Source organism: Neopelma chrysocephalum, unplaced genomic scaffold, assembly GCF_003984885.1.
Source record: "Neopelma chrysocephalum unplaced genomic scaffold, ASM398488v2 Primary Assembly neopelma1_99, whole genome shotgun sequence".
Classification (NCBI taxonomy): Eukaryota; Metazoa; Chordata; class Aves; order Passeriformes; family Pipridae; genus Neopelma; species Neopelma chrysocephalum.
In genome coordinates, this window is record NW_020897762.1 from 1,267,457 (window position 1) to 1,411,635 (window position 144,179).

General features: G+C 43.4%; 4 protein-coding genes across 13 annotated transcripts in view; 2 read left to right on the forward strand and 2 right to left on the reverse strand.

Moving 5' to 3' along the window:
* The first annotated feature begins 1,801 nt into the window (after positions 1-1,801).
* On the forward strand, positions 1,802-10,686 carry CEP68 (centrosomal protein 68). Of its 8 annotated transcripts, XM_027694986.1 has the most exons (9): positions 2,148-2,689; positions 4,000-4,053; positions 4,938-5,363; positions 5,879-7,324; positions 8,331-8,453; positions 8,646-8,742; positions 9,573-9,728; positions 10,117-10,174; positions 10,319-10,686. In XM_027694986.1, the coding sequence occupies exons 1-8, from the start codon at positions 2,687-2,689 to the stop codon at positions 10,164-10,166; spliced, it is 2,355 nt and encodes a 784-aa protein (XP_027550787.1). In that variant the 5' UTR covers positions 2,148-2,686; the 3' UTR covers positions 10,167-10,174; positions 10,319-10,686. The 8 variants fall into 8 exon arrangements, with proteins under 8 accessions (XP_027550791.1, XP_027550792.1, XP_027550787.1 ...); XM_027694990.1 differs by lacking the exons at positions 2,148-2,689; positions 4,000-4,053 and adding an exon at positions 1,802-1,873; XM_027694991.1 differs by lacking the exons at positions 2,148-2,689; positions 4,000-4,053 and adding an exon at positions 1,884-2,141.
* A 1,079-nt stretch (positions 10,687-11,765) lies between these two features.
* Positions 11,766-25,363, reverse strand: RAB1A (RAB1A, member RAS oncogene family). The gene is given in 9 exon segments (XM_027694995.1): positions 11,766-13,610; positions 13,883-14,014; positions 14,990-15,085; positions 16,428-16,523; positions 18,694-18,766; positions 24,972-25,036; positions 25,038-25,073; positions 25,075-25,317; positions 25,319-25,363. Coding segments are annotated over 9 exon segments (984 nt in total). The 3' UTR covers positions 11,766-13,412.
* Positions 25,364-52,212: 26,849 nt separating this feature from the next.
* On the forward strand, positions 52,213-75,885 carry ACTR2 (ARP2 actin related protein 2 homolog). 2 transcript variants are annotated; one of them, XM_027694955.1, is made up of 10 exons: positions 52,219-52,364; positions 58,401-58,511; positions 61,402-61,416; positions 63,458-63,673; positions 67,285-67,357; positions 69,239-69,375; positions 70,151-70,300; positions 70,996-71,141; positions 71,505-71,637; positions 72,823-75,885. In XM_027694955.1, exons 1-10 carry the CDS (start codon positions 52,317-52,319, stop codon positions 72,991-72,993), a joined length of 1,200 nt encoding a protein of 399 aa, XP_027550756.1. In that variant the 5' UTR covers positions 52,219-52,316; the 3' UTR covers positions 72,994-75,885. The 2 variants fall into 2 exon arrangements, with proteins under 2 accessions (XP_027550757.1, XP_027550756.1); XM_027694956.1 differs by lacking the exon at positions 61,402-61,416 and having other exon boundaries at positions 52,213-52,364.
* Positions 75,886-97,339: 21,454 nt separating this feature from the next.
* The window catches only part of SPRED2 (sprouty related EVH1 domain containing 2), a 60,176-nt gene continuing 13,336 nt past the window's right edge, over positions 97,340-144,179 (reverse strand). The window contains exons 1-6 of one of the 2 annotated variants that reach the window (XM_027694953.1): positions 132,121-132,445; positions 124,048-124,225; positions 122,521-122,689; positions 119,711-119,775; positions 101,250-101,399; positions 97,340-100,818 (exon numbers count right to left, since the gene is read on the reverse strand). In XM_027694953.1, the coding sequence (XP_027550754.1) occupies positions 100,168-100,818; positions 101,250-101,399; positions 119,711-119,775; positions 122,521-122,689; positions 124,048-124,225; positions 132,121-132,137 (1,230 nt within the window). In that variant the 5' untranslated portion in view covers positions 132,138-132,445 and the 3' untranslated portion in view covers positions 97,340-100,167. Of the gene's footprint in view, positions 100,819-101,249; positions 101,400-119,710; positions 119,776-122,520; positions 122,690-124,047; positions 124,226-132,120; positions 132,446-144,179 lie in introns of those variants that run through there. The other variant, XM_027694952.1, reaches the window with a different exon arrangement.

Sequence of the window (144,179 nt, forward strand, 5' to 3'; positions counted from 1 at the left end):
ATCCCGAGGTCCCAAATCAGCAAGAAGATACCCATGCTAATCTTTGCCAGCCTTGAGTGAATTTGGGTGGGAGTTTGACTGACCCTGTATTATAGATCAAATAAGCCAGTTTCTCTTCAGCAGGCTTCCTAACAAAGAGGGCCAGATGCCAGCAGAATAAAGTCGGTATTGTTTCCCCGAATTTTTTTAATCATCTTTCCTTTAGACCATCAGTTGATTCCCCCCCTTGTTTATTGACACCCACTCAGCGTGAGCCCAAGGAGAGAGAGGGGAAAGATTTTGCGGCTCCTTTGGCTGTTCTCGTAGACATCCTGGCACTTGTTTGATCGGGGGCGGAACAGGACACGAACCTTTCCTGCCGGGGCCGAGACCGCAGCCGGGTGCTATTCAGCTCCCAGAACAATGTCTGGCAGCTTGCGAGTAATTTAAACCCGGCTAAAAACAGCCGAGCCTGGGGATGAATCATGACCCATCCGTGTGTGCTTCCGCCTTCCCACTCGCCTGCATCGGCACGGCCCCTACTGGCTCCCTGGAGAATAAGCAATAAACAACATTTTAAAGGGCTTTTCCTTCGCAAGGGCTTTGCCTGTGTGAATTCCAACAAAAAGCCAGCTCTCCAAAGTCTTGCGTCCGAGGCAGAGGGATGTGCAGCCCACCCGGAAGACCTGCTGCAATGTTCATCAAAGAGACCCCAAATATAGAAATACTGCATAGGAACAGAGGTGATCTGGGCTTTTTCTTGGCTGTGAGTTCTCCTGAGAGCGCCCACCATGTTATACTGCAGCATTACAGCTCTGCTTTGGGAAGCAACCCTGAAAAAGGTATTCCTGCTGTGTTTCTCGAGGGAGAAAAAGCAAGAACCTCCAGGATGTAAATGGGGCTGGCTCCGTTGAGTTCAGCAGAACAGACCCAGGCCACAGCCACTGGGAATCTGGACCATAACACAGGGGTGGCAGAGCTGGAACATGCTGCAGAACCAAGGAGTGTGACTCTTTGGTCCTTCCTGGCCTAAAGCTGGGAACAATGTTGTCCAAAAAGCACTTTATGAGTTAACTGACATGTAGGAAATTTCAGCGTTATCTAGGAAATAGATAAGCTATTCCTAGATATCTAGGAAAGCTCCAGAGCAGGTGACAAAAACAAAATCCAGAATCAGCCTATGGACAGCAACAAGGGGAAAGGTTAGTATTTTCTCTGGGATATGGCAACATGTCTGCTCCATCCACCAAAGAAGGGTCTGGCCAGGTACAACCCCCAGAGCAGCCTGCTCTAAAGTGTGGCACCAGGATCTTCCCAGTAAGTTGCTCTAAGGGCAGAGCATGGCCGGCATCCCACAGGGATCATCCTTGAGACAGACCCCCTTGGGGGGGGTGTCCTCCGCTACCCCGGTGGGAGGTCTTGCACCGGGACCTCCTCCTGCAGCGGTGCTTGGAGGATGCCGGGATTCGTTCGCCCGTGGCTCGCGCAGTGCCAATATTAGCGGTTTCCCACCCCTGGAGCAGCGCGGAAACGCCCGGGAAGGTCAATATATGGGATACGAGTAAACACCCCGGAGTTGAGACAAGCACCTCAAGGGCGTCACGGGAGACGGTCCTCACGTCCCCGGTGACAAGGGGACCGCGACCGCGGCCGGGATTGGGATCGGGGTGGGACGTGGCCGGGGCAGGGGGCGTGGCCTGGTCGACGGGGGGCGTGGTCTCCTCGTGTCGGCCTCGCCCCTCCCGCGAGCGGGGTCAGCACCGGCCGAGGGGCGGGGCCGCCCCGCGCGCTCCGCTCCCATTGGCCGCCGGGGCCGCGGGGGCGCTCGCGCCTACACCACCCGGCGCTCCCATTGGCTGCGCGCGCGGAGGGGGCGGGGCGCGGCCGTCGCTCGGTGAGTGAGGGACGGGGCGCGGCCTGAGGGGCGTCCCGGGGGCGATCCCGGGGGTCCCGGGAGACTTTCCCTTGGGAATCCCGGCACCCGGCAGCGCGGGCACCCCGGGGTGCGCCGCTTCCTCGGTGTCGTTGCCGTTATTTCTTATCGTTTTGGTTAATTGCCGGGTTTTTTTGCAGCCGCGGGAAGGCTTCTCGGGTAGAAAGGAAAGGAGCGGAAAATCCCAAACCGCGGATCCCGCGGGATCTGAGAGGCCAGAGCGGTGTGGGTTTGTCTCAGAATACAGCCCCCAAAATGCTCCCCAGCCAAAGCGGAGCTGGCGGGAGGCGGAAATTCCATCATCATCCGCTGCGCTCGCCGAATTCCATGAGCCAAGCGAGACCCGCGGGCGGTGGGAGCCGCTCCATGGGATAGAGCCCTCCTTGTCCGCCGGGAATTTTGTGGCGCCCTGGGGCCGGCAGGGCCCTCCTGACGGCGTGAAAAAGCTCAGGGATTGCCTTTCAGGAGAGATCCCTGCGGACCTCCCCTGTTGGAATGAATGAAGCAGCGACTTGTCTTCATCTCTTATCTAAAAACCCGCCCGCGGGTCCTGTTTCTGTGTCGCTGCCGAGACAATTGAGGGCTCGGGTGTAGCTGGGGTTTTTTGGCTGTTTTCCCGTGCGTTTGAGGCCAGTGGAAAGTCTCCACCGTGCCCAAAGCTGAGGTCGTGCATCCCTCTTCAGTCCTGCCCGAGGATTTGGGATTGCTTCTTCCTGCCCTGAGGGTTGATCTTGGTGCGTCGCTGCGGCTGAATTTTTGTGGGTTTGTTGGAAAATGGTGAGAAACTTTGTTTTCTAGTTTTTGTGTAGTTGGGAGTTGCACGTCGTGGCAGTAGCATGTTCACTTTGCTGTTAAATGTGACTTTTTGCCTGATTGTTCTGTGTGTGGGATGTGTGTGACATCCCCATCTCCTGTGCATCCAGGTGTGGTTCTGTATCCAGCTCCCCCTGAAGTTAATTGAAATCGTCTGCCTGAATTAGAGACTTATGAAAATGCAGTGAGATCCCTGGTGTCCCTTTAAATACCCTTACAAATCCTGGAATAAGCAGATTTACTCTCACCCCTGTGTACTGGCAGGTTTCCTGGTTTCTCTTTAGCTTCCAATTAGCTTCTGGAGATTTAATGGACCTGTGAACCAGCACTTGCTCTTTTTCTTAAAGACCAGTGGCATCATAGAAATGTAAATCACTGCATGCTGTCTCCACAAGATAACAAATGATCTTAAGTTCAGAATATTCAACCTTTTCCCTCCTCCACACAGTTACGAAAATAACAGATGGGTTGTGACCTGTAGGTTTTATTTTATGTTGCTTAACACTTGCTTTTCAGATTTAAGATCAAGCTTCTATGTGTTTTTTTAATAGTTGTTAAAACAATTTGGCTGACACCTGACTCGAGCCACTAAATCTGATGGAGATAAAGATGTCCAACATGACTTTGAACTCAACTTCTTAAAGAATCTTTATTTTAAAGATAAAGAGGTACTGAGGTCGATGGTTAATTACTGCACATGCACTTTGGAACTTTACAAGCTGCTTTGATGCCTTTTTAGGCGTTTCTTTCTTTTATATATATTTTTTTAAATCACTACCTGCCACAGGGGTAGGTTTATTGATTACATTTATTTCCGTGACCCCACATTTTTGTTTGGATATACAACCTTTCTGGGGGCAGAAAGAGAGTGATGCTGTCGATTATGATAACACGACGTGCGTGGGGTTATGTTTGGTAGCAGTTAAGTAGTGGAGGGGGGGATTCCAGGTGCGGGGCTGAGGGAGAGGGCTGGCAGAGCCCAGGCTCGTCCTCCCCGCAGCTGCTGCCGTGCTGAATTTAGCTGCCGGCCCTTGGGAAGGGGGCAGGCAGCTGCAGAGCTGTCTGTGTGGGGATTTGGTCTCCCCTGGAGACCCGGCGCGTCGTCCCGCCGCTCTTTGTTCCCGTGCACGGGCTCTGCCCGTGGGAAAACCCCGCTTGTCAGAGGGGTGGATCATAAAACTTGTGACAAAAGACCTGAGTGAGTATCAGCTTGTCTCCCACTTCCAAGTATTGTTTGGGAATTCTTTCTTTCCTCCTTTTTTTTTTTTTTACAGTTCTTTGTAGTTTGCTGTTGCTGCTCCCTTGGCCTCTCGGTTGGCACTGGCTGGGTGAGTCCCAGCAAAACCACCCTGCCGGCGTTGGCCTACTGGTTTGGGCTGGAATTGCTGGGAGAGGCTGTGTTGGGTCTCCTTGATTTGGCTTATGGGTTGTCCTGCAGCAGCTCCTCACTCAAGCCCAGCGTGGGGAGCAGGAGGGGGGGTGGAGCATCCCCCTCCACAGCTCCATGTGTGGAGCATCCAGAGCTCAGGCTTTGAGTGAAATACCTCAGGTTAGAAGGTTTTGCAGCAAGGTGCACTGGGCTTGGCTGTACAGCACACAGGAAAATGTCATCAGTTGAGAAAGTAGTTCCATTAATTAATTTTACAAAGAATTAATTTCATGAATTGAGGTAGAAGCTGCAGGTTTGAGTTTTACAGCCTCCCACTCTGACATTTTATATCTACTTGCTTCTGGGTGGCTTCCATTTCAAGGTTTTGAATCTTTTATATCTTTAAAAAACCCTCAACTCTCCACCCCAGCAGCCCCCAGGGCTCAGCCACGCTCGTAGGTGCTTTATGTCCTAGTTAAGGATGTCTCATTTGGGCCCAGTGACCTCATGGTGCACAAACTGTTGGTGCAATTGGCCATTAGTTCAGGACTCTGGTTGCACTCTCCCAGAACAAGCCCAAGTTAGTTCTCAGTGTGGCCAGGGCTTTCGTTAGATTTTCCCTGTGTGTGTCACATCCTTGAAACCAGATAACACTGCTGAGATGTGAGGGTTTGCTCTTTCCTCTGTCCCACTTGAGACACCAAGATGCTCCTTTATGAATTTTAGAGTCTGACCCAGATCATGCTTGAGCTCTTCGTTATTAGGGGCAAACCCAGTTTTTTTACTTGCTGTGGAGATGAGGGGGGATGGTGAGTTGCCCTTATTGTGTGCTGTGTGTTCCAGAGAGCCCGAGGCTCAGTATCCTCTTGCAGAAGAATTTCTGTCCTGATGGCCGTGGATGTGGGAAAATCCCTTTCTGAAGCCTCTCTGAGCGGGAATGCCGAGGACGATGGTAGTTGGGACTGCACGGAGGTGGAGGTGGACAGCCTGGAGCTGACGGACAGCCTGCACCGGCTCTCAGGGGCAGAGGAAGCCAAGCCCAGCCCGCAAGGGATGGATGTGGCAATGAGCAGACACGGTCACTTGGCCACTGGTGGCACTCAGGGAGACTCCAGCTGCCACCCAGCAATGTCTTCAGCATCTGCACCTGGATTTTTCAGAGCAAGAGCAAACCTTTCAGAGAAAGAGACGCTGATTTGTCGAGGTGCTGCTGGTGGTGACGTGCCTCCTCGTGCCAGCCACTGGTCCCTCTCCTCAGAAGAACAGCAGGTGAGAGGGTTGTGTGTGCAGCTGTTGCTGCACCACCAGGAGGTCCCAGGCGAGGTGGGGACTTGTTTGCCAGGGCTGCCCTAGCAAGGGCTTTCCATCTCTTCCTGCTGGACTGTGCCCACCCCTGCCTGGGCTAGGATGAGTGGTGGGAAAAGGCTGGGGCTCCAACACCCAAGTTGTTGCTTCCATTCTCATATTGCCACCACAGAGCTGGAAAGTCGCTCAGGACAGTGCTCCTTAAATAAATGCCTCTTGCTGCCAAATGACTCCTGCAGCTTCCCAAGCCCTCGAGATGCCTTTCCTTAAGATCAAGCCCCACTCTGGGCTCTGAGCAGCTGCAGGCTGTCCCACAGATGGCACTGAGCTCCATTTCCAGCCTCAGCTCATGGCAGGTCCAGGGCTGGGCTTTTATCTCCATATCCTGGATATGGGTGGATGTCTTTGTCTGGTTGCTCTGCTTCATTTTATGCATCTCTCTCTCTCTCCCTTTCCTTTTCCACCCTGTCCTTGAGCAGGTGAAGCCATCGGGCTGTTGGGATCCGGCATCCAGCCCTCCCAGGCGGCGCAGCTCTGCAGAGGAGAACATCCTTCCTGACAGCTGCCACGACGCCCCTGTTGGCCATCGGAGGCAAAGTCTGGGAGCCCAATCCTCATTTCCCTCCACCCCAGAGCTCCTGCAGCCCCAAACCCCCCCCAGCCCAGGGAGCGCCCTGCGGAGCCGCTCCATGTTGAGCCTCTCCGCTCTGTCTTTGGGAAAGAGCGGCCCCTCTGAGGAGCCGTCGGGAAGCTTGCCAGCCAGCATGGATGTCCCTTCTCCAGCAGCCACTGTGGCCACCATGGCCACCAGGGACCTGTGGTACCGACAGGGAGCAGCAGAAGGCAGGGCCCTGCAGGCGCCTTTCCTCGATTGCCGCGCCACCGTGGAGCGCATCCGGGAGGTCTCCTCCTACCAGTCCGATTACTGGGCCTGTGCCATCCCAGATTCCTTACCCCCGTCTCCAGACCGTTGCTCGCCCCACTGGAACCCCAACAAAGAATATGAGGACTTGCTGGATTATGCTTATCCGCTGAAGCCGAGGTACAAGCTGGGAAGGATGCCAGAGCCTGTCCTCCATGACTCAGGAGTAGGCCTGGACAGCTTTTCTGCTTCTCCTGAGGGCACGATGAGGTCCACCAGCATCTATGGCCCCCGAGGTGGGCAGGCTCAGGGAAGCAGAGAAAATGGACGTTGGGAATTGGTGGCCTCTGCAGAGAGATTCTCCACCCCTGGGCCTGGAGAAAGCGGCTGCTCAGGAGCCGGATTGTTCTATGAACCTTCACCTATTGCCAAAGCATCCTTTGCAAGAAGTACTTCCTCTCGTCCTTCCAGAGGTTTTGCTAAGGATGTAAGGATGGAGCCAGGTGGGCCAAGTTCACCTGGGCACCCTGCTGTGGATGGGAGGAGCTGGTGTTCCAGAGGGAGCCCTTTCCCAAACCTCACAGGGCAGGCAAAAAGCACTGCTAGGTTATTACCTATCACTGGTGTGCTCCCCCTGAGAAAGGAGTGGGAAGGAGATGAAGAATTTCTTTCCCTGCCTCCAAGACTGCAGGAGCTGGAAAGGCTGGCTCATTTTCTGTCCAGTCTTTCCTTAACTGTAAGGACGCCCAGGCATGACCACCATAACTTGCCACGTCACAGGCAGCCCCTTTCATCTGGGCTGGCTCCTTTTGGAGAAGCGAGTGGCAGGGACAAAAGAGGGAACACTGAGAGTTATGCTGGGCGGTGGCAGCCCTGCAGCTCTCGAAAGCCCAGCTGGGAAAACACAGAATCGTGTGGCTGGATCCATAGGGATCCCCTCAGGGGGCTTCATCTACCGACCGGTCTCAGGGACACGTTGGATGGGATGTACCGAAATGAACCACGGGTCAAGGGACATCCAATGGAGAGCCAGCAGAGCGAGTCCCTTGTCCAGTGTGTCAAGGTAGGCTGAGACCAGAAATAAAGTTTATTGTGGGAAGATCTCACATAAAACGAGCCTGGTCTTTATGGCACAATTAATTAAGGCTTCCCGAGCTGCATGATGTTGTGCTGCCTGGCAGCTGGTACTAATTTATGCAGGGGGGATCACCGGAGCAGATAATTCCTTCTGATGGAGCAAGAGCCTGTCTTGCTTTTCCTGGGGCTCAGTATCACAGGGCCAGGCTTGGTGGAGATGTGTCTCTCAGCTTCCCCCCATCCTGCAGTGCTGCTGCACCAGAGAAGAAGCAGGAGCTGCAGCAACTGAGGAGTTTCCCAATTATTTTGAGGATTTTTGTAATTTGAGTAAATGATGTCTCATGGCCATCCTGCCACCAGTGCTCTGCTCCCTGGCAAGCAGGCATTGCTCCCCACCTTCCTCTCCATCTTCTTCCCCACCCCAGTGCTGGGATGAATTTGGAAGTGATGCTGGGCTGTTTGCAGGAGAGTAATAATTATCACTCACATAGCTGCAAACTCATCCCCTCCTCTTGTATGGGAATAACTGCTGATTTATAAGGGTCTTTTCTGTATCTGTCACCCCAGATTGCCAGGGAAAAGCAGCTCAGCTTTATGGCAAACCCCTGATGAGCAGGAGCAGGACTTGAATCTGGTTTCAGTGCCAGCAGAGGCCCCTGGGTTTCATGCAGCATCTAACAAAAATAATCCCTTACCGAGACGCTTTAAAAATAAATGAAAGCACTTAATTGAACAAGACAAACCCCTGGGGAAAAGCAACTGCAAATTAACTGCACAGCTCCGGCGGGGAGAAGGAGAAGGAGGGTGTCTCTTGGGCTGCGAGGTGGCAGAGGCCAACCTCTTCCTTCTGCCTGGGTGCTACCAGCTTCCAGCACCTCTCCATGCAGGCATTTCATGGTGACCCTCAATTCTTGCCACACAGTGGCGTAGGGGGGACTTTTCTCCGTTGCAGCAATAGATCTGTGACCCCTTTTTTATGCTTTGTTGAGTAGATGTTTTGCTGCCAGCTGGAGGAGCTGATCCGTTGGCTGTACGACGTGGCCGATGTCACCGGCAGCTGGGTGCCCCCCTCGCCGGATGCCGGGAGCGTGACAGCATCGCTGCACCGCTACCTGGTGGGTATTGGCTTTGCTTCCCCCTCTCCAGTGGGAAGCAAGGCACCTCTGGAATGGTCCAGGGTGCATTGGGTTTGCAAAGACAAATTTGGGAGCACCAGGAACCTGCTCAGGGGAAACTGCTCCCTGGGCAACCTGTGTCTATTCCAAAAACCCTTTTAAGCGACGCTGCTCCTCTCCTTTCCTTGTCAGGAGTTCAGGAAGGATGTGGCCAACCACCGGAGCCTGACAGAGAGCGTGCTGGAGAGGGGAGAAGCTCTCCTGGACTGCATGGCATCAAATTCCCCGGGTGAGGAGGGAGTGCTTGAGTGGGGCTGGTCATGAATGCAGCTGGTGATGCTTGTATAGCATCTGCCCCCCAAAATTCCTGGCCCCACATGTCTGGGGATGGGTCAGCAGTGGGGAGGAAAAGGGTTTTACACCTGTTGCTGCCCAGAGACCTGGAGGTGAGGTGAGGTGGAGGTTTGAAGCCATTACTCCCAAGTGCTTTGGCTGCACCGTGCCTTGACCCTGGCCTTGGGCCCTGCCATCCATCAAGGGTGATGGATGTTCCTGCCTCTCAGACGTCCTCTAGGTTATCCCAGTGGCAGCATGGCCAGCTCCCACTGGGCTGTAGATGGAGCTGGGAGGAGATGCTGTTTTCCAGGGGAGGAGAGGGTGATTTTAACACCCCATTTGCACTCAGTGCATCCTGTGCTGGTGTCAGCAGCCAGTCTGGGGGCACAGCCCAGCCTGGCTGGTGCCATGGTGTCTGTGGAGCAGTTTCTCTGGTGACTTGGTGCATCCTGCACAAGGGCTCTCTAAAGGGTGGGCTGTACCTGCAGTCACCAAAGGGGCTTTAGAGGCTGAGTGCTGTGTTAGGGGTGGGCTTTCTTACCCAGTCCCAAAGGTTTCCCTTATTTCTGCATCTTCATTAACCTGGAGCTTCCTAAGTTGCTTCCCACCCCCTCCAAACTCTGCATCACAATGTTGACAGGGTGAACATCAGATTATTGATTTCTAACACTCCATTTCCTTCAAAAGCTCTGCCTGGATGAGCAGAACTCTCTCTTTCTGCTCTTACAGACATTGAATTACCACATTACTACTACCTCCATTCATATGTTTTTTGTTTTCCAGCTCTGAAAGACACGCTGGGTTTGATTGCAAAGCAGTCAGAAGAGCTGGAAAGCCACGCAGAGCACCTGTACAAGTCCATTCTTGCTGCTGTGGATCCTGTGCAGGGCAAGGACGAGGTGGAGGACGAGGGAGATGCAGCACAAAGCTGCCCTGTGGGTAAGCAGGGGGGCAAACCAGCCTTTCTGCAGTGGGGGAAGAGGGAAGGAAGCGTAGGGAGAGAAACACTTAAAAATTAGCAAACACTGCACGTCAGGGTCTATTGTTATTTCTTTGAATGTGATGTTTGCAAAGCAAGGGAGGTCTCAAAATGGATGCCCCATCACCTTTAACGGGGCAGCTCCTCGGAGGGACCCGGCAGGGAGGGTTGGGGGGACAGCAGCAGCAGCAGAGGGAAGATGAGGCAGGGGTATTTTTTGGCTTTGTGTTTTCTCAGAAACATTGTGGTTGCCATATAATGGTGGGAAAGGGAAGCAAGCGAATTCAGGTATAAAATAGGGGCTACAAAACTTGTTTGCTGATTTCTTGACCATCTTCCTTCAAATAGAACTGGAGAGACAAGTGTTTCAGGAGTGTCAGCCTCTCACAACAGGATAATATCTTAAGTAGTGTTTGTTTTCTGGGTTTTTTTAATTGATACCTATACCCAGCTGTACCCTATACTCCTACTGTGTGGGAGTAGCCAATGAAGGTTTTTCTCTGTTGAACTGCAGCCAAAGTACAGTAGCAAACACTGCATTTTATTTCAGATGATGCTGCCTCTGTCAGACCTGGACTTCGTTAGCCTGTCTTGGGAGGGCTGAGAAGAACTGCAGCAAGCACCAAACCACCTCCATCACCACTTGCTGCAGAGATGCCAAAATGTGCTCAGTGAGCCCACCAGGGCTTGAGAAAGGTGTGTTGTACAGCAGGTGCTCTGCTGCTGGGACGTCTGGAGTCGCGTAAGGAATGTACAGCTGGCCTTTTTCTGGTTTGTTTTTTTAACATAGCTTCCCTTTCTTTATTGGAGTGGCCTGTTCCATGTGTTAGCAGAATGTCAGGAACAGAGTTTTTTAACTGAGTAATCCATAGTGTTGCCATGCAGCTCCCTGCCAAGTAAAGCCGTGTGATTTTAATAGCCCCGTTCTCATGTTTTGTTTATGCTCGTCAAAAATAGGTGCCAGAAGCCAAGAAATAGCAACTCCTTCTGGTTCTTGGGAGCAAACTGAGGGTCTATTTATATTTACCACTCCCTGCTGAAGCAGAGCCTATTTAACTTTCAATTTTCTTATGCATAAACACAAGCTGAAATAGCAAATCTCAATAAAATAATAACCAGGGAAATACTGCTGGGGAGAACCAGGTTCTGTATAATCTGGTGTCACCTGTTGTTGGCTGTAGCTGTGTTGGTGCTGTGCTGGTTTCCCCTCTGACAGCTACTGCAGTTAACCACTGCTCACAGAACAGCATCAAGGTTTTCCACACCCTTTCTGTAATAGAAAGGGCATCTCTGAAGCAGCACAACGAGGTAAGTGGCCAAACAAAGTTACAGCATGTTGGTACTCGGCTTTAATTAACTTTTAAACTAAATAGTGAGCGTGGTTTTCTTGTGCAGAAAGCATCACTTCCTCCCATTCCTGTGAACACAACACAGTGAAGTTTATGTTCTGCACAAGTAGAAGGTAAAAGCACAGGTAAACTGAAGCACCTACAACAAATAATTCATTGCAGTTTGGGGGTTTTTTTGGATACTCTCCCATCTTCTGTGGCCTGAGCCTCACAAGCAATTTTTTTTTTACCTATTATGTCAAAAGTATTTAGTATTTCAGCTCACAGGTAAGAGACTACAGTGCCCTTTTCCAGGACTCTTAGGCCTGCTCTGCCCTCACACCTCAGCCTGAAAACCACAAGCTTCAGCATCAAACAGCACCAGCAAAGTCATGACTGAGGGGGGAACAAATAACCACCAAACACCTGGTGTAGCCCAAGTTGGTTTTGCAATGCTTTTATTACTGTATATATTAACATTGGTTTGGATAGTATGTAGCAGGCATCTCGACATTGAAGTTCATTTGTGCACTCTCTGAAGGGAAGATGTTTTACCCTCAACACAACCTCCTTCTGCTTCGCTTCCTGACCTGGGCAGCATTCGCTGCTGCTCCTGCTCTTGAGGAGCAGCCACTCACATTTATAATGAATTATACCAACAAGCACATCTCTACTAGAAAGCACATCACTTTATTGTGAAGGTCTCAAGTGGAAGAGTTCAACTTAACCATGACAATACTTTATGTATTACAATTGCCTGTTGATTTATGCAACTATGTTGAAGAAAGCTGTTAGCCAAAGTCACCCCCCCCCCCAAAAAAAAAATAATCAGAGGATATTTGCACCAGTTTTAGTTTATACCTCACAACATACCTAGGCTATATTTTTACTATCACAGGGTGTATTTACTACTAGGGGAATGTTACATGGTCTTTCAAACATGAGACTATTTACAGAATAGGCTGAACATTTGAGTTTAGATAAAGCTGAACAATTTTACATGTATAGGAAGTGTTATAGGCTAGCTTTCCTGTGGCTTTTAGCTAGACATCAGGCACTAATGATTTGATTAGCTCTGTACAAAGAATCACACACCATCCAAAACCTCTTGGCTGCTGGTTAGTTCCAAATTATTTGAGATAGCGCCTACTTTGAGCAACAGTCTGGTGGGGGGCCCTGCTGCCCCCATGTCATCCTCCTGGTGCCTTGCTGCAGAACAGAATAGAAGCTAAGCTGTTGCACTAAGTCAGAAGAGTATTGATTAAAAGAGGATGGAATTAACAGTATATAGAAAAGACATAATATACTGGTAGAAAGTTACACCTCCTCCAGGTTACGCTGAAATCACTCATGTTAGGGAAATACTGTTCTCTCCCCTACTACGCAAAGCTGTCGGGAATCCCCTAAGTGGAGTCCTTGAGAAATAAATTAAGTTCCAAGACTAAGTTAGGGAACTGTTGTACATTCAGAGTGCATTATGCCTCCATGAACATTGGCTGGGTGTTTCTAGTACAGCACACGTGCCTTAAGCATCACGACAGCTCAGGCTTTGGGGCCACAGCCACTGGTTTGAGTTGCAGGGAAGGTCTCTGGTCTATCAGGAGGTCTGAGAGCCATGGCTGCACACACAGATATGTTTTGTGCACAATGCAAGCCTGATTTCCCCCTTAGCCATACAAATTAAGACAATATTTATCACCATACAGTTTGATATTACTTCCAATAAGTACAATATTTATTAAACATTTCTTCAGTTTTGTTACATATTGTGCAACAAATTACAATATTCTGCAGCCACAAATTATATGCAGAGTATGAAGAAACTATTAATCAGATAGTGTGATCTCTCCATTTATAATTCTACAAGAAGGAACTAGCAAATCAGATCTTACATATATCTTACTAAATTTTATGCATGGAAAGTGACAGACACTGTTGTGCTGTTTGATACAAAATGGCTAAACTTCATCTTCAGAAGACTAAACCTGACATCTAAACATGCCAATAGAAACATCAAAACAAAAATACATCCTAACCAACCACAGGAAACAGTCTGGTATCAGGAAAAGCAACAAGGATTACACGTTTATAAACCAGCACACAAAGGTTTAAAACAGTTCTGAAAATGAAGTTAGCTGTCTTGAGTCAAGGGAATAAAAAAAGTCAGTATTGACCATTTACAATCTCTGACCTTTGTGGAGACGGTAAGAATCTGTTGTAGTGCAGCTACATACAGTACAATTCAGGCAATTTTTTTTTTCACTTGGGTTCAGATTGCAAATTCATTGTTGTGAGACAAAAGGGGGGAGGCAAGTTTTAGCAGCAACCTCCACTAGACTGCTTGACTGGAGTGCTCTGAATTTTAACATTGGACTTCTCTGCACCACCAGCTGTCGCTCCCGGGCCCATTCGTTTTTTAATCTCAGCAGCCATGGTCATGAAAGACTGTTCTACATTTGTGGCATTCTTTGCACTGGTTTCCAAAAAGGGAATTCCAAGAGAATCTGCAAATTCCTGCAAATTGAGAAACAGTGAACAGTAAGCTCATACACAGGTTCATAGCTCACCTCCTTTCCTGCTGCACTGCCAGATAAGCCACAAGTTCCTGGATTCCACCCCACCCCCATCTCCAGTCTGACCTGCAGGGCAGGGGGGTCATTAAACTGCCCCCATTTGTGTCACCCTGACATCCATGTACCACAGCACTTCCCTGCTCCAGGAGCTCTGTGCATTATGAACCAAAGCAGGTGCTCACCAAGCAAACACAGGTGTTTGTATCCACATACCTTTGCTGTTGTATAGTCTACTACTTTCTTTGTGGTCAGATCACATTTGTTCCCCACCAACAACTTGTTGACGTTTTCACTGGCATAACGGTCTATCTCCTGCAGCCACTGCTTTACATTATTGAAAGACTCCTGTGAGATAAGAGAACTGTAAGCAAGGCCCTGGGAGAGGGAAGTTCAGCACTTTGGTAATGACCAGGAAAGAAAAGGAAGCAGTGCCCTGACCAATGTGATTCACAACCACGGGAGAGAACTCTCCAATGCTGCCATCCCTGATGCCCTCAGGACAGCCCAGTCACCACAGCTCCTGCTCCAAGCCCTACACAATCAGCCCTTCCTGCACTCCTCCCCCCCTATTGTTTTCCCAGCTCCATATCTTGAATATTCAAGAGCTTCTACCATCTGGGACTCTTCTACCTCTTCCTGTAGCAGAGATAAGAGATACAGCACACAGCTGAAACCAGAAGAATCCCACAAATTTACAAAGCACCAGGTATCAGGTGCAAACCACCTTGTTATGGATATGCTGGAACAACCTTTGACTGCAGAAATGCTGGATCAATATTCCAGTTAGCAATTGAACACAATTGTTCTTTTTCTATTAATGAAGGAAACCCTACACTTCCCAAGTGCCCTTCCAACAGGACAACTGCACCAGTAATCTTCAGAGATCCTTTCACAGAAAACACTGGCTTAGTTGTGTCCTACACACATGCTGACAATTTTCTGTTCCAAATGCCCATTTTTACTGTAGACCAAAGTTCAAGTACATTCAGAAATCTTTCAACAACTTCCATCAGTAACTCAGACTTCCTGCTACCAAAGGCAGGGTGAGAAGTATTCACACAGAACAATCAGTTACCTGCTCAGCAAGTTTGAGGTTAAGCCTAAAGTACAATTGTTTTAGAGCCACAAATCCCACTGCTCCTTTTATTTCTGTGTTCAGCCCAAACCCTGCATAGGAACATATACCTTTGCCTTGATAAACCTCAGTGCAGCCTGGAGAACTGTGCCACTGTCTCCTTAAGATGTGCTCATTTGTTAAATTCCTGGGTTTATTTACTTATCAGCCTGGAGAAACTCTCCAGGCACAGGTTTAACACTTACCTGATCTGTAACATCATACACAACTATGATGCCATGAGCTCCTCTATAGTAACTGGAAGTGATAGTCCGAAACCTCTCCTGTCCCGCCGTGTCCCACTACAAGACAAGTAACAGGGTCAGTCACCGCAGTGTGGCTGTGCCAGAGTTACACCTCAGCTTCCAGCAACACAGCTCAGAGGATCAGCCACCCAACTACAACCACATCCAAGTCACAGCTGCAGAAGTGGCTCTGAAACTGTGTGCCTCAAACAGGATTTGAGGAGATCAAGTATTTTAGCTGAGAATTGCACCTGGGTAGGCACTTTTCTCAAGTGCTCATTTCCTTGGTTTCAGCCAAGGGTGGCCAGGAGATCTCTCTGAGGAGAACATGAAGCAGTTTTAACCCATGGAGAAGCCATGGTTCAGTGCTCAGAACAAACACAAACCAGGGCTTGGTTAGAAAGAAGGTCAGAGCTGCAGGTCTCCAACATGACCACTCCCTGCAACTTCCTTGGCACAGGAGCTCCAGAAAAGTATTTAAAGGCAACAACTCAAACCAAACCCCGTTCCCTTCTCCTGCTGTGAGACTTAAGGAGGGATATTAGGTGCTTGACCTCTTTCCCCACCCAGGACAGGAACAGCACTTGCCCAAACAGCTCCCTGGAGCCATGTCAAGAATAGGGCTGGCTGCATGTTAGAAACAGCCAGACTCAGACAGAATTCAACAGTGACAGCATTCCTAGTAGGCTGCTCTGTACTCAGGACAGTTACACTGGAGTCTGGAGGCTTGTGCTTCTGGCTGTAAGCTGGAGTCCTGCTTCACAACATGGAATCCCTGAGTCATTGCTGTCAAGTCCTGAGAGCCTCTGCTTGAGCTGGAAGCAGTGGCTGACAAGGATTGTGTGACCTTGCACAGATATTGGGTTTCATTACACCAGTCACCCTTTTAGAGTGCTTCAAGATTAAAGAACTGCCAAGTCTCTTCCCCTGTTTATTCCAAGTGGAAGGCCAAAAGCAGCACCGCCCAATGCTAAGGCAGACAGGCCAGTTACAAAGCTTTGTGTCAGTTTTTCCACTCAGGTCAACAAAAGCCATTTCCAGCACTAGATAGTGCAGTCTGCTAGTAACAGCTGCTGTGGAATTCAGGCATCTTGGACAACTCTGTGGTATTCCTGCACTTACACAAATCCTTGCTAAAAACTGCAGAACTACACCAATTTTGATACAAGAGCACTCCAGCACAGAATCTCCTCTTTCAGGAAAACGTAAAAAGCATCCTTCTTTAAGGAAAGGTCATGGGAAGTCTTGGAATCTTGTGAAAACTGCCTTGCCTCTTGTAACAGGGAAGCTATCACTTACACTTTAATGATTAAAGTACAAAGATAACCGCCAACAGTTACAAATATAACTCTGTGCTCAAACAGTTTAAAGTACCCAGGAGTTGAGAAATACTACTTACTATCTGAAGCTTGATTGTTTTCCCATCTAGTTCTATAGTTCTGATTTTGAAGTCCACACCAATCGTGCTGATGTAACTTTCTGTGTACGTGTCATCCTAGGAGAGAGAGTGAACAGAAGTCAAGCCAGCTGCACCTCTTCTGCAGCCACCTGCTTCATTATGCACCAGGCAGACCAGGGTACTTAATTTCCTTGGAAAACCAGCCTGATCTCTCATGGCAAAGTCCAGGAGGCAACTATGCATTTCCACAGAGTATCTACTTTTCAAAAATTCTGCAAAAGTTTTTTCAAATGCACCACAAACAACCAGACCTGTGTTTCAAAAACTAGTCAAAAAAGCTTTTTTTCTGGAAATCCTGCAGTGTTAAGTCCTTGTGAATTGTAGTGTAAAAACCAGTCTTTGCTCAAGCTGGCAGACTGAAGAGCTACTTAGAATAACCACTGTGGTTAACAAAATGCATCAGATTTTTATTTTCCTTTGATGTTTTTTCATCTGTGTTACACAGCAGCCACCTACAAGTCAGAGGCTTTGCTTCAGTCACACTCCAGACATGAATTTCAGATCCTCTGCTGCTGCAGCTGGTTGCTAAGGCAGGTTAGAGTTACAGCTGAGGTACTTGTGCTGAGTCCTCTGCTCTGCAGCCTGTGTCAATACAGGAAGGAAAACACTGTTGAGCAGTTTGCAGGGACCTGGCTGCAGTCTCCAGCAGGCCTTAAGGCATATGGGAAGGGCTGGATCAGCCTTTGCTACCTTTTAGTGATTGTCAGCTTGTCAGAATGAAGGAAGTTTCTATTCCTGAAGTACCCGTAGAATAGAACTTCATGCACAATATACCACAAAAGGCTTTATGCAACCAGTAGGTATCACAAACACAAGGGATTTCTTTGGGCTGTGAATGGAAGACATCTTAGGTAATACATCCAAGTAAGAATGAAATATTAAGCCTTTAAGAATGATATGACATTTATTTCCTTAACATTTCAATACTCAGAAGGGTATGTTTGAAAAGCCTGAAGTTTAACCTACAGCTGCAAGAACACAGGTAAGTGAATGCTGTGGTAATTCCTTATGCCAGGGTAAAACAGCTTAGTTGGAAAGTCACATTTTTTCCAAAGGAAAGAGCTACTTAGTTGAAGAAACACCAGATAACTGAGCACAAACTTAAGCTGGCTATCAAAAAGGAAAAGTTGGATTATTTGCATGAGGCCAGGATTAATTCAGCAGTATCTGTGAGAGAAGCTGGCTAGACTGCTCTGGGAATACTGCTCCAGCCGTGGTGTCACTTCCAATCCACTGCCTCCATGCTGTGAGCAGAGCAGGGGACATCCTTCTGTTCACACTGGTTTTAGTGCCTCCCTGCCCTAACACTGCACCACCAGCAGCTGTGACAGCTGTAACTGAGACTATTTGTACACCCCAGACCACCATTTCACATTAATAACATGACAACAGGCTCTTTCCAGAGGTGCCTAGAGCAATTGTTCAGGCTGCGAGAATGGTGCTACCACAAGGTGATGGATCACACTCGAGTTTCTAAGTTAATGTCCCATATTCTCCCTTCTCTCTTCCTTCCTCTCTTCCCATGGCAACATAAAGCTGCACTTTGGCACAGGCACAGATAAGAAGTTCACTGGACTTCAGCTTTTTCTACTAAGAGCTCTCAAACCCATTTTAAATTTTCTTGTTGACAGGAAAACTGGAGCTTCTTGCATCAAAGTTCAGCCAGGGCAGCCCATCAGCAATTTTAACATTCACTAAAGGAAGCACCAGGCCTCGTTATTCCTGGATTATTATTTCAATTGTTTGCTTCTCTGACTAAACAACTGGTAGATCTTTTCAGTGCAGATATCAAATTTTATCTAGCAGAAAATGTTCTTATCAAGTAGTAACTGATCAAGGTCTTGCCCTGACACATTTGTACTCCTCATGCCTGAAGGCTCACACCCTAGAATTCAAGTATATCCTTCCACCTTCAGTGTTCTACCACTACTGTAAGGATGGAAGTTAAATTAAGATATCTTGTTCTCTAGCAACAGGAAAATTAGAATTAAACTTAACTGGACACAGTCTTAACATTATTTCTTTCCAATTTACTCAAGTACATCAGCTAGAAACAAACTGGGAAGATAGGAGGGCTTTGCAATACTATACTTATTCCTTGGTATGCCAGACCTGACAGACATCAGCCCCGCTACCAGAACTACTTGAAAGGAGAGTTCTTGCTAAGCAGCTTTTTTACATAGAGTTTTCAAGCATGATCACTTACTGCAAACCTAAGTAGAAGGCAAGATTTCCCAACACCGGAGTCTCCAATCAGAAGTAGCTTGAATAAATAGTCACTGCAGAAGGAAAAAAAAAAATAGGTCACTTAATGAAAAACACTGTCAAGAACCAAGTTCCTTACAGCCAGGGTATTATGATGTTTGAGAAGGGCAAATTAAGTCACTGCTAGGAAATTCACCTACAACTCCAAGCTCCTCTATCCAGTTTAGACACAATTGATTTGGTAAGGGAAGTGTGAAGTAGATGCTCTGAACACAGCATTTTTATGTGGAACTGTGCTTTCCTAGGAAGTTACTCTGGGGATATTAGTCGGACAATCAGCAAGACTAACACAGTCCTACTCCAGCCCTTTGTGGTCTAGCACAGATGAAAATCATGCTCTGCAATTAAGTGCAAGCCTCACTGCTTGGGTGAGTAACTCAAATAACACGCAGGTGGCAGTGACAGCCTGCTGCCCACCAGAGCCATTATCTTTGCATCTTTAGAGGCTTCACAACACAGCTGCCCAAAGCCAACCATTTCTCTCCTCAGTTTAAGTTACCCATATTTAAGTTCCAACAGAATGCAACAGCACAATATGCAATTTAAATATACAAACTATGAACACCAAGTGTCATAGTTACAGTGCCTGTTAAAGCAAAATTAGCATCCACCTTCCACTACAGACTATTTATTAGCAGAGACCAATACTCCACCTGCCTTTCAGGAATTACAGCTAAAGTTATTGCCAGATGAGGATACATCTCCGGGGGATGTCAGGTGTGATATTAGTAATTCTCAAGACACACTGGAAGAGCTGACAATTCTTTTCTTGCCTAATGTTGAGTCTTCCCAACATTAAAGAACAAGTACAGTGTCATCAGTGACCAACCTAGATCTACACTTTTAAGAGTAGTGAAGATTTCATTGTTGGCAAAATATAAGTTTCTGTGTTAGTCCTAAGACTAATGGGGAAATTTCATAATAGAGAACAAGCAGCAGAGACAACACAAATAACACAAGTTATTTTGCTTTTTAAGTACTACACTAACTCAGTTTACAACTTTCCAGCCCTGTAGTGGCCAGTTTTAAGTCCTCTTCTCATTTACCCACAAGAGTTTAACAGGCATATTTTTATGCCCACTTAACCAAGCTGAGTAAAGATTAAGTTTACATAAATGCCTGAAATCAACTGCCCCCCACCTACTATTCCTCAGCATCGCCATTGACTCTGGCTGGCAGGAATCCAGCCAGGAAACTGCATCCATCCCCAGCTGATAACAGCCAAGCAGATGGTCAACTGCTCAGCTTTTCACCACTCCTCTGCTTCAGTACCCAAGTGACTCTCACCCTGGCTGGCCCCAGGCCGCAGGAACACACCCAGCTGAAACCTCCAGTTTCCAAGCACTCCACTCAAGGCTGGAGAGAAGTCAGGAGTGGTAAATGTAGCAACTAATAAGCTGATCCTTAAAAATGCAACCTTACAGTGTAAAGCTAAAAGCACTCAAGGTATTAAAAAAGAATAATTAAAGTCAAAGGATACCTACCAGCTTACAGTCACACAAGTCACCACTCCACCTGTCAAGTCATGCACTAATACAAGGCAAGATGGTTTTAGGAGAATGACAGTTATTAACGAAACTGTTTAGGGGACATAAGTTACATTGCATCACAACCCACATACCTCAACAGATTCAAAATGGCTGAAACACTGATCAGAAAACTTCTTAACCCCACTAATTTTTTAGTTCCCCAAGAGCAGCAGAAACTCTCTGTAACCTGGAGACTGAGGCGAGGTACAAGAGCTGCAAGACCTGGACCACTGTTACACCTGTGCCTTCTCCCCCACCACGATGCCTCAGCCTCAGGAAGCTTGGGTTCTTCAGTTTCCTACATATCCAGAATTTTCAATAACAATCCTGAAGTTACATCATTACTTAAAGGAAGCACTAATACACTTGAAAGTATTACAGCTTGCAGCACATTATAATCCCCTTAAGAATATTAACATGTGAATATTAGCACTACATTGTTTTTACTAAAATTACTGGGGAAAAAGTAATCCTTACTGGTAGAGGTAAGGCTTCAGCTATGAGTCTGAGAACCACTTAAAAGCCTCCCCTTGCTTCCAAGAGTAATTCAGGTTCCCCCAGACACCAAGTAACTTGTCTTCCTCTGTTACTCTTAGCACTATGAGCAGCTACCAACCAAACCTACCCTGCCATTAAATCTGTTACTGCTCAGAAGCAAACAAGAATAACAGCTTATACACAGAACTATTGTTAAGTAAATACAACAGGAACTCAGAAGCCTTAAATACTGGGTTTGACATCTTTGCTATTCAGACCTCCACTCACTTAGGGCTTCAGTATTTTCAGAGGCAAGTGATAACCACAGGCTCACGTGGTGGCCTTAAGCCACCTGCCTCACCCCCACCAAAATCAGGGCCAGCAACAGGCTGGAAACAGCCTTTCCTGGGTTAGCTCTGTCTCTAACCATAGAAACTGGTGTTGTGTCACAAAAACCTACTTTTGCCAGAGATAAGCAAGGCTGATGCTTAGACCTGCATCAATTTGGAAATAATTTAAGTAGAACCCTGCAATTTAAGTTTTTAATTTTCTGAGACACTCCATATTCCAATAATATAGTGCCTTCCTTTCCAAATACAGTTTGGAAGCTGTACCTTTTAAAACACAGCAGGTGCCCACACAGGGGTTTGAGAACCAAACGTGCAGCCTGTTACACACAGCGTGATGTTTGAGACAGCTCCCAGGTACAGCAATGGTTTAAAGCAAATAAAACTAAATATTTCTAGACTGAACTACACCAATAGAGTATTTGTGTAAATGGGTTCAACTGCAGCAATGGGTCCAACAAGACACACCAGTTAATTCTGGTATTTACTCCCAAAGAGCCACACAACCATTTCTGAAGCCACTGAATTTTGCTCCTTAAACCTGAAGACTTAAACTCATGAGCTCCTCCAGTTCAGAGAGCCTTCTCCACACTACTTAGGAGACAGTGGGAATTCAGGCTAATCATTCAATTATTTCTCACCATTTACATAAGCAAGTCATACTTGGGACCCTCAGAGAAATCCCACTGGAAGAGCATGTAGGGTAAGGCAGGTTCAGTCAGTAGGAGTGAGGCTTTCAAATCCTCCCCCACCAGGAAGGGGATATAGTCACTTCCTCTTGCCCAAGAGATAAAGGACAAGTATGTGAAGTTTAACTGCCTCTTGCAAAAGAAAAAAAAGCCCAGGCACCTCCAAACCAGCCCTGTGGATGTTTTGAGCAGTGCAGCAGGATCCTCCTCTTATGTGCATGTCCCATGTCAGCAGTTCAGCAGAAAACCAGGAAATCAAGTTTTTAGGACAGACCTGGTCAAAGGTGCGTGGAACAAGGGACCTGTGGGGATCTAAGATACTGTTGTTTACACAGGGAGGCACGTGGGGATTTTCTAAATGCCAGGAAGGTTTTATGCCAAAGCAGACAAGACCAGGTAGTCATCTGTCTCCAAGAAGGAACTGCTGGAATCAGCTTTAATCACTGATGTCAGCTGCAAGTTTACTGTAAACAGGTACTCAGGCAGCCTCAATCCCAGGTCTTTGTTCTACCACCCCAGAAATTTTACTGAAGAGGAGCATGACTGTCACTCTGATTACACACCGCTTGTGTAAGTAAACAGAACCCAGAAGACATAATGCCACTTTGCATTGCAGACCGATGTTTAGAAAGGTTAGAACACAATTTCAGATGATTCCAGCAACCCAGGAGCTGCTACTCAATTGTCATCTACCAACCACCATCACACAAGACTGAAACTCCCTCACAGGTATTCTCTAACACTCCTGAAGAATGAAAAAAAACAACCCCAGACTTACTCCAAAACCCACTTAATTTCCTCATCTCTGCTTGAGAGTATCTAGAACAAGATTCAGACACTATAGAACACAGATCAAGATTAATTCCTGGTAAGACTTGGATAGTGCACCCACCAATGTGTTTGTGCCAGTTAGCCAACTACATGCAAGTGGCAGAAGGGGTAGGAAATGCTGAACCTGACATGATCTAGTCACAGCAGAGTCAATATTGACATTTTGCTCGTTTAAACACCAGCAGGGAGGGAGGAACACAGAAGGAATACATCCCAGTGCTCAGTGGGCAGGTGTTTTCAGAATTCAGCTTCCAAACACTAATATCTCATCCACTCCTCTTCAGCTCCAAATAGTCCACTAGGCTGTCCCACAGCCCTGAAGTTCCAAGGAAGCTCTCAGAACCACACACATACCTCCCCCTTCAAGCTCTTGCAGGAGCAGATTCTAATCCTGAACTTTAGCAGGAAAATTGAAGGAAACAGGTCTTTAGTGAGAGATTTTAACCATCTCACTGATTTCCAACAGAGTTCTGGAACGCCCAGAAGAGAGGATCTGGGGCCACAGCCTGATCTGAAGCTGTGATAAGGAAGTGAGAATGTGTTACAAGGCACTTCTAAGAGGAAAGTGGACATCTCTGCTACAGGGAACTAGAAGGAGTAATGTCATAATACCTTAAATCTTATTCCTGGGTTAACACGGACCCAAATACACCCATTAGAGTGACAGGTATTTTCTGTCCATCTTACCACACCCTTCCCATCTCCTCCCCTCATCCTGTAGGCCAAACCCTATCAGGAAGTGGCAATTTAACACTACAAGTTAATCTTAAACTACAGCTTTTCCTCTTTGTTTCGCTTTCAAGAACTCGGCTCGTTCCACGAGGAACAAGTGCTCTTCACTGAGAACAAGCTTCCCTCAGAACGTTTTCCTCCTCTTCACAGCAGCTTTCAGTACCTCATTGCAGGGAATGACTCTCTGCATTATTCTAGAAAGCTGAGAGACTTCAGGAAAGGCAAAAAAAAAACCCCAAACACGCCTGGAAAAACCCCCTTCGACCCTGTTTCTGTTGGTGGCCTGACACTTTGCAGGTGTTAAAACACAGAGAGTCTCACAAGTAAATTTGAGTTTATCTGTTGAGGACCACAGAGGCACCAGCAGATTGCTCGCCTTTCATCCCCTGCCCACCTCCAGCTACTTGTCTTGGTGTTTTCCTAAGATACACATGCAAGTTTGGGATGTAATCTTGCCAAGATGTAACTCGAGTTCCTGGCTGTACTCCTTGGGTTTCACCAACTCCCTCACGCCAGCTGATGAGCACTTGTTTGCTCCTCAGGTGATTTTAAGAGGTAACATTTGTGCAAAGAGCTACAGGATCCACGGACACGCAAGAGTCAGGAGCCTGAGCTGTGCGGAAAAGCTGTGAGGACAGAAGTTGTGAGAATGTCTGCCAAGAACAGAGTCCATAGGTATCCAGAGCAGCAACGTCACACCACACGTGTGTTTCAGTACCAGAACCACTTGAGTGACATCAGAGGGCACAGTGGCTTCACCACCCCTAAACTGGAGTGCCAGCAAAGCCAGAACCCTAAACACACCCTACAAGGTTAAAGGGTTGGCAGTGCAGCAGCTGATTTCTGAAGTGCTTTTTAATTTAACTCCGAGTCACTCCTGTCATTCGCTCAAAAAAAAGCCACGAGCAAAACAGGGTTTATTGTCCCCCACAGCCCGGTGGGAAGGACACAGCTCTCAGGAGCTACCAGGGAGCTCAGACACCTGAGCAGAGAGCTCAGACACCCCCACTCCCGAGCGGGGAAAGGCCACACTCACACAACGACCCTCCCAAAAAACAAAAAACACTGTGTCATCCCCAGGCTTTCCAGGCAAGTGCTATTCCAGCTCCAGTCAGACCCCGAGAGCGCTCCATTACCGAGTCGCAGCGTTGCAAAATCTACATAAGCAAGAAGTGTTTTGCAAGAGCCATGTGACACACACATGACTCGCAGCTCCGGCGAAGGGTGGACCCCTGGCCACCGATCCGCCGCGGGCCGGGGCCATCGCCTTTCCCCAGGTGCCGGTGCCCCCTCGGGCACTTGTTGGATCCAAGGCCCCGCTGTGCTTCCCGAGCTCCGGGAAAATCGCCGCGGGCTGCGCCCCATGGCGCTCCCGGGGCGCTGGGGCGGCGATGCCGGTTCGCAGCGGGGACACCACTGACCCCTCACGGCCCCCCCGGTCCCACCCTCGGGCCGCCCCCCCTTCTCCCCTCCCGCCGCCCGGCCCCGGGCGCGGCCCCGCGAACACCGGGAGGGGGGGGTATCGAGCCCTCGGAACCACGGGCTCGGCCCGGCCCCCCCCGCGCCCCGAGGCGCCCCCAGCGCGGCCCCGGGGCCTCCGCGCCCCGCACTCACTATTCGGGGTTCATGCTGGACATGTCCGTGGGGCCCGCGGCCCGAGGGACGGCGAGCGCGCTGTGAGAGGGGGGGCGGTGCGGCGGCACCTCCCGCCGCCGAGGGCAGGCGCTCCGCGGTGCGCTGGTCCGAGGGAGCCGCGATCGCCCGGCGCTCGGCTCGGCTCGTCCGCCCGCGCCCGCTCCGCGGCCTCCGCGCTGCGCCTCAGCCCAAAATGGCCGCCGAAGCCCGACCAGGAAACGGGGCGGCCGCTCGCCGAGCAGCGCTTACATGGCCGGGGGGCGGTCGCGGGGCGCCACGGGAAACCGAGTCCGCGCCGCCGCAGCCGGCCCGCAGAAACTGCGCCTGGTGGACTCGTTCTCCCGGCTGCCCCCGCGGCGGCGGCGGCGCATGCGCGCTGGCCGGCCTTTCTTCCCTAGGCCCCGTCGGCTCGGCGCGGCGGGCGGTGCCACTGATTGGCCGCAGGGCGCCGGCCGGGGTGACGTCAGCGGGCAGACGTGGCAGCTCGGGCGAGTCAGCGCGCGGGAGGGGCGGGGGCGGGGCCTTCGCGCACGGGGGGCGGGGCCTCACCGGGCCGCGCCCGAGAGCTCTCCCGGGGCAGAGTCCCGGGTACGTCCCTGGTTCCATCGCGGGCTGCATCCTTCCATCCCTCCCGGGATCCATGCGTTTCTCCATGTCTTCCTCCATCCCTTCTTCCATCCCTCCGTCCCTCTAGGCCCGGTATCCCCCAGCGCGGCCCGGTGGTTCCCTTTCCTTTTCCGGTGGTTACCTTATTTCTCCCGGTGGTTCCCTTCCCGCCACGCCAGGGGGTGACCAGGCGATTCCGACCCCCGCCCGGGTCTGACCCCCACGCCCTGATGGGGTTTCCAGTGTCCCACCAAGGCCCCGGGGCCGGGGGGTGGTGGAAGGGACAGGGCAGGGACATCGCAGGTCGGGAATGTTCCTTGGGAATGCGGACAGGCCGGCAGGTGGAGGGAGGAAGGGGAGAACCCGCTCTGCTGCTTGTTTTACCACTTATCTCCGTGTCTGTTGGGGGTAGAACTGGAGACCTTGCACCAAAACTGGGAAGCTCAGGGGTGGCAGCGCAGCAGCACCTGGAGCAGCACAGGGGCTTCTCCAGCTTCTGTCAGGCCTCTGTTCTCCACAGGCATTAATAAGTCACAATCCTTTTTTACGCTGCCATTGCATCTTTTATCAAAGGCTTTTTTTGAGCGTTAGTTAGTTCTCATTTCACAGCATTCTTTGGGAACAGTAAGTATTTCCACGCTCTTTTTGCTGCTGGGTGTGGAGGGACTGTCCCATGCTTGGGATCTCAGAGCAAACAACCTGTTACAGCTGGAAGAATTTGCAATACAGGAGTGTGGTTTTCTGGTCAACCACTTATAGCAAATTCTCACTCAACATCAGATTGTATTGCTGGCACTTTAGCTGTTGATGTTCCCAGGTTTATTCCTAGGCCCCAGCCTTTTCCACAGCATCACAGAGGGCACAGGACTGCAACACTACACATCGTTCCAGACTCACACACAGGGCACTGCTAAACCTTACAACTCTTAACAGCTCCTTGTAATGAGCTCAGGAATTTAAATCCCCACTAAACACATATTATCTGACATTATTTCATTACAAAGGGCATAGTATAATACACTGACCAAAGTTTATCTTCCAACAGGCTCAAAGGACAGGAGGAACAGTCTCCAAGTGTATTGCGAGATCATTGAAACATCCTGTGCAGGGAAGTGTGTGTAGGACTCAGTTTACAAGCTGGGAAGCTTTAGATGCTGTGTGTTCACAATCCTGACTTCCAGGAGTGTAAGTACAGCAAGGGACTATCAAAATAACCAGTGTGAATGGGAGTCTTTCCCTTTGACAGCAACAGAGTAGAGCTGAAGCCCCAGAGGAACTGAAATTGCAGACTTGTCCCTTTTTCTCCCCACAGTAAGACCAAGAGAAGTTGCTTATGCTCCTCACATCTTTGTGGTTTTAGTTATGTTCAGTTCCTCACAAAAAGTCAATAAACTGTGCTGGGTGTAATTGGCAATGGTGAACATTGGTTACCAAGGGTTTGGGTTTCCTTTGCTTTCTCTCCTTGCTTGTTAGGTAACATAATCTACAGATGAATCTACCACATACCTTGGTGTACTTGCTGCTTCTGTGGTGGCCATTGCCATAGTTTCCACTTCCCTTTCTCTATTACTCTGTGTACTTGTGAAACAATACCCATTTTGTTTGATGTTTGCCATCAGAAATCCAGTGAATCCTTTGAGACTCTGTCCTCTCTGTACAGCACAACTCTCGAGGGACTCTGTGGAAGGTGACCAGATGTGCAGGGATATCCCAGATGACAAACTTCATTTAGCAGGCAGCACTTAATTCTCTGCTGAGTACAAAAATTGGTTTTGCAGGGACATTTTTAACATTTGTGCTTTTACTTTTCCTCAGTGAAACAAAAAGCTCCAACCACCCCAATTCCTTATTCTGTTGTCAGGAATAATGCTCACAGGCCACAATACATAAGGCTCTGCCACATATGGCACTGCATAAATGTACCCAGCAAAGTCAGAGTAGACACAGGGACAAACCAACACCAGCTAACTATGAGCCCACAAATTAGATTTACTTCTGAAGTAGGGCACAGGTTAATAAGAGTTTGGGATGCTGTTTCATCTCAGAGAAATGTGTCTGTGTCTGAGACGAGCATGTTTAATCTGTGTGACTGCACTGGCAGGGTGGCAGTCATAGCAACCCCTGGCTAAGGGGTAAGTGTGAAAAGCAAGTCTCCCTCAGCTCTGTGGGGAGGTGCAGGGAAGTTTTTCTGCTGCCCATGCTCGGGCTGAGGTCACCTGCTGCCGTGATGTCACCTGCAGCTGGGTGCATGCACGTGTTTAACTGGATGAACAGGCTCAGCTAGAGACCCCTGCCTGGTGTCTAGCTGGGATCTCAGCAATGGTTTATAACCTGTGTATCACATTCTGTCCTGTCTCTCCTCCTGCCTTCAGGGGTTATTCACAGTTTGTCTTGTACACCATGAACTGCTGGATGGTCAGAGAGGCCTTGCTCTTCTCTCGCTGTCAGGAGCATAATGCAAGGGGCAATATCAGATGCCAGTTAGGGAAACATTGTTCGTGTACCCTCAGGGCTGAATTCTGCCTGTGAAAATAGAAGTTGATTTTATCCTGCTGGCTGCAGAATTTCCTTCAGCTTGGGCTACAATGCTCTAGCAGAGCAGCCAAGGGAAAGCCATGAGCACATGACATGTAACCACCTTCCCCGATCCTGTCCTCCCTGGGGCAGTGTCCTGACCCACTAACTCGTGTTTCTGAGGTTGAACTCTGCTTGGTTCCTGGTTCCACTCAGGTAATCTGCCCTCCTCTGCTCCCATCTCTCTCCTCCCCAGGCCACAAAAGGTGTGTGCCAGAGAAGGTTTTGGGAAATGAGGGGATGGGAGGGCAGAGTATGGGAGGGAGGGAGAAAGGAAGCTGCAGTGGCTACAGTCAGGTGTCAGAGGGGAAAGGAAGAAGGAGAAACAGCACAGATGATGGGGGGAGGAATGTTACAGCTCAGGTTTTGCAGTGCAGTACAGAGCCCCCGTGCCTGCTCTGCCAGTGGAACTGGGGTGGTGTCCCCTGTGTGGAATGCAGTCTGCAGAAAGCAGGATTCATTCTTCCTTCCTCTTCTGCACTTATTTTATATGAGATGGTCCATATTTCTTAGCTATATAACCATATCACACAGTCACAGGGTGAAGGAAGGTTTCAGGTCTGCTCTCTACCACTCTACCAGAGTTTTACCCTGAAAATGTCTTTTTTTCCCCTGTGTAACAGTTCTTGAACCAAAGGTAGGAGGAATCAGGCTTCTGACCCAGAACTGCCTCCCCATAAAGCTGTCACATTAGCACAGCAGTGTTCAGATACCATTTGCCCCCTGCTGGGTCCTTTTCCATAGACTATGTATGAAATCAGAAAAAAAAATAATATAGGTATTTATTTGCCCTCCTGCCGCCTTCTGCCCTTCACTTCCCCTCCCCCTTCTCAGTGTCTGATCCATGGAGTGGGAAGCTCACAGGCTGATAGATGCACAACAGTCTCCCCGAGAAGGTCAGGCACCAGGAAGGCACAACATTGCAATTGGCTGATTTGATACTGGGAGTGCTGGGGAACAAACACTGATTTTAGCTTATCAATAGCAGTGTGTTTCTCTCGTCTTGCTCACAGTCCTCCCATGTATATAATCTCTCTGCAGGACTTGTCAGCTACCAGTGTTTTTTAGACAATATAACCAATCCATTTCGGATGTGTTGGCAGCACACCTAAAGTGGTGTCAGCAAATTCTTCCTATTAGTTCTTGATTTAGGAAGTAAAGGGCAAAGGAGAAGTAAGTTGCTGATGGACCTGTGGTACTATTGGAAGGGAAAGAACAAATAAACCCATACTCAGGTGTAGTCTAATGTCAGAAAAATAGTAACGGAGAGGAGAATGGTATTTTGGAACCATTTAAAAGTGCTAGTCCACTACCACTCACTGCTTCTTACAGAAGTGCAGCGAAATTTATTGGTCTGTGAATCATCAGGAAACAGCTGATGTGCAGCTCTACCTCTTGGTTTTGCTGGACATCTGGCCTGTGCTGTCACATCCTACAGTGAGGGGAATGGAGCCAGAGCTTTCACATTGGTTCCAATCACAGGCAGAAGACAAGAGGTGCAGGCAGGGTGAGGTATCAAGAGCACTCGGGGGATGTGAAGCAATAGCAGGATGCTCAGAGAGCAGATGTCCAACTCCAGTGAGCTAAATCTCTTTTGGGAAACTCCTAGAAGGAGATCTAGCACCTTGTTCTGCTTGCTTTCTTCAGGCCCAGTTTGCTTCAGTACTGCTGTGAGCACGCGGAAGTTTTTCTGGCAACTGTCACCCAAATTTGAAGTAGAAAATTATGTTGAGCAAGACATGAAACACTGTAATAAGCTGATTACCTATTAACTTTGGTATCTTTCCTTTTTTTACTTTACACTGTTGCCATGGTTCAGATCATGATTTCGCTATATTTTGCGAAACTGACAATACCACATTTTGTATTGTGTGAGTAGCTATGGAGAAAGCAGAGGGCTGTGGGAGTTGCGGCTTCTGGGACACGAGCTTCATGGAAGCAGGGTAACATTGCCAGCTTAGGACAGCAACTGAATGCATCTGCTAAAGTCATGGAAAAAAAAGAAGGTTGGAAGACACTCCAAGAGATGATCCAGTCAGTTCCTCTGCTTCAGCTGCATCAGTTTTCATGTCAATAATGGTGTTCTTGAAAATGTCCAGATATGGCAATTCCACCGTTCCCACAGGCCGTTTATGACAGCATCTGCAAGAAAGGTAAAAAAAGCTCACCACTAAAATGATTCCAAGGATAAATTAAGCAGCTTAGGCTTTTACTTAAGTTTGCTGGGGAAATCAGTACACTTTACTTCATCTGTTATCTTCTGAGCATCATTTGAGTCATAATCTTCAGTGCCACAAGAGATAGAGGCGACAGAACCCGAGCTCATACGCTGAGGTCCTGTGTCTCTATGCCGCCTGAGGATCCGACCTGTTTGTTTTTATAATGGCCACTCAAACTCTCACCACAACTGTGCAACATGGGGTTGGACTTTGAGGTTGCCCTCTCCTGATGTCCTGCTTGCAGCACTCATTTACTTCTAGCAAATGAACCCTTCCTTACTGCAGCAGAGCTTGGTAGAATGCCCCGTAGACACTGGGGCAGAGTCCTGCTGGAAAGCACCCCTGAAAAGGGCCCAGAAACATCAGCTTTGCTCAAGAGGGGATCAGAGTACTCCCTGCAGGTCCTGCCCAGGGCTATCTCCTACCTCTGACTCATGCATTTTGCAACAGAGGAGATAGCAGGGTAGTGCTCCATGGAATTTGGCCGCTCTGCTCTTTGCTTAGGTATCTGTTTACTTAAGAGTTTGATTCATCATACCAATTATCATATAAATGCTCTGGCACCCATTCATCCAGCTGGGCTGGCATCTCCCTGCTTGGCACCGGATGTTATTTTACACTGACATTGATTTAACACTGAAGGTTGCTTTATTGGGTTTTGTAGGTGGCTTTGATGCCAGAGTTCTGGAAGGGAGTTTCACCCTGGTAATCTGAAAAGCTTGTATCTTCTTCATGTGTATGGCATCCAGAAGTGGCAAAAGGATACATTTCTAATGAAAAACAGCAAATCAAATCAGTGGCTGTACTTTCTTTTAGCTTTCCTTCTAATGTCACACCGTTTTTCTTCCACACCAGCTTTTGTGCCACCAGCCTCTCTTATGACCTCTTCCATCTTCAAAAACTTTCTTCCCAATTTTTCTTTGTTCATGATCCTCCTCTGTTTGCTCACCCTGTTTACACACCTGCCTGGCACATACTTTGTGTATTGCACACTTACAGGGGCCTGAAACATGTGATTCAACAACAGAATGCCCCTCTTGTTTCATGGCCTGACATCGACAATAACATTTTACACTTGTCATGATCTAAATTTTGAATGTCTTTCTCAACTGTTCTTTGTGCTTTTTTGTCTTTCTTGGCCCTTGGCGTTTTGTTCTCACCCTGTTCATTCCCTGGAAGCTCCATCTAACTTGGTTTGGGGCATTCATTAGCAGGCTTGTTAAACTGCTTGCACATGCATGTCCAATTAAGTGTCAGGAGAGAGAGTCTCAGACCTCTATAATGACATTTGGGTCTGCAATTGCATATTAAACCGTCTTCTGGGATTATCTGTTTCCATGGTGGCTACAAAATGCAGAGAGAAAGGAGGAATCACCTCCCACACTACCCAGGAACAAACACATATCTTCAGGAGGAAAGGACGAGCAACTTTTGCCAAGCTCCACAGGCACTTTCCTCTCCCCACAGGATTAATCTGGAGACCTGCCAAGGCAATGGTTAGACACTGTTTGAGAAATAACTGTTACAGCTCAAAGATGCAGCACTAACCAGACCCTCAAAACACAGCACATACTGTTCAGGGCTTCGGCCTCCACAGCCTTGCAAGCGCAGAACTCTTCCTAACAATTCTCAAAGTCTTTCTTACAACACTGCACTTTTCTTGTCCATACTTTCTTCTCAGTTTCCTGCTATATTTCATGCCTAAAAATGGCAACAGAAAAAAAAAAGGCAGGAAACAAGGCCATTTAGTCTACCCAAAGCTCTAAATGAAACTTCTATTTGATGTTGTATCTTTCTGTAAACAGGTACGTTTCAACTCAAGAGTTTTACTTTGTTAAGTATTATGGGATTTGGGGAGATTTGAAAATAAGCTTCCATAATTGGTTTATCCTATCAGTAATGTTGATAACTGCATACCTTCCTTGGCTGGCAGGCTAAACTTTGAGTAGTCATAGACTAAATTAAACTAACAATCAACAGAAAACCAGATGGGATTCATCTTTTATTATTGTTATTCAGCATGAATCCTCAAATGTAACAAAAGCTCAAGGTAAAAAGCTCAGGCTGGGGTTCAGTTATGACAGTCAAATGCCTTCATACGCTAACACAGACCAGACAGAACTGTCCAGGATTAGGCATCATCCCTATTATTTCAAACAGAAGCTCATCATTTGTATCATATGAGGTTAAACCACTACGGTCCTGTGAGGAGAATGGTACACATCAGTTTAACAAGTCTTTGGAGAAGCAGAGAACTGTCTTTGGATGGTGGAATACTGTGATTTTTGATAGCAGATTTTGAAAAAAAATAAAAAGGGCTTCATTCTGCTTAAAACATTAATCAGTGAATTCAAGAGATAAAACTCTTCATAGTGGTAAAGCCAATATGAGAAGCAAGCATTCAGTGGGTTCTTTAGTCCACGAATGGTAAGGAACCCAGCCCTTGCTTTACTGGAACAGGGATACCTCCAGGCTTCAACAAACAGGCAACATGACCTATTTTATACACCTTACCACCTGCAAATTTTGAAGACCCATCTGTGAGTGAAAATGAGTCCTGACATGAAACTTCGTCTGGATTGTATGAAGCCAAAATTAGGAAATTACACTCAGGATTCAGCTAAGTCTGGAAAATTTTCCATGCAATTCGAAGTCTTAATGAGCTGAGTGAACTTGTTTTCCTTCCCATGGTTTCTTGTTCTTTTCCTTCTCTATCTCTCTCTTCTTCTTTCTCTTCTCTTTTTGCTTTTTTAATTTATTTTTTTAAGATTGCACTGTGTCTGCACTGACTTGGTACACCTATCCATGCTATTTAGACACATACAACCTAAATAAAGCAAGAAACTCTTAAATTCCATAGAGCTGTTTTGTTTTCAAGCTAAGAGACAGCAACATTTAATTACCAGCAGGCTAATCCTGCAATCAGCACTCCCTGGAACCACTCTACACAAGGGAAGGGTGTTAAATTAATTCTAAGTAGTACTGTGTAGTGACTGACAAACGTAAAAAACAAACAAACAAGGTGTTCAGACACAGGACACATTCTGAAATGTGGTAGAAAAGCAGGAATTAAGACTAAAATATCCACAATGGCAGGTAATTTAGATCTAGATTGATTTCCAGGTACACCAGAATGTTTCTCCCAGATCTCAAAGACTGTTTACCACCTGTTAGTCACCTATGGATTTTCTTGTAAGAGGTATCCTTCCATGTCTGGGAGGGCTGTTGCACTAATTCATCAATATGATCCTCTTCATGTGGCCAACCACAGTATGATATGGCACTGATGAAGCAGCTCCAGTTTTTTTATAAAAGCAAGCGAAAGGAGAGAACAAATATATAATTTCAGGAGCTATAAATTCACCACTAAGAAATTAAAAAACCTATTTATATTACATTGGCTATTGTGAGAAATAGTTACAAATAATATTATTTGAGATAAGGTACTCAAATTATTTGCTTCTTTTATCTTAAGAAAACTATTCAAGGATCTAATAATTCATAGTTAAATGCAATTCATAGTTAAATGCAATCTCTCCCTACATGCTGCACGCATCACCTATGTTCATTAACTAATGAGATTCCCTTTGTTCCATGCGAAAAAAGGGTGACATTTTGAATACATGAGATTGACTATTCAAATTTGGCTGTTATCTAACATAATATTGCCCCATGTAATATGCATTCCATAGCTGGGTTTTTATGTTTAAATACAAAATCTGCTAAAATACACGGTTCAAAAGGCATAGTAACATCATACCTAAAGCAAGAGCATCAAAAAGTTGTGTGGGGCAGAAAGCCACCGAGGCTTATTATGTGTGATGGGGTTTGAAGAAAAAAAATAATCAGGACAACTACATTTGCTTTTCTATTTGGTGTCCATGAGATATCCCCATGGAAGAGATACAGCACACAAGGGAACAAAGGTGGCAGCTTCCTCAGTGATGATTTTTCATTGCTTTTTTTGTTCTAGTACTGTAGTTCAGAAAGAACAAAGGACTACTGTGCTTTCCATCACCACATAATTAACAATATCAGAGATCTCAGCCCTCCTCATAATTCAAAACAGTCTGCCTCATCTTTCCTAGAGTATGTCAAATTTAACACTTGGTGAGTTGAATGAGCACCCCACTCTGAGCATCTATTTTGAAAGGCACCCAGTTCTACAGAACTGTGAGGTCAGACATTCTTCCCCAAATCCCACTTTGAGTAGTTGTTCAAAATTGTGCAAAATAACCATCCGCCCTATTTTAGTGGTTACATTTTATGCTCCATGTCATAAACCTCAAAGATTACTGAGGAGGATGCAGCCTATCTAAAACTAAGAGGACACAGGGAAACTGTGCAGTGACAACATGTACTGTTGCAATGTACGTTGCAGACACGGGAGCAGAGAAAACTGATGGCCTCTGGAACCACTTTCTGTTCAGGGATACGACAAAACCTGCCATGGATCTTCCTTATAAAAGCTGAAGCAATGCATCTTCATTTTCTTTTGGTGGGCAGTCACTGTACATGACAAAAAGAGCTACATGAAATGAACCGTGGGTACAGCACTTAGTCCAGCCAAAGCTTTTTCAGTCCTGATAAAGCCATTAAACTGAGTCAGAAACGACTCATTATTCTTCTCCATAACGTTGCTCCAAAGCAACTGGCCGCAGAGAACCAAGAGACTGGTCTATAATAGGAAGACAGGGGAGAGTATTCCAAGGAAGTTCCAACTATGCCTTTATGTTTATGGCCATTTTACCAAATTCAAACACATTTCTCCTGCTCACTGGGCAGGACAGTCTGGCATCCAGTGAGGGACAGACCCTGAAAGAAATAAAACGGGGCACATGCAGTCTAATAGATAACGTCTATTGAATGTTTCAGACAAGCTTTATCTTAATACCCACCACTTGCTTAATAACTGAGAGTGATAACGGGGAATGACAGGATAAAAATGCTGCACTTTGCCCTTCATTGTATCTAGACGTATGAAAGTCACCCAGGACTTTGGACTCCTTCCCACAGCTGAGCCAAAAGCTCATTTTTATTAATTTTATTCTTTTTATTAGTTTTAAACACAAAAAGTGTTCAAGGCAGAGCTGACCTGTAGGGAATGATCCTCCGTTTTTACAACTAGAATCCTGTTGGCCTTTCCATCCCAATGGATGACTCCCCCACACATATACAGCTCACTTGACAACAAAGTTCTTAACAATCTATTTACATTTTTAATTAGTTTATTGTAACAGTTAATAGTTGATTATTAATAGTAGGTAATTATCATAGTTAAGTTTTCTTTTTTTTAAAAAAAGCTATTGATATAAAAATGGAGACAGAACCAGTATCGCCAGTATCAGTTGTTTCATGTTCACTAAAAGAATAATAATGGCTGACACAATCTGCTCGTCCCTCCCAACATCACCACAACCAGCTCAGATAAAGATGTTCCCTTTCATTAGAGCAGCACTTGTGTGGGCACCATAATGCTTACAGAAATGTTAATTTAGCAGCAATTTGCCTTCTAAAGCAAGCAAAAGTCGTGTATAAAAACTAGGGCCCGTAATGCCTTGGTTTCACTTTTGTTTCATAGTTGCAACACTGTAACTGTGAAGCTTCAAGATGAAAAGGCTCCATCTTGCTGCTACATAGAAGTCTCTACAGACAGGCTTACTAAATAGGTCTCCCAGGAATATATTCTGATTAAGAAGGGAAGAAAAATGAGATATAGAAGGGCTGCTCATTTAACCTGATCGGCACAAATATGCCACTCAGGAGGAACCTACTCATTTTAACCAGCAATTTAAATACCAGTGATTTAAAAAGTGCGGCCGTTCAACTCTGAAAAAAAAAATAAAATTTTAAGTTATATAATAGCAAAAAGTGACCAAACAAAAAGGAGACGTTTGAAGTTGGGCTTCTGAACATGTATAAATGAGATGTATGAAGGGCAATAAGGACAAGTATGAAACATCCAAATTTTGTGGGTGTTCAGGATGTTCTGGGGGACTTGGAGCTTCCTTGTGGGCTGCAATCACATGCCACCCCTTCAACACTACAGAAGGAGGTCACATGCTGAACAGACTTGAACTTGTCTAGGTCAAGTTTGAGATAAATGGTCTTCTGCATGTAAAGACCCACTCCTGTATCAGTCTACATCAGCAGCTGGGGGAGAAAGGAAGGAAAAGGGAACTTTCAGTGGTTTGATTTGATCTAATGCATGTAAAAATTTTTTTAAAAGCCCTTTTGTTTTCTAAAGAATGCTGTTCTACAGATGGATAGCGATGGATTGTAAATTACTGGATGTAAAGAGAAAATTTTTATATATGTATATTGTGTTGGCAATTTTTGTTGCATGAAACAAACAAACAAAAAAAGCATCCTTTTACTGATTTTAATACAGAATATTATCATATTCTGGCAGAACAAAGTACATCATCTGAGAAACTGTCTCACAATGTGTGATGTCTGCTATCTCAGCTAATATTAGGTTTATGGACCGAGTAATAATATTATGTTAATAACTGCTGATTGCTATTTGTGTGCCAGACTGTTCCAGTACCATGGTGATGAACATGCTGTTGGTGTCTGGAACAGATGGACAGAACACAAGAGATCATTGCCTTGATTTTAAGACAAATGGGATTACCTGTTTCATTAATAATGCCACATGAAAGCACAGACAAAACCGCAATTTTATTTTCATCTCCAGTAACTGCAGGGAGAAAAAGACACACATTGGGTGTACTAACAATTTACCCTAACTTTCAGAGAGAGCAATACTTTTAATCACCTGTAAAGCCAATCCAGCTGCTTTACACTGTTAAGAGTGGAAACAAAATTCCCCACCTCACTGTCAGCAACGTAGCTCCTTTGTAGATCTTTGCAAAGGTGATACTTCAGGCTGGAGATGAGGCAATTGCCCAACACTACTGATTCCCTGTCTGCTGATTTAAACACCCCTTACAAAGAAGTCATTGCAACAGCTTTCTGTCTTTTCTTGAGAACTGAAAGCACAATGAGTGCCACTTTACATCAACTTTTTGATATGACAAAGAAATAGGGAGAAAAGTACACTTCAATTCCATGTCATTTCTTAAGCCCTACCATCAGGTAGACACTTCATTCTGCCCTCTCTTTTTCTTTCATAGAAATGAGGAAGAAAGACCAACAGACAGAAGAAGGTAGAAATATTTTCACTGTAGGTTTTGCAGTTCTGTTTAGAATTAAGCCCATGATGCTGGGAAAAAAATGGACTTGGGGCAATGTCATGGGCAGTGCAATAGATGATGCTGTATAGTATTGACAAACTGGTTTTGAGTGACTGAAAAAGCAGTTAAGTGAGGAAGAGAGCTCTGATAGGGCTCTGGGCGCATAACAATAACAAATCCTTTCCTATCTCACCAAAAGAGGAAACTGGAATCATACTGCTTTCATATAAGAGCTGCCAATTTCCCACTGATACCAGAAGCCAGTCATGTTTGGAAAGGAAATGACCCATTGCTGCATGGCAAAGCCGGCAGGTGCAGACAGCATGTGAACAAATTTCCCAATCACTGATCTGCCAAGGTCACAAAACAGAAAGTACAAATGGTTTTAAGGACAATTATTAAGTTTCTGCCAGGTCATCCACAGATTCTGACAGCACTTTATTCAACTTGGCATCCAAAAATAAGGCCACCAACATAGGTGAGGTGTCACTGCAGTGATATATTCCCTTCTCACAAGGCACACAAACAAAACTCTATAAATTACCATGTCAACCAACACTAGCAGACACTGAAGCACCACAATCATTCAAACAAACGCAGTGGCAATGCATCGTTTTTAAATTTAATAATCTGTTACTGCAGCCAGGAGCGTTCAGAAGTTCCTGCTTGTCCTGCAGCGCTGCCTGGCCCGCAGACAGCTCCCGATGTCACACTGCAGCAGAGCTGGGTGACAGGAGCTGCCGAGCGCCGCTGCCAACGCGACAGCAGCGAGCACGAACCGGCTCACCGAGGGGCCGTGTCTCGGGATGGAAGGAGGAACAATCATGCAAAGTGCTGGAAGTCTGAGGAAACGAGATTTAGCAGCCTCTGCTGAACGTGTCAAGCAAGGTCAGCGCTGGACGCGGCTGCTCACCAGGGTGTGCTGGCGATGAAGCAGCAAAGCCTCAGAACTGAAACGGGAAAACTTTCTGCCGTGCTTTCGCTTTTCATTCCCTGTTTACCTGCAAGCAACAAATGTCTGTCCAAGGAATATTGTCACACTACTACAAACGTAAAGAGATTTTGAGTAGGTCCTCGTTCACATCTGAAACACAAAGCTTGAGAAAATAACAGGAAATAGCAGAGCAAAGACGGTTTCCAAGAAGCACAGAGCCAAGTCAGCACTTTGTTCTTAGTGGGTAAATTAAAAAACCTTCTCTGCTGCTCTGTGGAGCAGGGTGGAACACAGCAGAATGACTTACACTGCTGCAGAACTTTGCATTTGCAAATATTGACTGCATTTTCATTTGTTTCCAGTCACAAAAACAGGTCGGAGAAGGTTGTTATAATGGTATTAATTTGAAAGCTAAGCAATGGTAGCTGCACATACAAGACAGCATCCCATCTTCCTTCTGAGGGATGAGTTCCTCCCTCCATCCTGAAACGGGTATCAGAGATGGAGGGAATGAATTTTCTTCTGAATTGCCTGTTTCTCTTTATTGAGTACTGACCATTTGCTGAGAGAAGCTGACTGGAATTTTAGGGTGTGATTCATTTTACTTTGTCGATTACTTCTCATCAATAAGAAAGTGAAGTTGTGTAATAAAAAAAGCAAAGCTGTGTACAATACCATCGTGGGACTCCCTCTTTACTGTCTCAATAATTCAGTCTATTCATTTTCATTAGGAAAACTCAGACTTTCCATGCTTTGTCACTACATTTTTAGCCTGGGTTCTAGAAGTTAAACTACACGCTTTTTGTTAACTTTACTATCCCCATATCTAGCAGAGGTTCTGATAAATGACTACCAGAAAAATTGGTCTGGAATGAAGAGGCCATAATTCAGGGCATGAGGTCAGTGAGTAAAAATCCCTATATACAAGGCTTTGCCATCTTCAAGGGGGAAAAAAATGTAGGCAGGAGGAAAGGAAAAAGAAATGAAAGACTGTCCCGATCACGAGCTGCACCTTTAAGATTTTCTTAGATATTTGCCAATGAAATTGGTGAAATATTCTCGAGCAACAGTTATTTTTCAGCTGATAATATTAAAAATACTACCCAAGGAACACTGAAAGTGGTGCTGGAAAACGTGACCCAAGATGCTCTGACTTACACTGAGTATGTTAAGAGGAAGATCATGGCTGCTATGGGTATGATCTGTGCTCTGGGGCACCAGGGTCACCCTTTACATAGCCTTTGTGGTTAAATCTTGTTTTCCATGATACAGACACTTACAGTATGTAGTGTCAAAGGAAGACTATTCAGGCTAGAATGAACATGTAGTAATACTTCTCATAAGCAGTCTCCCAGTCTCCAGCTTCCTTAAACATTTGCCCCTTCTGCAGCCAGGAACACATACCCATGTCTGCCACCAAGGTCGCACAAACAGACCTCTTCCTCTCCCAGAATCAAAGAACCATCTTATTTGCAAAATGGGCTAAGTACAAAGATCACCCCAAACTATTCATTCAGTAGTTAGTAGTTAGTACATAAACTGTTGATATTAACAGAAAGAAGGCACTAAACCTTCATGATATCTAAAGGAAGGCCTGGATTGGAAGACAGCTCTTGTTTTTCTTGTATACCCAGCAACTCATAGATGGCTCACAAGGCTCAGTTCTAACCTGCTGGCAAGTACAATGTTCAGTGCAGGAAAGTGGTCTGAGTAGCCTGAAAACCCAGCACTACAGCTTTTCTTGGCCCTGCAGTTGATTCAGATGTTGGCTAAGCTTATGCAAGCACAGATCTGGACAGTCAGGATACCTGTGCTAGTTTACACCACCACCAGCACTGCTCAGGCAGGAGTCATTCAAACACCCAGGTCACACCACCTGGGTCAGAGTGTTGTGAAAGTCATTTGGCAGGTTTGACACCACCCTGAATTCCTTACAGAGGGGAATCCTAATCTCACTGACTCGGGATTGTTCAGTATTATAAAATGCGCCTGTTGAAAGAAGGGCTCGTGCCCTGCAAGCTCACTGCCTGTTAAAATTGAAAAAATAAGGCTTGGAAGGCAGGAATTAAATAAGGAAGTCTGCTATCTCATAGAGTAATATAAGAAATAAAATAAAAATGGGGAATAGGAGTTAACTTCCTCAGATTTAAAAGGAACTTATCCCTGGATAAGAGCTGTGCTGTTAGACAACACTTCCTAGGATCTAGTCTACATACAGTTCTTGTAGAAGCTTTAATACTTTCTAGGAGCACAAGTTACAGTTTGTTTAACAGAAATATTATTCTGTTACAAGACCTACTGAATGGTACATTCTTCCATTGAGGCAAAGAAGTCTTTTTATCACACCTATCTATACAGATTCTTCCACCCTAGTTATCTCAACAGTTATTTTGTATTTGGGGGAAAACGTTTGCACTTGGATAAGCATTTAGATAAAGCACTTTGTTTTGTGCAGTCAAGATGTATATTTTTTTACATGCAATGATATAATCTACAGGAAACCAACCTTTCTTTCTTACAAAGTCTGACACGAGGTATACACTGTGTATAGTCTCTCTATAGAATACATTTTTAGCTGGTGCTAGTAAACATCAGGTAGTTTATTTAAACCTATGCCTGGAGCTAAATGAAGTTTTCAGAGACAGAGGGGATAAGTGCACAGCTGTTTATTCCGAACAGTTCTTCTGATACTTTCCTCTTTTATTTTCCATTTATGTGGGGTTTTTTTTTGCTAGGCCACTACCAGATATTTCAGCTACAGGTTCTCAAATAGTCAAAGGAGGATTATTTTTCAAGTCAACCAAAGCATTAGCAAAACAATGGAGTTCTGACCTACTGAGGTGAAGATCAAAGATGAAGATGTTGATATCAACAACAGAAAATTGCTCTGGTTCACAAAATGTACCTATTAAACTTGACCTATGTGTTCAGGTAGGTTGCTTTGTGCATCTGTTACCGGATTTTGTTTTCTCATTCATCCCCACTGCAGCTCCCTCCTAGAAAAATATACATAATTTTGGAATGACTAACAGGTTAAGCAAAATTAACCATATAGTAACATTGGTGTAAGAAACAGTTAAAAAAAAGTCATCTACATACAGATTTAGACCAAGATCTCAAATTCTAACTATGCATATTTTCACCTAATAAACAACCAAGTTTCAAATAAATGCCAACAAACCCACAACAGGAGTACAGTGTTGTAAATCTATACCTCAGCTCTTTATGGAACAGGTCTGCAACATGAAAGCAGGCTTTAGTGCTGCTCCCATTAACCCTTTCTGTGCCCCAGTCTGAGGCGATCTTGCCAGTGCTGGAATAACCAAATCTGAAGGAAGTGTCTTCTCCAACTGTTCTGATTTCCTAAGGAAAAAAGGCCTTTGTCATCATATTTAGAGTATGAGTGCCTATTCTGCTGTCTTCACTTCCTCTTCCAGGAACTTTTGAATCCAGTATCTGATTTTCAAATGAATTTGGAAGTGAATCACAGGTTCCAAGACACAAAATTGTCCCAAATTTAGTGGAAGCAGTCAGCCAGCTGGGAAGAAGAGGAGATCCAGATGGTGCCTCCAGCCATCAGAAAGGATATAGAAAAAGCCCCATTCTTACCAGGCATCTGACAATCCATATAGGACAAAGACCATACAGGCCAGGAGAAAAACTTGCCTGAGGCACAAATCCATTGGAAACCAGGCTTCACTGATTCCATTGCTCGTGGATTTCTTGCTCATTTCTCTTAGGCTTTCCTACCACGCACAGGGCTAGGGTTCCCTAAATATCTTCTAATGCCATTCACAGTCCAAGCTGTATTCCCAGTACATTTTCTTCTTAAAAACTCAGTGTATACTTGATGAGGACTTTTTTCCACACTCAGAATAGATCTCCTTAGTGCCCCAAACCACTACGCAGTTCTTCAAATACCGTTTCCGTCTCTGTACAGTTTTTCCCAGCATAAGAAACCATTTTCTCTTGTGGTCTTATTTAAAATGGGATTCTGCTCACTGGCATTAGTTTATAAAAGCACATGTGTCAGTCTTTTTCTTTCTATTTGCTGAGCTTAGATATTCAAGTCCCCAGCTGGTATTCATTTACCTTTTGTGGAGGCAGAGGTCTTGCCCATGATGCCATATGATTGTGAATTGTCAGAAGGCCTCCAGGCTATGTGGAGGTGATTTCTTCTATGTTTAGCAGAGCCAGCGGGCAGGATTAACTACTGCAGAAGTTCCTCACCACTCTTCAGATGTGCTAACAGAAGAGTTTATGGGAGTACTGCTAACTCAGGTGAGGCAAAGTCAGCTGCCATATCTCAGATCAGGATTTTAAACTGCTTAAAATAATATACCTAATTGTGGTTAATATGAATTAGGGAGCACTTATAAAAACTTCTCGGTGACAGGTCAGTTTGTAGCAGCTAGAAGGACCCATGTGGCTGTGGAAGGAACACCTCCTTCCTCCACACATCTGGATCTGAAACAAAACATCTGTCCATGCCCTAAACTAGACAAGGCTGCAGCTACTCTTGTCCTAAGACAATCAACAATCAGAAACAGAGTCTTTAAGACTCCAAAAACATACGCTTGAAAAACAAAAAACCATATTTTTCCAGCAACACAGATATTGTAAGGCCCAAGTTTATTGTACTTCTTCATAGAGCAAAATACTTTTTGGCACATTCTCCCATAAATGCTGAGAAGGAGCGAAAATTGAACTAATGCACAGGACAACTGTTAAGTCTCAGCCTTCAATCTAATGTTCAATGAACATTACTGATCATCTCTGTGAAGCAAATTTTGCACATTCTTTCACAGTTTCAGTGGCCTTACTTAAAAAACACACATGCAAAAACTGAGTTGCTCATCTTGACTCCGAATAAGTTTAAATTTTTTTATTTTGATATTTGAATCTTAGCATGTATCTTCTAAATTAACAAATGCCTTGATAGTAGAAGGTAGTAGTAGGCTTTCTTTCCTCCCCCCAGCCATCCATTTTCATAAAATTGCTAGGAAGCTGGAAGACTGGGGTCCTCTGTCTCTCTTCCACATGAAATGAAATGGCCAGTGGGGTCCCATGTTATTAGTGCTGCATGTTGGAATAGGCTGACTATGATCACACAAGCCTTGTTTCTTTAGGGGATTGGGCTCCAAGAATCATCCCCCAGACGCTTTTTGCACTAAAAAGACATCTATGAACTCCCTGATCTCCACAGAACAAAGGAAGTGAAGAAACAAAGCAAGTAAGAAGTTAACCAAAGATTAAATTTCTCTTTGGTAGTCAGAAGGATGAAGAAATTTAATTACCACACCCTACTAGTTAATAAAGGACTATGTGGAAGCCATGGCTGGACGACTGCTTATGCAAACTTAGGGAAATGTTTGCTTAATAACAAGATTAAACAGAAGGTTCCCTGACAATGTCTGCTGTGTCTGATGGGATGGGACTGTTACAGAAAACCTCATCTCACACTCAGATCCATTCAGGTAGACTGTTGTGTCTGTGTGGAGCAGACAGATTTGTGCATGCACAGGTTAACTGGAGCATTCAAACCACAGGGGGAATAAAAGAAGAAAATTCTATTTTTTGCCTACAGACTGTGACAAAAAACAAGCTCAGAAAATTAGTTCTGTTATGGACTGAGACTTTGCATGCATGTATCCTTTTCAGGCAGAGCAGAGTTGCAACTTGTTCTATTTGAAGGATTTGTTGCTTAGCAAACTTCTAAAGGAAGACTTTTCACGTGCATCTGAATGAAAAAAAAAAAATGTAAATTGAGATTTGGCCCAAAATACGTATTTTTAAAATGTGGAGCTATAGGCAAAACCAATCAATAGATATACAAAATTTACAATAACATTTACAAGTAAAATTCCTACTATGAATACCCAGCAGAAATGAACAACGCTGCAGAACTCTCTTGGTTACATTTTTTACCACTGAATGGTTCACATTCTTCAAAAAGATTAGAAGTGGGAGGTTGCATGGAGCTACTCTGATTCATTTAATCTTTTTTTGTCTTCTTCCAACTAAGCATTTTCACAGGGAAAAAACAATGATGTCATCAAGTTCCCCTCTCTGCTGAGACTGTGTAGTTGCAAAGTTTTGTGCTGATTTTGTTGACTAGAAAATTGCAATCAGTGATATTATTAATAAAAGTAGGTTATCTTGCCATTACTTCGTGGTAGTTCACGAGGGAGATGGAAGTACCTCATGATTTGCTTGTAGATCACAGTTAGGGGATGAAGGATCACCCAATCTTCCAGGATACCAAAAAGGAGACCGGAATCAGGCACACCTCTTATTTGAACAAAACAATTCCATATTTCATCAGGACTTATTCTTGTTTGCAACATGACTTTCCTAGTCAGAAGAAACAAACCCAGATGAGAACGAGACAGATTAAATTCTGCCTCTGCAATTTGCTGCAGTCTGTCCTTCTAGAAATATTGATCCAATTATTAAAAAAATCTAAGAAACCACACACAATTCCACATTAAAATTATTAAATAACTTAACTACATGTTTAATTGTCAGGCACAAAGGACGAATCTAGTTGTTGCCATCTTCAATATCCAAGCTGCTTGTTGTAGTGATGTTTAAGAAAAAGGGCTGAGATCTGAGTTATTTGTGCCCAGCTCTGACTCCATTTGGAGCTGAGCCTAACTAAGCAGCAGTGAGTTGCAACTCAAGACTGCCACCTCCTGTTTTAAATCCCCACTCACTCACGGGCTGATTAGTAACCTGATCATGGTGTTTCTCCCAACACTGGCTTTGCTTGTAAAGCTAATTCTACATAGAAACGATGTTTCCTAAAAAATAATCAGAAAAAAAAATTCACATAAGTTACAGAAAGTAAAACAACGATGAAATATGTTGTATCCATGTTATGAGCAGCTATTGATTTCCATGGATATCCAAAGTTATTAGACCTAATGAACATAATAATAATAAAAAGATTATTTCCTTCTCAAGCAGCACTGTGCTGTGTCTCACTGCTCTGTGTCTCATCCATCTTGTTATGCACATTAATCAACTGCCAGATAAAAATACATTACTGGCATCTGAAATGTGCTACTGCATTTATAAACTGTTGATTAAAGGGATAAAGATTAAAGGGAGAAAGGGAGCATTTTTTTCCCCCAACGATTAATATTAACTTAAAGTACAAGTGGCATCAAAACTGCCAAAACTGAGAAATTAGAGCCAGTCTTATGCTTTGCACACTTCAGATGTCTGACAGTTCTTTGCTTTTAACAAATTAGGCAACAACATCACAGTCTTTTATTCACATCCGAGACTTTCTCTTCATCAGCCTGGCTACTGGAATCCAAGTAAATGCACATTCCTCTATTACTATCTAGTCTGAGATATCAATATCTCCCTTGTCAGGAAGCATAAAAATTCTCACACAAAAGTTTTGACTACATCCAGTGTTCACCTGCAATTTAAAAACAAACAAACATCTGTATTTCCTTTCCTTTCCTTCTTGTTTGTCTTATTCAATTTGAAATTCAGGGCAAATAATCTCTGCAAAATTGCTAATTGAAAGTTTGTGATATTTTTCAGTGTATCAAGAGAAGAGAGGTTTTCCTTACTTTATGGTAGTGGTGCTGTTTATTTCCCTGTTTATTTCCCCATTTTCATTCTCAATCTTAGTAAGTTTTTGGACTTTGTTAAAAACAGAAGGCCTTAAAAATACCAAGTCTTTTGAAAAAAAAGCGGAAGGTGCAATTCAAACTCCAAGCAATATCAGATATTGATAATTTGTATAACTTCTGGAAAAGCTACTTAATGAAAGACATTGCACTTAATTCAGAAGTGTCTCTTATTTAACTAAACCTCCCTGGTCTTCAAAATATTATACAGAGCTCTCCAAGCACTGCAGGAGCCTGAGCAGGAGAGCTCAGGGAGGAGAGCATCAAAAACCCTGCAGAACAGCAGGACAGTGGCTTTCCTGCATCCCATAGACCAGGAAGCCAATGAACAGATGTTTTCATCTCCTGCTGTATTTTTCAGCAACCACCTATACAGTCATGTAAAATATTTGGTAAAAACTGAATCTGAAAGTGCAGAAAACAGATAAACAAGGGTAAAAAAAAACCATTAATCAATTTGTTAAAAGTAACATTCATTCTTACGGGGTTCAACTTCACTGCAGCAAAGAATGAATTTATTTGAAACCCTTTTCTTTGAAAATTTGAGGTGCAAATTTACTTCAGCTACCAGAATTTAACCAATTGCACCAAAACACTATTTTGCATATGCTGTGGATGAGTTTTGAAAACTGCATTTATTTTTTTAACAAGTCAGTATTCAAGCTCACAGTATTAAAAAATCAGTGTTGTGGTAAATGCACAGGACTGGGCATCAGAAATTTAGATTCTAGTCTTGGCTCTGTCTCAGACTTCCCCTGTGAGATCATCACGTACAATTTATCCTTTCAGAATTGGCATCTAATTTTGGATAACCCAGCTTTGCCTGCCAGACTTTAATATCTGGAACCCAATTTTCAGAAAATGGTTTCATTCACTGCAGCTGGTATAAAAAGAACTCAAAAATCTCTGGAAATCAGGTTCCTGAAACTCTGAAATGCCATTGGTTGCCATTTATATCTCTGCAAAGCGTCCTCAAAATGTTACTGGTGACGTAAGTGGAGAATTCAGATTTATTAATACTTTGCATCCTCTGCACATGCCTAACAACTGCAAAATATTTAGGGCAATGGAGAGCAGGGTCCAGACAGAGCATCCAGAAGCTTGCCATGAGTCCCGTGTCCAACACAGCCCATCTGCCCATTTCAGTGCTTCCACTTAGGTTGTCAGAAATTCACCTGTTTCAAATAAGAAGCCATAGATGTAAAGGCAGATTTTCTTTACCACAAAACTATTTGTGGCCCCTAACTTTCAGTGAAATCAACACAAGTACATGGCCTGCGGGGATCTGGGCCTTTGTGATAAAGCATCATCACATCTACAGAGGTCAAAATCCATGGTGGTTTGCAGTGTGTGAACTCTAGAAGATAACTTTGTTTGAAGTTGTGCTTTAGAAGTTTTGAATGGCAGATGGGACACATGCTAGGGACGCTACATGGAACGGAACTCTTGTTGAATTTAAGACACAAAGCGACCTTTACAATGTGTTCTTATGCTTATCTGGAAATGAGTCAACAAAAATAAAAGTTCTTACTGTCTAACCCTGTGTCTCTAAAAAGGAAAAACATGTTAGTGAAAAACACCCAACAATAGAAACCTGTCCTCATAATATTTTAATTAAACAGCCAAATACCTCACTCAAGAACCCTCGTGGAAGCTACACTGGATCATACCATCTGTGTGAAGATGTTTTGCAATTATGCCAGTACTTCCAGCTCAGATGACTCAGAATGGGTGGTGTTTATAGGGAGGAGAATCCAGACCTTTTGTCCTTCACAGAAATCCAGGCCTGCTGAGCACTCTTGTCAGATGCAGCTTGACAACCAAGTTGTCTTTTCCTACCAGGAAAATTAATCCTGCATAGGCTCCCATGACCACACTGCCTCTGGCACTGGAGCAAGTTTGGTTTTGATAACCAGGAAAGTTAGATAACCAGGATTTGGTGAAGGTCAGAGTCCCTTAATGCTAATGAGGTAGTCAGACAATGTTGGAAGTGTATCTATTGAGGGCTTATTTGCCCTTTAAACCATGATTTATTCAGAAGTATTCAGACTTCCTAAATGTTTACCCACTGCTTCATAAATCCAGAAAATGATACCTAGTGCTTAGTCAGGGGACAATTTCCATGAATATTTCTAGTCTGCTATTTTTGGTAAAGCAATGACATAATTCCAAGACAAAGGTAAAATGCCTCAATAAGAAGCAAAACAGATTATGGGAGAGAAAAGATTAATGCTAATTCTTAGGTAAAATGTCTTCCTCCTGCCCTGCCAATACAACATGGTAACCAGCCTCATCAGCATAGGAACTGGCCTCGGTTTCTCCAGACAGCACAGAGTTTGTAGGTGCAAATCCCATACCCCTGCACTGAGAGAGATGGCTCTGTGGGAAGTGGAAGTGGGACTAAGGAACACACTGTTTGCTTTGCTGTGTGTGAGATATCATCAGTTCCTTCCAGACCCTCATTTCTCTGCCATACTGAGCAGGGTGTGGGACAGCTGTCCCAATAACTCATTTTCCCTTTCTGTTCAGAGTATTTCCTGCCTCTGTTTGTACAGGTTCTCTATGCCTGCGCATTAGGATAAGCATGGAGCACTTAATTAGCAAGTTCATAGGAGTCCATTAAACTCAGTGTAAGGTAGTGGTAGTGTTTTATCTGATAAGCTTCAGCACTCTGTTTAGTCATCATATTTTTATTACCTTCTATCACAAAGTCTTGCTTGCTCACAAAAGTCACTGCAAGTGGCCACACCTTCTCCTACCAGGAAACTGTGGGTAGTTCTCTCCATGGCTTTTACAAGGAGCAGCAGCAAGCAGACATTAGCTTTTTGGAAGACAAATCTATTTACACAATATTATGCACAGGTTACTTTTCATCTTCCTGCAAAACCCCTAAGTTATGAAGTATATATACAAAATTATGCTGAAGATAGGACTTTTTTTTTTCTTCTCTTTGCTTATTTCTTTACAACCTTCTAAGCAAGCTGCACTAACTGGAACATACACAGAATGGAATATGTGCAATATATACAGAAAAAAGATCATTCAAATGTATATGGTACCCATCAATTTTTAAGCTTCTCCATCTCTTTGCATCAAGTGACCGACCTACAAAAGAAATACCAATTCCTGTGTATTTTGGGTGTAGTTAAACCAAATCTCATTCTGTGTTATCCTGCTCACAGCAAATGAAGTTGCCAAGTACAGACCATGACAAAACTTCCTTTCCTGGTTCTGAAAAGTTGTTACTGTGCTCTGGAACTTTCTTCCTACAGACACTGTTTTATTTTTTCTTTAGAACAAGAAGTAATATCTCAGTTCAACTTAATGAGTAAACTAAGTTTTAAAATAGATATCTGTTCAAACCACATTGTATTTCCTCTCCTGTGTTGTACATGACCTTTAGTACAAAACAAAAATCTTTTAAGGCTGACCAACAGCAAACAGCAACAGTTGGTGGCAAGAGGAGTGATGAATTTACTGACTATACCATGCAGTGTGTAAGTTCTGGTACTTCCGGTGCAGAACTTGCATCCCTTTGATATGTAATCTTATATGCTGTGCTATGAACAGCAAATTAACCATATTTATATTTCACAGACCTCAATATCACTATTTCTTGAGTGACTATAATTAGACCACAATTTCTGCTGGCAGTTCTCAAAATAACCTTTTGTCATACAGCGTTTTCTTTACCTAACAGTGCAAATCCCTGGCAGGAAAAGGCTCATGTGATAAAAGCTACAAAACGTTATTAAAAAGTTACATGTTATAAAAATTAAAATCTTAAACACATATAAGGATCTAGTGAATATCTAACCCCAGAAAAGTTAGTGGAGGCAGTTTGTTCTTTTTTACTTCAGGTCTGCCAAATGTAGTTTGCCTCACAGTAGAGTAAATTTTGCCATCACTGTACATAAGGAGGCATAGCTGAATCATTCTGTCTGACAAATCAAGATGATTTCAACCCAAAATGAAACATTTCACATTCAGAGACTGCAGATGCTTAATTCACGAGCATTAGTATGATCTGGCATGGTACCATATCCAGCTTACTGGAACTAAGATATAGATGGGCTAAGTGCTTTGTCCAGAATTACCCAGCAAGTCCAACAGCAGAGCAGTAAACAGGGTGTAGTTTCCCTGAGTGAGCCCTCTATGCTGGGTTCAACAAGCCAAGTGATTTCAGATATACAGATTAATTAATTTTTCTGGACAAAGAGCAGGCTTTTAAGGCAATTGCTTTACACATCTGGCTTCAACCAGCAACGTAAACCCTTTGGTTGTACAAACATCAAAACATCATTCCCTGAAAAGTAGATAAAAATGTGAATCACATCTATATTAGAAACCAACCCATACTCAGGTAAAGCTGCTGCAGAGTGACCAGGATGTCCTTCCATCACATCTGCATGCCACTGGATTAGTCCATGTTTGTTTCCATAGCTTCTTTGTCCTACTAGGTAATGCCCTGTTGTATCCTCATTTTCAATGTCTGGATGTGACTAAAGCAAAAAAAGAGTCAAATATTATGGCCTACAGTCTGGTATTTTAAAAATTTCTGATTGTTCCCACTATTCTGTAAAATTAAAGGTAGAAAAAACCCCATTATAACTATATATATATATATATATATAAAACTATATATAACTATACATATATAATAATATACATCTATACATATGCAACTCTCATAACTATGCAAAAACCCTTGTGCTTATATTGTTTCTGTAACAGGCTGCTGTTGGTAGTGGACTGACATACTCATGACATGGAAGAAAGTTAGTGCCATGGTCTAGTTGACAAGGTGGGGTTTGGTCACAGATTGGGCTCGATGATCTCGGAGGTCTTTTCCAACCTAACTGATTGTGTCATTCTGTGTGAAAAATGGGGGTGGTGGTGTTGGTTTTTTCCTGACTTCTCGTGGAAGTCAGTGGAATTTTGGGCAACACATGAAACAAATACCAGGCTGCCAGAGAGGAGCTGGGAGATCACACTTAACCTCCCCTTTTAATCCGGGCCCATCACACAAATACAAACTGTTTGCCAGACCTGGGCAAAACCTGGGAAGAGTAAAAGCTCTTCCGGGATGTTGATCTATGAAAACAACACAATATTCATTACAAATAGTTCTTTTAGCAGATGCCAATTTCCCTCAGAGTGGGCAGACAGACCCCTGCGGGGAGCGGACGGTGTGAGGGGTGAGGGTGGGCAGCCCCTCAGGATCCGTCCCTGTGTGGGCATCGGTAGGAGACGAAAACAAACAGTCCCATCTAGTGACTTGGGGCGATCTGGTGTGATTGAGGTCACAGAATCAGCTAGGTTGGAAAAGACCTCCGAGATCATCGAGTCCAGCCTTTGACCCAACACCACCTTGTCTACTAGGCCATGGCACCGAGTGCCACAACCAGTCTCTTCTCAAACACCTCCAAGGATGGTGAATCCACCACCTCCCTGGGCAGGCCATTCCAATGTCTGACCACTCTCTCTGAAAAGAATTTCTTCCTAATGTCTAACCTAAACCTCCTCTGGTGTAGCTTAAGACTGTGCCCTCTTGTCCTGTTGCTGGTTGCCTGGGAGAACAGACTGATCCCCACCTGGCTACAACCTCCTGTCAGGGAATTGTAGAGAGGGATGAGGTCTCCCCTGAGCCTCCTCTTTTCCAGACTGAACAACCCCAGTTCCCTCAGCCGCTCCTCACATGACCTGTGTCCCTTCACCAGCCTCCTTTCCCTTCCTTGGACACGCTCCAGCGCCTCAATATCCTTCCTAAACTGAGCGGCCCAGAACTGGACACAGCGCCCGAGGTGCGGCCTAACCAGCGCCGAGCGCAGGGGGAAAGAATCACTTCCCTGGTCCTGCCGGCCACCCTGTTCCTGACACGAAGTGACTTGGTGTGACCTGGGGACGGGGTCTGGAGGCCGCCGCGGTGCCGCGGGCCCGCCGCCATGGCAACGGGCCGGGCCGGGCCGGGGAGGCGGTGGGTGGGGCGGGGCGGGGCGGGCGGCGCGCGCTGACGGCTTCCGGCGTGCGCGCGCGCGCGGGGGGCCCGGCGGAGGTCGGGGCGGTGCCGCTGCCGGTGTCGCTGTCGCGGGCGGTGTCGCGATCGGTGCCGGTGCGGAGCCCCCGCGGTCGGTGTCGCGGCGATGGACACGCTGGGCAGGAAGGTGGTGGTGTGCGACAACGGCACCGGGGTGAGTCTCTAGTCTGTCTCTCTTTCTCTCTCCCCGGCGGCGCCCGGGACCCGCCCTGCCGCCGGGGCGGAGGGGGAAGGGGAAAAAGCCGGGAGACTCCCCCCTCCCCGCTCCCGGAGCCGGCCCGGCTTCCTGCCGGCACCGCCCGCGGGCCGCGCCCGCCTGGCCGTGCTGCCGCTGCCGCCACCGGGCCCGGCCGCCATCCCGGGCCCGGGAATGAATGGGCGGGGGGAGCTCTGGGCCCTGCGCCCGCTGATCCCGTGATCCCAGTCCAGCAGGGACCACCGGGCGGGATGCGGGGCCGGGGCTGCCCTGCCCGTCCCCGGACCCTCGGCCTCTTGCCGTGTTACCCTCAGTATCTGATTTCTCTGCGTGACCTGAGCGAGACTCTGTAGTGACGCGAGTTTAGCCAAAAATACCGATTTTTAAAATTTCTGAATGAGCGCATTATATATGGGGCAACCAGGATGTGTCCTCTGTGCGCAGGATTATTAGTTCAGGGAAATGTTTTGGTGGGGTTGTTGGTTTTTTTGTGGGTTTTTGTGTGTTTGTTTGTTTGTTTGTTTTTTCTTTTTTATTTTTTTGTTAAGCATCCTTTCATTAGTACCTTTCTGATCCACAGTGTATCCTCAAAATTGGCATCTTTTAAAATACCTTTCTGATCCACAACCTACCCTCAAAATTGGCATTTTTTTTTAATTTCCCCATCCTTTTCACCTTTTCCTGCCTCCTCAAGCGTGCAGGCACCCACTGGAAACCCATCCTTTTGTCAGGCTGCGAGGCACCTCGACAGGAAGTGAAAAAGATACCATTTTAGAGCAAAAAAAAAAAAAAGAAATAAGATGCTATTTCCCCATGGTAAATTTTTTTTTTAGCAATCTAGGGTTTCCCCTAGTAAAGCAATATCATTTTTATTATGGAGAGTTAACGTAACTCGTGGTACCTTAAGATCTTTTGAATGGCAAAAAAAAAAATGAAGTTTTATTTTATATAGACACTTGGAATAAAAAAGAAATTTCTTTTCTTTTATAAGCCTAGGAAGAGAACAGCTGAGACAAAGGATGCTGCTGTTAGACATTCAGCATCCTGAATTAGAGGGTTCTCCAATTAGCATCTGAAATTACTAGAATGGTTCAGGAAGAAGAACATCATATTTGACAGGTCTGGGGTTTGACAGTTTTAATGTCTCTTCATTTTTCCTCCTATAGCAAAAATTATCATTATTAAGGCTGGGGTCTAGAACATTTGGCACTTTTTACAGTATCTTTTAGGAAAAGGAAAGGAAAAAATATAACATTTAGCACTTTTTTCTTACAAAGGGATATGGAAGCTGCTTGGCTTTTTTTTGTTGTTGTTGTTTGTGGTTTTTCAGTAATAATATCTTTATTATTTAATATCCCTGTTGTCAGGCCCAAAACAGAAAAAAAAAAAAAGAGCTTCATCATTTGCTATGGTCCTTTGTATGGCAATAATCACTGAGTTGTGAAATGTTTGGTGTATTGGTAGTGACAGCAGTGTTGTGCCTTGACTGGTCTTGGGTATGGGACATGGATAAAAGCTTTTGTCCTTATCAAATTTCCCAAGCTGTGTGTGTAACACAGATTTCTTTACAACATAACGTATCTCTATGCGTGCTTTTAATTCCAGGGACATCTTGGATTGATGCATTTTTTTCCCTCTGTGAGTTGTACCAGCAGGATATCAAAAACCTCCCAGCAGTGGAAGGTGCCTTTATGGTGCGAGAGGAGGGGCCTGTGTTACTCCAGCTTGTGTGGCTCTGGGTTGTGTTTGGCCTCTGAGCAGAACAAAGTGTGTCTGGAAGTACCCTGGCCACAGAGGTCCTTGTGTGGGGGGGCAGAATGTCAAGAAACAATGGTTAAATCAGTAAAACTCAAAATATTTAGATTGAATTGGGGTAATTGAACTAGTATTGAGATAACGAAGCTGGAAGAAAATTCTGTTCAGTAAATCTGTGAGGCTCAGCTGCGTTTGAAGATTATCAAGAAGCTCTATATTGTCAAACCAGTATTTTGATGATAATATTTTTCCTGTATGACAAGATATGTATAATGTCAGAGTGATTTCTGATATGTCATACTTAGAACTGTGATTGAAATTAGATCTCCTACCAGGCATCAGAAATGTTAGATAAAAAATGGAGAATATCCTTGGAAAAATCAGATGCAGGTTTTAACTTTAGGCTTGTCTTTGAAATCTACTGTTCTTGGTAGGCTGCACAAGGGCTTTTAATGTGTCAGGCTGCAGCCAACCTTTGAGGAAGAGGTGACTAGAAGGAAGTTCTTGCAACATGTAGTGTAGGAGGGAGGGAGGCAATGGCACCTCAAAGGTCTAAACCATTAAAGGTGGATGTTCTTATTGTTACAGGACAAATGGTAAGTTACTTAGTGGCCTGTGAAATTGCTGTAACTGTGTTTAGGGCTTTTGTTTAGGAGTTGCATCAATGGAAAGAATCAAGCACAGAGATCTGATAAGAATATTAGCATTCATTTTAAAACTTGTCACGTGACCTATTCGTGAGCTTCCTCATTCTTTTAGTTTGAAAGAATACTTATACATGCGAGTTCTTGGTGTTTGATGACTCAGTAGGAAGTGAAAGAGTCAGTATAAACCACAGTGAAATGGAGAAGAAACTATATATGGTAAAAGTTCTTACATACATGGCCTTGCACACAGGCAGGCTAGGTAGCTGTTCTTAAAACATTCTGAATGTGTGCAAAAATAAATGGTGATGAAGTCCCTACAGAAATGGGTAAATTCATTGAGTGCTCATGTTATTGTTCGACGCATGAGCATTGTGCTGATAATTGTTGTGAGAGGTGGGCACAGTAAGACATGGAAGAGAAACAAGTACACTGTACTTAAACTGGAGAGTTTCAAATTGAGAGCAGCAGGAACAGTGAGCGTTTCGTGCTGGGCACTAGAAAAGAGAAGCTGATTCTGTTCCAGGTTACTGCAGCTCAACGTTTACTTGAAGATTTTGGAGGATTTCCAGTAATGGACAGGAGGGAGAAGTATCTTATGTTTCTTGTACCCCTTCAAAATACCAAGAACTGTCCAGCATCTATTATTATGCAGGGCTGTGTTTTTTAGGTGTATTTACCTATTGGTAGTTATTACTGAGTCTGGTTCTTCAGCCAGTGTTGGGTCATCACAAACATACTGAATCACCTGAATATTCAGGATTATGTCAGGGAGAATAGTACAGCAGGGATGCTCCCATTGATGGGGAAGCTGATGTACAAGGCTCACTTGCTCTCATGTTCACCAAATTTTTATGTAGACTGGAGAGGGAAATTTCAAATTTGAAGAGGAGTTAAAATTCTGTCTGTGTATGGCTAAATCTATAGAACTTTGTAAAATGTAATTTTTAAGGCAGTCTGTTCTGGTCTGAGAGAGGTGGGGAACAGACTGGGAGTGTCCAAGCTTAATCTCACTCACTGCAGTTCACATAGATTAAATCTGGTTTTGATTGTGTTTTAGGCTGGTTGGAGAAATGACAATCTGTTTTTAAAATCTAGGGTTTGTTCACTGCCAACGTAGTTAATTTCCCGGGAAGGTATGTCAAGGTTTGAATGCAGAAGGGGTCTGGAAGTTACTATTGAGATCAAATAGTAAGAATAAGTGTTTTTGTAGGTCAGCAGTTTCTAGGTCATCGTAGTTGTATGTGATTTTGAGAGGTATTTTTAAGGTTGGCTGAGAGGCACTCTCTGATTTTCGTGGAGTAGTCGTTTTGGTTGCATATCTCAGTGGTTACTTTAGGAACCTTGGGGTTCCAGCAGGGTTTAAAAGTGTGGGTAGTGGAGCTTCTTGAGGGGTGTTCCAGGAGCTTGAGTTGTAAAGATTTATTTAGATATTATTTGTCCTGTTACTTCTGTTGACCAACGTGGTTGGTGATGTCTGGTTAGGGAAGTTGCTTCACGCTGGGGGGGGGTGCAGAAAGGGAGGAAAAGCTGTAGACAAATATATGGGTGCAAAGGTGCGTGTGGGGTATTGCTTATGGTTGTACTTGGAATAATTCAGGAAGCCCTAAGCTGGAGGATGGGATTGTATGGGATGTTTCATAGAACTTCCTTCTAGCTTGACCAGGCCCTGCACAATGAAATTTATAACAAGCATACCTCCATAGTGTAGAAGCAACAAAAATTGTGATTGCCCTTTATGCAGCAATTTGCTAAGCCTGAAAGGGAGCTTTTTTTTTCTTTAAATTTGGACACCATTATTTGGGCTCAGCTCCGTCCTTCAAAATGTCTCATACGTTTCCTCGAGTTTAAAACTTCTGGTAAAGTCTTCTGGTGTATTCAGGTGGTGTGATCCAGAAATGCTTGAGGCTGCTCTTTGCTTTCTGATAGCAGCACTGCATTCTTGAATACACAGATAAGATCTATATAACTCCTAGGTACTTCTGGCTTTAACACAAGCAGAAGAATTGATAAGTACTTGCCTTTGTGTACACAGTGTCATTCTTCAGGTATTCCAGACAGCTCTGCCTTGGGAGACAGCAAGCACTGAATGAGTGAAAGAAATCAGGGTCCCAAAAAAGCAAAAAAAAAAAAAAATCCTTTCTCCCTCTATTACCCCATATTTAATTAAAATGTCTCTTGACTCTTTCTGTAACTGGCTTGATAAATTTATTTCCAAAACAGGTGTTCTTTTTTACTGCGGTAAGGTGAATAATTACAAGCAACAGCAAGTGACTTTTCATGTTCCCGTTAGTGTAATGACAAAATTCCTCTCACTGCAATTAGCTGTACTCTTTGCTGGGATAATTGTTCCAGTGGCAGCCTTCAGACCTTGCTCCAGAAAACTTGGTGAATGCTTTGAAAATGCTAGCAGATGGCTTTTAATACAACCTGAAGTGGCTAATTAAGTTTTGGGACAGGGTCCCGAGGAGGCTGTGAATTGCCTGTCCTTGGAGGCTTCCAGCACCCAACTGGTCAAAGCCCTGAGCAACCTGCTCTGAGATCAGAGGTGACTGGTTTTGAGCCCAAGGCTGGACCAGACAGCTCCCGAGGTTCCCTCCAGCCCGAGTGATCCCATGGTACTGGGTTACCACTGCTGCACCTCAGTGGTTGAGTAACTCTGCAGGTGAAAATGTTTTTGTTCTGGGATGTTAATACAGTGCAAGATGCAAAGTGTGCATATGACACACACGTGTAGGATAGCTGAAGAACTGTTCCCTGTGAACTAAAATTGTAACTTCTTGCTGACAAATTTAAAGTTCATGATTAACAACTGAGATTCCTCTAGTGACTGTATTTTTTTTTTAATGTTCAGTAAGTTGTCATTGTTTTCTTAGTGTATATACTATCTTGGGACCTGGTGATATAAAGCTTCCTTTTGTATATATTTGGGTAACAAACACTTTCAGAGCATCCTGTTTGGTGTGAACTGGCATCATCTGAGGTTTTGGTTGTGCTGTTGGTTTTAGAAGTGCTTACTGGAAACTTTGTCCTTAAAAGAAACCCTGAAAATTATGGAACTTTGAGAAATCCACCCGAGTTGCATAGACTTATCTGCTAGTTCACAGTTCAGCACTTTTTACAAGAGCATAAAACTTGACTTCACAAGGTTTTGGGGTTTTTTTCTGGTGTGTAATTCATTATGCTACTGCGTGCTTTAATTGGAGAGGTGGTTTAATTAGGTCTCATTGGGTACTCATTGTAAGGTGATCCATTATAAAATTACGGATTTCAGGTTGCTGGAGGACTTTTTTATGGAGTGGCCAAATCCAAATTCACACACCAGACTCTTGTACACCTCACAATGTACTTAGTTGTTTTAATACCATTTCTTAAAAATCTGACAGTCTTGATTCAGAAAACGTTCTGGAAAATATTGTAATATTTTAATGCGTCATTTGAAATGTGTAAAATTGATTTGAAAATATAAATCCAATTGGTTTCCAGTGGGACACATGCTCTTAAATTTGGACTAATAATTTTTTACCCCAAACCAGGTTTCTATTGGTTAATGAAAGTAATGCATATTCTAATAAAATAATTTCTTCCTTTTCAGTTTGTGAAATGTGGCTATGCAGGCTCAAATTTTCCAGAGCACATTTTTCCAGCTTTGGTTGGAAGACCCATTATAAGATCAACTGCTAAAGTAGGAAACATTGAAATCAAGGTAAATTTTTTTTATTATTATTTCTTTCCGATAGATGAAGATACATAGGGCAGCTTTTGACTTACGTTATGTTTGGAAATGCTTTCTCCTTAACTCCCCTTTATGCTGTTTCAGTATTTCTTGATTGATTTCTGTATTGGATTTTAGCCTGTCACAAACTGTAAGGTTATGAAGAGGGTAATCTAAAGCACTGGAGCCCTTCAGATAGTACACCTGAGGAGGCAGCAGGTAGGGCTCAAGTGGTTCTGGGCAAAAAGGGGCTTCAAATGCCAATATGTAAATGATGTCACAGTTAGAAGGCAGAATTTGGACAGAAGTGACTGACTGTCACCAAGCTGTACTGTGGGATTCTGAGATAATGTTGAAGAACTGCTGGAGCTTCCAGGTCTTTCTATACGGTTTGCTTTCTACTCACAGTTGATCACCTGTGATCTTGTATGAGATGTTTAACCTTGGCTGTGTTTGCATTTCATTGTTTCTATTGTTTTTGTTTTCCTTTTGCTGTTGATGGATGTGGGTACTGCATAGCAGTTAGAGAGGCTCTGTCCAGGCTGCTTTGTCTTGGGACATTATTCCAAGACACAAGGAGAGAACCATTGTTTGAGAATCTTTTTCTGAAGTCATTTCAGGGAGCTGTCATTTCTCACTTGTTTTATGATTACAGAGTAATGCTTTGAGTGTTATTAGTTGCTTCTGCGATACAGGCTTCAGTAAATGTCTCAGCCCTGCTGTGGTCACATCCTCCCTTCTTGCTTCTAGCCACACAATTCTCACCTTGTGCTGGTCATGCTGCTTTGTGCAGGCATGTGGTGAGCCACTTTAGTGAGCTGATCCAGCTGAAGAAGAGGGATTTCTTTGCCAGGTGAAGTTTTGAATGCCTTACTACACAGTTGTGCAAACTCCAGTTGGAGAGTGAGGGAGAAGCAGGAGGCAATGCAGAATTGTAGAAGTCCTCACTTAGGCCAGTGAAGGTCAAGTAGGACCACATATACACAGGCTTTCAATTTTGCTTTCCTTATTGCTTCTGAACAGCAGCTTAGGAAGGGGAAAAGAAAAAGTTGGCCCAGTCTTGTTCTTTATTTTCAGAACCTTGTAGTCGACAAGGAGAACTTGAGTTATCTGACTTCTGTTGCTGCCTGTAAAACAGTTGTAGTATCAGCAGAAGGCCACATAAGGAAGTCAAGAGGTTGAAAGACATCAAACCTTCCCAAAATGCATTCATAGGGTGTTTTTTTTTGTGTTGCTAATATTGCAATACTGCTTTACCTTGTGTCAGCTAGGATAATTTGGTTGAGAGGATGGAGATCTTTCCCTTTTACAGTAGAGAGGATTTTTTTGTGAGGAGAGGGAAAACATCTTCCTTTCTCTTGCAAGACTTGGGGATGTGTGTTTCTTTGGGTATCTACTTGAACTTGATGTGAGGAGCCTCCTTAAAGGAGATCCTGGTAAAGTTTTATAAAAGTTATGCAGTGATTTATGAGTCTGAAGTCCAAAAAAGATTTTCTTGCATGAAATCTCACTGTTGAAGTTGTGTTTTCTTTTGAGCTGGTCTGATACAGCCTGTCCTGCCAGTTTTGATATCCTCTGATTTCCTGATAACTTGGTTTAATATTGTTGCAGATAACAGTGTTAAATGGAAAAGATAGGAGGTAGAGGTGGGTAATTACTATGACATCAGTGCAAAAGAACCAGTAAACTATAATTTGACATGCATTGCTGGTCTTCTGCTTGAGCATGGATCATGTGGGTGTATTGTAGAGAGTATAAACAGTGTCTAGATTCTTCCTACAGGTTTTGTAGCATCTGCCTATAACAAGTTGTCACCTTTCTTAAGGAAGCAGTGTATCAAGAGAAGAAATCCCTGCCACAGATACTCTGGGTATCCCAGTAGGATAATACAGTAGGAAGACTTGTTAAGCATGAGTGCTGTTTTTCTTTGTGAGATTCTTGCAGATTTCCTAAAAGAAATGTATTTTAGCAGATGAGTTTTATGCCAAAATTTAATTCTAAGCATTCACTGTAAGTTCTTACAGGATAAGTTTGAAACTGAGTAAAGGAAGCTGGCAAGAGTTTAACTTTTCAAAACTGTTCAGGAAAGCTGTCATTCCTGAGAAATTCGGAAACTCTGTGAAAAGAGCCTGGAAGCTGATCAAAACAGTGGTTTTCATCCATCAGGTTACCAGTTTCAAGTTACTTTGCCCATATTTTCTGTATGGATTTTCCTTTTGGCTAGAAGCAGGGATATAGCTTTTTCTCCTACTCAGAGTCCTCAGTTCAGGACATAAATACAAGAGTTCAGTTGTTAGTGGGATTATTTTGCTTAAAATTGCAACCTTAAAACTCTAAACCCAGAAGGATAGATGCTGCTCTTAGCTTTTACTGACTTTGCAGCAGGTTTAGGGGTACTAGTAAGTCACTACTGATTAGTAGTTTTCAGTTCTTGGATATTTTAAATGAAATTTTTAAAACAAAATATAAATTTAGGATTTGTCAGAGCTAGTTATGGTCAATTGCCTTGTGCAGAGTCTTGTCTGCTTCAGATAAACACCTTGCCCAGGGTAAAACTCCATTGTTACAGAATATTTATACACAGAATCCTATTTATGAGAGGTAGGCAGATATACTGATCCTGTTTGCAACCTAGGATGCATAAACATGACACGCCACTGACATGTAGCAGTAGCTTCCTTTAAAGAGACAATTTAATCTGATACCCTGAGAATGTTAGTTTGGCCCTAACTAAACTAACTCGGATCATTTCCTGCTGTACATGCATCTCTTTTCAACCTAATTCTACTGTGTACTTAAAGTAATTTGAGAATTTCATTTAGGCCTTTTCTGACTTTCTTGCTTCTACCTTTTCTTCACCTTTCTTGACCTGTTGAAGTAGAATAACAAAAAGATGGTAAGTGAGGTGCCCCTGTGCTTTTTGTTTACCATTTTTGCTTGATGAGACCTAGTAGCTGTTATGTTATTTTTTTAATGCTATTCATTGTTTTGTCTTGTCTTACATTTTACATTGGAATACATACTTATTTTGGACATTGTTCATTGCTTTGGTTTACTGGCAAAACTAATTCATGAGAATATTTTATGTATTGCTTCTAAGTGCTACATAACCTGTAGTTTTGCAAGATGCAAGAATAACACTGAAAGATCAACATGAACTCAGCGTCTTTAAGAGTAGAAAGTGCTCTATTTAACATTAAAAACCAAGAGTTTGAAGAAACGTTCAGATTTCGGTTAGACAAACAGTCCTGAGTAACCAAGTGGTGGAAATATTGGATGTCACGATACTTATTCCTCTCTGCAAACTCAGTTGTGTCGTCCTTCTTCCTCTTCACCTGCCAAGTGTGCCTGTTTGTTAGTGTGCTAGCACTAATGTTCTCAAGAGAGAACAATTGTTCTGCCCTTTATCTTTGTTTTAAAAGGATGTGAAAGTTTCGTGCAACTTTCACATTGCACCTTTGAATAGCAGCTTTTCCTGGGCTGTGTCCTGTCCAGCAGCAGAGAACCTCAGAGAACAATGCACAAAAAGGCTTCCAAGTCTTCTAACTGGTGGAGTTTCTGTCGTCTTAAATTCTCCTGAGTAGTGTGGCTGCGTGGTGGAGTTCTAATAGTGCAGTTTCAACAGAGTACCTTTGGTTTAAAACATTGGAGTCCTGACTTTTGTGTTCTGTACAGTCGAGAACTGAGGTGTGATCTACTGTGCAAGGAAAACAAACAAAACACCTTGTCAGTGAGAGGGGGTGGAAGAAGAATGGTTTGACTTAAACTATTTTCAATTAACTTCCTTTTATAATAGTCAACAGTAACTAGGTTACTGTTAAGGGCATTGTAAACCAGACACCGGATTTTTTCACTGTGCATCTTTTTTTCCCTGGCATTGAGTAGTAGGTTGAGTAATCCTCACTTCCAAGTTTGCTGTGCCACAGCAACTGCAAACTGCAGTGGCATATTTTTGGATGAAGCAGCTGGCCTTTTTTTTTTTTTGGCAATTAATATTAGTATGGACACAGGGCTATTGGTATCTAGAATTATGTTCTTATAGGCTAAGTACAAGTGAGTCAGTCCAGGCTTCTTTATCCCAGACAACTGTGGGATATAATAGGGAGCGAAGATAAGATGTTATTGTACATGCTTCCTCTGGGAAATACGTGGGAAAGGAGAAGATGTGATGCTACTAATTTGAATTTGTAGTGTTTGCATAACTAACTTTAATAAACAGATTGCTTAATCAGTGTGAAATGACTATACAAACTGCATTAGTTGGTTGTGTTTGTGCAAGAATGCATTACTTGGGTTGTTGGCTTGAAACTTCTGGCAAGGAACAGACGAGGTTATATTTTATATTTAGATGTACCTCTTCACACCCTACTGACACAGGCAATATGTAAACCATTGTTTCTTTTAATGTCTAGTGTGGAACTTACAATCTCTTATTTGCTTTTGCTACTGTTCGGTATGCTTATTCACCACTCATTATTCCTTTTTTGGTATTGTGCACAGAATTTGCAACATGCATGGAAAAATACTCTGCCAATCCCACCTACTACCCTTATGTGCTGTTTTGCATCTCAGCTCTTAGAAATTAGTATTTGATAAAATAATTTTGTAGGTGTCAGTGGAGAAACATCTGTACTTACAGAGGTGTTCGTAGTCTCTAACAGGGTTTATTGGTTTGTTTAAGGTTAATTGAAATTGAATTAATTGAATTAATAATGTTTATTTTGGAAAAGGTTTGGGATGGGTAACAGCCAAATTTAAATACTACATGAAATATATTCTACTTCTCTCCTAAGTACCTGAAAATGGTTCAAAAATGTGGGCACTGCTTAAGAACACAGCTGGACACAGGCTGAAGCAGTTCACTGTCATTCTTGAGGAGTTTGGTGTTCAGAAAACTTTGCAAGCACTGACATGTCTCTGTCTTAAAATTTTCGCAGGATCTCATGGTTGGTGATGAAGCCAGTGAATTACGATCAATGCTGGAAGTGAATTATCCAATGGAGAATGGCATAGTTCGAAACTGGGATGATATGAAGCACCTTTGGGATTACACGTTTGGACCAGAAAAACTTAATATTGACACAAAAAATTGTAAAATTCTACTCACAGAACCTCCCATGAATCCAACTAAAAACAGGGAGAAGATTGTGGAGGTATGTCTGTCTAGTAGGAGCTGATACAAACTGTCCTTGAAATATTGCTAAGGGGTTTCTTGTTCCATCAACACACAGTGACTGTCTGAGGCAAAACAGTTCTGTTTTCTAATCAAAACTCATCCTCAGCCATAGTCATGAATGCTACTGAGCTTAAATTCAAACAAGCTGATTTCATTCAAAAGCTGTAGCAGGCTTCTTGTCTCAAGCCATGCCAGCATTAGAACACAGAATTGGGAATACATGTCAGTCTGCATATATCCAAGATTCGTTGATTATGAGCTATTGGATGAATGTTAATTACTTTGAATGACTTGGACTTCTGTAAGCCAGTAATGCTGCAGAGGAGATTGGAGCTGGATGATGCTCACCAGATGGAGTGGTGTTGTTGGAGGTGGTTGAGACAAAGGTGTGATGACAACCAATGCACTAATCATTAATTAGTGCTAGGGATTATCAATGAAAGCCTTCTAAGAAGGAAAGCCTGGTTCTTGGATCCTCAGTCTCAGAGGGCTGCCCTGGGTGATCTAAGCTCCACCTGAACCTTGTGTTCATGTGGGTTGTCAGATGTTGTTTAGCTCCAGTACTATGTGACAAAGATACAGTTTTGAAGAGCAATAATGTTTGACGAGAACAAAAAGTTTAGTTTCTCGTTTTGTTTGGGTTTTTTTTTTTCCTCTCAAGCATCATAGGTATTTTCAATTAATATAAATATTCAGTGTCACTAAAATGTAATTAAAAAAAGTGCTGTTAGAATACTCGATAGGATGGGAAAAGTGGATTCCAAGTCTGTAACCATATCCATTTATCAGAACTTTGAATGTCAAAGCTTGTATATATATTTTTCCCCCAAATTTATTGCTTATTCTAATAAGAATTTATATTTATTGTTACTTGCTGACCTTTCCCTTAAAATCCTTTTGTTGTCACAAGTACAGTAGTGCCCTTTTTTTTTTCCTTGCAACATGGCAGCGAATATATTTATGCTAATCCTTTCTTTCAGTGACTTGGGAGCAAATGAATTCTAGCAAAGGTAAAACTTAAGTGAAAAAAGTCAAACCGTGCAATCTAAATTCAGCATTTTTTAGCAATTGTGGACATTAGGGACCTATTACACAACTATTATGTAGTGCAACACTGGTAATACCATGTACTGCACATCAGTCAGCTGTGGTGTGATAGGCATAGCAGATTATTCTGGGTGGCCTCCATGTAGCAGGAATGGCTGTCTTTCCTGTCCAGGCTTCTTTGCTTTTCAGCTGTCTACAATAGTGTTCTTGTTTCTGTTTCCCTGCTGAACACAAAAGGCTGGATTTTAGTTATTCTGGTACCAAGCAATTTTATACCATAAATTCAAAACAGTATGGCCTCTGAACTCTGATAAAATATTTGCATTGCTCCGTTTGCTTTTTTTATACCACTCCAGAGAATGTAGATACTTAATCGTGATCTAGAGGATTGGTGAGAGCTAGAATCCATTTCTGTAAATTTAAATTTGAGTTACACAGAAGCTCATTGTTTCTATTAATATTTTTAATGGAACACAATGTTATGAGGACTTGCAATATTTATTTTAACCACAATGTATTTATACTCCTTCCGTTTTTGACATGGCCTCCTCCTTTCCAGGGAGGGTAGCCCAGTGTGAAGCAGAGGACTGAATGAAGATATTTCCTAAAGCCTGCAGTAAATATAATAATGTCTGTGCAATTTGGGATACAGTGCAGTAGCATTCTGAAAGGAAAGCTTAGTCATCTGGACCATATCAAGAGGATAGATAATTACATATGCTGTCCCTCATTCTATTTTTAGTAATTCTCATTCCTTACCTCATTTCTTCATCAAACTCAGCTGCAGAGTAAGGCAGCAGGTGTTCACGTGACAGCTATATTGTAAAATATGTATTTTAAAAGTGCCTTTTCTTTCACAGCATGTACAGGACACTGTTTGCTCTTCAGCTTAACTACGTATTTGCTCTTTGTCTCTCTCTGCTGCATTCTCATGTAACACCCTCAGAAGCAGCCAGACTGTAATGGCATATCAAGTAGCTGGAGAGATACTTGAGCACAGTCACTTCTAATCCCAGACTAGAATTCATTACTATTCTTCCCAATTTTTAGTTCTTCCTTTCTAGTTAGAACATCACTTTGTAGGTAATCCAAAATCTGCTCTCAAGGGAAGAAGAATCTTTTCATAGAACATCCTGCTCAGTATTTACATCTTAAGATTTGTTAACATATATGTCCCATGTCAAGGCATTTTTCATGTCAAATATGTCATAAAGGAAAGAATAACAACCCCCAAAAGGCCTGCATATAGGTTATAAAAGGGTTTTACAGTGGCTTCTAGGGTTTGGTACAACATGTGAAGGCAGTAACTAATGCCATTTGAGTATTCATTTTGTTGTATGAAGTTGATAATTTAGGTTTTCCTTATGTTATTTTTTCATTTAATAAGCACGTTGTTTGAAAGTCTCATCTACTTGGAATAGTGTCGGGTTTAGACAATGACTACTCGTATGGAATCTCTTTGAGTTGCTGCCCTTTCAGCTGTTCCCTTTCTGTTCCTTTTCACATTATTCTAACAGAGGAGGTTCCTTAAATAGCTCAGAATTCTAAAATTGTCAGGCATCAGCTTTTTTCTTCAACAATATTTGGATATCTTTTACTTGAGCTGTGGGAGTACTTAGGATTTAATCAGTTTCTAATCCTAGAAGTTGCAGAAGGGCTCAGGAGGCTGCAGAGTAGCAAAAGCAAAACTTCTGTATGTGTTGAAATAATCAGAGTTCATCCGTTTTTCCTGGTAAAGCATTTTGAGAGGAAAATTGCTGTACAGCATGATTTGTTTACTTGGCCTTTTTTGTGTTTATAAAGAAGACAAGATCCTATAAACCCTACATCCTTTAATCTTGGCCTGTTTCTTCACTAAAACTAGTTTAGTGGTTAGGGGAACCTCGTGTGCAAGACAAGCAGTTACTTCTCGTATTTCAGTATGAGTTCTGCAAACCTACAGTTTTCTGTCTGTAGTAGAGTTTGCACTAATTTTAGAAGTTTGTCATTGGTTGTGCTTTAAAGAAGGGAAAAAGGTGGCCCAGATGCAGAGAAAAACCTGTGACACTGGACTTGTTCTAGACCCAGATGCACAGGAGTCTGGTTTTACTTGACAGAGTCTGCAGTTGTACAAAGTCTGTGAGGCTTGATATGCAGAATAATAAAACCCTGAACTTCGTTTTAGAGGATACACCTTTAACAAACATTTCGTTCCCAAGTCACACTTCAGTAATGAGGTGCTTGTCTGGTCTGCAAATACTGCCTCCCACTCATTAAGCACTTTGGAAAAGGGCTTAGTAAAGCTGCAGAAGTTGGTGTGTGGATTTTCTTGTGAGTATTTGCTTCTTGTAAGGGTTTTCTTGTAAGCATTCTGCTAAACAGATGTGGAATATTTCATCTGGCTTATCTGGTGTGAACAGGTGAAGTATAGAACTGAATGTATTACTGTGTTTTTGATTACTAAAAATATAAAATTCTAGAAATACAGTTTTCAAACACCTATGAAATTTCTTTTAGTATTTGGCCTGCTTTTGGGAGCTAATTTTTGCCTTCATCTTACAGGTTATGTTTGAGACGTACCAGTTTTCTGGGGTATATGTAGCCATCCAGGCTGTTCTTACTCTGTATGCTCAAGGTAGGCAAAAATAACCTGAAATCTCTTTAGTTTGTAAATGTGTTGCTGAGCCAAAGTACCAATATGGCATCACTGGGTCTTGGGCTTAACTCAGCGCTGTTCTCTGAGTAAACTCAGCTCTAACTGACAGGCTTGCTTTTTGTTTTGGGGAAATATTGATAGGTATCACTGTCAGTGTTATTTTCATGGATTACTAGCATATGGGGACATGCCTGTAAATGCAAAATCCTGGCTTATCAAAACTGTTACTGTTTCAGGGTGTGATTGTTTTGCCTTTGGCACCAAGTCTTAATGGCTGACTTTTGATTTTCTGATCATGAGTGAATTTCAAGATGATGATCATGTGACTTTTGCAATATTTTTCAGGGGGAAAAATAAGCAGAAAGTTGAGTCTTTTGCTGTAGATAAAGTAGGTTAGAAGATCCCCAGCCTGAGCAGAAAATTACGGATTGACTAAATCCAGTGGAAATTCTACCTCCGGCTGCAGTCCATCTAGGATTTTAAGGAGTGAATCAAGCACATCAGTTCTAATACAGTGACTCCTTACATCTGTTTATTAGTGGCTTGGTGTATTTAGCTGTCACATAGCAGGACATAAATATCCTTGTCCATTAACACATCATTGTAGTTTCTATGTCCAAGAGCCAAAGTGATGGGGTACTGGAAAGGTGGTTCTGTTATGCAAGTCATTAAAACTAGTTGAACCAAAACCACTTTTGCACACCTGAATATTAATTTTATTTGCTGCAATCTGTGCTATTACGGTTTTTTCCCCTTGCTTTTTCTTTGGTTTGCTTCTGTTAAGTATTTAATTGACTGACATCTACAGTCTTAAAATCTGCTGTAATTGTACATGTACCTCACTGTGTAGTGCTCAATTATTTTGTGAATAACAAAATAGTGCTACAACTTAGAGCAGTCTGCAATGTTTCTACATACCATCATCTAAAACAAAGTTGAAGACCTTCTAAGGTGTAACAATCAAGGGGCCCATAAATAAAACATTTGCTTTTGAAAATTAAAAAAGCCCTTTAAAACATCCTACTTATTTATATTACATTAAAGGTTAAAGTAGTGGCTAAAGTTACATAGAGATGTGCCTCATTTCAGTGCATTTTTAAAGTCTCCCTTTAAAATATGTTTTCTTGCTTTAGGCAGCTTGTGAAAAACTATAAAACTATTTTCTGGTCAACTTTCACCATTGATTTGTGCCTTTTAAGTAGAGAAATGTATGTTTCTACATGTTTATGATATCTCAGTTTTGTACACCTTGGAAGTTAATGGTTTTGTGGTGAACTTTTTTCATGAGAGTTGACTTTTTTTAGTCTGTGAAAGTGGATCTGATTCAGCCTAATGCTACTTCTGTGTGGAAAAAATTAGGTGTATGCTGTGCAGTCCAAATATTCTCCACTTTATGAAAGCATTGGTTTGGTTTTTTGAATACCAGTCAAAATCAACAAGTCCTAAGCGTTGTAACAAGGTAAAATTGTGGCCTGAGTATCTCTAAATTTCTTCATATTTGAGAAATTATTATAAGGTTGCACATATACAGCTGAATCTGTGGAGGAATTTGTGCCCCAACAAGCATTTAATGAGCATAGATATTCTCTTTAATTAGAGTGCAATTTAAGATGTCAAAACACCAGGTAAAATTGCAAACGGTAGAGTTCTAAGCATCTAGGTAAAAGTAGAGGTAATACTTTAAAAAAAATTATATGAAAGCATTTGTTACTATGAACACATTAAAATCCAGTGATGACTGAGGGAACAGAGGTTGTGTTAAGATTACAATGAAAAAATCTTAAACTCGCTACTATTCTGCTCTATTTACGAAAGTACTAATAAAATTTGAACTTTTTTTTTTCCTCCCCATTCTTTTAGGTTTGTTGACTGGTGTTGTTGTGGACTCTGGAGATGGTGTAACCCACATTTGCCCAGTTTATGAAGGTTTCTCTCTCCCTCATCTCACGAGACGGTTAGATATCGCTGGGAGGGATATCACTAGGTACCTCATTAAGGTAAGCTGGGAAGAGTTCTTAAAGGTTGAGGGTGGTATCTGTGGTACTTTGGTTCAAGTTAAAATCCCTTGATAGCAAGAAACCACTATAGAGTTTCCCTTTATTATTCATATGTTAATTTAGATAAAGAACTCCTTTGTCTCTGTATTCCTTCAGTCTATTCTTACGTTTCCTCATGTAAATCACATGCGATGATATTGATGTTATTCAGAGACATCACATTTTCTTAGTGGCAGTCTTGTAGGAAGGGAATTTATTCCATATTTGGGAAAGAAAACCTCAAAAGTTGGCTTTCTCAACACATAAAATGAAAGCTAAATTGTATTCTCTCAGTTCTACTCATCTATTTTCAGAAAAACTTTCTTACAGTGTGGAAAATAGTGTAGTGATTCTTCTCTGATTATTAAATAAGACAGCATGTTTGAAAGACAATTTGTTTGGGTGCTTTAAGTATAAGCAGCATTCTGGATTGACGAATTTGATGGTTAAACTGGAACACTGGAGTGTTCTAAAGTGAAGTGCTAAAGATGAGAATTATTTTGGTTGTCTTTAATTTGTCTTTGTGATAGTTACACTGAAAGTTGTAATGATGAAGAAAATTTCCCACTTGGAGTCACGCTGCTGCTGTTCTGCTTTTCTGGTCATAACGGACATACTGGGGTGGATTTGTCTCAATACTAAATTTGCAGTTAAAAAAGGGAGATGAGCTTTTAAAGATACATGTTTAAGTGTACACCTCTACTGAGAGGTCTGTAACCTGCTGTGTTCCCTCCAGCTCCTCCTGCTGCGAGGTTACGCTTTCAACCATTCTGCTGATTTTGAGACCGTTCGCATGATCAAGGAAAAGCTCTGTTACGTGGGATACAACATTGAACAGGAGCAGAAACTGGCACTAGAGACCACAGTATTAGTTGAATCCTACACGGTAAGTGTCTTGGAGACAGTTTTTCTTGTCCTAAACTTCCTAGGTTTAAATTCATTTAGCTTTGATTCCTTCACAATTTCTCTTGGCAGTAGCTCGTTTCCCAGCCATAGGAGTCTGTTAGAATCAGATTACTTGGTTCTGGGAAAAGCTTCTAAAAGCTTTTTTTCTTTTCAGATTTTCCATAAGACTTTGCACTCGTTTTTGTCATTGTAGATCTTTGAAATTTGACTATTGCAGTGTGGGAACTTGTAGAGAAAGTGGACTTACTCCAGTATATCAAATTCTTTCAGCTTCATCCATATAACAGCGAGACGTATGAGACTGATATCCGCTGTCAGGAGTGGTAAACTTGCTCCTAGTGGAAACTTCCTGTGATCACACAGGGGAGAAAACAATTTGCAGAAAAGCATTACTCTTGCTGTAAGATCATCTTTTAAATTGATAATAGGAGTTGGTATTGTAAGGAAATGTTTGGTATGGATGTGTCTGGTCCCTGATGCCTCAGAGTTAGTTGCAGTGATTAAAGAATTTGTGTATTCTTTCAGTAGTACTGAACGACTTCTTGCAGTGCTGACAAGTATCAACAATTTCCTGTTTTAAAACATTAGGGAGCAATGTAGGTCATTTCCTCTTGGTTTTTTTTAGTATTCAAGTGGCTAAAAGTAGTCTTCTCAATGGTGTTTTTACTTCACTAGCTCCCGGATGGCAGGATTATCAAAGTCGGTGGAGAACGGTTCGAGGCACCGGAGGCTCTTTTCCAGCCTCACTTAATAAATGTAGAAGGGGTTGGTGTGGCTGAGTTGCTGTTTAACACCATCCAGGCCGCTGACATTGATACCAGGTAAGAGCACAAATCCTCTGTCAGGATGCAGGGGTGATGTGAGAACATTACATTCAAAGTAACATCTTTTGCTTTAGACACTAATGTGTGTTGCTAGGGGAGGGCATATGCTGGGAGAGGGGCTCAGGCTGTGGTCTTGGAGCTCAGCAGGTTGTCTGGAAACTATTTTGGTGTGAATGAGCAGATAGAATCTTGAAAGCACAGGTTTTTTTACTGCTGCTTTGTGGTAAAGCATGAGCAAGTCTGTCTTTGTGTAGTGACCATTTTTTAGATTTGTATTTGCTCCCCTGTCCGTACAGGTACCTACCCCTCATAACAGTGTAAACTGTACAACACTAGAAAGACTATTTTTCTTTGGGTCAGGTCTGAATTCTACAAGCACATTGTGCTGTCTGGAGGGTCCACCATGTATCCCGGGCTGCCTTCGCGGCTGGAGCGGGAACTGAAACAGCTCTACCTGGAACGAGTTCTGAAAGGAGATGTGGAAAAGCTCTCGGTGGGTATCGAGTGGCTGCTTCATTTGGGGGGACACGGAGTCTTATCCTGAATCCCCACTAGAGGGAACCAAGTAGTCAAAAATGACAGAGGCTGCGGGTGGCCCTCCGTGTGACTTGGAAAATCACTGCCTCTCTGTTCTTCACACCCCTGCGTTTCCTTTGCAATAGTCACCTTTTAGTCCGTGCTAAAAGCAAGCAATTCCTGAAGTCTTAGATTAGTTCGAATGTAAAATGGGCTAGGACACAACTCGTAATGTAGGCTAAACAAAGCTAAGGAAAGTCTTTTGTGCCTTAAAGTCATCATTGGGCAAAAATATTTTTTTTTAATCTGTGGAAGTTTTGATTCATACTACAAATGAAATACTCAAAAGTGAGAGGCTGGAGTTCAAGTGGAATAAGTTTTCCTTTTTCATTGGTTACTGTGATAAGGAGGCAACAGCCACACATGGATTACAGAAGTAACACTGTGTTGCTGTCTGCTTTTCAAGGAGGAGATATTTACAGAGAAGACTCCTTTGAGTGGAGTTTCCAATGTTGAACTAAATTGAACTTCCCTGGTTCTTAATACAGTGTCCTCTAAATATCTTTTGTGGCAATATGGAATGACTCAATTGTACAGAATGTTTTAGAACTGAGACAATATTGCACACAAATGACTTTACTCATTATTGCTCTTGAAGTTAGAGCTTTAGCATTGAAGAATTTAAGGGAATATTAATTTGTTAAGCTGGTCTAGGTTGCATAAATTTAAAATCTGTTTCAACTATCCTTCTAAAGCTGGGTTTAATTCTAAAATATTTTGTGATTTGATGATCTGGTAACTTCTGATAATTTTAGCCATTGAAGCTTATGAAGTATTTCACTCTACTGTGTTCATGAAATGCAAAAATTGGGGTTTTAATTTTATGTTCTGACTCCTGGACATTTTGTGGATATACTGAAAGTACAGTTTAGGAGGAGGTGTCAATAGCTGTCTCTAATTTCCAGTGCAAAGTAGTTATTTTACTTGGGTTGCACAAGCTGGAAGCTCACACAGAGCGCCCGGTGAGCTAACGTTTCAGTTCTTTGGTCGTGTTTTTCTCACTAGACAGTTTCCACTTCATTGTTCTGGTGGAAAGCCCGGTTTTATCTTTGAAAGGCTTTGTTTCAGGGATCCCAGTAACAGTTTTTTTCCTTTCTCTTAGAAATTTAAGATCCGAATCGAGGATCCACCCCGTCGGAAGCACATGGTGTTCCTGGGGGGCGCGGTTCTAGCAGACATCATGAAAGACAAAGACAACTTCTGGATGACCCGACAAGAATACCAGGAAAAGGGAGTGCGTGTGCTGGAGAAGCTTGGTGTGACTGTTCGATAAATCCCAAAGCTTGTTCCCATCACATGTCTAAAGCTTTTTTTTCTTTCATTGCCAATCTCTGAACTCACTCAGCTACATGCTATGGAAGGGCCTGTCTTGGCCTTTTGACCCAAACGTCAAGTTTTGTTCTGGTTTCTTGGGGTAGCTTTTGTTAAACGTTTCTTAATGTGGCTAAATTTGACTATTAAATTTGACCACTTCCCTGCAAACAAAACGGAGCAAGAGCAGCCTGTCTACTTCATTGTTCCTTCCCAGTAGGCAATTGGGTAATTCTGGTAGGCTTTTTCTTCTGGGTTTATTGCTGTAGTCCTGCTAGCTTTTGTCTCTAGTTCACAAGGGGTTGTGTGCCTTTTCTAGCATAAGAAAACCTTTAAACAAGAGTTTTTGCTATTGGGTCATTGTGGTGATTATCTTTGCATCTTTATGCCTCTCTCTACATCAAGGTTTTTTTTTTTTTTCTTTTCCTGCAAATTAGGAATTTTGATTAAACATTGCTAGAAACTAGTTGAAGTAGCTGGAATGGCTTTAACACACCGTTTCCATGTAATGTGGTTCCATATGCACTGCTGCCTAAACTGGCTTCTGAGGGGGTTTATCCTTAAAGGTGGTGGTGGTGGGGCTTTCAGACTGCATTTCTCTAAGTGGGAATGTCCAATTGCCACAAATGGAGACAACACCTGATGTTCTGGCAAATGTACATTTGTGGCCTTAGGTGTCTTTTTTTTCTGGAGAGAGGAGACAGGTTTGAGCTATGTTGCTTTTTTTGTTAAGGGACAGCTGGGGGGGGTCAGCCTGACCAAAAATGCCTCTTTTTATAACTAAATTTTGGTACCATGTTGTCTCAGCATAGGGAGCAAGAATGTTAAATTAGCTGTTCTGTAATTGTTGAGAAACTTAGATATGCTGAGACAGGAGCCTCTAAACTTATTGAAGTGATTTAATACTTTCAGAAACGCTTGTGAAAACTGTAACTATAGATATTAAAATCCCCAGAACTAAGTTTTAAAAAAGTCTGATGTTTTAAGTGCTTGTGTGTACATCAGAAGCACTTCCATTAAACTTTACAAGTATATTAACCTAGTGCCAAGTAGTTACTGCAAATGAATATTTCAATGACCAGTGTTTATTGCAGCAAGCAGATATTTATAAACAACCAGTGGCAGTAGGTTATAAAGAATGACTTATATTTCTTCCAGTTAAAAATAACATTGGAATATGAGATGTTGTTGGTTGGTAAATAGCCACAATTCATTCTATCCCGTCTTGATTTTTGATACTTAACATGGGATGGGGAAGGAAGTGAAAACCAGTGATGAAAATGCTGTTTTCGAGAAAGTACATTAAAGCTGAGCTGTTCTAAAAAATAGAAGTTGTCACTAGTAATTATCAGCCACCTTCTCTGAGTATAGTTGCCTGTATTTTTTTTTCCTACTAGCAGACTGGTAACTATCTTTGCAATAAAATCTGCCTTACAGTAAGCATAGCAAAAACTGCCAGTTAGACTTAGTTCTACTTTGCTTTCCATGGAAATAATACATTACTTCTTACTGGGTTTCGAAGCCTACCATAACATTTAAGCATAAGGAAGTTAAGATCTGCTTTTGACTTCCAAACCTTGGAATGTACAAGAGATGCTTTCATATACTTGCCATTTGTCTACATCTTTACATTAATAATTGACCCCAGGAACACAGAAATCTTAAACTCCCTTGGATTCTTAAAATCTGCTTTCTTTCTAAATCGAGCAGACAGCTTCCTTTGGCTGAGCGAGCCAAAGGGGCAGAAACCATGTCTGCATTTCTTTAATAACAAGACAGTCACTATAGTATTGCTAGTAATGACCATTTAATTATAGGTGGGTGGGGTTTTTTGCAGCTATATTTACTCTTAACTTGAACAATATGAATTTACAGGCATGCCGGTCGTGCCTCAGTGCATGCACTTAAGCAGTTACTAGATTTTTGGGGACATGAATGTAAGGGGTACTCTGAATTCCTGTAGTCTTCTAAACATTTAATACACAAGACTTAAAAAAAATGCTGTGGGCTTGCTTTAGAGCTATGATTTCTCAAGTGACTGTCTCTGGGCTTTTCAGACAGTGTTGGGAATCATGGAAATAAACCAAAGAATGACTTAAAAAACTTTTTTTGAATGACAATCTGTCATGTGGTTTTTCAAATCTAGACCTTGACCCTGCAACCCCTTTTCTAAACCATCTTCTCCCCTGTCCATTGGATTCAGTTAGGTATGTGCATGTTTGAGTAAAGGTTTTGGAATTTGGCCCTTTCACTAGAGAACTTCACAGCACCATGAGTAATAAATGTCAGTTGATTGTGCAGAATCTTGGGTTTCCATGGAAACCATGTATATATTAAAAAAAAAAAGAGGCAACTAGCATTTTAAATTAACTGTTATCGTGGATTCAGAGGAACACATATGTAATCCAAGTACTGAATGGGGTGTTCCAGTTGTGCTCAGTGTGGTTCTCCATGTGTGTGTTTGCACACACAAGAGTGTGTGTGTGTGTGTTCTCTCAGCTGACAGCTTCAATATTGCTATGAAAGCAATCTGGTTTTAAAATATTTTTTTTTTGAAGACCAAATAACTTGAATTGTATTTGCAAAATGCTTCAGCTCCTATAAAATTAGAATAGAAGATGCCGCATCAGTTGTAAGTTTTTTGGGAACATCCTATTTTTAATGTTAAGCTGCTTCAAACCCTCCCCTCCCCCAGTGTTCTAGGATGTTAACTGATGTAACACAAATGGCTTTTTATACAGTTCTGAATAATGTTAACACACAACACTGGTTGAGACCGTGAATGGAAATAAACATCTATTTAAATTGACAGGTCTTTTCAATACAAAAATAAAATCAGATTTTTTTCAAAGTAGATTATGTTTGCTTTGTTTCCTTTGGGAAATCACAGCTCTGTCAGTTTTTCTCTGACTTAACTTCCATCACAAAACTACCATGAGCAGCTTTTGCTGAGGAAATCTGACATGACAACACGTTCTCTACTGACTGCTGTTGCACTCTATTCTCTAGCCAATACCCCACTCCTTCCATCCCAGTTTCTTTAAAAAGAAAATAAAATCCTTATCCTTGGACAGGAATCTTCTTCTAGTTCAACCTCAGTACTGCAAAATGGGAAGAGCCCTTAACTTGTATTGGCCTAAGCATCCTTGGCGAAGCTCAGAAGCCACATAATGATGCCCTGTTTAGGAAAAGTGTCTTTGGCATTGTGACTTTGTGTGCTGCTTCACCTGCGTCCCTCATTTTAACTGATAGAAAAACTGTGTGTGGGGTTAACCAGTTGCATTCAGAAGGATACACTGGTTTGAAGCAGCTCTTGCAGCTGAAATCTTGTAATTCTGGACTGGTTGTGTGGGTTAGTGATTGGTCCCCCAGTCAGGATCCATTTGTCTGGCCTTTGAAAGGAGCTCCATCAGCCTCTTCCCTCCCCCCAGCTCATTGTGTGTGTTGTGCTGGAGGTGTGTTCCCCAGGCATCGTATCCTTGGTAGGATAATGCCTTTGGATTTCTTAGAAGGACCCAGTATGTAAAGTTTGGCTCTGGATACATCTGTCTCAATGGCTTGGTCAAACACTTGTCATCTTAGGGACAGATACAGGTAGATGAGATTTTTAATAGGAAGAAAAAAAAAAAGGCTTCCCAAAACCCAAGTCTCTGTTCCATCACTCTGCATTCTTGGGAAAAAAATAAATACATCTGCTCTACCTCTGCGCAGTACTAATTCATGTTCCCTGCTCCTCCCCTTTAGCTTGTTTTTCCTGGCATAGCTTTTGTGTGGAAAGGACTAAATACAACTCAGTTGACATTTGCCAGTCAACTCTTTCAATAGTGAATTCCTCCCTGCAGGCACTTCAGCTATTTTCCACCAACTAGTGTCATTAGCTGTTTCAATGCAGTGAAAAGTCAAGGTTTGCCTTTTTTGTTGTTGTTTGGGGGGGGTTGTTGTTTGTTTGTTTGTTTTTGTTGGTTTTGGTTTTTTTAAATCCAAATACATCTCTTCCTGTGTTCTAGCTACAGGGAAAATGGTGTTAGAAAAAATTGATTTGGGCCTTTTCAGGAAGTATTTAACTAAAAATTTCTTTATGTTAGCCCTTGCCATGTGATGCTTGTTCCTTTCTAAAGAATTGGTTTGTTCTGGTGGTTACAAAGTCACTGTCACTTTGCCATTATAGGCCTCAAGAAAAAAAGATCTTCCGTTCAGAGTAGACTGCTAATTTTGCCTCACCTTCACTTCATTACAACATTAAGATCAGCTTTAAGTAACATCCTCCCTGTAAATTGCTTACCTTTCTCTAACCTGGTGCTGCAGCCCCTTGACCCAAGCAACAACTGCACAAAACAACACTGCAGTGCACATCTGCTTGTTGCCCAAAACAACTGGAGAAGAGATTTTTGCCTGCCTTGTGCCTCAGGCAGAGTTCTGGTGCTTCTGGAGAGGAGAGGAAGCATGGGACTTTGTTTCTCAATTGTTTTTTTTAATTTTTTTTTCCCTTTGAAAGCAATTCATTAACATCGAAGATCAGGGAAACAGTTTCTATTCTAGGTCACGAATAAGGCATATTAAGAGTTTTAGCAGAGACTTGGGATGATAATAAGGGGCATCCTTCAGCCACAGAACTCATGTTCCTTCCCATACCTTTTTTTTTAATTATTATTAAAAAAAAAAATCACTGTTCCCCAAAGCCTAGGAGTAGTAATTAAATTGTAGCTGCAGGAATAATGACAGATATGGGCCCCTTGCCTACACCTTTTCATCTCTGCACCCATCTCCCATCTGGTTTTTGTTTGCCCTAAAGCTTAAGTGGTTTCGAGATCCTCCTCTTGCTGGCGTGTTCTCACCATGTGCCCATTTTAAATCTCTCCAGGTATTTTAACGAATGAATTAATTGCCAGTTGTCGACCTCAACATAAGTAAATCCTGTAAGTCCTGACTCTCATCAGGCGCTTTTCTTAGCACAGCGGCACTTTTGGGGGCTACAAATTGAAACCTTTGTGTCGTCCAACAACTTTCTGTTCTAAACCACTCTGTGTAACCCTGATTTTGGCTTTCCCTGCCAAAGCAGGAAAAGCAAGGGTGGCATTAAGGACATGAAAGGCAGTATTTCGGGAAGCACCCAACCACATAATCTCCTTGGAATATTTTAGGGGTTTCCTGTTGTAGTGGGTATCAGCACTACTTCCAACTCCTGTGGGGCAAGCCTAGTAAGAGCAGGTGGGATTTACATTAGCACCTGTAATACTGGTAGATTTGTCCCCTCAAAGTCTTCCTTGTAAAGAGGGTGTTAGTGCTTCTCATGGTGTTACTGGGTAATAACCTGGAACACCAGCCTTTGACACGTGGTCAGTGCTGGAATCCATGTGAGAACAAAGTGCTGTAATGATAATTGTCTTATTATCTAATTATACAAGAACTTACGGCCCCGGAGGGTGAAAACAAATGAGATGGTTATCCGCTCTTAAAATGGCAACAAAGAGATGAGGAAAATTCATTCTTTCGGCTCTTCTTCCAGTACTGTCAGCAAAGCCACGTGTTCCTTGAAAGGTGAATGAGAAAGTCCAGGATGGATAAAGCTCTCCCCATCCTGCTGCAAGGACTGAGGCAGGGAGCTTGCTTTAAGGCGAGTCGTCTGCCTACTCAAAAGCAACTCAACTTTTGTGCTCCAACTCAAAATGAAGGAGGATTCACTGGCCCAGGTTATCCAGGAAGGCAGCCCATGCTGGTCTTCAGAGCCATACAGGCCACCTTTTACACTTGCTTGTGCAGAATTTTAAAGATAAAGTATCTTGAGCGCTTGGTCCCTTGGTGTGGATGCAGTGTCCTGGGGACAGGCCTTGGGTTTACCCCATGTTGAGACATGCAATTTCCACCTGGGAAAAGAGCTGCCTTTCAAAAAAAAAGCAGCTGTGGTTTTTTTTCTGTGTGATTCAAGACCCTGCAGCTTTTGTTGCAGCAGTAGTACACCTCTGTAAAACCCCTTATCCTGTGTGCTGAGTCCACCAATGATCATCACCTTAGGCTCTAGTTTAACTCTGCAAAAAGTACCAGACAGCTTCTACCTCATCTCGAGCCACATGTCTTCCTTTGGAGTCCTCATTCCTGCCTCTCAGCATTCATATGTTATCACTGCCCTGGTAAAAACATCAACTGCTTAAACCAGGGTCTCCCAAATTTGCCAGCCTTTTCAGAGCAAACACCCCTGGCCTGCTGTTCTTGGGGTGCTGTTGAGAGATGAAGGCAGGCAGCAAAGCGTGGCTCAGCAGGACCACACACTTCAACTTCTATTGCAGTGGTGCTCCAGCAAGCAACAGGTGCTGAGCTTCTGTGGGATTTGGGAGTGAAGGGTTCCTCTGCCTGTCCTGCCTGTGTAACCCAATACTGTAGGCATTCTCAAAACACAGTCTGTAGGCTATAAAACACACCTGGCACGGTTATGGTGCTCTCTGGTAGCTCACAGCTCACACCTGGGACACCGTGGCAGACCGTGATTTAGAGCCGCTGGCTTTGGAGCGAGCTACAAAGCCCAGATATCTACCCTGCCAGAAAAGCCCCCTCAAACATAACCACCAAAAAAGAGAAGCAGAATTTCTGCCCCTTTCAGAGCCAGGGACTAATGATTTTAATCAGAAAAAGTTTAATTGAGATTAGGAATGAAATTTCAAGCGAGTGCAGCGACACCCAGACAGTTTCTGGGGAGCAGCTGATGTGCTCTTGTCCACATTCTTGCAGTTACAGGGGTGTGTACAGTTTTGGGTTGTCATTGATTGCAGAGCTGTTAGCTGGATGTCTTCTATATCCAAGCTGGCTTTTTCTCTACTTTCCCAAAACACACAGTGCAAGTTTCTGCTGTTAAAGGTGGGGGGTACTTACTTGGGAGGTAGGTTGGTCCCTTGTAAATCAGAATGCTTGCTATTTCTGGAGGTTTTCCTAAGGAGTGGAGTGGGTCAGAAGGAAGTGACTCCTTATTTTTTTAATTACCCATCCCCCCTGACATTGTAACACAGTTGTTGCTTTCAGGAATATGCATGGTCTGTTTTCTTCAGACTGTTGGCTCATCTGGTAAAATAATTAGCTGTTAGGCAGACAGAGGGAAAGGATCACATCTGCACAAGACAGGAAGACTGGGACAGTAGAAAGGGGAAAAAAAATTCCCTGCTTGAATCACAGCTGCCCACCATGCATAGTAAGAGAGCTTGCCAAGAATATTCAAATTGATTTAGGAAGAAAAGCTGAGGAAACCGTTTAACCCCAGCCTGCTTGGATCCGTGACAGTATCTCCATGGGCTGCTCCGCTCCCACTTTGGGCCGAAAGAAAGGTTTTCAAGCTGTGTGTTTCCCCAACCAGCCTTCCCACATCCCCCTTCCTCTTTTGTAACAGGAACACAGAACATTGCTGGGCATGAGGCTGTGAGCAGCTTTCCACCTCAAGAAAAAACCCCAAAGGTGGGCACATTTATTTCGTATAGATGGGATTAAGTTGTAATTGGATCATGTGATCGAAACCAAGAGCCAGGCAAGTTATTTGTGACTAATTTCAGGCAATGGGAACCTTTTTGCTGCCTGCTGTTACACTCTGAATTAGGCCCCTTCTCAACAGAAGTGGTCAGCATGTGCATCATCTGCAAACAACCTTTTCAAGTGTTCGAGGCCAAAATCACTTGCTCAAGAGTTTCCGAGCACACACATCCGTTGCAGATCATTTGCAAGCACTTGGGAGGGTTTTGCATCTAGAAATGAGCAGCAATACTTTGGACAAGTGAGTCATACAGCAAATCTCTTTCCCTACTCAAATAAATCTAAATCTGTAAGGATACGCGCATTTAATGATTAAAAATTAGGGCATTTGGAGTATTTGGTCTCAGAATCTGTTGTGTCTGGGACCGTCTTTTGCTGCAGGAATCCCAGGCTCAGTCCCAGCAATATCCACAGGGGAAAAAAAAAAAAAAGCAGAATTGCACAGAATCATACCCAAATCAAATAAAAGTGCTATAATGCAGGTGTTTCGATACTTGATTTCAGGTGCTGGTCCCACCTAAGCTGTGGGTGGGCTTTCCTTGCCAGCTGCAGCAGCCAACTCCAGCGTTAAGCCCCTCCAAACCTCTGCTCAGCTGCAACCTCCCCTGTAACGGGAGGCCTTTGGCACATAAGCTTTTTTCCAGTTAAAACACAAGTTCCCTCGGTACCTAAAAGTCTGCTGCGAGGCGAGTGCAGATCTGTTGAGACCCTGACAGCACTGAGCAGCTATGTGCTGTGTCCATGCCTAAACCACAACAGGCCCTACCAGCAAAGCGTTCTCTATCAAGCTCGCCTGCGGAGCCAGGCTGGAAGATGTGTGCACAAGATGTTTTTGGATCAAGTCTCTCACAAAAAACAGCTGTGGGAGGAAATGGGGCCAGTAGTCAGACCACATTTACCATTAATATTCATTTATGCACAAATACTAACACAATCATAGATGCCTTCTAAAGGAATGAGCCTAAATACCTCCAGGAAGAGATGGCTCTGTGCTCTGGACAAATGATTTAGAGGCCACTGAAAGGAAACCCAAACCCTCTTCCTCTGTTTCGTGAGAAGGGCCTCTCTTGCAGAGAGTTCCTGCCTGTGCATCCTGGTGAGGAAGAGACATCTCCTTCTAACACAGGATAAAGCACCTGGCTGGCTTAGAGGGCCCACAGCAGTGTCCTCAGCCTGTCCAATTTGCCAAGGTTTGGCAGCTCCTTGCCCACAGCTGAGCAACTCCCAGGGATCGATTGCACACCATCCCTCATGCACCAGAATGAAAAATGTACCTGACGGCCCCTAGAACTGGCAGCTCCCCCAGGCTACGGGAAAGCCACATCCTTGCATAGATTCAAATCTCCAACTGCTCTGTAACTCCTGCAGGAGAGAAATGATCCTCCTCTCCTGCAGCACCAGAGCACTAAGCAGGTATTGGATATAAATGTGCATTGCAGAAGGCTCAGATACAGAAGTAACTCAGGCTATACCTGTACTTAGGTGGATATATTTGAGGGGACATGTTTAGTTATAAAAGGAGCAAAGAGGTGTAAACCAGAATGACATAATTTTAATTTTGAGCGTGGTTAATTGGAAGCCCCAAAATCACATCCCTGAAGCAGACAGGATTAAGATGCAAGGCAACATCCCAAAGAATGATGGATATCTAGTGCCCTAAACTTGCATCAGCTCACGGTAAGACAAAAACAGAACAAGGAAAATACAACTCAAGCAAGGAAAACCAAACAGAATGGGAAAGAAGCAAAGAGGGGGAAGAAGGACAATGGAGATGACCAGGAAAGGAAGGAGGGATGGCAATGAGAGGGATACCACTGGCTTATCAACCCTAGTTACACAATCAAGGCCACGTTTGCAGGTGACCATGCATTCAAGCAGAGCCCAAGGATGCACTACAGAGGACATGGTCTGTCACCCCATGTTTTCTGTGAGGTGCCAACAGTCAATGTGCAAACTTGTGGCACTTTACACAAGGTTTAGAGTGCAAGTGGATGCTCATCCCTGGCCAGACTCCTTTTGAAATCAATGAAATCAGCCCTGGATGAGATAAGAGAGGTGTTGAACAGGGCTCGAGGGGTCCAAGGAAAATTTTCGCTTGTTCCACCATTGCATTTTTAGTTAAAGTACTTGATGCATCAGTGATTACTCCCTGTTGGAACCAGCTATGTCACAGGGAGCACAGTAAAGATGGAACTCTGGGTTTTCCTCAAGGACACAGCTCCATTTTGAGGGGCAAAGCCTAGAAAAGTGCACAAGAGGGAGGAGACATAGAAACCTTTCTCCCCAAGGTTTGCTCAAGTTCCCTGCTCATGTGGAGAAGTTATTAAAGGATAAGGAGTGTAAATCCACTAACACCAGGAATGCATTTTCTTTCAAACCAAGTTCCTCTGTGAATCACTGTGAAGGAGCAAACACACAAGACCAAGTCCATTGCCTCAGTTAAGCATCACCTTACGTGGATGGTCCATCTGACTTTCAATATCTGCAAGCACAAGATGATGCCTGCCAACTTCAAGAGAGATATTCACTCGCACAACAGGCAGGACAAAGCTTTAAAACCACTAGTAGTTACACTTTTACTGCCAGAAGCAACATTTTAATCTAAGTATTGGCTCCTGACTGAGGCTGTATTCTGAGGCGCTCTAACATCTTTGCTCCATCTGAGTAATTGCAAATGCCTGTCTTTAATCTATTTTCAAGAACTGTTGGCTTTGGGGTTTTGATTTTATTTTTTTTTTAAGTACAAAAGAAAATGTTTCTGTGTGTACATTCATGGCAACAGAGCTACACTGAGACATAAACTAGTGGAAGGTCCATATGTTGAGAGAATATCATATGTAATGAGAACTGCTGCATTTTTGTAAAATGTAATGGGACAGATACGCAGCAGCTGTGGGTTACTCAAGAAGCAGCTAATTTAGCAAGCTGAATTCAAGGATATTTCCCAGATCTCCCAAACAATGAATAGCAGTGTTGTTTAAGATTACCATTATGCCTTGCATCCTCCTTTGACTGGAAGCAGGGGGAGGAAGCCTCTATCTGTGCTTCTGGGGCAGAAGTACACGATTAGTGCCTAGCTATCATAGGAAGTCCCAGGGGAGCAAGGGGATCTGGACTTGAAGGAAGGAAGGAAATTGTGTAGGATAAACAAAGAAGAGCCTCAGGAAAGCGGTTGAGATGGGCAAGACTTGGTAAAAAATAGAAAAGAGAAATCAAAAAGGAAATGTTGAAGGGACTGACTTGAGTTCTAACTAGTATTAAACTTTAAAACAAACACACCATCTTCTAAAACAGCATAAGAAATTTAGCAGGTTTGTATTTCTGTACATTTAGGTTTGCTCTAAGGCAAGGTATTATACAAATTATTTTCAAATATACAAATAGAATTTTTAAGACTTGATTACCCTTAGATTTTACTTTTCCAGGGATTTTACTTACCCTCCCCCTACAAAATAAAAGAAAATATGGACAACCTGGATGTAGCAGATGCAGCCACTACTCCATTTCACTGTTCATGGAGGAGATGAGGCTGGCATGCTCTGTTCTCCTAAGTGGCTGTTTTGCCAACTGCCCAGTTTGGTGCAACCACCCCAAAGAGCCACAGACCCATTGCAAAGTCATTGTGGCTGCCCTGGCCCATAGCACAGCCCACCAGACCCAGCTGCCCTCAATTCCCACTGCAGCTGGAGCCAAGTGCCTCATACTGAAAATGGAAATACACCCAGGGACCCACTCCAGGTTCTGCTAATTCATGTATTAAAATAAGTTATATACACTGCTTAAAAACAAAAAAGGAAAAAAAAAGAAAAAAAAGGAAAAATTAAAAATGAGGCTGCTTCAAACTCTGGCTCCTTACAAAATCTTTATTTTTGTGGGGAAGGTCTCTGCAGTGACAATGCCAATGGCAGTTTGCAGCCACCCTTCTGCAGCTGGGAGACAGAGAGAGGATAGGGACTGGCTAATCTGGAATAAGTTGTTGTGGGTTCTACGAATATAAACAAAAGTGACCGGGCCCTCAGCAAACTAAGAGATTGCCTGTGTGAACAGACTTTGTAAAGGACTTTCAGTCCTTTACAACTTGGTAGTAGTAAACTGAAAAGGACATTGTTGCATTAAGATATATTGCATTTATCTATTTCCTGGATCATGATATTAGCATTTCCTCCTGCTGTACTGCTGAGATAACCAAAACCTCTGCCTCTGTATAAAAGAAAAATGCTTGATTTCCACACAAATGGAATGAGCTTACACAAGAGAAGTACGAGGAAAATCCACCTCTCCTGGCCAAGCTCATCTCTCTGCCCCACTAGTGGAAATCAGGACTAAATGCCTAAAGCTCCAAAACTTCATGTGAACTCCTGGGGGGTAGAGCAGAGCAGAGGCTCATGCTTTACTGATGGAGTCATTCCCACAAGCCCAGCTTTAGGAATTCATTATAGCAACAGGCTCAAGACAAACCTTTTGCTTAGTTACACAGAGAAGGGATCGCTCCTTCTGTTGAAATCAGTGTTAAAGCCACTGAGTGGCTTATGTAACGTAGCATTGGGCCTCCAAAGTGTTTTGTGGCAGAGGAGCACATCTGGAGTCAGCAAAAGGCTATCTCGGGCCAAGGACTTCGCTCTTTGCCATTTATGAACTGCACATGCAAGTCTGGGTGTAATTCTGCTCCTAGAGCAGCTGAAGTGAGATAACACAGCTAAAAGTTTGGGAACTACCTGAAATAAGCACATTTTAAAATAGACACTTTTTTCTTCCCAAAACGTTTTGAGCTGACCCTTTATGTTTAGTGATAAACAGACACCACTCTGCCCTCATATCAGAATGCAGTTACCAGAGCAGCTCATTCCTTTGCGCAAGGACAAAAGCCCAACCCATCAGCAAGAGGAGCCGGAGTTTATTCAGGAGTCCATAGGAAACAGCTGTTGCTTTCAACCCAGCCTCTCCTTTATCTCCTTTATTGTTTATTCATGTCTCAGCTCATACTAGCCACTGTGAGCAGGTCAGGACTCTGCACTCCAAAAAGCTCCTCAGAAGCTGATGGAACTCAGCCCAGTGCCAGTAGGATGGAGGAGCTGGGTTTTATATTATTCAATTCCCAGGTGGTGACAGAGGTAAATTCCTGACTTCATTTGCTAATAGTGCAGACAAGAGCCAGGCCTTTGCCCGGGATTTTTGCAGAGGGGGGCAAACATTCAGTGAGTTGTGTGAAAGAAACCAAATCCAACAAGCCAAAAATGGAGCGTGCCTTTGGATATTTCCTCCCTTCTTCCCTGAGTTTGTTGACAATTTCTTTGTACTGCAGAGGACCTTTACTCCCCCTCTCTTCTGTAATGAGGTAGTGAGTAGGATTATGCTCACAAACCTGCAAATGTTTATCTGTAAAGACTGTGCTGTGGTGTAATGGCATGCACAAGTGGTTCAGAGCCAAAACAGACCAGGGGGATTTCTGCAGAGAAGCAAGGAAAAGGCACAGAGCGGTGATCCGAATACATTTGCTGGAAGTTTGCTACCAGGCAGGGGGAAAGACAGCAGCAATGAGCCCAGTGTGAAGAACAGGAAAATAGAAAGAAGGCAAGGCTCCCTCGTCCTCCTTCTAACTGCCTTCATTTGTCTCTGTTTCCCAGTCAAAACGTGGGTGTAATTGTTCAGGCATAGCGAGGAGCTTTAAAGACTCACAGTGGATCCGGCATAGCGGGAGGACAGCATGATGTCAACAAGAAGTGAGTTGTCCCCCTCAGCAGCGAAAGAACCAGTGAGCTAGATTTCCAGGGATGTCGGGACTTTAGTCCAGACCGGAAAGAGCACTTGAGCTCATCAGATTGGCAGGAGACAGAGGTCTCCCCTTGCAGAAAAGCAAACCACCTAGAGCTGCACATATCACCCACACCCTACAAAGCTCTGCAAAAACCAAAGCAGTGTCCCCACGGGGAGAGAAGCAACGTGAGTTTGCCACGCAGAAGGGGAGAGGAGGGGTGAATGCCTGCTTATGAGCAGACCTCTTTTCATTCAACAGCAGATGACAGTGTCACTTATTTTCACAAACAGCTATTTAACATAAGGAAGCGTAATGAATAGAGAAGAGCAGATAAGGCATAAATTATACAGTCAACTAAAGAATATGGCTCCTACTGCACTTTAAAAGGCAGGCCAGATGTCTTCAGATACTGTCGGCTGTTAGTCGGTGTCGCAAAGCCCTTTCAAGCTCAGCTAACTCGAGTCACAATGTGCGCTTGATTTGCTTGGCTGAGCGGGGAACTTCCCGGGCTCTGAGCAGGATCTACGCGCAGCTGAAAATACGGTGGGAATGAGTCAGTTCCTTGGAGCTTGCGTGGGAGGCAAAGACAGAACTGTGGGTGGCTTCAAAGTGTTAAACAGCCTTTTAAATTCAGGCCCAGTTTCTCAGAGGAATAAGGAAACAGAGCTATTCACCCAGACTGGATTTAGTTCCATGTCTTGGGTCAGCCTTGAGAAAATTGCTCTCTGACAGTAACAGCCACTTCCTGGTCCACTTGCTCCTGAGCCAGTTCAGCTTCAGATGTAATTCTGTGGAGTTTGACTGCAACCCAGTTAGTCCCTCACCCACAGCAAGCAGCAGCAGCTGGCCCTTCTCTGCTAACATCTGGAGGCTGCTTCCAAGGCAAGGCAGCTTTGGGTCAGGCACTTGTCTGTCCATCTCACTTCCCTGCATCCCACCCTTTTTGCTTGAGCTGCCTGGGATAATAACTCTGCCAACACAGGCACCTCAGGTACCCACTCCCTGTGATGACAGAGAGCTGCTTCAACCTTTCCAGCTCTGTATTGGCAGGGAGTTTCCCCATCCCCCAGTCTATCATTCCACCTCTGGTGCCAAGAACTTTGGGATGTGGTCCTACCCACAACTGGTTTGCGCATATAGGGGAAAAGGGATACTGTGGGTTAAATTACCTGGTGCATTGGAAATTCAGGCCCCATCCAGTTACCTCCTGCCAACTGTTTGCCATTCAGCCTGGTTCTCCTATAGTGCAACTGGAGTCTGGTCAGCTCTAAAGAGGATTTATTGCTTTTACTGGATCAGGCTCACCCTTCCACCCTTAAGTGGATTAATGTGGGTTAGCTCTAACTTAGCTCCACACAGAATTAGCCAAGTTAACAGAAAGTTCCCTACTTCTGGCAATGTTGTTGTTTTTATCCTGTCACAATGAATTTTTAATGGTCTTTCTGTGTGAGAGCAGCTTTGCAAAATCTTAGACTCCTGCTTTCCAACTTGGATGATTTGGCATGTGAAGAATGCAATGAATATTTAAACCTGTAGTTTGGCATAGCCTCCACAGGGCAGCCAGAAACCCTAGTCCTGGCCTTTTGGGGACTAGCCAGCAGCGATGCAAAACCCTAAGCCTGGAGGAACAGCGCGGGGAGCTTCTGAGGTTACATCAATCTTCAGCGCTCAACCAAAATCACCTTAACCCCATCATTCTTTAGATTCTTTTAATTAACCTCAGGACTCATATGGAGGAGCTGCACGCGGGTGGAGCTGTGGGTTATTTGATAGATGCCTCAGATCACTCTGCCGGTCGTATTTTATTCACGTGAGAATAACTGTTGAAGGCTGCTATTTACCACTGGAACCAGGGTCCCCATCCCAGCGGACCATGTGCAACCATGTGGTAACAATCTCTGCCTGGAAGAACTTACAGTCAAACCAGACTAGACAAAAGGGTCAAAAAGGAAGGGACCCCTCTTTTGCCCTCATTGTACAGATGGGTGAACTAAGGGCTCACATACACATTCAAGCAGCCACCAATTAGGAGTTTACTGTAACCCCTTTGTACGCAATTTAGCCCACAGCAAAATCAAGGCAAATCGACTTAGCTTTATTGGCTGTAAAAGGGCACCCAGTTCAGGAGCCACCACCAGAAATCCTCCGTCATCCACTCGAACACACAAGGATAGATGCTGGAATCCAGCCAAGACAACGTGGCTTTCATCTTTGACATTTTGAGGCCCACTTTTTTAAGAGCTGTTATGCAAACTTCAGCTCACATGAGCTCGAACAATACGGAGGCACATAGTTCTGAAACTTTCAAAGTAAGCAACGTTTCCGTACGCTTTGCAAAGATGGATGTGGGAACAGTGCCAATGGCTGAACAACTCCTACAGGTATCAGTTTGCACCCACCAGCCATAAAGGATGGCAGTGTAAATAAATTTCTGGTCTTAGTGCCCCCTGAGCTATGGTTTTTGTAGAGATATTAGCATGAAAAGATGCATGGAAAGATCTTTTCAGAAATCGCTGTTGCTCTCTATCTCAGTGTGGCTTTCTGGAAATCCCAGATCTGAATGTTGGCAGGTCTTTGCTATTTAACTTGCGAAGACATCATACCTCCTGTAGCTGGTGGGCTTCCTCACAAGTGATTATATTTAGGAGGCTCCACAAGCTGGTATGTCATTATCTCTGTGTTAATTGATTAAGTCTGGCCTACATACAGTCAGCTGGACTATTCCCTTTTGGTATTAGCAAGACACAGACATTTTAAACCTTCTGGAGCCCAGGAATCTTTCTCATCATGCAGGTAGAAGCCCACAGAAATCTCTTGGTATCACTGACTTTCCAGTTACAATAATTTAATTTCATAGATGGAAAGATACTTATATTGATGTGATTAAAAAAAAGGTGAAAGCAGACTTCAATCTGACAACAACAAAAAAGAAAACCATCCACCTACAGCCCTTCAAAGATGCAGCCAACACTCTCAGCTGAATTAACAAATTGTGAAGCAGACCCTTTAGCAGCTAAAGTCAGACTGAAAAACACCAGGGCATTACTTAACACATTTCTTTGCCCTGATTGGGAAAACATGTCACTTCCCTCCTAGATATCACTGGTATATGTTAAAACAAGTATTCCACAAGCGATGAAATAAACAGGGCTTGGTTTCCAGAGGATGTGTCTGAGCATGACTGGCTGTTTAAGTGAGAGGTATGGTGTGAAAGCAAAGCTGCTCTGGTGGGGTGGCTGTTCAGTGTCCAGCAGGGCATGACTGCCAGCTGAGTTTATCCACAGGTAAGGCATTCATCACAAGGTTTTTCCCACACTTTTCCCAGTGTTTAATCAGGGATGGGCTCAGCAAGAGCATTAATAGCTCTCTGTTTTACCCAGCTGCCTATTTTTATGAGGCCTGTAGGAAATTAATGTCTTTGAGGCCTCAGTTTGGTTTTCCCTGGACATGTGGCTCAAGAACCATTACTGGAGAAGACTATTACACGCAGAAGATTAATGGTGCAAATACAAGTCTGTCAGAAACCAAGCCAAAGATGAATTTGTCTTTTTATTCCAAGCTGTGATTAAATTCAATGAGGCGCAGAGCCTTAGGATCTACATCTTAGAAAACCCCACACCTGCTATTTTCAGTGATCTGTGGCCTGATTTACAGAGATGCTGCTCATCTGTAGTTCATGTTGAAGCAATTAAAAACAATCAGATTAGAAGTCTCAAATTAGGATCCAAACATCAACCAGTGAGTTTCTGCATCAGAACCCCAAAGTTTCTACGATTTGGCTGAACTGCTCACCTGGCCAGGCCTTGTTTTAAACAAAGCAGGTCTTTCACTTGTGTTGCTTGTGACTAAGACTGAATAAATGACTCTTAAATTGACTGTGATGGCAACTTAGGCTGCGGAATTTTCCTGTATTTCATTATAGGGTATGGGAAAATGCATAGAAGACCTTTGCACAAAGAAATAAAACACACAGAGGCATTCTGGTATTGTTCTGTGTATTAGCTCAGGCTCTTAGAAAAATAGCTGCCACTAATTAGTGTCCTAACTCTGTATTTTGGACTTGATTATACTTTACTGAAGCCAGTGGGAAGTTTGCCATTGACCTCAGTGGGGCCAATGTTTTACATCTACCAAGCTTATGGGTTTCAGGAAAAAACTAAGACATTCAACACTGCTCAGAGCAAAGCCCATTGTACTTATGAGCCTGAATACCGACTTTACACCTTCCTCTCAGACACTCAGTTCATCCTAGTTTACATTCACAGCTAGAGCACAGCTGCTTTGGAAAGCATCTGAGTTCCAGAAAACAAGTATAAATCCAGCTCAGTGTCAGCAATCTGACAGATAAGCAAACCAATAAGTTTGCTGTCTTTTCACTACCTGTCTCATACCTTCAACCAGTTTTGGGTCTTTTGATACACAGGAGGCTTCAGAGAAACTGTACAACAACAAGGACACAACATTATTCCAACAATAAGAAAATTACGTTTAAAGGATTCATAAAAGGGTATTAAAAACTCTTGCCAGGAGAGAGATTTGGAGGAGGACACACTGGCATTTGCAAAGTGGCTGCTTTAGGGCCACAGCTCCTGAACATTGTCACATCTGCAGGGCTATCTGTATTAAAAAATGGCTGGAAACCCCCCTCAAACTATCACTTTAGCACTAGAAAAACCACCAGAGAAAATGGTAGAAGGGTTGTTATGGTATTTTAGAGGAATCAAATACATTTGAAATAAAAATTTGTTAGGTTTAATGAATAAACTTTCATCACTGTTATGTTCAACTGGATTTTTTTTTTTAAGAGGCACATAAACTTTCCTGCTTGAGGAGATAAATCACTGACAAATTGTCTGATGTTGGGAAGAAATTTCCTCTGCTAGCAGATGATTCCAATACAGAGTTTCTTGTATTCTCTCCCTTTGAAGTATCTGGTACAGGCTGTGGTTAGAGACAGGATATCAGCCTGACGAACCCCAAAGACATTTTCTTGTAGCTCAAAGTTCAGATGGTCACAAACAGCAGTTGTTCTGGTTAGAAAAAAGCATCACGCATTTGCTCTAAGTTCAAAAGCTCTCTGCTCAGCACCTGGATTTGCTGCTCTTCGTGCCACATCTTTACAACCACTTCCTTCAGGAACTGGCCATAAAACGTGCTCTGATGGTGACAGCTCTTAAAATGTTATGTATGTGAGTGGGTTTGAAAACACAGCCCTTTCAGAGGTGCTTCTTTGTTTCAGGACCTTTCTGTCATGAATGTTAGTACACAGGCACCCTTTCAACTTTTTTTTTTTTTTTTTTTAATCTTCAATTGGAATTTTGACCTAATATCAGACAGGATTGCTGCCAGCTTGAAACCCTGTCAAAAATGAGTGAGAGGTGGCTGAGGGAACCTCCCTGCCAACTTGTCACTTTTTCAGTCAAAACTGCTTACTCCTCCAAGATACTTTTTTTTTCCAAGCTGGTTTGAGAAAGTCCAAGTAAATGAAATGCCCTAGTAATTGGGCACAGGAAAAAAAGAGGGGACAAGCTAAGGCGGTAAGTTTAAAACTGGGGATCCTAGGGTCCCAAAAGGCCTTCCTCATCTGTCAGCAGGACACTCCCACTCCTTTGCAGGAGCAGAAAGTGGTTCCCATTTCAAACAGCCCTTTAAAGACAGAATCGGGGAGCTGGAACACTGCGTAGGATAAGAAATCCCTTTTTATGGACTTGGACATTGTACCCTGTGTCCCTGAGGAGAATGGGGGAGGGAGAATCAAAGAATCATAGAAGATCCTCAGTTAGAAGGGACCCACAAGGATCATTGAGTCCAACTCCTGGCCCTGCACAGGACATCCCAAGAATCACACCATGTGCCTGAGAGCATTGTCCAGACACTTCTTGAACTCAGACAGGCTTGGTGCTGTGACCACCTCTCTCGGGAGCCTGTTCCAGTGCCCAACCACCCTTTGGGTGAAGAACCTTTTCCTAATATCCAACCTAAACCCCTAACAAAGCTTCAGGCCATTCCCTGGGGTCACCAGAGAGAAGAGATCAGGGCCTGCCCCTCTGCTTCCCCTCATGAGGAAGCTGTAGACTGTGTGAGGTCTCCCCTCAGTCTCCTCCAGGCTGAACAAGAAGACCATGGAAAGTTCACCTCAGAGTTGCCTGTGGAGAATGTACTTTGGGTGCCAAACCCTGAGATACTGGCATCCAAGTCCAGCAGATCCCAGGAGACAAATCCTGGCTTCACTTTGGTGTATGGGATTTTTGCCACTGACTAAAGTGGAGTCAGGATTTTACCTCAGGGAACTGGAGAACAGTCTCTAGTCATCTCCTACTTGTTGCTGGAAGAAGTCCATTTGTTCAAAATCTAGGGAAGCACAAAGGCAGCAAATAGCATTGCACTGGTGATGGCTGCTAGAGTTTTGAAATTAAATGTATGTGGTACTTCTTGCCACCTCTCTGCCACATTGTGGCCCTTTAAATCTCCCTGCAAAGACACGGGTAAGTGTGAGGACTTTGCTCAGCCTACAGACTAATCCAGGCCTGTGGCACATCTGGTCACATGTGGAAGCACAACTATGTCTCAGCCCTGTGGCAGAAACTGTACTTAAACTGTGGAACTGGCATCACTGCAAAGGCTGCCTTGCTCTGGCCAAATGGTTTGCCACAAACCCCTCCATTTCAGACAGATGAATGAATGCACAGGCTTTCCTGCTTGCCAAAATGCCCATGGTTTCCCTACAGCCCAGTCACTGGCCCCAGAGAAAACAGCATCACTGACCATCCAGCACATGACCCTCAAGCCACAGCAAAGCAGAAAACTCCTCTGAGCAGAATATATCTCTCTGCTTCATCCTACAGCTATTTTGCTTTCTACTTCGGAAGCTTTCTCATTTCTGTGGCTGGCTCAACCACTTAATAGGGTTCTGGGGTTTTCCTCAAGATGAGGATGTTCACTGAGAACTATTCACTAAATGAACAGAGAAATCCTGGAGCAATCCCCAAGACTTGGGATCACTGCACAGAAAACCCTATTCATTGTTGCCAAGCCACCAGGGGCAGCCACACAGCTGGAGTTTCACCTGTTTGTTTAGTTATTTAAAGGGTAACTGTCACTTGGGTTTTTAGCTCATGTCGGTAATTTCATATTTCTGCTCCAAAATGATATGCACATACACGTGCATCTGTATGTGTATATACATTTCCATTTTGGCAGCCTGTGCCTCAGTGTTGGTCTGAGCACTCCTCTTGGAGGCACAGAGCATCTGCCCTTCCTTGCAGAAATACATGGAAACTGTTAGGGGTACTTTAGCTTGAACATCAGGGCCCCACAGCCATACATTACTGCGACACTGGGAGCTTCATTTTAGGTACCCCTCAAAAAAAAAAACCAAAACCAAAAAGAAAAGAAAAAAAGGGCTGTATTTCTACTTATGTTTCATATCTAGGATGAACCATATATCTTGCATCTGCATTCAGTCCTAGCTTCTAATCTGTCTTTTTTTTTTTAGCTGCTCAGAGTTTTCTGAAATAAATTTATTGGAATTTGAATTTTGCAATGTTCAGACTCCTGCACAAAACCAGCAGAGTACTGCTCCTTTTGACTGCCCACACCAAAATACTCTCTGCTTTAAGTTGTGGCCAGCACTTTTGCAAAACGTGGTTGAAAGTTATACTTTGTAACCTGGCTTTTATCATTGTTCTCAGGAAGTTGTAAAGAGTAAGCACTTCTAAAGTGAAATCACTTGAGTTCTGTAGTTCTGGAATTGGGCTTTTAAGATAGGAAATGACTCTCTGGGGCACCAGGATGTTAATGCTTCAAATTTTAGAAGTGTCTGAGCTTTTAGTTTCTGAATCAGGTTGGAGGAAAATACAATCTGCATACTGGAAATCTCAGATTTGAAGATATTTGGGAATCTGGGAACACACCAGACTTGACACTTCGAGGATCTCACTGTATTGACAAGTTCCCTTCCCATGTTCTTTCCTGAGATTGAAATGTCATATCAAGACCTCTATCAGTTGATAAGAAAACACTGGCACAGCACTGAATTGGAGAAATTAAGAGTGTGAAAATCAGTATAGTGCTGGCTCAAAGCAATAAGCCTGATAGTAATCCTGTCAGCTGCCTTAAAACAGATGTTGGCCAATTCTGCAGCTCATTGTGACATAACCTTAGAAAGTGCAAAAAAAAGGAATGCCAGTTCGTATGACATTTTCTATATAATTAATAATAATTAAGTAATCTAGATAAGAATTAAGTTTAAGGCTGTGTATGACTTGGCAATGTCTTAGCCATCCCAAAGTATGCATTAATTCTAGCTCCCCCATGCAACAGTACTTGCTCCTACCTACCATCTGTGACTCCTTAGGTGATTACAGGGATTATATTAAGCCTGAAAATGACTTTGTACTCTCCCTGCCACCTTCGAGCATGGAGCTGTGATTGCTCATGCAGAGAGATCAGATGTGTTACAGTCCTCACAAACCTTTCTCTTTACAACCACCCAGAGTGCTGCCGTGAGATCCCGTCTCACACGACGTTAGGCAGCAGTGCTGGAATCAAGCAGAAGCCAAACCAAAGTCTGTCAAATCTTCCTAAATGAATTTACAAGTGTGGAATGGGGGAATGAGATGAATGGCATGGCATGGTTGTGCATGAGTGCAGGGAAGCAACTAAAAATATTTGTGGGGATCTAAGTATACCACCCAAAAATACACACATACTTTCCACCATTTAAATATCTTGTCTCTGGGTGGAAGCCAAACATTTTTCTATTTATTTCCACGTATGTCACCAAGATTCTAAGGGATTTAATTGCCTAATTCAAAATGTTAAGAAAATACCAGTAGGCTGAACATCCTGGAAAAGGATAAGGCGTGAGGAGGATGTTAACTCACCTGGCATGGTGTGCTGAAGACAGGAAAGCATCTCCTTGTTGCTCTCAAAGAAAAAGGCTGCATTTCTTTTGTACAAGAAGCCAAGTTCTGTCTGTGGTAAGCACTGAGAACACATGCAACAATACCTCTTGCTTCCAGGCATCCTGAGAGCTACTTCTAATTTGCATTTCCAAGTGGAATTAGCACAGAAAGGAGATTTACACACCCCTGGCTGGTGGTTTGGTTTGCGCTCCATGCAGCGAAGCTCCTGCTGAAGCCCAAACTTCCCAATTAATCTTCAGACTGATAGGAGAAATGACCTTTGGATGAAGATGGTGGTGAACTTGTGCTCAGGATACTCCAGGCCAGACTGTGCCACAAAATCCCCATATGACTTTACATAAGTCATTCAAACTCTTGGACTTACTTGTTTTCACAACAGGGATAAGTCCATTTTGCCTATTTAAATTACAAGTTGTCCAAGCAGAGTGAGAAAAGCTTAGATTACTGAGTGATTAAAGCAGGCCAGGTGAACTCTCCTCATGCAAACATTCTGCCCCTAAAAGCAACGGTGGGCAGCTAAACTCCTGAGAGTATTCTAAAATGTAATTTGTATTATGTTTACTAGTGAAATAGATTTTTTTTAAACCAGAAAATATTCAATCTTGTTTCACATGGTTGGAAGCCTACAGCATCTGTGTCCTTTCCAAACTCAGTCTGTGACTCCATCCTACCAAGAGGACAGTACCTGTCCCAGATGATCAGGAGTAAATTAGGTTGTAGAAGGTTGGTTGCCATTCATGCTGCCTTGTATCTTGGTGACACTTTCATTTTCCACAGGTCCGGGGTCCAAATGTACTGTTTTCTGGGTCAGTTTAGAAATCTCCAGGCGTAAGCAACACCTTTGATTCACAGATGAAGGCGAGAGGACATTGCAGGCTGTAAGAAATGTGGCATAGCTGGGCATTTGTGGGACAAGCTAAATCCAAGTGGCCAGGGAACAGGGTTGGAGTCCTCCTGGCATAATTAGTCAAGAGAGCATGGACTACGAGCAACAGGCTGTTGGAGTCACTCTGCAGCTTTGCTGTGGATGGAGCCAAACACCAACACAGACTGAATGACTTTGCGTGCAGCAAGTCCTGAACACAGCACCTGACCCACAGTGTCTGTGCTTGTCATGAGGACTGCAAGTCTTCTTAAAAAATATGTAACATCCGCACAGTTGTATAATAAACCTTCACAGAAATATTTGTTTATATGAGCATATAACATTTCCAGGAATATGTAAATACAAATATAAACCAACAAAAAGTGTGCTCTTTGCCTCCTCTCTGACACTGCTCCAGGCAGCTCTGCTGTTCCGCAGTGAAACAAGCAGCAGCACATAAAAAGGAGCAACAGCTTGGCTGTGTTACCACTTACCTATGGAAAAATAAACCTGAGCTCGGCAGATGTGGTTGGTGGTGGCCTGACCAACTCCTGTTGGAAATAATTATAAAAATTTGGATATACTCACTAGTTTCCCCCCAAGCTTCCTCAGTTGATTGGGGGCAGGCTGGTGTCCATTTTAACTGGGTTTTTCTCCTGACATCTCCCACATTAAGTCTCTCTGAGCAGGGATGGCAGTGCCAGGCACCTCAGGAATCCCTCCTTAAAAGCTGCTGCAAACCCGCTCCGCATGCCCTCAGGAATCGAGGCGGCCCTTGCTCAGCAGCCATGTCTGTCACCCTTCTCTGCTCTCCCCTCCTCCTTGGAGCCACTCTGCTTGGGTGAAACAGAACAAAAACAGTTCCACAGCATTTTTACCTCAGCCCCAAGCAGTGTGTGGGACGAGGACCCGGGAAGAAGAGCAGGGAGAGCAGGAGAAAGCCCCAGTTGCTGCCAGGGCCTTACTGGGGCACGGTGTCACCAGGTCACATCCTCCCACTGAATGTGGGAAACACCTGAAAACCACCCAAAAAACACTTGGAAAAACACCTGTCCTCGTCCTCCCCACCGTGTCTCGGCGAGAACAGCCCGTGCCCAAGGCCAGCAGCCTTTACCACCCAAAAATGTGAAATAAAGCAATATTTTTCCTCAGTAACCCCCAGGTAGCTTCAGAGACGCCCCCATTCCATTTTCCCCTCATTTCCCGGACATCCGAATAACAATAAACAGCATCATTTTGACAATAAACGGCATCATTTTGATATGATGTATTTATATTTACATGGTACATTTTAAAGCAATAGCTACACTGATCATACATATTAGAAACAATAAAAAAAGAAGTTAAGAACTAAAATGTACATCATACACTTGTATATATATTTTTTTTTACACAGAGGTAAAAAGGCTTATAAAAATCAATACAACAGGGTTTTAACTTTTAGTATATAGATACATAATGATGAGGCTTCAGGCACTTTAATTTGTTAATGTGAGCAATAGCTTGGAAAAAAAAAACCAAACAAAAAACCAAAACCTTTCCACAACAGGAAAAAAAAATTGGTTAATGTTTTTGTTACCACAGATACAAAAATAAAATCTGAATAATTTCTCTCAAATGATTGATGTCAGTATTGCAAAGCTGACTGGGAGAACGCTACACACTGTTCAGCAGCAGTGTGAAAATTAAGGAGAAATATTTACAAAAAACCACCCATTTCTATCCTTGTGCCCTTACACCACTGCCATCACAAACCAAATAACGCACGCAGCAAAATCTACAAGTATTACAAAAACCCAAGAGAAGAGGGAGGAAGGAGGAGGGGGAGAAAAAATAAAATAAAAAAAGAGGGACTTTTTTTTAAACTTTTATTTTCAGACATACAGAAAGGCATGGAGTATGTCTACTTTATTTAAATAAATAGGGGCACTTCAAGACCGGACAAAAAACTGTAAGATCTTTTTGTAGTGTTGTGCTTTATAGAGAGAAGATCTTACAGATGTTTGTTTACATGAAACAACTTTTGAGAACAGAAATAAAAGGAAAAGGTTGTTTCATTAATTATTTTTTTACGAGGCTGGCTTGATGTTTACTAGACACCATTGAGAGATTTGTCAACTGCTATTAGGCACAAAATATTTATATTTCATTCAGCAAACCCAGACACATCACCCAGAGTGTAACACTCCATCCCTTTTCCACTATCATTCAATTTTTTTCTCCAACTGAAAAAATCCCCACTAACTGCTATGAATTAAACCTACCCAACTCTATAGTGTATAATAAGCACATTGCATACTTAATTCATGGTTGACTAGAAAGCTGTGATTAACTCTCAGAGGAACCGTTGGGACATTCCACCAAGAAAGAATGGCAAGCGTTCCTTTTACATTTATTTGGCAAATTAATTATTAAAAAAAAAATTCCTCTCTTTTAAGACTGATGTCAATGTGCAATAGAGGGAGGGAAAGGACATGCGCCCACTGGCAATTTACTGCAGAAAGAAATTATGGCAGGAACAGCAGTGCCAGCTTTGACAAGCCAATCCCTAGCTGCCTCAAAGTATTCGGATTGTACTATGCTAGTTAGAGCTCACTGCGCTAAATCAGTTTTTTTATTTTTTAATAAAAATTATTTGGCTATTCCTTGTAATATATTAGAAAAATACTCTTTTTCCAAGCTAATTACAAGCCTTGTACACAAGACAACATGACATTAAAAAAAAAAATTAAAAAAAAATTAAAGTAATAGTATCCTGCTGTATGCACCTTATGCATCCACTTGATAAACCTGGGCGGTGAACTGGGGAGGGGGAAAGCCAGGCAGACGCTTTGGTCTGGCTCCTGCAAAGACTCACATGCTTCATCCTACATACAGACTCACAGAGACGCCGGCTGCGTGCGCAGTACGTTGAGACGTGTAAGTATCTGGAGGATTGGGACCACAGGTCACAAACTGGAAGTGGTAGTTAAGATCCTGGCTTTGGATTTTTAAATACCTGTTTAGATTGCTAAATGTTGTTTCTACAGTGGACGCGTATGTTCTCATGCTCATGTATACAGAAAACAAACAAACACGATTTTCCATATAATCCACCACGTAATGCAGCATTTCCCCAGAATTGCCATAATAGTGCTTTTGACATTGCATTGTTAGTAATTCTTTGCATATCAACAATTTTCCTCATCTGGAACCTTAGTGTTTTATTCACAGATCATTACACTGCTGGCTAATGAAGAAGTTCCCTTTCTTTTTGGGCAGAGCTCTGAAAACACAGTTTTATTTTTCCAATGTTATTTAGGGAAAAAAGAAAACACTAAAATTTTAAGTTTCCCTTTCAAGTAGTGGTCTGAAATGATTACAGGTAAGGAGGACTTCCAGATTCTCAATGGTTATGTGACTATGAGCTTTCTGCTCACAGAGCTTTGCGAACAGAGAAATAATTTAAGATGTTTGCTGAAGGAAATGACGATGGACTCTAAAAGAGGAACCGCAGCTTAGATGGCTATTTTAGCTTTGGAAAACAGAACAAAAAACCCAAAGAAAACCAGTGACAGAAATACTGTGTTGTGGTACAAGTTTGTTACTAGCACACCTTCTATACACACACAATAACTTGACGGCAAGTTAAAATACCTTCCGAGTGAGATTCCATCCACTACACCGCCCCATTTCTAGAAATGTCAAAGCTTGCTAACACGCTGATGGTACCACACAAGCGGAGGCAAGACAGACACAACCTGGAGATGTTCTACAATCCACCACCATTTAAAGCAGTTCTTCTCTCAAACTCATTTTAAATGAAAAAAAAAATAAAAATATAAACATGTACAAGACAGTCTGTTTTGATTACAGATTATTAATACAAAAGTCTATGCTGTAGGTTAGTTAGTTAGAACAGTTGATGAGCAAATCAATGCAGTGTGAGCCCCAGACGACCCAATGTAAAGTGATCCAAACTGGTGGTTCCCAGATGCTGTCGGGCACAGTGGCTGCATCAAAATGAGTGATCTCAATGCTCCAAAACCAACGTGTTCCTTGAACTACAGGAGAAACGTAACACTTTGAATGCATCTGTAGTCATCCAGCAGCTTTGTGTTTTCCACCACAGCACCTGCACATGACCCCACAGTGGTAACAAGCCCGAAGCGGCAAGTAACAGCACATACATGGAGCAATGAAAGACAAGGCGATAAGGGCCATCCACCGGAGGCAAAACATTTCATCACTGGTGTCGCACGAGCAAGGATCCGTATAGTCTCCTTCTGGGTCGGACATACAGTGATAGAGCATAGTGTCTGCGCACCACATACAGCTCACTCGATGGATGCAAGTCTTGACGCGGTCTGGAGCATCCTGGCACTGACCCCGTTTGTTCTCCTCGTGGTTGAACATGTCCCTGCAGTACACGCACCGCGACCTCTCACCGTCTTCCTTCCGCCTGGGCTTGAATTTGACAGGTTGAGTCTTTATCACAGCACCCTTGATATCTTCACCCAGGTCAAAGTCCGAGTTGTCTACGTAAGGATAAGTGTATTCGTGTTTTGAGGCCTCGCTTTTGGCAAAACGTACGTAGGAGTCCATGTCATCAGGATCAAAGTTCTTTCCTCGTGCTGGGGCATGGCGATAATCCTCATATCCGGTCATCCAGATCTTTTCCCGAGGATTGATGCGCACTATCTCCTCATCATCGTCTGGAAAGTTGACGTGCCGGTAGGACCGTGGTACTGACTGTGGAAGTAGGAACGGAGAGGAAGAGAGAGAAAAGATAAATAAGCTCACTTAGCTACTGGCAACAGCTGTCTCCTTGCTTCGTGAAGAACCAATATTTAACAATTTTGTCTTTCCTTTTTTGTACGCCCTTCACCGTGATCCATCACAAGAGTTTCAGCCATTGGCTCAGGAGTGAGTACAACTGTCACAGTCCTACAGTGGCCTGTGTGCACCTGGTACAATGTCACACACTAAACCACAGCGTAATCCCTCCTCTCCCCCCACTTTGTTTTTAAATAACTGGAAGCCATTTAAAGTTAACTGAGAGGGAAATGGGGAGAGTGGAAGCGGGGAGGTGTCTTTCAGGGATGTGGGGGAAAACCAAACACCAGCCTTAGCTCTGGCAGAGACACAGACCTTGAGGTAGCAACACTGGGAAGAAACCTTACTTGTTCTAGATGGTAGTGGTCAGAGCTATAATGGTCGTGAAGGTGTCCACGAGTGCAAATTCTTCGATGTTCGCAGGATGCAGGAGAAGCCAGAGTTCGCACAGGCTGTTCCCTTTTCTGAGAGGAGTTGGAGGAGCTATCTGTAGCATTCTGTTTTAAATGGAAAGGGGAGGGGGAAAATGGTCACACATTCAGCTGTTACCACACGTGGTATTAGGAGATGTTTTGCCACTCACTGACTTTGTGCACACCTGCAATATTGGCAACACCTGACGGCTGGAGGCTTCATAAAGTTTCACATAAAATACTTGAAAGAGGCAGATCTGTTGCCAGGCCATAAAAGCTGTCGCCACACACATGGAAAAATAATATGCCATAGCCTGCCCGTGACATATTCACCAACACCACTTGTATTTGCTTGGCATGTTATTTGTTATCCTGGGCATGGCAGGACGATGAGTCGTCACCAGAAGCTCCCTCTGAGGAGGAAAGTTAAACTCCATGAAATGATGCAATTGTGTTAAGTTCTGCGGGCTCAGACAGAGCATCTACCCAGGCTACAAAAACACTGGCAATTTTGTTAACCTTTATATGTTCTCCAAACACTCACCAAATTCCAGTTCATCACAGGCTACTTGAAAAAATCAGCTTTCCTTTAAAAAGTTCAGGGTTTATTTTTCCCTCTCGTTTTGTCACTGCTCTCCAATGTGCAATGAATGTTGGTTGAGTTTTTATACATTCCTGGCTCACGGTGAGCACTTTCTTTAGGTTAATTAGTTACATCATTATGCATCAATGATCATGAAAGGGTGAAATATCACACAATAACATGCTGTTGCCAATACCTGCAGCTTCTTAACATATGTATTTTTCCTCCTGCAGAAATACACAGTGGGGTAACAGTTTTAGCCATCATCTCTCCACCGCCCTTCCTAGGTTAGTATAGTTGCCATACGATATCTAGAAATTCAGGATTTTGTCTGTTAATTCTATTTATAGCTTTTGGGCTTTTTCACATTACCATGAATATCAATGGACAGCTGTGAAATGCACCAGCAAACCGGAAGCAGGAAAAAAAGAGCCTCCATGCACAACGATCAGAACAGCTGTAGCATGGAACGTGCCTGAAACATTGCTGCTTTGAAATAAGAAAAATCTCCACTCCCCCCCCAACTAACAAGATGTGCTGCAGCTACAAGTCCAAGAGAAAGGTTTCCATTTGCCTCCACATTTAGCTAGAGACACAACTTTGAGAGCAGAGAATTGTATCAGTAGTAGAAGACTGGTTTTACCTGAAAAACCTTCTCTCCTTGTCAAGAATGCACTCTCTAAACACTGTTTTCCAATGAATCGTCCTAGACACATCTCTTACTCCAAGAACACAAGCACCTTCATTGTGGGTATTTGTTAAATAAAACAACGCTCTGCAAGACTCTGTCCAAAGATGAGAACACCTTAAAGTGTCACAACACAAAAATAGATGTTGGTTCTCTTTAACTGGTATGGCACTTAAAAAGCACTGAACTCCCAACTTACTTTGTTGAAAGCAAATACCCAGATATTTGCAGTGTGATGTAAAGCCAGCCGGGGTTATCTGAGAGGTACAACAAGCAGGATGAGTTTTGAATGGCTGACCCACCCACTAGGAACAGACTTTTAATGCATGTGTTTGCTTTGGTTGTTTTTTTTCCTTTTTTTTTAAACAAGTATGTACAAGCAGATCAACTCTTAACACAGTTAACACCTCTAAAATGGAACTGCACCAATATTCAGGCTCTTCTAAAAAAGTGGTTTTATCAGCCCAGTCTTTATAACTTATTATACAAAGGTATTTCAAATCTGGGGTTTAAACCCTTCAAAGCCAAGTCTTGCACCTGTAACTTCAGACCCTACAATAAACAGCACATTTTGGGGACATTTCAAAAGAAAATGAGCAGCTTTTACAAATACTTCATGATAGAATTAAGCTTACAACCCATTTGAAAAACCCAAGGAGAGCTAGGATTTAGTTACAACAACCACGTTGGTACTCATACGAGTACCTTTTTTTTTCAGAGCTGTACATGGTGCACACCCCATAGTCTGGGCAGCCTCAGCTTGCTCTCAAAGTTAAACTTTGACTGACATGAACCAAAAAGGAGGCAGGCCTTAAAACCATGCCGTGGTAGCCAGTAGAATCCTTCACCTTCACTGGACCCGTGACTGAGCCCTACTGGGACAAGCCTTTTGTGGATTCGCTCTGAAAACATCATGGGTGCTCATGGGTGGAACAACAAAGCCTGGGAAAATTACCCAACTGGAGGCGGTTGCACATACTGTCCTGCAACTCCCTCGCTGTCCTACATGAAAATAAAAATCCCACCCAAACTGGATATAACTCCCAGATAATCTCAGCAGGGCAGCTGGGAGCTATAACCAGCCCTCCGAGCAGCGCTATTCGCTGCCTCTCGGGGAAGGCAGCATTTCTGCAACAGGCAACTGGAAAGGAGGTTGTAGTGATTTTTATCTTGCCCGATTCGTATCTACTTTTGCTTTCCTCCACACCTTCTCCTCCTTTAGACCCGTCAGGGCAACTGAGCCTCTCCTCCACATGTGTTGACACGGCTACAAAACCTGTTTGCAGCACACCACAGAGGCTGTGGCTCTGCTCTCCGCTTTCACCTTATTAAAAATTGCTGCATTTCCACATTCAATGTCCTCAGATTAGAGGGGCAGTTTGCCAACACAAATACTTACTCTTAAGAGCCCAGAAAGGGGAAACCAAGCTATCCAAGACCAGGGCTCTGCTCACTGGTCTATAACAAAGTTCATGCTGATTCCTGGTTGGTGATGCTAAAGGCAGCAGCTGGTTAACAAACGCAGGGTTATCTTGCTGACCATCAGCTGGGATAAGCACTGTTACTTTCCAACAAGGTCCCTCATGGAAGCTTCAAACTTCCATAGGAGAAGAGAGGTCTTGACACATATGAATGGTTTGAAGATTGAGGAAAAAGAAAAAAAGGTAGAAAATACCCACCTCCCAAGCAGAAGGTCACCACTGAACCCCACAGGCTCCTCACCTGTGCTGGTGAGGATACTCATCAATGACTTGAGAGAGGTGAACAAGATGACACAATTTTCTGATGAAACTTAAGTTATTCAAAATGAAAGCTGACCCTGAAAACTTGCTTAAGAATCTCATAATGCTGAGAGACTGGATGTTAAAAAAAGCAAACCTGAAGTGCAATGTGACGTAGACACCTTGATCTGACACGTGCAATGATGCACTCTGAACCAGTTATTGCTGCTCAGGAAAGAGGTTTGGGATTAAAACAGGCAGCTCTGTGACAGATTAAAAAAAAAAGCAGAAGCAACAATCACCAAGGCATTGTATCTATCTGCTGTGCTTCCCCAATCTGTCTGCAGTCCTGGTTCCCTTCCACCCTGTGTCAATAGAGGTTATTTCCATCATGGTAAGGTGACAGAAGCATGGCCAGGACAATAGAGGACATGGGATGGCTTCTCCACAACAGCTAACTAAATACCCTGGGTCCCTCCAGCCTGGGAAAGAGATTGGGGGGGGAAGATGGGAAGAGAAGTCTACTGGACTGTGAGTCCCATGGAAATGGGAGCAGGAAGAGATTATTCTTCTAGTATCCTTCAGAAGGGAAGATTCTGAGGCATTCACTGGAACTGGCTCAGATAAGGTTCAGGCAGAAGGAGGTACATCTGATGGTGCCCACAGTTAAAATGTGGTTCAAGAAGCCATAGGGAAACCCTCAGAAGAAAATAAGTATCCAAGGATCAGAGACATGATGATGCCTCAGGCCTTCAAAAGTGTACTGTTCTCTCAGTACCGCTCCACTGGGACCGAACCTGGACTTGGTGACCAGAGAAAGTCAGGCATGTTCTCAAAGAAAAGGCACATTCATCTTCAGCCAAGTGTCACTATGAACAAATGATGGTAAGACTCTGTTAGTGAGGGAAGCAGTGAACAATTCCTGTCCCTCATGACAAGACTGGGTCTTGGCTGGGATTTTCTACCATCAGCGTAGCAGGGAAACTTTTGGGGAGGATGGTCAAGAGTGGAGACATGAGAGGTTTGCTGCAGGTCATCCAACTACAACACACTCGCCTACAGGAATACACCTGGAAAGGACATGCTGTCCAGAGCCAAGCTATTGCACCGACGGGAAATCAGGTCCCAAACCATCGAGCCACTGGCCTGTCAGAGAAACACTGTCTTCTAAAACCTGTTGAAACCAATCCAGCTCCAGCATTTGGTTTTGAGGGGAAGCTATTGAAAACATGCCCAGTAGCCACATAAGAGAAATGAACCCAAAACTAAAGTTGGAACAGGGAGTCTGATAAGAAACTCTGTTTCAACATGCCCTAAAATGCTCAATTATGAGACATTTGTGCTGCACGTACCAGAGCTTTGTGATTGCTATGGCGGCCCCAAAGTCTTGTGGTTTCACTGCCTGGATAACAAAATCGTTAATCATGACCATAAGAGTCATTTTATAAAACCTGTGCAACACATTTCCTGTTGCAAGGGAACTGTACATATCTGAGCGAGCACACGTACCATATGTGTGGTATGGCTGCTGTAAGAAACAACACCGTGCTTCTACAGGCAAATGATGGCACTGTGGTAATTTAAAAAAAGGAAAAACTGTGTCCTTGTTTCCCCCTCAGACTTCTAGAAGTGACTCATTAAATTAAAAAGCCCTAGTCATTAGTAAAGAAGATTATGTTAATCATTTACTGCAGTTTACTTCTCATTGAAATGGATTTGTTACACAAGAAGGCTAATCAGATACCCAAGTAATAGGCATAGATAAGCATCTATCAGAAAACTATGAGAAAAAGAAGCCTTCTCCCGCTCCTGAACTGGACTGATCAACTTGCCTCTAATGGCTTCACAGAATAGGTTCATCCCATGTGATGCAATACCCAAGGGTGACTACAAAAAAGAAGAAAGATTCCTCTCAGAATTACGAAGCAATACAATCTGTGGCAGCTTGTCAGAAATTGGTTGCCAAAGGGAAATTATCGAGCTCTGTCCCTTAAAACTTCCAGAAGCGCTCTCAGCCAGTTAAAGGATTCACAAGTTTGCTGTCAAAAATAATTGTGGGTCAAGCAAGACAAGATAGGGATTTTTTATTCTCTCTAGGATTTTAATGGTTACATGAGGCGGGGGGGAACGGAAGTATCATGATGTTGAACAATTAGTTTCGCAAGTAATAGTTCTAAAGAAATCAAAAATCCATGCCAGCTTGGCCTTTGCAAAGCACAAGCCCTCTGCAAACCAACCTGCTCTCTATTGCCACGCTCCACTTTGCTCATCTCCCCCTGACCTGCAAGCCCACCCACCACATCACACAGATCCAAGGGGGAGTGCTGACACGCAGCACGGAAATGCAAAACTTGGTGGGGGGCTCAAGGTCTCATCTTTAGCAAGGCATCAGCCTGTCTGCAACAGCCAAAGCTCCTCACAGCAGCTTCTGGACATGATAAAGAGGAGCCCATTGCCACATGGTCATCTGAGAGGGCATCCCCACCATTCCCAGGACAAGAAAAACAGCTCTGCACCAACTCATGGTTTGAGGATGAGCCTGGAAAAATGACAGCCAGCAAGCTGCATCCTCCTGTGCCAGAGTTTGACCTCCTCCAGCTGAAACTCCTCCAATGAGCTCCCCAAAGGAAGCCGGAGCCCTTGGAGTGCTCTGCCCAGGTGCTTTCCCTTGGGAGCCCGGGTACAAGCCAGACCTTCCTCACTTGACCCGTTCCATTCACTGGCAGAGGGGGAGGCACAGCTGTGCTATCAATACAGAAAGGAAAAATGATAAAGCTGGCGAAACGACGCAGCAAGGGAGTGATACTGAGCTCAGCGCCGGCCTGGGGCTTATCTGCAGAGCCTCCGCTGTTTAGGAACTTCACAAAGAGGAAGTCTGAGAGTTATTTCAGACGCATGGCAAAGAGACTTCCACCTTTCCAAAGAAATTAAGATAAAATATAGTCTCCCAGAACTCCCTCAGCTTAATCTTGCCAGACCAGAACAAATGCTTCCTTTCCCTTCCAGCTTTTTTTATTTTTTAAAGCCTAAAGAGATACACCACTTTTGAGTTTCACAGAGAGTGGAACGGCACAAATCCTAGTTTTTGTCTCAAAACACCTTTTTCTCTCTATTCAAGAAATTTAGAAAAGGAAACAGCTGATGTTTTCCATCCACCTCTGACTGTGCCCCGTATACTCATGACAGCCTATTTCAAGGGGAGCTTAGATTATCCAAGTATTAAGAAAAAGGTTCAGCATGAAAAATCTTTTGAGTGTCCTGTCACCTGAGCATAAGCTTTTAATTTGTCATGGCAAGATAAAGCCACGGAAGAAAATGTTTTTGTCAAATTTCTGTTTGTCTCCTATCACCAAAGACAGAAATTGTCTTGTAGAAAATTGCTTCTATACATTTTTGAAACATTTTGCCACTCTCATCCACTGAGGATGGCTGGAGCTGAATCTAGTTCTACTCCTTAGCAAAGAGTCTGAAAAAGCTTTGTGTTAGATCATATTGCAGCACAGTTTGAAGACAAATTGGCTGTACACAACCATTACAATAAGCATGGTTTCAGACTTTTCTAATGCAAGAACAGGACTAGAATTTCTCAAACGTTTGGACTGTAGTCATCCCTTACAAAAACACCAATATAAAGTGCAGAAAGCTAGCTGGTTTTACTGCTATGTTTTTTTTTTATTTTAAGTTCTTGTGGTTACAGCTTTTAGTGCCAGAAAGATGCTGGTGGCTGTCCTGGCTGAAGTCAGCAAAACTCAGGGAACATTTACAAGAATTTGGTGCGCAAGATCATCTCCATTAAAATCCTGCTAAACCCAATTCTGGCAACACCAGTCAGTTCTGCATGGACCACAGATGTGGCTTAACAGCTCACTTTGAGGAGTAAAAAGAATATATGAGAATCAGACACGGCTAAACGACACGGCAAACTCAGATGTGGTAAGGGGGAAACCTCAGTGAGATTTTCCTGTTTCGCTATTTGCCACATACAAGGCACCAGACATCTCTGCAAAAGAAGGCATTTGGACAGATAAACAAAGAGAAACGTCTGCAAAAGTCAGAGGAGGACTGAGCTAAGACAGTACCACCCATTTTACTCGAACTCAGCCCAGGACCAGAGGCTGTGAGTGAGTGCGCACAATTTTCCATTCCCTTGCCCTTACTGCACCACTGGGCTAGAGCATCACTTCAGTGGAAGGAAAAGTCTTTGTATCAGGTACTTATAAGGGAAAACCAGAACGCTGTAAGGGGAAAAAAACCAAAACCACAAGCCCCAGCGACTAAGGCTGCTCCCCCAGGCAGCACAGCAATCCCACAGTACAGTGGTGAGAGCAGGGTGGTTCCGTACCCATGAGGCACTCATGTCCTCATCAACCTGGAGAGTCCTTACCAGGACTCCCAACTTTCCTTCTTCATTCCTGTAACTCCTCCATGCGGTGGCCTGATTGGATTTCTCCATGCTGAGACGAGCTACATTGCTTCAACAGGATCTTTTTATCTAAACCTGAGAACTGTTTAAACTAACCAATTGCTTAAAACCATCTAGGGGCAGAGGCAGGCTTTTCCTTTTCGCAGAAAGGCTCTGTTAATCTCTTTATGCCTTGGAAGTGACATCTTGGTGCAGACTGCAGCATTGGTGGGATGATCAGCATCCAGTATTTGTATTTGTACAGTTCCACGAGAATTAGCAAAGCCTCCCTCCTCTAAAAAGTAATATTAGCCATGTTACCACGTCCTCCTCCTAAGGCCACGAGAATGGCCACCAAGGTCTGTACTGCTGTGGGGAGGCGATGGTCACTGCTTCTTCCTCCCACGAGTCCCATCACCTGCTGTGTGGGCATAGGTGGGTGGAGGACCACAGAAATCCAGCCCAAAATCATTTCTGCATCAGCTCCCTGACCTCAGCTGACCATCCGTGTGGTGGCACAGGAGGGTCTCCGGGTGACACAGAGGGCAGAGGTAGGGGAGGCTGGAGGGGGAGCTCCTAATTTTCAGGTGCTAACAGAGAATGTAGCACATTCAACGCTGCCAAAAAGCCTTTTGCAAGATGGGTAACGATGCCAGGAAATAAAGGAGGAAAGTTCAGAGGGGGGTGTTAAACACTGGACACACACAGGGGATGGCAGGAGCCTGCACTGCTGCTGAGCCCAGCTGGGAACAGATGGCTCCACAGAATCCACCACTGAATCTCAGCTCTTCTACACAGAAACTTTCAAGGAGGGGGAAGGAAATAATATTAGGAGGGAAAGAAAAATGCTAATGAAAATTAAATTAGCCAAGCTAAAAGAACTGATGCACCTAATCTGTCATGAATGTCTTTGCTATGTAAAAATTCCAAACTGCAGCCTCTAAATTCAGCAGTGCTCCTCCTATATAATAACGTCAGCTTACAAACAGAGGGGAAAAATCTCAGTTAAATGCAAACTTCCCACAGCAGACTGATATGATATTTTAGGAAGTCAGTTAGGGGTCATTTATTCACACAGTTATGAGCATTGATGTTATTTTAGCTGGTATTTATCACCAAAATAGAATCCAACAGCTGATGCAAACTTTTAAAATACCCTCTTCACATGCACTGCAAATATGTCAGGCTCTGCTTAAAAATGTAATGGTACTTATTTACTTCTGCCTTTCCTTCTCCTTTTGCAGACAGAGCCAGAGACAGATGAACTGCTTCCTATAATGACTTCTGATTTAATTTTCATAAAATATTTACGAGATACAGGGCAAGCAGACCCTTGGCAAAACACATTAGGCAGGTGAGGGAAGGAAACAGGGCTATTTAGATGCAGTTCTTTATAATGCATTTCTGTACTGGGCAAAGGTCCGTTTTGAGTTCCCCAGACTCTTGTATTTTGTTGTACATCTTCGGTTACTACCAAACACATACCTGGGACAGAGGGGACACCAACCTGCAGTATTTTGTCAGTCAGAAGGTTGTGAGTTTTTTTGTGCTGTCGGGTTTTTTTTCCCTTTCTTTAAAGGGGTGGAAGGGGAAGCCTGCCAATTTAAAGGAAAATCTTGAAGCCTCATGCAAAAGCACGTTTCATTGTTAAGCTTTACCAAAGTCCTTGTTTTCCTTTCCAAATTCTACAAAAAAAAAGAAACTGCAAACAAACGAAAAAAAAATTTTAAAGGATGCAACCAAATTCCGGTCAGACGAGCAAAATTCAGGTGCACACTCCAGGAAGTCTCAACTCTCTGTGTTTTGTTTTGTTGTTTTGTTTTTTTTTTTCCCTTTTCTACCTGTTACACGAGACAACAGATTCAAATCAGATTTGCCAGTGTTTAAACAGCATGTGGAAATTACAGGAAGAGAAGAGAAGAGCAATACAGTCATTTGCTCCACAGTTCCAGCTCGGCTCCCTCCATATCACTGCCAAGACGGATGCTCCAGCTCAGCAACCCCCTCTAAATTGGGCACAGGCTGGGGTTGAGCACAGCTTTGCCCACTTGCTCCAGACCTGCATCTCTCCGGTCCCACCGGGTTATGTGCCAGGCAGCCATTCCCTAATCCCTTCTGCTGCAGCACAGGAAGTTGTCAGTCACAGCTCTGCCCCCCGGCCAAGGCTGTCTCCTTCCAACAGTGTTTACACCCTGTGCTGGGTCCACTCTGCTTGTCACCTTCAGAGCCAGTGCCTGGGGCCAGGAAAGACACCCCAAATCCAGCTGGTGCCTCCTCCTCAGAGCGCCCTGGGACAAAGAGGTTTGTTCCAACACAGCAGCCAGCTGTTTGCTGAAAGCCACTTCCTCAGGTTGAATATTAAAATAATGGAAAAGGTCATTTTCTGTCTTTCTGTCAAGCATCCCACAGCTGAAAGAAAGGATTGTAAACTTCAAAGGCTGACTGCATAGCCCAGATCAAAGAAGGAATCTAATGGAAAACTATAGTCACACCACGTATTTTCAAGGTAAAAGCCACATTTGGCCACAACACACCCACACTGACACCACCTCAGCTATTCTGTCATCTCCTTCTTGTCTCGATCGAAGGATGAATTTCACAGTAGCAACATGAAGGAAGAAAATGCCTTAAATCCGAAGCCAGACTCAGACAAGAGTGCAAGAACCATCTTACTTGTACCACCGGGTCTTGCAGAAGGTGATGTATCCGGGGCCAGGGGGTACATGATGAATTTCAGGTGTCACGATGAATATGAGTGGGGTAGAAGAGGTTTTTTGCCGCCCGCTCAGTCCCTCGACTCTTACAGTTTCCCTTGAGCCAGCACTTCTGCTTTTCCAGCCCTACAGCGAGCTGGCTCCAGGAGCCAAACCACCGGAAAAGTATTCGCTTTCTTTTATAGGGCTGGTTTTTGGTTCACTTCCCCAGGCTGGCTCAGCACTGGGGCAGCCGTGCTAGGAAAAGGGGGATGGAGGAGCCCCCTCTCTGCTCTGGTGATGCTAAAGATGGACCAGTCAAGTTGAATCCCTCAGCTGTGGTTTCACATAGGTGCTAAAATATCTCCTGCCACCCCAAATCCTGCTCCCCCACACCAGCTCCACTCTTGGCATGGCTGTGCTGCGAAAGCAAGGTGGGGGAACTGAGCTGGCTGGAAAATAACTTGCTTTTCACAGGCTTCTTGACTCAAATCAGGTCCCCCCCTTACATAATGCTGAAGAAATGCCCTGGGAACCATGGCTGAACAACAGCAAAGATAAAAAAAAATAACAAAAAAAATCCTTTCCCACCCTGTTCTACCCTGTATGTTAAGAAATGGCAATTTCATTTGGCTGTATTTTGTTTCTGACACATTTGTGCCTTAAGCACACAAATACACTAAAGCATTTAGCTCCAGATGAATTAAAAGGGAACACGCTCATAAACAGCTTCACACTTTAACTCATCACATAGTTTAAGTACATTACTACACAGCCAATTTATTTTTTCAGGAGACAAACATGCAGCTGGTTGATTGCAAGTGTGAAATGGTGCTACAACACACTCTGATCACAAACTCACCAGCCAGAAACTACGAACAGAAAGAGGCACCAGTCAAGCCACCTTTGGATGAGGAAATCTTACAGGCAGGTTTGCTGGTGACCCTTCTCATCCTAAAGCCTCATACTGCAAGAAAACAAGGGTTTCAGTAACCTGAAGGTTACTTAAATATTTGAGTGCAAGTTCGGTTATACGTAACAAAGATAATTAATAGAGTATAAAATGTAAAGAGCTGGCGTGCTAAAGCATGCCATCATATCATCATCTAAGTAAAGGGAAAGGGCAAGCTGGGTGTTAAAAAGAGAAGGAAGGGAGGGGGAAAGAAGGAAAGAAGGACAGATATCCTTTGAACTGCTGGGGCAAACTGAACAAAACCAACACCTAACTGGTGCACAAATTACAACACAAGCTCTGGCAAGATGCAGCTATAAGGAAACTTCCACCACAGCAGAAGATCAAATTTCCATTTCCTGCAGGATATATCCCAATCCCAGTGCACAACCAACTGTGTTTGCATGTGGGAATGGTCCAGAGCCAGAAAACACACTACAAACATGGTCTTGAGAGGAAATATTGTGACAAGAGAAATTGCTTACCCTCAGCAAGGTAGCTCAACACATCCCAGTTGCAGCTATAATTAGCTACATAAAAATCACACGACAGCAAGACTTAGAATACCTGATAGCAATACAGATATTTTCTGCTTAATATTTTGTTCTTCTTATTCTTAATTCACTTAAGAGTGAAACAGTGCCAAAGTAACTGAAGTTCAATGCATTTGGGAATTGTGTCGAACTGCCTATTCCTGATCTCCAGCAAGAAAAGCATGCTTTGCGTATCAGAGAGTGACACAAAAGCAAGAAAACCAACGTGATAAATACTATAAAGCAATACATAAATTTTGCAAGACCCCTACTCCCCCTCCTTTCTTTTAAAGGAAGCAAATAAAGCTTCAAATTTACCCCATAAATCTCTCTCCTACCAGTTCCCCTGAGCTCCTCACTACATCTCATGAATCTGTTATATACACAAGAATAAATCGATTTTATGTTCTGTGTACCTCCAACGCCACAGTAATTTTCATATTTCCTTCTGTCCAGATGACAGGCTATGAGAAAGCAAGGACAATCTATAGGCTGAAGTAGATAGTAATTGCCTCCACAGTTTTGAAGGACTTAAGTAAAAGAGAAGCTGCCATCCCTGATGATACCTCTGTTTCAGTGGCAATAGTATTAAATTATCAGTGAGTAAACCTTGCTTGTATTGATAAAAAGACAAAAAAAAAGGGTTAATTTCTAGCATCACTGGAAAGAAACAGGAGGTCCTGAAAGAAAGGGAGAAACACAACACTAGAAAATAAACCTGACAGCCAGAGAAAAAACTTTCCACTTGACCTTCCCTACTGAAAAATCTCTTTGAACATCAGTATCCATTGCCATTGAGTGTCATGAATCTGTGTGGGCAAAGTTAACCTGAAGGCATCAAAAAACCCCCAAACAAACAACAAAGGAAGGGATAAAAAGCAGCTAGCCTTAAAACAGCTGGGTATTCAGGACCTTTTCACTGTTTTAGTGGCATCTCTCCTGCCTTCTGACCCCCGGCACACAAGCAGGAAGAATTCCACTGAAAAGCCGATACACCCTGGGATTAATGGGAAGAAGGAAAAAAAAAACAATTAAAGTACAGATAAACCAATGACTTCAGCCTCCAGGACTACTTTGGTAGTCAGTCTGCTGGAAGAGACCAAGGTAGAGCTCCCAGTGCTGAAGTGTGAGGAGTGAAAGCCGTGTTCAGACACGACGAGCGCCCACTGAGCTGGTGCTGCACTGACTGCTCGGGTGCCAGGCAAGGATGCCCAGAGCACCGTGAGAGACTCAGCTATAAAAGAGTTCATTGGTCAAAGCCAGCTACGGCTTCTGTTTTTTTGTTGTTTTTTTTTTTTTTTTTTTGAGGGAGGGGTTTGAGCCTCCTGGTTTCTGTGTGTGAACTTCTCTCTCCTTAGCAAGTCTGTTTTTTTCTTTTTTCCTTTTAAAATCTGAATTAGAATAGCTGTGGTTTACAATGTGAGCCCAAAATCCAGACATCAGAGGATGTGGCTAGCAGCAATGAACCCTCTGGCTGTCCAGGCATAGCACAGCTGGCTGCTGGGCAGGAAGAAGAACAGAAGTGAGGCCATCGAGTCCTGTCACTGTGACAATCCCCTCGTCACTTTGCTCAGCCTCACAGAGCAAACAAGGTGGATTTGCTGAAGGTGACAGCCCCATCATCCCCACAGAGAGCTCTGCTCCTCCAAAAAGCATTTTCCCTGTCTGCTACTTCAGCACAGCCTCAAGAAAAAGGAAATCGCAGGCTCTTGTGGCCTCAATCCCTGAGCACAATTTCTGACAGAAACACATCAGTGCTTCTCTACTCTCAGAAACATCTTTTTCCACAGAGGGGTGGGATGAGATGCTCCAGCATCCCGCAGAACTTACAAATATATTCCAAAGTATTTGGACCGGGTTTCTGCATGTCTACTTTACAGAAAAAAAGCTACAGTGGTTCTTTAAAAGAACCATCTGAATGTGAAATGTCCAAGCCAGCAAGAAAAAAATTACATTTAGTGTTTATCTAATCTAACTAACATAAATCTTATAAATTTTAATAGTGAGGCTGTAACACGCTTGAGGCCCACATAGGAGATGAAAGTAGACAAAAGGTTTCATGGAAAGGCAGCAGGGAGAAATCTGTTTTTTTATTTAGGAAAGCAGAAGAGATGCAAGGAGGACTGTAATGGCAACATCTGCCCCAATGTGCACCACTCTGGTGGGGAATGAGTAATTGTGCCTGTCTCTAAAGTGCCTACCAGCACCGTCCATGCCACGTAACAAACTTCCTAACTGAAACATCCCCAAGCACAGAAGTCCACGTTCAAAAGGCACAAAGGGCACAGGATCACTCCAAAAACACAATTTGGTGGTGAAAACACGAGTCTGAAGACTCCTGCTGGAAGTCTGAGAATAAAAGCAGTGGCAGCACGATCTGTCCATACCACCTCAGTGAAGCAGGAGAATGTTTTCCCTGTCTTGTAGTTGGGGAACCAAGGTAAGCAAGTTTTTAGCCAGGAGTCAACAAGGGAAGCAATGAATCAAATGTAGGCGCCTCGAAACACAACTCTGTGGCTCGGCCATGGGCCTCTAGATCATGCCTGCTCTACTTCCAAAATTCTGCAGGTCTCACTTTGAACAAAAACTAGGTTTTTAAAAACATTATTGATTACATGAAACAGCTGTGATTGTACAGTGCATGTCAAACTTAGTAAGGCTGAGTTTTGTTGTTTTCTCTCTTACATTCCCCCTAACCCAGAAGGAGACTGCAATAATTTTTTTAAAGTCACAAACCAGAACAAACATGGGAGCTGCTGCTCCTCCTGCCAGTGGGTGTCTTTTCTTTAGCACTAAAGCAGGCACAAGGCTGCAGATTTATCTGAAAAACACATGAGTGGTGTTTGAGCTGAACTGGTCATAAGGTTTCAGAACAAACACCTCTGCTTTTTCAGATGGGATGCTAAAAGAGACCATTTCAGGCACTCTGAAGACTCTGGAAGACATTGACCTTTTTTCCTTGGACTCAATTCACATTTTTCACTTTGTGGTCATGTGGGATTATTATCCGTAATTGAAAGTAAAAGTGTAGATTAAGGAAAAAATTTTACACAAGAACCCAATTATATGACAAATTCCGTGGCTGAGGAACTATAGAACATATTCAGCCTGCATTAAATGTTACTTCTGAAATGAATGTTAATTAAAGAAGGCTGAAGATGCAGGCTGGCTGGATGAAGACAAACAGAGCAATCTCAGCCCGTTGCAATGACAGCGTTTTCCCCAGTGGAGACAGAACGGATGGCCAGTCTTACTCAGATTGCATCTCTTGAGAGGACGATTTATAATGTACAAGACAGGAGAAATTTATTTGCTAACATATGGAAAACATTTATGGGCTCTTCTGAGGATCTGAAATTAAAGAAACACAACTACATATTGTTAAAACTTCTAAATGGAGATTTCATTTAAGAAATAAGCATTTTTCAACTCGAGTCAGTGACATTTACTTCTATATACTTTTGTTTTCTGCCCTATCAGGTACAAGCTTCAGAACAGGGATCTGCTGTAGGTCTAAGCCACAGGAAAAGCATTAGTTGGCAAAGTCCTGTTTTTAAAGATGTAATCCATGCTTCAGGAAGATGGATGGGGAGCATATACCACAGGGATGGGGCAGGGTACTGCTGCCCAAGTTATCATCCTGGCACTGCAAGTTACTGCGATGGGAGGAGATAAGGCTCCTGACACCAAGCAAATGTTCACACTGCCACAACCGTAGATAATTCACCCCCTCAGAAACAAAAAAATAAATCCACCTTCTGGTATGAGAAAATGATTTTCCACTAAGCCACACAAGAGCATAGCCTGAAGGGGAGCTCTACCTCTAGGGCAAAACTTCTCTTTCCCATGGAAGTACCCTGCTGGATGCCTGGAAGGGCTGCATGATGAATAAACGAAGTGGATGATGCACAAGTTGCACACACAAAAATACGCACATCCCACGGAGCAGGACTGGAGCTAACAGGATCAGGGACATTTTAAAAGCCAATTGATTGACATTATAAGGTCAGTCAATATCCAACAGCCACGTTGGAGTCACGGCTTCTATGTAACGAGGGTGGTTGTTTTAAAACTGGTTGGTGCAAACACTGGTGCACGATGAAGTCAGGGTGGCTGGTCACAAAGCAGCCTAGGAAACGTGAGGTTTTGGACTGCTGTGCTTGAACAGATTGAAACATCTTCAAGGAGAGCAGGACCTCGGGCCAAATACTTGAGGCAGCAGTGCAGCAGCAACGGCTGGGATTTTCAGAGATGGGTAAATGACTGATTAAATGACTCAATCATGCAGATGCTTTTGAAAATTCTGCCGCACGCAGTGAAGTTTATTCATGCATGAGTGGGAGAGGGGGAGGACTGTGAAGATTTTAATAACTACCCTAGGAAATAAAAAAGAACAAATGTACTTTCTCTTTAAAACACAGGGGGGGAAAAAAAACCCCAAACCCAAAAAATCCACTGCTGTGGCTGGGAAAGAGTTTACAGAAAGTTGCAGGGAAGTTTTGCGTGGAAGGATGACCAAATGGACTATGATACACTAGTCAAAAATATGTGCAAAGAAAGAATGAAACAGAAGGGTAAAAATAAAACATTTCACAGCCCTATCAATTTCTTCCAGTTTTAAACTGCTCCATGCTTCAGTATGTTATTTCTGGCTTATGCAGACTTCATACTCCACCATAATCTACCAGATAAATAGGAGTTGAGAGCTTTGAAGAGCTGTAGGAAAAGGAAAGACTTCATCTCAGGAAAACAAAGAAGAAATGTTAGGGAAGAAGATGCCCCTAAAGCCTTATTTTCAGAGTATAACAACACACCTGCCCTGATGCAACAGCTTGACTTAACAGCACCATGAGAGGAAGCACCACCAGTGAAGTCCCTCTTGTTCTCTGGAGATCACAAAAACACAGAGAGAGTGCTGCCATGCAGGGCACAACTCATCCCCCAGATCCCAAAAAAATGCTGACTGCCGCTGAGGTTTCCCTGCTTGCTAATGCTATCGAGGATCTTCTTGCTCCTTCTCCATCAGGAATCCTACCCATAAATATCTGCACGGCAGGGAGTTACCTGTCACCTCCCTGGGGTCAAGACAGTGGGAAAAATCTCTCAGAGTTTTGGCCCTTCACTTCGATCGCAGGAGTTTGAGTGATTTTGATGCAGCTGGAGCACCATTCATCCAACTTTTCCAATGCAAAACAACACCTACTTAAAGGCAACAAGTTCTTCCTCCTGGTAAAAAGCATCCTACGAGTTTAATAATCAACACTCAGCCTCAAGATTGAGTGTGTGGAGAAATTCAGGAGCACTCCCAGGTCCCCAAACATCAGCCAGTAGGATTTTAGTAAAAAATATCCCTTCTTATTTCCACAGGCTACTTTTCACTGCTTAAACACTGAGTATTCCCATGTGTAACCCAGTGAGAGCTGGCACACACCCACCCAAGGCACATTTTGACAGTCATCCCCTTTCTGATGAGCACAGAGGAGCCACACACATACAAGAGTGACTGTCCATCCCCAGCAGAGCACAGCTCGTCCGGTGAATTTGGGAGCAAAACAGCACATATCGGTAAACGGCTCTGGCTCCACTGGTGCCTCCCCCCGCCGGTCTGTCCCATCCCAGCGCCTATAAATCACTTCTGGCAGGTAGTTGGGAAGCAGCTGCTAATGACAGTTTTGCTGCAGAGTGCAGGAAGTCACCTTTTAACCCTGCCTGCTGTTGTTTGTCTCCCTGAGCCTTGACAAAAGGACAGATGCGGACAACGTGCCAGCCGTCGGGGAGGATCAGGTCAAAACGCGGCAGGGAACCTGACCTGGTCCCACACTTGGTGAAACACCACCCTCAAAAACACCTTTTGGCTTTGGGTGCTTCCTGGTACCTGGTACCCGTTTTCAAACAGCTTGATGCTTGTACTCATTTTTTTCCTCATTCACCTTAACAATCCAGGGAAGTATCACAAAGACAATTTTGTGATACTGTTGCTGCACCGAGGATGTCCCACTTTCCACCCTCCTGGCACTCAGGCCCCGCAGGACAATGACATTTATAATATACTAATGCACATATATATGTGTGCATGGGGGCTGCAATCTAAGGTGAGCAAATAAATTCAGTAAGACAAAGTATACACTGAGCAACTCGTTTTCAGCCTGTGGAACAGCCCTGACCAGATCCAGAATTTCAACTGACAGGTTTTTTTATTTTTTAACTTTCCTTTTAAAGTGTACAAGTGTAGCCACTTCTGTTTCAGCAAAGCTCCAAAATACATTTCAGACAATACCAAAAATCAACTGCAAACAACTCACTCTTATTTAAGTCACTGCTGGTTAGGTAGATGGCACATTACTGTGCCTTCCTCCACCTAAAAAGCCACTTGTTTGAAATTTCTACATTTTATGTACAGGTGAAACACCTTTAAAGTTGGCTTCTGTTAACAACTGTAATTCAAAATCTTATTTCCATGAGTATGTACCTGAGTAGCAGCCACCTCTCTGAGTTTGTAGGAAGCTTCTCATGGACAGAGAGAAGTATTAAGAGGTGTGTGTGCACCACTCAGACTAAGCCACAGGAAATCTGAGGGTGATTATTTCTTCACTTCTAGCCCCTGACATCATCTGCTCTGACACGTTTTTCACGTGGCAGTGGGAGGCCAACAGAAACCCAACATTCTGTAGAGGATATACTTCCATCAAATAAAACACACCCGATGGCCAAACACGATGGTGGCTGAAAGCCAACCCTGAGGCATAAAAACAAAAAACCCTTTCAAACTTGACCATGTAAACCTGAGCATGAAAGAGAATGACCTCGGGTGACATGTACTTACAGTGAAGACATCATCATCGCCGACCTCAGCCTCGTTGTGAAGGGTGGACGAGGAAGTTGTAGATCCTAGGAAAAAAAAAAACCAACTTTTTAAACACATGACATTTCCATGCAACCTTTGTTTTTGTTTTTTTTAATAGGGTTGGTAAACGCTTGGATTCTCACAAGTTTGTGTGTTGTAGACACATGAAAGAGTGACTCAAACTAAGGAAGAAAAACCCATCTTCTGGGTTTTGGAAAGGTAAAATCCAAGCTAGGTTTGGAAAGGTAAAATCTGAAAGTGTCTGTAAAAGCAACTGTGTGGCTGGCAATGCTAATTAACAATGTTAAAAATAGCAGTTACCATTTCCAATCACAGAAGACTTTAATTTCTGTAGAATGGTAAAGCTATGCACTAATCAGTGCTTGAGGCTATATCTGCAGCTGTCAAGAAACCATATATGAGTTATTCTTCACATATTCCCTAAATCTGGGGGCAAAATAGCCTTTTGTTTAAAAAAAACCAAACCTGACTTTGAAAATGAAGAGTTGGACTGAGTTTTTTTCTCCTTCCAAATGTGGAAGTTGTTACATACTCTAAAGGTCTTCTCTGTTATCAGCTGCTTCTCAGAAAACCACCCTGCCCCATGTAAGCGAAGTGTTTGAAAGGAGCTGATATGTGTTAAACCATAGAAAAGAGCAAAATATTGGGGTGCCATTTTCACTAGTTACATGGCAATCTTCTGGAAAAGTGGGAGAGCATATTAAAAAAATCTTCTTCCAATGTCTTTCCTCACCCTGTGGGTATTCCCCTCCGGAGCCGCTGGAAAGCCCAGTCAGCACCCACATCTCAGAAGGGCATCACAGAGGGTGGCACACATCATTGTTGGACTTGACAGTACATTTATGCTGTAGCTAAAAGGGGGTGACCCCTCTCCTTATACCAGCCCCCCTTCCTGTCTGGCTTCACCCTCCATGAGGCCTCCAAGAAAGGTGGGTGCAGCAAGATGGTCTTGGGGGAGAAACCCCAAGTCAAAGGTCTATTTTTCTGCTGTAAGCCCACTGTTAGACTGAATTACAGCCACATCACATCTCTGACCAAAATAGTTGAACGGTTTGTACCGCCTTCATTCTGGAAATTTGTTAAAATAACGTGCTTTATATAATGCTATCAGCACCAGCCTTGGCTGCTCTCAGTTACATCATCATGAAGATGTGCAGAGCTAAGTGCGAAAGCCCACTTAAAACACTGAGTAATGTGGAAACATTTGTGCCATTTGCTACATTAGTTTTAAAATTAAAATATCCCAATGCTCTATGGAGCTGCATAGGATTCCTATACTTGTGCACCAAACTTCTGATGCTACAGGGAACGAACTGCAGGTTAAATATTAACAATAAAGCAGTGATTTCATGAAGTTCTGAATGCACAGTCAGCTGTGCTTAATATTACCTGCTAAATTCGATAAAGTATGTGAACAAAAAATGAATGACAAATGAAGTCGGCTGCCCAACGCTGTGTGTGCATGAGCCAGTTATTGTTGTTCATTCAGAAAGCCTTATTTGGAAGTTAAGGAAGAACACATTCATGAGGATCAGCCTGTACTGTTAATGGGATAAATATAGATTTGCTGATTTTGAAGTATCTGAGATGCAGCAGAACTTGATTTTAAATACCTCCACTGTAAAATGGATCAAAAAGAGCAAAACAGGAGTTGCCAAGTATTGGCATCTCCAAAAGACCACTCAATACAGATGAGTTATCACCTCCTTGAAACTTTGCACAGTCCCGTACCACTTACATAAAACATCACTTTTATGACTCAAAATGCTTCACAGTTTTAGCAAGAAGAAGAAAGCAGAAAGTCTGGCTGTAGCTTCTTCACGTTAATTGCACAGAAAAAAGCAAATGAGTAACTATTTGAGAACATCCTTCCTCTAACTGATGAGGTATTTGCCAGCAAGGAGCACTGGAGGAATAATTGTCTCCCAGTATCTACCATTTTCATGTTAAAGCAAGGACAGGGTATCTAGAACATTAAGCTGTCTTATGGAGCTGGTGTCCTCAAAAATAATACACATCTGGACATATATTTGAGAGAGTATCCTCAAAAAATGATACCATATGTACATAAAAATGTCCCAGTCACACAGAGTGAGAAGGCAAAAGGTTTTGAACCACTAAGTCCCTACGTAAAGTGGCATGGTTAAAAAAAAAAATCAAGAAAAAACCCCCATGAAGAATCGAATGTCATTAAAATACAGTACAATAGAATCATAGCTGTATTATGATTGCCTGATTGCAATGAAATGGGAAAAGGAAAAAATTTATGACAACTTCAAAGCATGGGCAATTCAAACGCATTTTTTGCAGAATTAAAAAAACAACACCCCAAAACACAACAAAGTCTTCAAGAACTACCATTCAACTAAGAGGATGCAGACAAAACTAATTACTTCAAAATAAAACCAAAAACAAACCAAAGTTTTATTCAACTCCAGGCAAGAATTAATCCTATGATTTAACAAAGACTTCAGCAAGACGAGATTTGACTGCACATAAAGAAGAGCCTGAGCTGTTTGAGTTGCCATCACTAGTGTGAAACCCAAGCCTATCAAAGAAAGCAATAACAACAAACTTGATGATAATTAAGGGTGAGAAGTGTGGACAGACAGCATTGAAAAATACTTGGACTGAAACACCTTATCTTCTTAAGGGAAGAGAAAACTCAGTTCTTAAAAGCTGATTTTAAATCCATCCCTCTTCCCAGCTCCCTGACTCAAACCCCTTCCCCGCTCTTCCAAGGCTGGAAGCGTCCACCTCCACGCTACCTTCAATGAGGTCCTCGATGGCTTTCCTCACTCCTCTGTCGAAAGCTCGAGCGTCGGCGGGGCTTTGAAAAGTGAGCCCAAACTTTCTGTTGTCAACTTTCCAGTGGTGGAAGGTGGGGTTTGCCTTCGTGTACACCAGGTCCTTCTTCACAAAGCACTCCAGCACCACCTGGGAGGGCATGAGCCCCAAAAGAGGAGCAAAGTCACTTTTCCCACCCCAAGGACACAGCCGGCACCGTTTCAGGCCGGACCCAAAAGTAAGCCAAGTCATGCCTCGCGTAGGGGAACATCCTTCCCTACCAAATGATGACTAACAAACACCAGACTCTGTAATTGTTCTCATAACCACTGCACATTCATCTTTTGCTTGTGCTTTGAGTAGGCGCTCATTCCATAGCACAGGAGCCTATTTTAGACCCAGGCTCAGCATTGGCACAGGTTAAGCTACTGGGGGCTCAGGTGGAGGGAGAACCTCTTCCCTCCATAATTTTGCTCAGCAGAAATTTTATCCACCACCAGCAGCAGATTTAGGAGGAGCTGCAACATTCCCCTCACTGTTTTTAAATTGTTCACCCCCAGCCAGACACTCATCTCAAGCTTTGCTGTGCCAAAAACCATCTCTAGGGTGATGCTCTGGGAGAACAGGAATGGTTTGTCATGTCTTACTCCATACCCCAAAACCATAAGCATGACTCCCAAATAATGTCAAAAAAAGCATCCTAAGCAAAACAGAATTGCAAAAGACAAACTACAACTGAAACAGCTTTAAAACACCAGTCTTTTTGAAAGCAAGATCATTTCTGACTCAAATAATGCAGTTTTGGAGCCTGTGCAGGGAATGCTATTTTTAAGCTAGCCCATATCTTCACAGGAGTCTATTTCAGAAGAATCAAACATATAAAAACGAGATAACAAACTGCAACATCTAAAACTGCCCCTGGAAATCAGGAAAAGGCTTTATTAATTTGATTTGTGCAGGGATAGAAGAGAGCTCCTTTTTAGATAAACAGCTACCAGGAGAAACCGAGTGTGTCAATTCATAAGAGACAACTTGTCTTCATATTCTCACTCAGCTTGTTCAAACCTTGAACGGCACGCAGCATAAATAATTCATGGCCCTTTTTAAAAGGCTTGCGCTGCATTACTCAGTGCAATGTGACTGGCTTCATGGGTTCTTTACACTTCAATTCACTTCTCACTTACCCCCGCTAGGTCTTAGAAAAAAAAAGAAAAAACTCCCCCCAAAACGACACAGGCCCTCTTTCATTCAAAGGGGATCTTTGCACGGATGTCAAAAATTTACCTGCTCCTTCCAGGTGGCAGCTTGCCAGCCTAGATAGCAAAAGGTGGCAATTCTAGATGAGGATGGGTTTGTTTTGTCCAATCTGGTATTATTTGCACATGGCTGTTTTTTATGTTTTTAAAAAACAAACAAACAAAAGAAAACTTGCACAAGAATACAATAGCAATAGATTTGGGATAATTCTCATTATAAGAACAGACAAAAGTTGAATTAGGGTCTATTACCAGTTTGTCTTTCTGCCTTTCACCATGGATTAGAAATCCACTTCTTCCATTGCCCTCCGGGTACGTGACCTTGCAGACGCCAACTCTACTGAGACCGCCTCCTTCTTGCGGCAACCATCCCCCACTGGAGTCATCTCGGGTCATAACCACAGCTTTGACTCGCACAATATAGCTGTCACTGCAATGGTAACAAAACAAAAACAGAACCTTTTGTGAGCATCACACAGTCTCATCGCAGTGTTTTTCTCGAGGGCGGCATTTAGATGGCGCTGGGCTGACCCCAACAGAGAGTTCCTGCCCAGGATGGAAGTTCACCTCCGTGATGGATGGCCTGGACCACTCAAGCCACCATAGGAAAGAGACCCATCAAACAGCAAGGGAAGAACCCATTGGGTTTCCAGATATTAACATACAGATGCAACAACCCGTGGTTCCTGACGTTCTTTCCCTCATGCAGCTGGGGACAGGGACCAAGAGAGTGGGGTGAACAAGGCAGCACCCCAAGGCCACCTTCTACAGGGTATGCATTGGGGCATCAGGTCTCCAAAGCGCTGGAAGGACACGTGGAGCTCAAATAACCCATGAACAAAGTGTTTCAAATTTTTTGTGATCAAATTCTTGAAGTGGGTTTTGGAAGACGACACTCAAATTCCTTCGCATCTGGGACAGCCTTGGGAATCATCTCAGCTCAGGTCATTAGGACTACACCATGTCCCTAAAACAGTTTCACCAGCATTTCAAGGAGCTTTAAAGGGCAGAGCATCACAACCTCACAAGAAACTATTCTGGAAGCACCTAAGATTTGGGGATAATCCAGATGCCCACCGCAAGACCTCAAAAGAGCCCCCACAGCAGGTGGTTCTGCTCCCCCAGGCCTCCTGCTCCATCCTTTCCACAGAGCAGTCACTCCATCATCTGCTGGGGACATGACCAGGGTCACTCAGAAGCAGAAAGGTCACCACAGAACGCAAGCAAAAGAAAAAGAAAGCACCTTGCACAGAATACACAAGAGACCTCAAGCTAAAATGGGTTGTCCCCAGCACAGAACTGCTGGGCAACACTCAAATTAGATTTTCGGTCCTTGATGCTGCCACTGAATCAGTGCAGCCCATCACATGTTGGACATGGATTAACACAGTGATGCTCAGGACAGCACTGGCAGCTGTGATGCCCTCGCAGGGAGGTCACCACAGTGTGGCTGGGTGCCAGCCAGGCACAACCAAGGCACTGCTGGCTGCAGAGCTGCCGAGGCACCCGCTGGTGCCCACAAAAGTGCTGCAGGGCACTCAAACCTGAGAACATCAAAAAAAAGGACGCACAAAGAAAACTGCCCAGGAATTGTCCATCTCCAGGCCACCAGGTAAGATCACCAGGAGGAGGAAGATCAACTTGCTCCAAGAGGGCTCCAAGAGGCAGCCCTTCAAAATGACAGGCACCATCCTTTAGGGAAAGAAATTTGTCTCTGAGGGAAGCTCTGTATCCAGACATTTTCCCAGCATCCTGTATAACATGACAACAGAACCAGTATCCTGTACAACATTACAAGCAGCAGTAGCTTTCTTCATCCTGCACCAGGTAGAATCGCCTCTTGTTTTCCGACATAATTTCTGCAACACTTTTGTAATTCAGGTGCTAATACTTCAAGTCTGAGCTTCCCTTTCTCTAACACGACCAGACCTAACATCTAAGCAAGCAGCCTCATGGATCCTACCTGAAGGCAGTTTTGAGGACAAACCAAGGGAAGCAGGGAGCATCTTCTGGACCAGCCCATCCCTTCTGCAGCCAGAGAGATCTCATCAAGCACACGCTGCAATTTTCCCTTCACCGCCTTTATTTTATGGATATGCCAACTTTCTCACTGCACCTACACAACGAGGGCAGTGCACAGATGCTTGAAGTTCATACCCTGTTGCTTGGAGGACTTTGCACTGGCTGATAAAAAGCTTTTCAGCACACTCAGATACATGGCCCATGGGGTACCACAGCTGACACACACAAGGCATTCGCAGAAACTTTGTTCTTAAGAATATTTTTGCTCGAGTCCTTAAAGCAGCATCCTGGTACAGAAAACAAGGCAAGTGTGTCTATAAAGAGACCCAGTTACCTTTTTATTTTTTAATGAAAACCCATTTCTAGATTTTACAATAGCAACTTTAATCTTTGACTTCCTGATACTCAGAATTAAGCAAAATACCGCAGCTAATTTCCTACTGTGCAAAAAACTGAGCTGCTTTCACACAAGACAGTTTTTGTTTTCTTCTCTGTACCTTTCCCATATGGTCTACAAGGATTAGCAATTAGCAGATGAAGAAAAAAAGCAAGCCAACTATACATTTCTATATCGTTCTACAGTTCCCCAAGGATCCTTTCTAGACTTATTTTTAGCTCTCTTCTGAAGTCGGAGCCGCTCAATACGACCTTCTCTCCCATCCTCCCGCAAAAGTCATCCACACACAAACTGCTGCTTCTACTTCCACACTTGAAAATTGCCACCGGCATTATAGCTTCCTGCAGGATTTACCATTCACTTTTATGGCAGCAGTTGGAGCCTTGGGCTGTCCCAAAAGTAATGTCTGCCTTCAGTCACTCTGCTGCAAAAGCAGTCCACTTAAAGGAAAATTAACCAAGTAGCAGCTACTCAGTACTTTGTGATTCCTACCAATTATTGGTGTTTCCATCAGCTCTCAGTGAATTCTCTAAGTTTGTAGCTATGTTTGAATACTAGTGGATGCCTACACATTAAATTTAGGTGCCCTGACTACTATCCCTGCCCATTATAATGATGACCTGGTGAAGCACAAAGCCATATGGTTTTCATCTTCATATCCACACCGATACTGTGACCTGTAGCTCTTACAAACTCTGCCACCACATGCCAAGAGAATACCATATAAACTGCATTCTTCCCATCCTGAAGAGCTACCTCCTTAAATATATCAAGCCAGAAAACCTAGTTTCCATCCCCCTACCATGGCAAGATGCCCTCTGTTCCCCTATTAGAGCCTTGTCCAGCAGAAGGGTTCACCTTTGGCAGGGCAAGCAGAGCTCTGGCTCCATTAACGTAATCCCTTGGCACGCTTTCCTGCAGGATCAAAAGTCATCAGTGACGCTGGGCTCCCTGCAGAGCCCCATCCCCACTCCCACTGTGCTCCAGCCACAGGCACATGCTTCCCAGAGTGCAATCTATGCCCAGGGACTCGGGGAAAAAGGAAGAAAAGACTGAAGGAAAGGAGGTGGTTAAGGGTTCCTAGGGCTTGACATCTTGGTTTAATCACTGGATTAGGACTCAGAAGCTGCACGTTGAATTTTCAAGGCTACGCACAGCTTCCTTCAGTCTTCTGTCTAAATCCTGCCTGCTGCTTCCATCCACAAGCCTAGAATAGGCAATGCTTCTTTCCCTCTTGCCAGTGTTGATAAATACTTGGGAGGTACTCAAATATTTCAGGTCCATATAAGGACCTTGCTTCCTTAGTGTAAAAGCTGTTTATTTTCTTTGCTATTTAATTTTACGCGACTGCATCAAGGCTCTCGCTGGTTCCAGGCATTCAAGATCCTGAGGAGCAAAGGAGCAATCTGCAAATCCCACGTGCATGTCACTGCTGAAACCGTGATGCACTGAGGCAGTGAAACACCTGCATTTTTATCATGGCACCTGCAATTTGACTCTTTCAGGAAAAATGGTTAATGAGGTACGTGAAAATATTTGGTCTGTTACAATTAATGAGATACCAACAGCTAAAAATGAAACAATTAAAGAAAAACCCCACAGTAGCCTTAGTTCCCCTTGTTTTATTGGCTTCTTAAAACTTTTAAGACTACTCTAACTGTCAGGTTTATGGCCTACGTGTTATGCATTTCATGCAAACTATTCTTAATTATGCTCTTAAATGGAATACTTTGCTACCTTAACCCTACAGATTTCTCTTCAACAGCCTTAAAAGCTTGGGAAGAAAGTATCTGAAGGGATTACCCAGCTGCATGGCAGCCAGCCAGCATGTTCCAGGGCTGCTCCAGGTTGTCTGCCCGCCCCACCCTGAGTAAAAAAAAAAAAAAAAAAAAAAAAAAAAAACCCAGAATGAACTTGGGGAGTAACGGTAGTGCTGAAAAGCACGTTCTGTTTTTATTGGAAGGAAAAGAAAACCCTTTAAAAATTATAGCTTGTGGGTGTGCGTATATATATAAAAGTATTTTAAAAAGTGTGTGTGTGTGTCTGTGTGTATAATTGCTATTCTGGAGGACACTGAGCATTTTCCTAAACAAGAAATGACTGAAGGATTACCTTTGCCATCACTGAATGCCAGTTTTACCTACAGCCCAACTTACAAAGCATTTGTGTGTCTAAGTGGTGACTTTTAAGGCTGATAGAAGCGCTTTCCCCCAGCATGTACAAATGTGGCTGACACCATCCAGCTCTTTCCAACATGAGCCACATCACTTCCAGCAACACCAATGAGGGACAAAGCCCTGAGCTGCCTTGTATGCTCAATGTGGGCTTATGACTGCAATCCTGCATCCAGGACTAAACATCAAATAATTCACTTGCTAGTTAAGGCTTTAATCTCACCAGTGTCTTTGTAAAAAGAAGGTCAAAGTAGACAGCTCCCTTCCACCTGCTGCTCTTCTCCACTTTGCTTCCAACGCAGCAACTGCAAATACCATGCGAGATGTCTAAAAATCCCAAGGGAAAAAAAAAGTAGTACAACCCACCACATTTACTATTCTTTTTTGAGTCACACTTAGCATCTAAAACACTTCCCAGACACATTCCATAATGCAATAATGTTTTTTCCTCTAGCCAAGCTACCTGACCAAAATATAAGCTTATAAACTTTCTTGCTAATGTAGCCATAAGGCACTTCAGTATTTTCCTCCCTTCCCAACTCTGCAGCCTACAAGACCAGGAGAGATTCAGGTCTCAGACAGAAACGTGATTGCATCCAACGCGTTTCAAAATTATGGTCTGCTGTCTTTTAACAAATGCATTGACATTCCCAGATTCCAGGTTTCAGGGAAGAGCCAAAAGGACAGCAGGAGGCTGCTAATTCAACAGCAGCAGAGGTCAAGCTGTTCAGCTGAACTGGGCACATAAACACAATTCAAACTATTTGGATCCATGCAAACATAACTTTACGATTACTGGGGCATAACCTGTTCTTGGCTGAGTTGGATGTATTTCGCAGTGCCAGGTATCTTCCCTGCCCCAGCAGCTCCAGCAGCTGGAGTTAAAGCCATCCCATTCCGCCCAGGTGATTGCTGCAAATTACATTGTGAGCATTCCTCTTTGCAGTTCATCCCACAGCCAGAAAGCAGTGACATTTTGGTGGAAGATGTGAAAAACTGCTATTTTTGGAGTCAGGCTTTCTTGATCTGATGTTTGGTTTGTGAACCTTCCAGCAAGGGTGAAATATATGAAGATTACAACCAGCATTTTCTCCTTCAAAACCTAATTTACCAATTTGTTGGAAAGCAAACTTCTGAGTGCATGCAGCTACAGCAAAATAAAGTTGATATTTCCATATCAGTTGGATTTTCAGCAGGTTTGAAGCTCTTTCAGTAAGTTTCACCATGGAAAAAAAAAGCCACCTGTGCCTCTCTGGTCAGATCAAATGTTAGAATGCAGCCTAAAGAAAACCATGGAAAACCTCCCAAAAGTTTTCCTTGCCCTCACTTCTGCACCACACCAGGAACACAGAACCACTCTATCTGTAACCCAACTGCAGTATCACAAATTTGCAACCTCTATTTTTCTGTCTTTCAAATCTAATACCATCAGAATAAAAAGGCATCTGGGAAATTTTAGTTTCCATGCAGTCAGAGTAAATATAAGATGGGTCAGTCTCCACATTCCTTGCTCAGGAGATGCTGGTCTAGAGCAGCCCCAAAGAGGGGTCAGGACTTCCACAGGCAGTGCTCAGCAAGCCTGGGTTTGCTTCAAGCACTTCAGCGCATCCAAAAATCCTTCATAGGAAAAATTAATAGCAGTTTTGTTTGGGGTTTTTTTCATGAAGAAAAAGGACTTCTCAAAAAACCAAGACACCTGCAACAACCCAGCCACCCGCCTCCACATCTCCCTTAAATACCGAGGCAGAGAGGAACAAAGGAACCCTTTCACCAAAACGTGTGTTCAACATTTAAGGTTGATTTTATTGAGTTTACGAGAAGCAGCCCTATTCTAACCAGCTCAAATGGGATTTCATAATCCCATAATTATTTCAGATGCTTCCAGGAAGTACATGAAAACTCATTTTTAAAATATATACATATATACATATAAATACATACAATGTAGTCCTGCATGGACTAAATCCATCTTTCAGCCTCTCCTGTGCCAGATTTGCCTGATGATCCCCACAAAGTGCTGTACACATGGGCAAAACCTCAAACAAACTGGCAAGCAGCTTTTAGGGAAAGAAGCTGGCTTGCAAGAATGCTGATGGGCAAGCAAAGATCCATTGATGCAGCTCAAGTGCATGGAATTTAAGCGGTCTCCCAGAAATCAGCTTATTATGCAATAAAAAGAAATTCTAACAGCATCAGGGCAGGTTAATTTATGAGTTGTGTCTGTATAGAAGCATCTATGTAACATGTTGTTGAACTTGTGTTAAGAGCTATCAAAATCCACAGCAAATCTTGCCATAAAAAGACCCCAAAAGTTGTTTTTCTTTCCTATAAGACAGATATGACATCAGTGGCACACACACACTCACAACAGAACTTTTAATGAAATCTTATTTCATTTATTTTAATGAAAATGTTAACGAAATTTTAATAAAAACAGAACCATTCAATGAAATCTGTAAAAAAAAGTTTTTTCTTTGAATTTGTTGAATGGGTCAATTTTGCAATAAATGGCTATGGCTGCATATGGTGGCATGTCTTGAAAAATTACAAGGGACAGCAAAACACACAAAAAAAATTAGTTAAATAACACAATACATTTGAATAATTTGGCCTGCAGCTCGTGCAGTACTGGCAAGAGTTGCACGCTCAAGTCTTCCTATTTTTGTGCAAGAGTATGAAATATTAACAGATTACAAGGAAGCTAATTAGTACTATCATTTACTGTAATGAGAACGGAAGTTGTTGTTGCATGACAGATGGTATTTGTTTTATATCACATGTAAGATAAGCAAAAATCACATAAAAGTTTAGCCAGCCAAACAGGTAGATCCATAAGATCTGCATCCTGAATTGATTCCCCCCCACCTCAAAAAAAAAAGCCACAACCACGTTCTACCCTAATTTTTTTTCTAACATACACTGACCTTAAACACTGTTAATGCTATCCTATGTTACCTAACAAGCACAGCAACTGTATCCCATAAAAAAAATTACGAATCCACACCAACATAGACACAGTCTTTCTGAAAACTCTAAGTTTACAAAGGAAAGAAAAAAAATCCAGAAATTGCTTGCCCAAAGCAATTGAATTTCTCCCCACTATCCTCCATTTTGATCAGTGGAGACTACTTTATTTAACCCTCTGTAAACATCCTCCATGACACGTATGTTACAACTACAAAGGGTAGACAATATTTTGCAAATATAAAAAAAAAATAAATTCTGTGACTCAATTCCAGCTGAATCTGTATCAGAGGAGGGGTGAGGGAGTAAGCAGGATAACTGCAGTCTAAAGCTAAAGGGGTTTTATCTTTTGCCAGATAAATGAACTCTAAAAAAAAGAAAATACATTCTTAGCTACATCAAAACCAGCATGCACATTGATTTTGTCTTCCACCTCTCTTTAAATCTCCTACTTCATCAAGTGTCCATGGAGAGGGACATCAAGGGAAGCAGCTTCCCAGGGAGCATCTATTTTCCTCTCTGTATTTAAGAGAGGGTGCATGCTAAACCATTACTTCTGAAAAAAAAAAAAAGAAAAAGACATGTAACCAGAAATGAAAGGCAGTGTTTCACAGAAGTAGTCTTACATATTCACTGATAAATCATATGCTGATTTAGACAACATTCAGAAGGGCTGTGGGGGCAGATGGGGGAAGGTGGAGAAAAAAAACCCCACCAACCCAAGAGAAAAAAAATATGAAACTATATCCAGGCAGAACACACACTTACCTGCTGGGGGATGCCATTTCCTCTACACTTTACACCCTCTTTGCTCCGTTTTACCATCATTGCCACCGCCAGCCTCCCGTGGCAGTGGCTACCCCACGTCCCAGTGTCCCAGCTGGCTGCTGCTGGGCGAGGAAGCGGCTTCCCCCCATGCGTGATTCAGTCTCCTTGAGGGATGTGCTGCATTGTACCGGGTGAGTCATCCCAGAGGTATTCTGCACATTACAGCCCCAGCCGGACCATTACTCATTCGCAATATCCTCCCGGCTCGAAGAGCACAAGCGCACGCATCGACCAAAGATCCTCGCTTCCCCACCCCGGTTATAGGCTGGAAAAAAAATAAAATTATTACGATACAACCCCCATAAATCCATAAGGGGGGGTGTTTCAGCAGCAGCTGACGGGGCAAACGTGCTGCCCGGAGGTTGCACCAGCCCGGCAGGCGTGGCACCCGCTCACCCAGGACTACAAACAGGTCCAAAGTTGAACGCAGGTGTCACATCCTCTGGTAAACCCGTCAGCACTTTTAATTCCCCCAAAGCTGCTAACACAGCGCTGGGACCAAGGGTCCAAACAACTCAACAGGCCCAGAGGAAGCACTCAGCCTCCCAAGGTGTCTGTCTCCATTGCCAAGTTTTAATGGGATTTTAAATATTTCCAGCTTGCAACAGGTTGGTATTTCTGAGTATCAGCTACAGATCCCTGTGTACCATACCTTTGCAGGTAGCCCATGCTACTGAAGTGTCAACACAGCAACATCCCTACACACGAGCTTTATTTTGGACAGCTGGTCTCAAAGTGCTCCATTGCAGCTCAAAAACTGTCCTAACTGCTGGATCTCCTCAGAGCTCAGCCAGTGTGTTGTGTATGTCCCCCCAAGTTATATGATCATCCCTAAACACCCTCTCATTGAAGCAGAAATGTTGCTCAAGAGCTGCTTCGGCACCAATGACAAGAATAAAAATTGTGACACTGGGGCTCTGAAAGCAGCTTCTAAAAATACCTGTCCAGTTTCTGAACTAATCTATGCTGATGATTAGGCAGGAGGGGAGAAGAAAGCTAACTGAAGTGTTTCCAGGCTCAGCTGCTTCTGCCTTCCTTAAATCCAGTCTGTTTTAACCCTGATTTGGAGCAAAAACTACTTTTTCCCCAAGATGGAGAATGGCGAATGCCTGAAAACATCCTTTAGGAAAGGTGCATCCCCATCTTGGAGACACAGTAACCTAAAACCACATACACTCTTGAAAACTTCAAGCTTGGACCACAGAAATGCTGAGCCTGAGATCAACAAGGCTTGAACCCACCTTCAGTGCGGAGACACCGGGCTGCACAGAGGACGTTGAGGACATCTGAGGGGGCTGGACTAGATGGCCTTTAAAGGTCCCTTCCATTCCAAACTATTTTATGATTCTATGACATTCAGAGTCACCAGTATTTATTCACTGCTTCTCTCCAGCACCCAGCGAGCACTCGTGCAGGTGTAGCTACAGGCACCTATTTGCAGCTTGGCTGGATTTTGTCATGACAGTGGAATCAAGCTACACTCCAAAGCCGTGCTGAAGGCAACAGGCAGCATGTTAAGTTTGTTATAGTGGTATCAAGTGACAGCTGCGTTTACTGTATTTCAATATAGAACATAAAAGGGTCTTTAATTTAATGGGCAAAGAGTACTGTGTTGGTAGTGGTACATTTTCAGCTGATGGGTAGCTCTTTAGTCAGAGTACCACGGTATGCAAGCAATTAAAAAAAATGTGGTTTTTTTTTTTTTAAGTTTTAATTGCACATCCTCAGTCCACTTCTCATCCTATCCAGTTCTACTAAAATTTGCTGCCTCACTTTCTTCTTCAAGCTCTGCAGCAGCCCTGCTTCTACCATCAAATGCTTAAAGCAGCAGCCATCAGCTCTGTTCTCAGCTGTCTCCAGCAAGAACTCAGCACAAAAGTCCAAGGCAACATCTGCCAGAAAAAAATTAAAAAAAGCTGCCTGGCACTTTTTGCTGCAGTCCAGTTTCTAAAGCTTTTCTCCCAAGGGACAGAAGATGAAATTAACCTCCCTGTGTTAAGACAAAACTATCTTTGAATAAGCTGTGTTGTAATCATGTTTTTGAAACAATAATCTTGAGTGGTTACATCTCCCCAAAGCTTCCCTGTTTTCTCGCCTTTCTACTGCTCTGCAGACCATCCTGCCACTGGTCCTCCTAGAAACTCAAGGCTCAGCACACGGAGAGACTCGGGACTATGAGAAGGTTTTTATGGAGGAGCAGTGTAACAAACACGATTCCAGCATTACACATTACACGGAAAAGCCATCACACTGTACAGGGAACACGGTCTCACAGCTGCCGCAGGGCAGCTCTCAGCTCACGGGGCTGGGTTCATCCATGACCTGGGCATTCTCTGCAAAGCTGCCTGTTTGCTGGTCTGCCCAGGGTCAGGAGTAGGTAGGGAGAAACACTCTGCATGTGAAAATGCAAGACAGAGAAAAGTTCTCTGTTACGAATGTTACAGCGTGCTCAATCCATAGCGATGTCTCCTGTCTACACTGAGAAGATGTTGCATCAGTCAAGAAGAACCACCACTTCATTCAGGTGCCTTCAAGCCCTGCTCCCAAGGGTTTTCTCTGAAGGGAAGCAGGTATCAAGTCACCAGATCAGCATCAACTGAATCACTGGTTGGGTTCTCACCTTTGCACATGTTCTTTAACTTAAAGTCTAAGTAGCAAACCTCAGCTCTAGTGTTGGCCATGCCGCTGCACTTTTTTCTTTAATTATTATTATAATACTAAATATTATTTTTCCCTTCAAATACTACCCTGTCCAGTAGATTGCACACCCATCCCTACTAGCTCAGTGCTACAGTGAAATATCCTCTAAAGCTTTCCTGCGATTCCTACCTTGGACTGGTGAGTGGCCGTGCTAACACACAAACACTTCCCCCATTTCCCGGCGAGGTGCACACTGCTACGGGGTTTTGCTATTAGAAATCCAAAGCAAACATCGCAACTGGAGAGCCAACAAGGTGGTGGATCTGCTGCCCACCTGCCAACTGCAAGCATGGTTCGAACAGCTGAGACTGTGGTCGGAGCAAGAGGAGCCCGTTTTCACTGCGGCTGCTGGATTACTTGTGAGGAGAAAGAAATCCAGTCACCTTGTTAATACCAGTCATATTAATGGGCTGAACTTCTGCAGCACAACATTAACATGGTGCATGGGACCAAGCCTGACAGCTTGTGAACCAGGCAAAAAGATGTTTCAGCACATCATTTCAGTGCAGTGTAGGGTTTCCGAGTATCTGCAGTCCCAGGTCCATACAGGGGACACCAACTTGTCATGCCTCATCATCTGGGAACACCAGGCAATCTATCTTAGGTGTAGCATTCAAGATTATCTACAGAATACTGCCTAAACATTGCTTACTGTGCCTTGTGAGAGGTAAAGAAGGTCGCTTTTTGCCATTTTGTTTTAACTAAAAAAACCCCAACAAAACAAAACAACCAAACCCCCCTCCCCCCAAACAAACAACAAACCCAAACAAAAGATTTTATAGACATGGTCAGTGTAGCTTTATGCCTAGCACTTCAGAGACACCCATTGCACTCATGGTGTCCTTGTTACCCACAAAGTTGTCTTGAATACAGCGTTCATTAAGAATTGTGTTGTATGGAAGAGCAGGAAGTATGGCAAAAATAGGAAAAAGGGCACAAAAGTAGATCCTTAGGAAGGACACAAACATTTTATGATGTGCTTGGGGCTGCTGAACATTCTGGGAGCACTGAAATGCTCCTCCCTACATATCATTATCCATGTTTTTCCCTGTTTTCCACGTCATTCTCACAGATGAATGGACCTTTGCACATATGGATGACAACAAAAAAATGACCCCAGCATAGATGGTATTTCCAGCCAGGACGAAGAAAGGCTCCGGGTGGAGGCCATATGGATTTAATTTTCCTGCACAGAGATCAAAGGAGAGCGCTCAGAGCGTCTTACTTGACTCCAAATAAACATCCACGACCAGAAAAGAGGTTACACAAATGACATGCATCGAGCTCCTCTGTGCCGGAAAAGCCTCATGTGCTTTTCTTCTAATTAAACCCTTCCTCTGTGGCTCCTAATTGATACCTGGACAAACAGCTGTAATATACTCCAGGAAATCTAACCCTGTACTTTGCTTTACTTGTGTGACATGGACTCAGTCATCACAGGGCACACTGCAAACTTTCATTTTCCTGACAGAAAACTGATTAAAAAAAAAAAGACAAACTGAAAAAGAAAGGCCTTCCTTCTCCCTTTTTTTGCACTTTAATACTTAGCTCAAAGTCGAAGTACTTCACGTGGGAATCTTTTAACCACTGCATCTTTGCTTTCTCTTTTTTTACCATGCAAGTGTTCTCAGACTAATTATGCACATCCTAGACAACACATATCCAGTTTCTTGTCTCCTCCAATTTCTTCCTTCTAGATTTCCAATCATCTTTACTGCTCTTTGAGGGCTGGTTATTTCTTTTGCAAAGCCCCCATGCCAGAAGCATCGGCAAAAGCAGACGAAGAAGCAAGCACCACGATACGATAACCTTTATCCACCTACAATTCTAAAATCACTGAGAACTCCCATAAAATCATGTTGACCGGTTCCAAGTTCATACTCTCAATCTGATGCTGACTGTACCTCCTGTCAGCCAGCTCCCTGTTTTGCTGGGGCCTGACTTCAGCTAACCAGCTTAAATTTCCAGGATCACTCTGCTTCTCCTGTCAGTGTTAGTAAAACATTATCTTGCCCTTACAATGTACCTTGTCCAGCTCTTTCCAGTGCTCTTGGGAACAATCTGCTACTTTACAGACTTAAAGGAAGATGGTTACAGCTTATGAGTCTACTTTCATTTTTAGTAGCGTGGGAATTATTGCTCATTTAGGACAGTGATCCTCACAGTCTGCTTTCGCCAGAGCACAGAAAACAACACCGGGCAGGCTTTCCATCCTGTATGGAGCACTGCAAGCTTCACCATGCCTGCCCTGGATCAGGACATCCAGCATTAACTATTTTTACAAGGGCATGCAATGATAAGACAAGGGGGGAACGGCTTTAAAGATGAATGAGGGCAGGTTTAGATTAGACAGTAGGAACAAATTCTTACTCAGAGGGCGGCGAGGCACTGGCACAGGTTGCCAAGAGAAGATGTGGATGCCCCATCCCTGGAAGTGTCCAAGGTCAGGTTGGATGGAACTTTGAGCAACCTGCTCCAGTGGAAGGTGTCCCTGCCCATGGGAGGGGCTTTGGAACTGGGTAAAATTCAAGGTTCCTTGCAACCCAAACCGTTCTATGGTTCTACGATTCTATTTCCTAGCTCTCTGATTTTATTAAGTCCTCTAGCAGGCAGCACCAATACCTTTGGTTTCCTCTGGCCAACTGTGTGCATCTCCTAACCTCTACTTTGTTCTCCCTGCAGCCAGCCTTCCTGTTTACATCTCTGCCGTCGCTTCCCTTGGAAAGCCAGAGGGCTATGGAAAAAAAGGACAAACAAACAAGCGCTTCCTCAAAATGCTGGCAGTTGCGTGCCTGCGCCTCTCCTCCTACCACCGTCCTTCGCCCGGTCACAACAGTGTCACATGCATTTAACAGCTTGTATTTCCTGAGATCTGCTTTAACAGGCAGATCTTTTAAATGCTAAAAGATGTGGTGGTGCAAAGTGCCCGCTGAATGTATCACTGGCAAGAGGCATTTTGCTTGCAGAGAAGTCAGTCAGGGGATCATCCTGGGGTCATCCTGTATTCTCATTCTGGCAGGTAAGTTATATATATATGAGTTATTCAACATGCTGCACATTCACGTTCTCACACCAGTTCCTTCCAGAAAGGGTCAGTATAGCGACAGCTGGAGTCCTCTGGCACCTGAAGGAGGTTGAAGCCTCCCATGGTCTTTCCTTTTAGCACCAAAGACAGTGAAGGAGCTTCTCATCCTGTACCCATCAGGGGTTTTGGTGCACTCAGTATTAGCTGAGAGCTGCCATCTCAAATCTCCTGGAATACTATAACATCAATGCCCCACATAAGGCCAAAAAAACTGCTAAGCAAGAGCCTGTGCAAGTCTATTCATTTAATGGGCGACAACACTGTTTAAAAACATCAAAAAATGAATACTGAAGAAAAGCAACATTATCTTCTTGTGGAAGATCTGTGAGAGGAAAGCATTTACCTTTTCTCTTTGTGTAAAGCCCCATCTATACCATACATTGCCCAATTCCAGTAAATTATTACAGTAATATCTACAAGGGAAGAAGATATACCCTGATTTTTTTTTCCTAACTTCCCATTGGTTTTTTGCTGTCTCAAGCTCTGTTACCACCACTCTACGCATGTTCAGCAGATGATAATGAAACCACAAGTGTTTATCTCAATCCAAAATGGCTTCTTTTTTTTTTTCCTTCTCCCCTTAAACTCAGATTTAACTAGGGTTTTAATTCCTGTTTATCAAGGTCACAAAATCGACAGGAGATGCACACTTATCCTTTGATGCCCCACCTACAAACTTCGTTTTCTTTTTCCTCAAGGCAGTTTGATCCAGTTATAAGTCTGACTTCCTTGCTTAGGATTTGCCCGCCTCTGCCACTACGTCCACTAATATCTTGCAGAAAGAGAAATTATAGCAAGGAAGAGCCTTGGTCTCTGCTGCATTCGTGCAAAGGGAGGGCAGCTCCATGCCCAGCACTCCACTGTGATGTTTTGGCTCCCAGACAAGACGGTAGTGAAAGACTGACAAGTCAAGACTGCCCTGCAAGGCCTTCTTTTGCACTAGAAATTAATGTTCAGAGGAAAGAGCGATGGCTTTGCAGCTTTTCGGCCTCCTAAGGGAGAGACATATGCACGCATTGCCCGAAAACAAGATGAATACAAGCTTTGCTGAACAGTTCTCACCACGATGGGAAATCACAAGTTGACAAGATGTCTGAAAAAAACTCATCAAATAAACCCCCTCATCCAAGACCCTCTGAGGCGGATCAAGTGCTATTTTCAATATTAATCTGCAAGGTGGGGCAAGGACCTGCAAGCTGCTTCTTCATCCAGGGATGCCTTTTTATTAACGTTAGCACCATGAGGAGGCCGGTGCCCAAACTGTGCTTCCTCCACTGCAGGGACAGCCCTGGGAGTTCCCAGGCCAACACTGTGAAGATGCTCTGGGATATCAATGCAATTCAGTGCATCCCACCACAGAAATCCGAGGCAGTGCCAGAACGAGCACTGAGTTACAGGCCCAGCTCCAATGGATTCAGTGACAGAGTCGGATGATGACAGCTCCATTCAAAATAGAAAGCTGAGGAGGAAAGCCAGTTACTCATCCAAATCCAGTGCTCTCCCTTGGAAATCCATAGATGATGCATACCGTCAATTCTGAGATGGGAGAAATCACATTTCTCCCATCTTCACCCTGTCCGGATGTGCCTGGGCTGTAACAAGTCCATGGAGGACTTGGGAGTTCAGTCCTCATCCAACACAAAAGCGCATGCATGTTTTAGGAGGAATACGTTTACATGTGCACATTTAATGCATATATTTAAAAACTGTGCTGAGATAAGCTAACAGTAACAAAAGTAGTGTAGTGGTTGAAAAGATTGCCTCCATCCCATTATAACAAGGCAACACAAGAGCTGATGTAGAAAATGGGCACTTCTCTGTTGACTAACACTCAACCTTACTAATAAATTAGGTGGAAATCTGTGGTCTCAAGAGAAAGCCCAGATGTAGTAGCATCCCTCTTCCAGGAGTCCAGCTCACACTTGGACAGACCTCCAGATGCACTCACAACCAAGTAAATGAAGTCTAGCTGAAACAATGCTTCGCCAAAACCAACACAAAGACAGTGACCTCTGGAATTTGGTGCTACTTGCAGATGTCCTAAAGGATGCCATCAACTAAGTCATAAAGAAGGTACTTTAACCCCTGGCAGTGATTCATCAAGATATTTTTTCTAGCAAAAAAGTCTTATTACTGAGGGGAGGGTTTCCTATTATTTGCAGGAAAACTCAGAAGAGAACAAGTAGACACTAATTTGTTAAAAAGACAGATAAACATGTACAGGAAATACTTCTATGAAGGTCCTGATCCTCTGAAGATTAACAATCTACAGTACTGGAGACAAAACCATGACACAGAGGAAATAACGAACTATAAAAACAGGAAGAAGTGGAAGTTTATTTTTTTATGTTATTTTGAGGGAATATTTGTTTTTCTGAAGCTTAAGATACCAGCAAAAGCCTCCATCTGCAGGTCACACTATTCTCTATACAAAAGCAGCTGCACAGATTTTCCTCACCCAGGTCCCCAGAGCTGTTGGATGAGGAGGCCATCCTGCACATTACAGATCTGCTGCCTCCCTAACCAACATTGTTATTCAGTTTTCACCTCATCTGAAGTCATTACAAGTTGTTGCATGGACAGTGTTCTGTCTGTGACTCCAATAAATCATGTTATTTTGCTGTTGCATTTCTCCCCACAGCCACAGGACTGGGTGCTCCCTCCAGATACGTATTTTGGTATATTTATCGTGATAATATTAAGGTAGTACTTGTTAAAATGAAGAGTTTTTCCACTCGTGTCATGTCTTATACCTAAGTTATCTCCAGTGAGTCAGTCTGAGGAACAGCACTGCCTAGGGGTCTTCTGCTGCTAAAGGAGGTGGACAGTGTAGGAGACAGGGACACCACATCAATTTGTCTTCACCCAGAATCTTTTTGAAGCAACTTCTCCACCTTTTCCCTGCAAAAGCCTAAAAGAAATTTAGATAATTCCCACTGCAGCCAATGCTACGCACATGTGCTGAGCGTCAACCTAAAAGCAGAATGATGCTCACATCTGCCTGCAGAATTCCCAGAGCACGAAAAGCCATCAATGCAGAAAATAAGTTTAACTTAACCCGAAAGAAGGGTTTAAGTATTTATTCTCCTAATACGTCCTCATCACTTCACTCTTTACTACCATTTATAGTTGAATTATTTTTGTCCACTGAAAGCAATCCCTTTGAACTAGGGCATTCATAGTTTAGGAAATATAATTAAATTTCCACGTTAGTTAGCGGATGTTAGTTAACTATAGTGGGGAAATGATCTACATTAAAAAAAGACAAGTACAATTAGCTTTCCACTTGGATTTGACCTCTACCACAACTGGAATGAAGATGCAGATGCTATTTGTATGCTTACTGCATGGAACATTTGTACAAATATATAAGTATCTATATATTGGATCAAATATTAAGCATTTGCTTTTTGTCTGACATAGAATATACCAAGCCACATGTCCTCTGGTTTTGTGTCACGTAGGACTATGACGGTATGGTCAACAGTGGGCACCTGCCTTTTGCCAATTCACATTCCCTTTCCACGTGATACGCTACATTAAAATCCTTTAATGAACTGCTGCACATTCAACAGACCAGCTGTTACCTTTGCTATCTTTTGGTTTTGTCTCTCACGTGTCCTAATGTACCAGGGTTTTATGAGACCAAATGTTCTACATCACCTTGTAGCTCCTCATGTTAACTACCAGTGTTGGTAATTAAACATCTCACATCAATTACAAGCAGAAATTGGAATAATAATAACACAGAGACAGAGCCCTTGAGCACCAGCTTCTAGGAAATCACTATCAAGACTGTTTAAGTTTATGCTCTCTTGCTAATTAAGTATTTGAGGTGGACCTGTATACAGTGCTCACCAAGGTTCCCTAAGCTTTGCACTCTGAAATGCCATGCAGAAATGTCATTTCAACCTTGAAATGACACCCAGACAATCTGGCTTCACCCCTTCTTTGCTCTAGATGAAGATGAAAGAATGAGCTACCAAAAAAACCTGGGCAGTACTTCCACAAAAATACCAAACTTTGACTTCTGCCATTCAGGCAGATCATCAGGTGAGAGCCAATCCCCAAGAGATACATCTGTCATCTGCCCATACCCAAGAGATACTTTCACAAGTCACAGACTGGCTTTTTCAAGTCCCTGCCCTCAAAGCACATAAAAATAGCATGAAGTAAGACAAAAGCAAATTAAAATGCTGGGTGCCTTGTCCAAAGCACGCTTTCAAGCTTTGGCAGCCTTGGTGACAGAACACATGGGGTCCAGGACAGTTGTAAGCTGGCTGATGCTGAAAGCATTGGACATTTCTTCTTCTGGGACATCTCATGGTTTCTTGGCTTTGCACAGCCCTGGCTGGCATGTTTTTGCCTTATCCAGTAAATCCACCAGTCTGGGAGATCCATGGGTACTTGCATGCCAATGACACCAGGAAAAAAAAAAAAAAAGTCAAGCAGCTTCAAAAATTGTGATGGCACTTACAGACTGTTGGTAGGACTCTCCTGCCAACCAAGGTAGCAAGGGGAAGGCTGGGCTCTGGTGCCAGGGACCCCAGATGCCCAGCATGCCTATAGTGACCAGCTGTTGCCGGTATGGAGGATGGCACAGGGACTATTTCAAAAATCCCACTCCTGGATAGCGCTTGGGACTTCCGTGTGACCCTCTGCCAAGCACGTGGCATTGCAAGCTCCACGTGGTTCCTCACTTGCTTTCCTGAAATGCTGCTGTGAAATGGGCAAGGATGGCTCTGCTGAGCCCAGCGGTGCTCACACCATTTCCAAACAGCAGGTTTTATTAACTTCAACCTGCTAACAGCTGGCAAGGCAATAACTTGCATCCACGGGCTGCTGAAAGTGCTACATCCCATTGAGATTTGTAGGGATAAAATTAAGTTTTTCCTTTGATAGGGAGTAATTCTTGCTCGGTGCCACAACGCTTGTTCGGGCAGGCTTTCTATTCACCTGGGGCAAGCACGCTCTTCAAGTTTAATTAGATCATATCCCTGGCTAAAACACTTAACAGTTAATTGAAACTTTGTGCCAACCTATGGTCTGCTCTGCATGTCTCTCATGCCTCGTGTAGTGGAAGTCCAAGGGTGGGAGTGCATTCTGGGGTGGGAAGAAGGTTTAATTTGAGCCAAAAGGAATAACATGTTCAGCAGTGCCTAGCTAAAGAAATAAAAATAAAATGAAAATCCACTCTGCCACAGTCATGCTCCATGACATGAGCAGACTAATATATGCATGATCCATAATGCAGAGGAGAGCTAAATCCCAAAAAGTGTTGACAAAACTAGAGGCACAACCATGGACAACATAAGCCAAGACTGCTGTGCTACACAAGATGGGGAGACAGCCTGCATAAGCTTTGGAGCTACCAACAGCACACTCTTGACAAAACTAAGGTCACCCAGCAGTGGGAAGTTACCACATACAAACCTAAGTATCTTTCTGAAGCACAGAAGAGGTTAGTGTATTTAACATTTTAATTAGATCACAAATGCTACAATGTTGCAAAAGAAAGTTCCTGTATTTAAAACGTTCCAAAATAAAATGAATAGAAGGACTGGATTTTAGCCTTTTAGGTATTTCCTTCCCCATATTTAAGGTCTAGTTTTCAGAATAAGTTAAACAGAAAACAGCAAGAACACGTACAAGCTGCAAACAAGCACAATCCTTTCCATTTTTCTTTATTCAACTAAGTGAAGAAACTCATTCATGTTCCCTGCAACGCAGCACCTTCCAACAAGCCGCACTTTCCCCTCTCTCCAGTTGTACATTTTCTCTGGGTTTTAAAAATTTACCTTTGCTGTCAGAGGAGTTTCTAAATCCCCTTTGTGAATGATGCAGCCAGAGATGCCTGAAACAGATGCTCAACCAAGGACAATTCCATTGAAGCCATGCAAGGAAAACCCTACTCTGCCATCTCAGCAACTCAGGGAGCTGTAAGGACATCTCTGGCCATCTACAGGTAGGACTTTCCTGGACCTTATATAATACATCCTCGAGAAAAAGATCATAAACTTTCAAAATGTTCTGTTGTACAGAATTTGAAGCTAAACATCAAATCAGCAAAACACACTAGTGGGTTATTTCCTTTCACTGATGAAGACTTATAACTTCCAAGTGTCTTGAAATGCACAACATAACAGGAAAATTCACCTCTGGACTAGAAAGACAAAACAAAAACCCAACACACTTTTCTGCATTTTCTGTACTT

Coding starts and splice junctions, on each gene's coding strand:
- ACTR2 (XM_027694955.1), top strand. CDS start 52,317: ATGGACACGCTGGGCAGGAAGGTGGTGGTGTGCGACAACGGCACCGGG. Junction 67,358..69,238: donor TCTTACTCTGTATGCTCAAG/GTAGGCAAAAAT, acceptor CCATTCTTTTAG/GTTTGTTGACTGGTGTTGTT. Junction 71,142..71,504: donor GCCGCTGACATTGATACCAG/GTAAGAGCACAA, acceptor TCTTTGGGTCAG/GTCTGAATTCTACAAGCACA.
- CEP68 (XM_027694986.1), top strand. Junction 8,454..8,645: donor CATCGCTGCACCGCTACCTG/GTGGGTATTGGC, acceptor TTTCCTTGTCAG/GAGTTCAGGAAGGATGTGGC. Junction 9,729..10,116: donor AGCACAAAGCTGCCCTGTGG/GTAAGCAGGGGG, acceptor TCCTTCAAATAG/AACTGGAGAGACAAGTGTTT.